Source organism: Nelumbo nucifera, chromosome 5 (genome assembly GCF_055504915.1).
Source record: "Nelumbo nucifera cultivar China Antique chromosome 5, China Antique-T2T, whole genome shotgun sequence".
Lineage (NCBI taxonomy): Eukaryota > Viridiplantae > Streptophyta > Magnoliopsida > Proteales > Nelumbonaceae > Nelumbo > Nelumbo nucifera.
In genome coordinates, this window is record NC_142653.1 from 4632100 (window position 1) to 4744051 (window position 111952).

Here is a 111952-nt window from a genome sequence, read left to right on the forward strand (position 1 = left end):
TTCATTTTTCAAGTGAAGCATTGGATTTAAGTACTAAATTACTCAATTTTTCATTTTTCATTTTCAAGTGGAGCATTGGCTTTCATTTTTCATTTTGCATTCGCTTTAAGTACTAAATTACATATATGACATAATTATAAATTATATATTACTTATATTGCAAGGTGACAATTAATAGGTTAGTAGGGTCTCCTGTTAGTTGGAGTTGAAACAATTGAATCCGCCTAAACCTACGTTGGGTGACTATTTGGGAGATGGACTATCCCCATTGTGTACCCCATGGATAGTGGAAGAATAAAATATTAAAATAAATATGCAAGTAAAAATCCTAGACTTAAAAGACCAAGTATATAGTCCCTTTCTTAAATAGGAAGCTCTCACCAATCCCCAAACTAGAGAATCCCTCTCCTCTCTCTCTCACGGTGTGAGTCTCTTCCAATTCACCCATCAGGCGATTATCTTCGTCTCTCGTCGCAGGTAATCTATGCACCCTTTCTTCTTCTTCTCATATTTGTTTTCTCCCTCTTTGTCTTCTTTATCACTCATTTCCTGTAAATTATAATTCCGAAAACAACCTTCTCAGATCTCAATTGGCTTAAAATGAAATATCTATAATAGTAATATGCGAGATTTTCAGTCATGGGTCCATACAACACATAATAGCCAGTGGGTTAACACGGGTGGCGCTAAAACACTGTGGCTCGGTGATGGGTACTTTCAGGTGAGGTGACTGACAAACGACGCCAACGAAGATGATTATCAGTGTTAAGGAGTCGACTATGGTGCACCCGACAGAGGAGACACTGCAACAAAGCTTGTGGAACTCTAAAGTGGACCTGGTGGAACTCTAGCGGTTCGGCTTCAGCCAATTTCGTCGATTCGAAAGTGCTCAAGGAAGCTCTGAGCAAGGCTCGTGTGCCGTTCTATCCCATGGAAGCATAAACTGGTTTAGTACGGAAACGGTCAATCTATTCGCCCATCATGGAGCTCAAGCAGCTTATTGTGGCATCTCTTCGTATCTACACACTCGCACAAGCTGCTTGCACGTTAAACGGTCAATCTATTCGCACGAGTAGATTTCATTGAGAAAAGACCCATTCTGTCATAAGTATATATAGATAACATCAAGTACGGAAAATGTTATCGATGCATGGCTGCGATGCGCTGTAAGGTTGATGTGAAACGCGCTTAAGTGAGGAGTAAATCCGATCTCGCCTGAACCTAGTCCGAAGGCACCGAACCAAGTTCACTTGTTAGACTTGGTTACATCCTATTGAATTTCCTATAAACGCTAGGAAATGAACTTTTTCAATTTCCTATTATTTTAGTAGCAGTACGTCCCTAACTAAGTTCTATAGTTTGTGACCAACATATTCCATATTGTTTTATTATTTTAGTAGCAATACTATAAACGCTAGGAAATGAAACTTTTTCAATTTCCTATTATTTTAGTAGCAATACGTCCCTAACTAAGTTCTTTAGTTTTTGACCAACATTATTCAAACTTTCCAGTATAAGTTCGCCTGAACCTAGTCTGAAGGCCCCGAATTGGGTATAGGATTAGCAGCATCTGCTAAGAAAATTAAACTTTTTCAAATAAAAATTATATTTCTAAGGTTCCAAATATCCAAAGGAACAATAACATCTATCCAAAGAGTAATAGAATTTGCTGATAAATTCCCTGACGAAATTAGAAATAAAACTCAGTTCTAGAGATTTTTAGGTAGTCTAAATTACGTGGCAGACTACTATAAAGAAATAGCCCATGATCGACAATTGCTTGAAAAGAGATTGAAAAAGAATCCCCCATAATGGAGTTGATAAAAAGAACAGTTGATAAACCTCATATGCAAAACTCTATTTGATTTTAGATGGTATGAAGATGTATCCTATCCAAAGTGCATAGGATTTTGTATTATAATTATTCTTACGGATATCTAATCCAAATAGTAAATCAATTAGGATTAGAAGTATGCAATGACATGAAAGTCAATACACAAGCTAAAAAGGAAAGACTCAATTATAAAAGAGAATTGAGAGACTTTTGCTACCCGTTCAGAATAGCTCCCGAACCAATTAGCTCCTAGGATGATTCCAAAGAAAAAGAAAACAAATTTTTACAAAAAAGAAAAGAAGTCCCATAAGCACCCTAAGAGGTTTTCTAATGTAAAAAAGCCAAAACCTCCAACCCGTTTTAAATGTGGAAATACAGGTCATTATGCCAATAAATGTTTCCAAAATAAAACAACCACTAAAAAACTGAAATGAACTAGAAGAAGAAGAAGGTGAGACAGAGGTCTCAACAAGAGAATCCTCTACCTCTTCGGAGGAAGAGTGTACTAAGGAACTATGTACATGCAAAAGCAAATTAGATACTTTTGAAGAAGAGTTAGAAGAACTCAACATGTTAAGCATAGATGAGGAATGTCTCTTAAAAATACTCAATGAAATTTCTAATAAGGAATTAAAGAAAAAATACTTGCTAACAGCCTTGCAAAGTCAAACTGAAAAAGGTTAAAAGGGAGAAACCGAAACAGCCAATCGACGGTAAAAACATAATATCTTATAGATAACTAATTAGAATAACTCGATCAGAAGCATCTAGACCCCTTACAATAGAGGAGTTAAGGGAATAAGTCAATTTACTGAAAAAATATCTAAAACCCCTCAAATTAAGGGTAGACCAATTAGAAGCCAAAAGATTTTGAAAAAATCAATCAAAGAAATCATCGGAATATGTTTCCGCTAAATTTATTGGAAATGACTGTAGTAGCCTTAATAGACTCATTCGCGTATATTAAATGTATTATATAAGGGATTGTACATTCTAAATATTTTGAAAAAACAACCCAACAAGTTAATGAGCGGATGTAAGGAGATTGGAAATAAAATATAAGATTCTAGTAGCCCGTATTTTCAACTAAAAGGAACTTGCGTTAAAGTCCACTTTCCTTATGGTAAAAGACTTGATGCAAGAGGTCATGGGAACTCCATTCTTATTAGCCAAGGTCCAAAAAGACTAAAACCCTTCTATCTAACTCTTAACTGCAAAAATAAAAACCATTTTGCTCACTGTCTTCGGTTGATCCATGGATGCAAATTTTGTATTCGAAGCCCCTAGTGACAGAGAGCTCGAAAACGAGGAAGAGGAAGAAAGTGAAACACAAAAATCTCAATCTCCATGGGAGTTTTCTGCATACTCTGAATCAGTCGCCGAAGAGCATGCGCGAAGGAGCACAACTTCCATAGATTTCAAGATCTCTAGAGCCCGTGAAGAATGTTCAATCCCGCTACTCAATCACAGCGATGACAATAGCACTGAATCCGAACCAGATAAGCAAGTAAGGTTGTTGCCTTTTTTTGTTAACTGGTAAAGCGCATTAGTTTAAGACCAGATTTCATGTGAAGTTTTGTTGTGCAGGAAAACTACAAGCCCAAAGAAGGCGATGATAATAAGAATGTTAGGGACAGTAAGTCCTTCTTTGCACCTTCGGATGGGGCGCAAAGAAGTTGGCGATTTGTGATGTGATCGCAGGAAGGGAAGACAGAAGCTGTGCAGAGAGACAAGAGAGAGGTTGCGTGTGGAAAATCGCTGAGGATGCTACCGCGTACGGTACACTACACCCAATTTATGATTAAAGAGTATCAAACACACCTTCCTGCTGCTGGTGTCAATGCAAATGTAATTGGGCTGCCCGCTGTACCTACCCGAACCGGTCCGGTTGGATCCTTTTCTCATCAGTTGGGCCAAATTTTACGGGCGATGGGCCGAAAATGGCAAGAGGGCAGGTTCGGAGAGGGTTTTGTGCATTTAAGACTACTTTCTTCCTTATACCTCTCAGCTCGTATCCTTTCCAAAACCATAATGGATTCATTTTTTATGGGTGTTTGACCTGATGCATTTCACAAACGGGATGCAAATTGATTAGGCATTTAAAGTGATTTGACTTAATATTATAATATATTTGTAATGATAATTGTGTGAGATTTACTAAAAATAGTTAGCTTTTTTCAAATTTTGATGTATCATCTTATCGAGGCAAGAAATGCCAAATTTGCATTTAAAGAAACCCCTCCTTTTCTAAATCCCAAAACTAATCATTACAAAAATGTTTTTTCAATAAACAGGATCGCCAAATATAATTTTCCGTAACTCGGACCGATTGGACCAGCTCGATGAATTGGCTCTGGGTCTTAAAAAAAATTCCCAATTACTATCAGGCCAAAATCGGATCCACCTTGTCCTGAACCGATTTGGACCCGATCCTATATATATAATTCATATATGCCATATTTAAATAAGATGGGGCTATGTGTCATTTCCGTAGGGTTTCTTTCAAAACCCTACCGAAATGCTGCCCACAACCCCCTAACTGTCTAACCCTTTTCGTTTTTGTCTTTCTGATGAGTGAACTAAAAAGACTGGTCTTTCTTCTTTCACTCTTTCTCTGAATCTCTTCTCAATTCTCATTTGAAACTTGGAAAGTTGACAGAGGAAGTTTTATCTAGACCTTCTGGTGACTTAGTGACTCTGGTTCGATCTATCTCATCATCTAGAGAGTGGAGGCTGAGGGCTGAAAGCACATCGGTCATCGCACAACACAATCAACACTACAGTCGTTCGTCCGTCCATCAACAGTAAGTAGTAACTCCCTTTGTTACCCAATGGTCAATGACAAACTGAAATGTTGATTTTTTTTATTGTGAAATCTTCGGTCTTCCTATTATTTAAATATTTTGATTTTTTTTTTTATTGTTAAAATGTTAGATTGATTTTTTGATTGTCAAAAAACTAAAATGTTGCACGTTGGATTTTTAATGGGTGTTTCATCTACCTGCTTATGGAGTTATTGTCAACAATTTTTTTGAATACTTAACCTGTTGTTTGAATTAGTTATTTATCTCTAATCAGTGAACTGATTCTAATTGGTGATTAGTAGTTTTTCAATTAAACTTGTGTTTATCATAAGTGATAAATAAAGTAACTATTATTTTAGCAGGTTCTTTATTGTTTTTTAGCAGGGTTTTCGTTGCATTTTAGGCTTTTATAGGGTTTTTATTGCATTTTTAGTACGGATAGTATTAGCATGCATAGCATAATCGGGTCCATCGGGTTGGGCCCGACTGTCCCAATAACCGAACAGTCTGTTTCCAGTAATTCTGCATACGACGATCGCGAGGATGTCGAAGCCCTTCTAAACCTAAGTTCTATAGTTTCATCTTGTTCACTGATAATTGAGGCTAGTTTAGTAGATTCAATAGGACTTAGGGGCTCTGCTTTAGCAAGTGACCAACTTTCCGGCATCTTCACTTCACTCCAAGTGATCTGCCTAGGAATCGTAACATTATTCCTAGTGTTGGTCAGGAAGAGGGTAGTCATTCCCCTGCTTCATGTAATCCTGGTATTAGGACAGATTGTATTCATGATCTTAAAGTATACTCTGCATACTAGTGCTATATTCTCGGATCCTGGTTTCATGTCGAAACCTTGGGTCTGAATCCTAAGGGTTAAGGCTTCATGGATGCCCGAATCTTTTAGTGAAACCGAGAAATTTGGATAGGCATTAAAATAAATTGGCCCTTGGTGGAGGCTATCTTCTGTTACTCCTAATAAGGAGTCACTGAATTTATTATGTCTAGAATCGGTTAAACAGGCTAAGGCTGCTGTTTGTAACCCGGTTCTGGTTAATGGTTTAATGGCGACTTGTATTAAGCCAAAGTGTATAAAATTGCAGTCACTCTTTCTTCTATAGGTTTCTATTACATTCTTGTCTACTAGGGAAAAGCTTTATGCTTCGTTTCCTAGTGCAATGGTTCTTTCTATAGTTCTAACATTTAGATCTGTTTTTAAACTAAATATTCATTTTTTATATATTTCTGAAGGTGCACAAAATCTGCTTGTAAGTGATCTGAACATATTCCATCTTGTTCACTGATAACCTGGCAAAGCATTATCAGATCCTTTAATATATTTAATATCAAAATCAAACATCGATAAGATAGCTTGCCATCTAGCAAAAATCTGTTTTGAAACCAGGTTTTTTACATATTTTTCCAAAATTTCTTTGGCGGATTTGCAATCATTTTGGAGAGTAAAATGTTGGTTTATCAATTCACTTTGAAATTTAGTGATGCAAAGGACGATACTGGGCATTTCTTTTTTGACGGCATTTCTTTTTTGACAGTAGAGTATTTTTTCTGGGTGTCATTCCAGGTTCCTGAGGCAAACCGGATTATCTCATTTATTCCCATTTCTCCTTTGTTTTAGGATTCCTTCATATCCTATCTCACTGGCATCAGTCTCTACTATCTTAGGATACCCTGGATGAGGGATGTTAAGGCAGGGGAGAGTTTTTACCCTTTGTTTGATCTTCTGGACTGTTTGGGTAAATTGCTCACTCCATTCTGGAGGATTCTTTTTCAATCTCTTTTCAAGCAATTGTCGATCATGGGCTATTTCTTTATAGTAGTCTGCCACATAATTTAGACTACCTAAAAATCTCTAGAACTAAGTTTTATCTCTAATTTCGTCAGGGAATTTGTCAGCAAAATCTATTACTCTTTGGATAGGTGCTATTGTTTCTTTGGATATTTGGAACCCTAGAAATCTAATTTCTGTTTGAAAAAGTTTCATTTTCTTAGCAGATGCTGCTAATCCTATACCCAGTTCGGGGCCTTCGGACTAGGTTTAGGCGAACCTATACCGGAAAGTTGGAATAATGTTGGTCAGAAACTATAGAACTTAGTTTGGGACGTACTGCTACTAAAATAATAGGAAATTGAAAAAGTTTCATTTCCTAGCGTTTATAGTATTGCTACTAAAATAATAGAACAAGGAATATGTTGGTTAGAAACTATAGAACTTAGTTAGGGACGTAATGCTACTAAAATAATAGGAAATTGAAAAAGTTCATTTCCTAGCGTTTATAGGAAATTCAATAGGACGTAACTAAGTCTAACAAGTGAACTTAGTTAGCATTGGTAAGCAACTTGCTTGAGCTTTGAATCCTATACCGAGTTCGGTGCCTTCGAACTAGGTTCAAACGAGATCGGATTTACTCCTCACTTAAGCGCGTCTCACACCAACCTTATAGCGCATCGCAGCCGTGCATCGATAACATTTTCCGTACTTGATGTTATCTATATATACTTATGACAGAATGGATCTTTTCTCAATGAAATCTACTCGTGTGAATAGATTGACTGTTTCACGTGCAAGCAGCTTGTGTGTGTGTGTAGATGCAAAGAGATGCCACAATAAGCTGCTTGAGCTCCATGATGGGCACAAAGTTACCGAAATCATCGATGACTAAACCAGTTTCTGCTTCCACGGGATAGAACAGCACAAGAGCCTTGCTCAGAGCTTCCTTGAGCACTTTCCAATCGACGAAATTGGCCGAAGCCGAACCGCTAGAGTTCCACCAGGTCCACTTTAGAGTTCCACAGGGTTTGTTGCGGCGTCTCCTCTGTCGGGCGCACCATAGTCGACTCCTTCATGCTGATAATCATCTTCTTCGGCGTCGTCTGTCAGTCACCTCACCTGAAAGTACCCATCACTGAGCCATAGTGTTTTAGCGTCACCCGTGTTAGCCCACTGGCTATTATGTGTTGTATGGGCCCACAATTGAAAATCTCGCATATTACTATTATAGAGATTTCATTTTAAGCCAATTGAGATCTGAGAAGGTTTTTCATGATTTTCTGGAATTATAATTTCCAGGAAAGGAGTGATAAAGAAGGCAAAGAGGGAGAAAACAAATATGGGAAGAAGAAGAAGAAAGGGTGCGTAGAGTATGTGTGACGAGAGACGGAGAGAATCGCCTGATGGGTAAATTGGAAGAGACTTAGACCGTGATAGAGAGAGGAGAGGGAGTCTCTGGTTTGGGGATTGGTGAGAGCTTCCTATTTAAGAAAGGGACTATATACTTGGTCTTTAAGTCTAGGATTTTCCTTGCATATTTATTTTAATATTTTATTCTTCGACTATCCATGGGGGTACACAATGGGGATAGTCCATCTCCCAAGTCCCAAATAACCACCCAACGTAGGTTTAGGCGGATTCAATTGTTTCCACTCCAACTAGCAGGAGACCCTACCAACCTATTAATTGTCACCTTGCAATATACATGCATATAAGTAATATATTTATAATTATATTATATGTAATATATATTATTTTTATATTTAAATCATATTTTTAGTTAAATATATATATATATATATATATTTAAGTTAAAAATTTGAAAATTGAGGCTGAAAGTTGTTTTTTTTAATGAAAAATAGTGGGACAAGGCACATTAGGACACATAGATATCAAAAAGTTGCCCATAAAAGAGATCACCACATTCGGACATCCAAACACGACATATGTGAGCTTGCATATACAGACCGATTATTGGGTCGAATGGTCCAACCATTCAAACCAAATGGGTGACCCATTCTGACAACAAAGAGCAAATAAAAAATAAAAAAACCACTAAAACCGTTGGACGGTTCAACCACCTAGGTCAGCGGTTTGCTGACCAAATCAATGGTTTTTGGCGAAATAACGGTTTTGGGGTAAAACGAAACCGGTCACTCGATCGGTTCCCAGTTTTCCGCTCCAACCGTTCGATTTGATTCGGTTTTGAAAACCATGGACCCAATGATCAGTTGGGCGGTTTTGATCGAATTAACGTTTTCTTGAACAAATTCCGAGTTTTAAGAGAACTGAACTTGAAATAATGGTAGGATGATGGTTTGAATAGTTTGGCCATCAATGATGGGTTTAAAATCACTTTTGTAGGAAATAAAAAAAATAAAAAAAAGGAAAATTTCCCGATTAATACCATGTTCTTTGTGTCTAGTGTCACTTTGGTCCCCAAACTTTAAAATGCAACAATTCAATACCCGAACGTTCAAAATATGACAATTCAGTACCTGTCATTAATCATCAGTTAACCTGACGTTAAGTGACATTTGAAAATGACACAAATGCCCTTCGGTTGTTATTTAATTTTCTTTACCAACCATCTAAATGTTGACAAAAAAAGGTCTCAAATCCTTACTTATTCCATTCAAGAAAGTTGGGGTGATGTTTGAGTGGGCATTCTGGTGACCCCAACTTTTTTGAATAGAAGAGGCAAGGATTTGGGACTACTAATTTTTTTTTCAATGTTTGGATAGTTGATAAAGAAAATTAGATGACTCTCGAAGGGTATTCGTGTCTTTTTAAAATGTCACTTAACGACTAATTAACAGCTAGTTAATGATAGGTACTAAAGTGTCACGTTTCGAAAGTTCGAATACCGAATTATTTGCATTTTAAAATTCGGAGAAAAAAATGACACTAGACCCAAAGTGGAGGACACTAATCGGGAATTCTAAGCTTATAAATAAAAGTCATAAAATATTAAAATTATAGCAATTCTTTGTATACATGGAGAGGCATCCTGATCTAGTGGGTGGGTCAGCTAAAACCCGAACACAACTCGGTTTAAGGAATCAAAACCACCCTAAAGCTAATTATACATACACCCGACTATAACCCGACCAAGAATTACCGAATTAGAAACAAGTTATAATAGCTTAGTTGCAGCAAAAAAAAAGTTAGAATATCTTAGAAACAAGAACCGATGAATCATGGAAAGCTGAATTTGGGTTGGGTCGAGTTGACGAATGTGCTAGGGTTGATTTTTATAAACATTGCTTAATCTCGGACTTTTTATAAACCTGAACTCTAATTGCCAAAATGCTCTCTTTTAAGTTGTCTTATTAAACTCTCTCATCGCCACTCTGGCTCTCTGTCTCTCACTCGTAGGAGTGCCAGCAGCAGTTCAACTCCCCAACGCCTATTTGCTTCAAAGGGGAATTGGTTCAGTTCAACGTCCCAATGATTTTGGTTCATCTAGAAGCCGAAATCAGAATCAATCGAAACTTTTCGCTTCTGATAAAAAGCCTCAGTCGCAGCATATGAAGAAGAAGTGAACCAAAATTAAGCCGGCAGAGAAGAAGAGGGTAAGCCTCGCTAGCGCTCTGTTTTACTCAAGGAGGCAGGAGGCTTGATTGTTGAGAGTAGGGGTTCAAGCCGCAAAGTTGCCATATTTATTCATCTGTCCGGTTGCCGCCTTGGAATTGGAGGTCGTAGAACCGTAGAAGCCATCACCTGTTGTCTGGTCATTGTTCAAAGTTTCAAACTTCCATCGCCGGTAGAAGTCGTCATCTACACTTCTGTCACATTCAGCCGATTTTCATAGTAGCATATTCATTACTCAAAGTGAGTTTCTACCTTCTTTGTAGCTCATCATTTAAATTTTCCGTCGCCCTTTCTTTCATCGCCTTTTTCTGCGAAGAAAACTGGGGCTCCGCACTTCGTTCTAGCAGTCCCAATATGTCATAACATTATTGCATTACCTACAGGAAGTTAAATCAAAGTCAGTAGTGAGTAATTTAGTACTTAAAGCCAATGCTTCACTTGAAAAATGAAAAATTGTTTCATGTTATTGATTTTATTAATCGAGTGTTTCGTATTTATTCATCTTATGATTTACATTCTGGTAATGCAAAATGGCTTAGAAACAGGAGGTTTTAAATTAATTAGGACTAAAATAGACTATATGACTTGTAAGCTTAACAACAATGTGAGTGCAAATCAGGGTACATTTATGCTCAGTTTGGAAAGAGTACAAATACAAATATGTACAGTACAAATTGATACAAAATACAAGGTTTTGCACTCTACATATTTGTATTTGTACTCATTCCAAACTGAGCCTTAGGATTGAAGACCAACACAAAACTCAATATGACTTTTTTCGATACATTGGTTTGATAATTCATAACAAGGAAGAGATTGAGGAGGATGTTGTCCATAGAATTAGAGCTGGATGGACAAAATGGAGAGGCACATCTAGAGTTTTATGAAATGAGTGTGGGATAAATGTGTATGATGAGATGGATGAGCGAAAAAAACTAAAAAGGATAGGATCAGAAATGAAGTCATTTGTAGACACTTAGGAGTGGCTCCAATAGGTGATAAAATGAGAAAAAGTAGACTAAGATGGTTTTGTCATGTGCATAGAATACCATCAACAACACTTGTAAGAAGTGATCTGTTACAAGTTGAAGGGGCTAGAAGGTCAAGGAGTAGACCAAAAAAACATGGGTTGAAGTACTAAGAAATGATTTAAGTGCCAATAATTTAACATTGGATATGACTTTAAACAGAACAGACTGCAGAACAGGATTCATGTAGCTGACCCCATAAAGTTGGGATAAAGCTTTGATGATGCTGATGCTGATGAGGGTTTACATTTTCTAATATTATGTATTGATTCTTTGGGTGGCTGGGGGTACTAGGCCAATCAATGTCTTTCATCATCTAAGCTTTATCCTAGCTACATGGGGTTGTCTACATGAATTCTGTTTAGTCACTCCGTTCTATTTAGTGCCATATCCATTGTTAAATTATGAGTGCTCCAAGCATTTCTTACTATTTCAGCCGATGTCCTTTTTTGTTTGCCCCTACCACTTCGTGCCCCTTATACTTGTAGTAGATCGTTTTTTCCCCTATCACTTCTTTTTAAACAGGTGGTGCTGTAGATGGTCTTCTATTCACACGACCTAACCATTTTAGTCTACTTTCTCTCATCTTATCACCCATTGGAGCTACTCCTAAGTTCCTTCGGATGACTTCATTTATGATCCCATTATTTCTAGTTTTCCCACTCATCCATCTCATCATAGCATTTTTGCTACACTCATTTTTGGACATGTAAATGCCATTCTTCTTTTAACAGAATTAATAAAATTGAAGTCATTCATAAAAAAATATTAATTGATTCTTAAACTTCTAGGGTCATTTTCTTTTTAAGATTTTAAGATATCTTTAAGTAACAATGTCTCACATCATATTTTAAGACATTAGCTGTGATTATGCCATTTTGGTTGTTTGGATCATTAGTTGAGTCAGTTTTGAGGAAAGTATCTAAAAAAAGGAGTCGTTTTCCCTCCATCTTTAAGTTGGTTGGTAAGTGAGTACTGAGTAGGTTGTGTGTGAAGATGGGTGTCAAAAAACCCAGTTCAGTGGCACCAGTACTTATCCATTGACTATGTGAGCTAAGCAGCAAGCATAATGTACCAGCCATGTTTTTTTTTTTTTAATTGCCTTCTAAATTGTTTTAAGTATTGTAGTAACTAACTTTTTATTTATTTTTTTTTTTGGGTTTATTGATCTATAGGAAATGGAACAAAGATTGGCAAACACTTGGCGGATGACAGTTAATGAAAAGAAGTTTATTGAGACAGCGTTACTTTCGGACCTCAGGGTTGATGGTCGTCGTCCTTTCGATTATCGTCGGTTGACTGTTAAGTTTGGGAGGCACGTATGGTTTCTAAGAACAAAATTATTGTTTTGTTAAACATGCAAATGTGTTCAACATGGTTCTTTTTTTTCCATCATATGATTCCGAATTATAGAACTGTTGTTTTGTTAATTATCTTATTGACATAACTATACAATGGGAAAATCTCAGGCTGACAAACTTGAGAATATGGGTTTGAGTTTGAGAGTGGCCATTTTGTGCAAGTAAAATGCCATAAGTGACGTCTGTATCCAGTCTACCCATCCAAATACTAGGGCTGCAACCTGGGCTGGGTTAGCTTGAACCTAAAAAAGTTGGGTTGTGTTGAAGGTTGGGTTCGTGTTCAGGTTGAAAAGTATGAACCTGACTTTGCTGATAAAAAAAGTATGTACCTGACTTTACCTTTCTCAAGAAAAAAAGGGGTATGAACCCAAACTTCAATTTGTGTTAGGGGTTGTGGCCTTGACAAAACCGAGCCTGGTTTAACTTCATATTTATATGTATTAATATTATATAAGCATCTATTTATGCAAGTACTTATGTGTATATGTATGTATGCATGTGTATATATATGCAACTATGCGTCCATAAATGTATATTTTAATTATGTATTTTTTCACTGTAATTGTTTATGTATTTATGTATGTGTATCAAACTATCAATTTGTGTATGCATGTTATATTGTTATGTTTAAAGGCAAAACCTGTGATTCATTTTGTAGAGAAGAATTCCAATTGACTGGATTGGGAAACCAATATCCTTTTTCTCCTCTATATGGATTTTTTTTTGATGGCTATCAAAATTTATTGATTAAGAAAAGAATAAAGTTATGTACAGGTGTCGGGCCACCCTATGCTTGAGATGTTCTAATTCACTTCATGACATATCATTTTCTTTTGATGTCATGAACCTTACCCCACTCCCCAAAATTAATTTTCTCCTTATGAATTAGGAATCCATTGTCCTATTTCTTCTCTTTATGTATACCACATGCATAGGCATATCCATGCATGAAGATGAGTAAGATGTACTTGCACACCCAATGACCTGAAGTGTTCTAGGTGGACACAATTTTTTAAAAACGATGAAAAGTGTCCGGGTTGTTATTAGTTTTTTTATTTTGTTTCTTACATATTTACCCCTTGTTATTCAGGAATCAGGATTGATTTGATCTGCAGACTGAATGGAAACAAATGGAAACTATGTATGCTCTTGAAATTTGGATGGAGACCATGCTGCAAACCAGAGCATTGATTACCATTATTTCAGCTGATATCATATACTTGAATTTTGTTTTCCATCTTGTGGTTTTTCTGTTTCTATAGTCATGCCTTCTTTTGATTTCTATTGGAGTTCTTTGGTTGCTTTCTCATCAACTGCTTCATGTGGTGCTTTTGGCTCAATTTAGGTCCAAACACTTTGTCAATGATTTGCAGTGCCTGCATAGCAACTTATTTCTCTTTTTCCAATTTTTATTTGACATGCAGAGAGGATGGATCTTCAGAAGTGCAGCTAGGACAGACTCATGTTATGGGATTTGTCACTTCTCAACTAGTACAACCATATCGAGACAGGCCAAATGAAGGAACCCTTTCTATATATACTGAGTTTTCACCAATGGCTGACCCTTCATTTGAGGCGGGGCGTCCTGGGGAGTTTGCTGTGGAACTTGGACGAATAATAGACCGAGGTTTAAGGTGAAATCTTTTTTCATCATGGCAATTAAGACCTGTCTCCTTACAGTAGTTAAGAATATTTATTTCTTCAAAGTTGTAGTAGGTTAAAAATAGCTCAAGGCCTGGCCTGATTCTCTTATGCCATAAAAAGTTTTAGTGAATTTCATATTTTATTAAAAGAAAAGAAAAGAAGAAAAGAAAAGGAAAAAAAGAAACGAGTAAGAAAAGAAAAGCATACTGGATGTATATGAGTATCGTGCCTCAAGCAAAGAAAAGGAAACACTTGTCTTTGAGGTAGGTTTTGATTCCTGATCATGCCAATATAAGATGGAGTGAGCTCTTATAAGATGGATGGCCAGCTAATGAAGAGGTTCCTTGTAAGATTGTGATTAGTTTTCCTTCTCGAGGAGGAATAAAAGAAGAATGCAAATGTGAAACCTCTTGTCTTTCTCTACCAACTCAAAAGCCCTTCAAGACATTCCTCTTGTTATCTCTCTTTAGCATTCTACTAAGAATTTCCAGAAATAGAATGGAAGGCAAAGGGAGTACTAAGCTATCCTGTCCAAGACTTCAGGAGAGAATTGTATGGATATCACACAACCCATCATCCATAGCATCCAACACCTTTTTTCTTTCAAAACCCATCTTAACACGCGCCAATTTACAAAAAGACCTACCTTTTTTTTCTGAAAAAGCAAGATATATTCCATTAGTGTATGCAAAATTGTAGCCATACAGGGGTACCCATTTACAAATAATACAGCGAGTCTATCTATCAAAAAAAAAAAAAAATACAGCGAGTGTCAGACAAATCCTCAATCTGTCAAGCCCAAATCACCTCTGATGATAAAAGAACTGGGGTGTTATCCCCCTAGAATGACCCCTAACCGACGACCTAGACAACCCATTTCATATGATTATAAACATTTTTTCAACTTCAGTTTACACAAAAAAAACTCTCTTTGAAGACTCGATATCATCCGCTGCATCATTGTCATTCAGAATTTTATCTAAAACTTATTGCTTTTGTCAAAAAAAAAAGTATTGCTCCTTCACAAATGTACATTAGGGCAATACTTGTCAAGGCATTTAGGTGATAATGAGATGTCTAGTTGCTTAGGTGTTAGAATTTTATAAGGAAAAAATAAATTCCATGTTAGTTTTTACATGCCAGTCAGCATGCATATAAATGAAAAAACAGTAATTCTCTTTACTAATTACATTAATTTTGCTCTTTTATATAAAAGACAATAGCATTTTAAATGTATTTATTTGTAATATTTGAAACACAATATTATATAGCATATAAGTATTTAATAGAGCAATTGCATGCCCAAAAATTAATTGCTATAAACAAACATATTCTTTTTAAGGTTATCCTAGATTCCTAGTACATAAAAGAGTTGGACAAAATGCAGCAATTACTTATAACTAATAATCTTGTTCTAGTGGAAATATTAGTTATTAGAGGGTCTTATTTTTTTGATTGGAAACGGTAATTACAGGGTCTAATTTAGAATTTGTTTTTTATCATATAATATTTTGTTGAGATCATGGTTATTTTGCTCTCTCTCTCTCTCTCTCTCTGTATGTCTGTGGGTGGGTGGGTGGGAGATAGGGGTTGAACTTGAAACTTTGGTCATTGTTCTTCATTCTTTTATAGTATACCTTGTCTTTTCATGCTTTATGCAGAATTCAGTTATCTAAAACAATACTCGTGACATCATGGTTGCTACATTTAGCAATTGCCTCAGTAATGATTCAATAGGTTCTTTCTGAAAGTTTAGATGTGGACTTGCAGGGAGAGCAGGGCAATAGATACAGAGTCACTTTGTGTGCTTGCTGGAAAGTTAGTCTGGTCCATTCGTGTTGATCTTCACATTCTTGACAATGGAGGGTAAGCTGTAAATTTATCCATTAAAACTAAAAATATTTGAACACTATCACTTATAGTTTGCTTTTGTTAGTACTGCAGGAATCTGGTTGATGCTGCTAATATTGCTGCTTTGGCTGCACTACTGACATTCCGAAGGCCAGAATGTACATTAGGTGGTGAAGATGGTCAGGAAGTGATAATTCATCCACCTGAGGTTCACTTACTGTGATTTTTCCCTTTCTTTTCTTTTCTTCTTAGATTGGTGGCAAAGAGATTTATTGGGAAGAATAAAAATGAAACCAGAAAAATATGAAAGAGAATTGGACATCCTAGAGCAAGGGTGGTCAAATGCAAGTCTTAAAGAGTTCTTTCACAAAAACAAATAGAGATGGGCCCCACTTGAATGCTTCCATCCCTACCCAATAGAGGCATAAAAGAAGAAACAGAAGAAAACTTAAGTCTGGAACAGATTTAGAGAGAATGACATTTTTAATTGGCACGAGGCCTACGGGCTTCATTGGACACCGCCAAGGCGCCAATCTAAGTGACCTCATGAGGACAAGAGGAACATGAGTTGGATTGAACTGGATACATCTAGATCTAAATTTGATTCATCAATGTTTGGATTTGAATAAAATCTTGTCCTTTAGATTTATACTGGATTCAAATTGAATTTGGATTGCAATTGGATATTGAGTAGCATTAATAAATTAAACTAAAAATGATCAAAATATTATATTTATTAATAAAGTGATCAAAATATATTACCTTCCTTGCTCTAGTGCCTAAAAAGAAAGAGGCTAAAACTCTAAAGGACTATAGGCTCATAATTCTTGTTGGTAGCCTCTATAAAATCATTGCTAAAGTCTTGGTAGGCAGGTTGAAGACAAATATGCCTTTAGTAATCTCTCAAAATCAATGAGCTTTTGTAGAAGGGAGACAAATAGTAGACCAAATCGTAGTGGCAAATGTGTGTGGCCGATAAAAGGAAATAGGGAGGGAGAGGTCTAACTTGCAAGCTGCATTTAGAAAAAGCTTATAATATGGTGGATTGGTCTTTTCTTCTAATTCTTTTGGAAAAATTTGGATTGAGAGTGAGGTGGAGAAAATGGATTAAAGGGTGCATTAGTTCAGTACACTTCTCAGCATAGTTGTCAAGGTGACGCATAGGTGGGCGCCTAAGCGCTCTTTGAGGCTCACCTCACCTAATCGCCAAGCAGTTTTGTACTTTCTATTATAAAATACTTTTTTATTCTTTATTTTTTGATATTATAATTATAAAATAGACATTGTTAAACTAAAATATTTATTTTGTGTGTTTATATACTAATTTCTTTTTATTATTTTTTTGTTTGTTAGGGTTTAATCAACACAAACATTGCTAAATGCTGTATTGAACCCTCAAAAGACTTTTTAAAACTGAACCAATAAGTAAGGCAGCGTTTTAAAAGCACAAGGGGCAGGGCTCAATTTGCGCCTGAGGCACAAGGCAAGGTGCGCACCTTTTTGAAGCAAGGCGCAAAAATATATAAAAAAAGCTAAAAAATAAAAACAAATTGTCAAAAAATTCAAAAAAATAAAAAATATTAAACATAATATTAATAAAAAATATAAACTTAAATTTTAAAATAAATGTTTTAAAAATCCTATTATCTAAAATTAAAACACATAAGCATAAGATGTAAAGCATATTCAAATGAGAATTTAAAAATAAAATCAAACATGTAAAACATTTTCAAGCATGTAAAACCTCTAATCTCTTTTTTCACTCAATTGCATTACTTCAAGTAGCTAATGTAATCTAAAACATATTACATTCCTGATTCTACGAGCCGCCTTAAATTCTTAGTTCTCACACAAAAAATCCGAGAACCCTCAATTTGGTAATGTTGTTCATTCATTCATCCTAATAAAATGTATTCTTAAAAAAACAATTAAAACTATAAAATCATTATTTTTTTGTGTAAAAACTAAGAATTTAAGACCTAATGTGGACTTGTTTGGGCTTGCCTTGAGGGGTGTGACACAGGGGTTCGGGGGCTCCGCCCCCAGCCCAGCCGCTATGTTAAAAAAGAAAGCAAAAAAACGTCAATTTTTCAAAAGGTGGCTCGTAGAGTCAGGAATGTAATATGTTTTACATTACATTGGCTACTTGAAGTAATGCAATTGAATGAAAAAAGGGAATAGAGGTTTTACATGCTCGAAAATGTTTTATATGTTTGATTTTATTTTTAGATTTCATTTGAATATGCTTTACATCTTATGTTTATGTATTTTAATTTTAGATAATAGGTTTTTTAAAACATTATTTTAAAATTTAAATTTATATCTTTTATTAATATTATGTTTAATATTTTTTGATATTTTTTAATTTTTTGGCATTTTTTGAAAATTTTGACATTTTTTTTTGATTTTTTTGTATTTTTGCGCCTTGCTTTGAAAAGGCGCGCGCCTCGCCTTGTGCCTTAGGCGCAAATTGACCCCTGTGCCTTCTTTTTTTTGATCAATAACACTTTCATTAACTCATCAAAAGAAGATTTACAATAGGAAGACAAACACACTTATCTTCCAAGAGCAACAAAGAACCTCAAGAAAAGAAAAAAATAAAGAAAACACACTATAGTTACAACTTAGTCTAAAAAAGTGAATCCCTTTCTGCCCCTTGTTTAGCTAAACCGTCCGCTAGGGAATTAGCCGATCTTTTAACCCAAAGTATCTTAACTTCCATCTCCCGCACCAGCCACTTGAATTTCCTCCTCTCATTATTGTACTTCCATAAGCCATTGTGATCTTTAATCAGCCACCCTATCACCACCTCTGAATCCCCTTCAATTAAAAGTTTCTTGATGTTCAACTCCTTAGCTTTCTGTACTCCTTCCATAACTGCAAAGATCTCAGCTCTAAGGGAATCACCCACTCCAATTGGGCCAGAGAACATAGCAGAAATGACCCCATTTTCATCCATAAAAACACCCCAATCCCCGATTGTCCCGGATTTCCCCTGCTACACCCATCAAAGTTTAGTTTCACGAATGCACTAGGTGGAAGGGTCCAAACCACACTCATTACTGACTTAGTCTGTGTGCAATTTGCAATTTCACCCCACTTCCTCAACATGTCATTCACAGTGTAATCTGTGAAGAGCTCCAAAGATTTCAGCCACTATATCGCCCTAATATGAATGATAGCCCTTAGATCTGCTGCTCCTCTCTAAGCTTCTGAGAATATCCTGGAGTTTCTTTCTTCCCAAAGTGTCCAACATACTGCAGCCTTTAGTCCTCTCCACATTGTCCTTCCCCTTTTTATCCACCACCTGAAAGGAGAAGGGGAAAAAGGCCTTGCAAGTCTGATGGGGTATTCCAACTACATCCAAATAGGGACAAAGCCCATTCCCAAATTGACCTCGCAAAATGGCAAGACACCAGTAGGTGAAAACCAGTCTCCCCATCCGCTTTACAAAGAACACACCACTGAGGTGACAAACAAGTATTGGGTCTTTTCTTTTGGAGTAGATCACCAGTGTTGATTTTATCCAGATAGGCTTCCCAACAAAAACTACCAACCCTAGGAGGTATTGCTCTGCACCAAACCTCATCAACAGGAAAAGGAGGGAAGGTAGGACTGGTGGACTGACTTAAGACTTTGAAGAAAGAAGCACAAGAAAAAATGCCGTTGGAAGAAGGTGTTCAAATTCTAGAATCCGCCCTAGTGGGGTCTAAGACAACGTTATCAAGAATTGCAATAAGGCTCAAAGTATTGTCAAAGTTTGAGTCCCTCAAATCCCTTCTTAGACCCAAATTCCACCCAATCCCAGAAGTGGAAGAGGACGGGGTGATAAAAGACGAGATTGGCTCATTTTTCAGATCAGAAAGAGCAAACAAAGAAGGAAACTGATCCTTTAGAGGGGCACTCTCCACCCAGGTTTGTTCCCAGAATTTTATGGAGTTATCGGAATTCAAATCATATCTGATATTAGGAGAGAAAACTGGTAGCAGGTCATGAATGGCTTTCCAAGGAGAATTGCTTGTGGTCCTAGCTCTGATTCCAGCGTCCCATCCATTATGCTCCAGCCCATGAATACTTGCCACTATTCTAGCCCATAGCTTCTCCTTCTCCAAGGGGAATCTCCACAACCACTTTCCCAACAGAGTCATATTCCTTCTAATATTCCCAAGTCCCAAACCACCACATGTTTTACTCCTACAAATTATCTCCTAGCTAATTCTATGATCCCTCTTTTCCTCTCCCGGTTCTCACAGGAAATCTCTCATTAACTTCTCCAATCTATTAGCAACCTTCACTGGGATTTATCGGAATTCAAATCATATCTGATATTAGGAGAGAAAACTGGTAGCAGGTCATGAATGGCTTTCCAAGGAGAATTGCTTGTGGTCCTAGCTCTGATTCCAGCGTCCCATCCATTATGCTCCAGCTCATGAATACTTGCCACTATTCTAGCCCATAGCTTCTCCTTCTCCAAGGGGAATCTCCACAACCACTTTCCCAACAGAGTCATATTCCTTCTAATATTCCCAAGTCCCAAACCACCACATGTTTTACTCCTACAAATTATCTCCTAGCTAATTCTATGATCCCTCTTTTCCTCTCCCGGTTCTCACAGGAAATCTCTCATTAACTTCTCCAATCTATTAGCAACCTTCACTGGGATTTTAAACACCGACAGGAAAAAGATAGGTAAATTAGCAAGCGTGGCCTTTTTTGCGCCTTGCGCTTTTAAAACATTGCTTAGGAGAGGTATGAGAGATAGTGAGTGGCTCCCTTGTTCTCTTACTTTCAAAATTGGAAAATGCCTTTTTGGATAAAAAAAAAACACTTTAGATGGTAGAATTTGGTCTCCTCGCCTAATAGCCTCTTTTCTTGTGAAAACCTATCCTTCCTAAAGTACAAGCTTTGTGTTGGGAAATGTTCCTTGGAAAGATCAAAATTTGTGATATGCTATAGAAAAGAAGGCCAAATAAGTGCCTCTCTCCTTATGTGTCTATCCTTTGCAGGGAAAGTGGTGAGACCCCTTCCTCATTTATTAATCTCCTACTCTTTTGTGTCTTGCATTTGTAAATGCTTATATTCTCTTTTTGGTTGCAAATGGGTTCCCCCACAAGATGTTGTAGGTTTGTTCAACTCCAATTTCTTAAGGCAATGGAAAAAGAGAGGAAGACTGATGTGGGGGGCAGTAAGAGCAGTGTTGGTGTGGACTGTTTGGGAAGAAAGGAATTAGAGAATCTTTGAGGAGAAGAGTAAATCCAAGGAGGAATTGATTGAAGCCATAACAATAAGGATGCACATTGGGTAAACACTTTGGATCTTTTCCAAGAATTCTCAACAAGTGATATAATAAGGTCTTGGACTGAAGTGGCACAAGCAGTAAGACATGCAGAAAATGTAAGAACTGAGTGGAAACCTCCAACTACAAATAAGCTAAAGTTGAACTTTGATGGTAGCTTGTTGGGTAATCTAGGAAGAGTAGGAATAGGGGGAGATTTTAGAAATCACCAAGGAGTGGTAGTGACCTTGGATTTACTCTTCGAGGAATTGATTGAAGCCATAACAATAAGGATGCACATTGGGTAAACACTTTGGATCTTTTCCAAGAATTCTCAACAAGTGATATAATAAGGTCTTGGACTGAAGTGGCACAGACAGTAAGACATGCAGAAAATGTAAGAACTGAGTGGAAACCTCCAACTACAAATAAGCTAAATTTGAACTTTGATGGTAGCTTGTTGGGTAATCTAGGAAGAGTAGGAATAGGGGGAGATTTTAGAAATCATCAAGGAGTGGTAGTGACCTTGTTTTCAGGGCTGATTAGCTTTGCAGACTTGGCCCGGGCTGAAATATTGGCTCTTTTACAAGGACTGAGACGCAGTACAGCTTGGAATTAGGGAATTGGAAATTGAAGGAGATTCACAATTAGTCATCTCAGGGACCAAGAAAATCAGTTCAGTTCCTTGAAAATACAGACATGCTTTTAGGGAAATTGATCTCCTACAAAGAGGTTTAATACTAATTCCAGTTGGGTAAGGACTGCAAATGGGATGGCAGATGTATTAGCAAAACAAGGAGTTGAAAGGCCTCTTCTCTTCTGGGCAAAATTGTAATCTGATGTAATTTGGGCTGGTGGGGTTGCCTAATAACTGTACTAAGTTTTCTGAAATTATAATAAAATCCTTTTGCTAATAAAAAAAGTTAAGAATATAAAAGCATCCAAAAGCACTGTGTGGAAAATATCTTGGTGATCAAGTGAGGTCACCCTCCATGAGCACCTTATCACGTAGGTGTTGCCTAGGTGCTTACCTAGGCATCACCTTGACAACTATCGGTGGCTGTAAGATGGATGCTCTCTTCTGATGGGGGTTCATGGCACCTTTGACAGTTTATTAGTGATAGGATGCAAGATATTTGGCCTCAAGGATGAATGCTTTTTTTTGGATGAATAATATACTAAACAGCTTTTGTAATTGTAAGTAAATGCTTAAGTACAATAAGGCATCATCCGTAATTTTGGGATGGTTAGATTAAAGCCTGTATACATCATCCCTCAATCTTTATACGGTATACCTTATTTAAATGGGTATTCAGATCAGCAATTCCTTTGCAAGGTGTGGTATTTTCTTCTTCTTCTTCTTCTTCTTCTTATCTCTCTCTGATGAATTAACCTACAATTTGATGTTCAATTTGTTAGAAAAAGAAAAATATATACACAAAATCTATCAAAAAAATTTTAAATTATCAAAAAAAATTATCTGCCTCAGACTAATGTCCATGGATGCTACATGCTATGTACACTGCAGAGTATTATCCAATTGAACTTTGATCTCTGCACCAATTGTCTTCTCTCACAAAAGAGATTTTAGCAGAAAGAAAACCATATTAATATAAAAACTATCAATGTTACCTGCCCTAAACTAAGGTTTGTGGATTCTATATTAGGGAAACTGCAGTGTACAATCCAATTTATAAGTTTAGTCTCCACATTCTGCAGAGGACTCCAAGCATTTTGGGTTAGTGGAGCTTGATAAACGATCTTCTCTTGTTGACCAAGAGAAACCTATGTCCTGATATTTGATCTATTTCAAATGCTCATCTTCTTTTGCATTTTGACAGGCGAAGGAGCCACTCCCTTTGATAATACATCATCTTCCTATAGCAGTAACCTTTGCATTTTTTGGTGATGGGAACACTGTGGTTGGTACACAAAGTCTTAAACCATAACTTGTTATCTTGTTCTCATCTGAATGCTTGTGTATTCAAGTTAGAACTTAGAATTGTTAGTTCTGGTTCATCTTTCTGACACTATGGGTTGCTGTATAGGTGATAGATCCAACTCACAGTGAAGAGGCTGTTATGGGAGGAAGAATGACTGCCACATTGAATACAAATGGTGATGTCTGTGCTGTCCAAAAAGCAGGTGGAGAGGGTGTCATGCAGAATGTGATTATGCAGTGTTTGCGAATTGCTTCTGTGAAGGCTACTGACATAACAAGCAAAATAAAAAATGCGGTAATGCTGGGCTTATTGCAACTTGGGGTTCCTTTTATGCAAATTTGTGCTCTTGTCTGTTTCATGCCCTTTACTTTGGAAAATGATAGTTTATCACAAGAGCCTATCTCATGGTTTGTGTATAAAAATTTGATTGGTTGTGGTGAATGCTTTACAAAGTGATTTTTTTTGTTAACTAATTTCTTGTGAGCTTTTTTGTCCTCTTTGTTTTACTGGATGCAGCTTGGTTTATAATGTAGTACATTTGCACAAGTAAAGGTGATAAGTTCTAAATCAACCTACTTGTTTAAATAGAGATATTGGGATTTAGAGAAAAAAAGAATGCAAGAGGGGATAACTGGGGGACCATAACTAATATAGAGCCACACTCCAGTAATTTTTGTTTTCACTGGATGACTTTTTGTCTTGATTATTATCATTATGGTTTTTTCTGAACCGGCATCTAATAAAATTACAGTATTATTTTTCATTTTGGTTTTGTTGGGTTGGTAATTATTTCAATCAATGATTATGGCTAATATTGGAAACCCAAAAATCTGAAGTAGCATTAAAAACAACCAATGAATGAAAATTATGAATCAAGGGGCTGCGGTTGAGCAGCTTCTTATGTGTTATTGAAAGCCCCGAAACTTGTATTGATTGAGTGTTTCCATAGCTGTTGGTTCTACATAATCATGGAGTAGGTTTAGACCTTTTTTTTTCTAATATTCTTTCGGAATATACTGCATTCAATTCCTTTATATTTGATATACCTGCATGGGCTATCTCTTTTCTTATAGGTCTTTGACATACTTTGCATTCAATTTCCATAGCTATTGGTTATACATAACCATGTTTGATTCACTTCAGAAAATTGAGAAATAGGTCTTTGACATTTTTCTTTTTAAATCCTTTTTTTTTGGTAAATAAATTATCTTCCGTTAATTAAAAAATTGGTTACATGAAAATCCCCTTAGAGAGGTGTGAGGTGCCACCTCTCCAAATGGCAAATGCATAAACTACAACAGAGATTACAAGAAAGTTAATGTTAAATCAGAGTTACAGATTCGCCCAGAACAATGTTTCCCTATTTGTCCCTTGTTTTGCCAAGACATCGGCAAAAGCATTAGCTGATCTCCCAACCCACTGTACTGTTATAGACATATTTCTTGTCAGCCACTTGAATTTCTTTAACTCATTTTTGTAGCCCCAAGTGACATCCTCTGGATTATTTAGCCAATCCACCACTGTCTTAGAATCCCCTTCAATCAGAAGCTGCTCCACGCCTACTTCTTTTGCAAGAAGTATTCCTTGTATTGCAACTAACAGCTCTGTCCGAATAGAGTTCCCAACACCTAACAGGCCAGAGTAGAGTAAGACAACCTCTCCAGCCTCATTCCTCAGTACACCTCCCATCCCAGAGGGACCCGGTTTATCTTGGCTATCCCATCAAAATTCAGCTTCAAAGAACCAAGAGGAGGGGGACCCCAGCTAGTCAATACCCTTACCTTGGAGGAGGAGGTTCTTGCTACTAATAACCAATCCTTCCAACAATCAGTAAAAGAGAAATGGTTAAACAATTCCTAGGGTCTTTAACCAATGTATTGACTTGTACATAATGCAGTCATTTAAGGCTTGACTGCTTCCCTTTTCTTGGCAGATTCTGACATTTCTTTCTTCCTAAACTGTCCATAACAAAGCTGCTCGCATGCACCTCCACATATCCCGACTACACCCAAACAAAGATAGAAGCCAAGCCCAGAGCTCTGCAGTTACACTACAAGATAAAAATAGGTGGTTACAATCCTCCACATGAGATCTGCAAAGACTGCACCAGTTTGGTGAAATACAAAGGATGGGTCTTCTTGTAAGTTATCCATTGTGTTTACTTTACCATGCCACACTTCCCAACACAAAGCCATAACCTTGGGAGGAATCGACCTACACCAGATTTTTTTGGAAGGGAAACTTTGTTGAGAGGATGTTTGGCAAAGGAAATTGAAAAAGGAACCACAAGAAAACGACTCATTGGGGTTAATGGCCCAAATCCTCTTATCAAGCTTCGAAGGATCCAACCAAACCTTATCAAGGAGACAAAGAAGAGTAGACAAAGTCTCAACTTCCTCATCCCTTTAACCCTCTACGGAAACCAAAGTCCCAAGACAATGCTGACAAATTTAAAATCCATGGAAGGAATTTTGAGATCACCTCTTTTTTATACAGAGAAATAGAGCACAAGGATGGAAAAAGGTCTTTTAGAGGGAGATCTCCAGCCTAAATGTCCTCCCAAAACTGAATAGAATTACCAGAACAAGCATCATACCTGACACAACTGAGGAAATGCGGAAGAATTTTATGAATTGCTTTCCATGGTGTAACTAGGTTAGCCCTCCTTGACGCGCCAGCATCCCATCCACTCTCTGAACATCCATGAATACTCTTCACCACTTCGTGCTAGAGTGGTGAAGAATTTTTCTGTGCTGAGCATTTTTCTCTTCTAAACAGATGATCCAATAGTATTCTAATGATTGGAAGGAAATACATTGGACATTTTCGTTTTTCCTTTTGCATTTTTGTTTCCATGTGTATGTTTCATGTGTTTGTGGTGTTTTTCATAGCTGTAACATTACCACTTTTCAAGCAAGAAATTATATCACATATTTGCTTCTATCCTTGTTAGACTTCTGCTTTCATCATTTTACCATTTCCATGTCTAAGGTTTCTGGAATTTTGAGCAGGTTGAAGCATACAAAACAGAAAGTTCTCTTAGGAAGATCAAGCGTCACCCATCTATGGTTGCTATAGATGTCAGTGGACCTGAGAGTAAGGGTAATCAATCAGTTCTTCAGAAAGAAGGCATTTTTTCAAGGCATGATAGGGAGAGGTCAGCAATTAAACCAGAGGTGAGCTGTAATAGTGATATTAATGGTAAAAGTGAAAACCAATCTCAGCAAGGAGGAAGTGGTGCAGGCAGTGACAATAGAAGTTCCATTGGTGGCCCATCAAGATGGTATGTTATTAGATTTTCATATATTGCCTTTTTCCTGTGCCACTTTTTACCAATTTTTGAAACTCCTTATGGAGATTGTCAAAATTTTCCTTTGTTTATCAATTTTGTATTCATGGGGGAATTTCAAACAATTTCCGTGGTTACTTCATTAAAGCGGTAGTATAGAGGCCAATGATGTGGATCCAGAATGAATTGTGGTCAACCAAGAAATCTGTAGATTGAATTGATAAAAAAAATCTAGACTGATTGGCTGACATGATTACAGAAAGGAATTTATATTTTGGATTTATTGTGATATATAGATATGACTACAATGAGTGGAAAAACAAAAAGCTTACATGGTTAATGAGCTAAAACCACATACATATTTTCATGTATTTTTCTATGAAATGAAACTATGAAAAACCTTCAAATAAGTGCTGCTGTGGCTGTCTTTTTTCCCCTTAAAAAGATAAGAGTTCCTCCTTTAATATGCACAAGCACAAAGCATATGGAAGGAGGTTGTACTATAGCCTCCAGCAGAGAAAAACGAGATCAGCCTACGAATGTTCCTAGGCAGCAGCTGCAGCACCCAGAATCTGTTGAATAGCTGAAAAAAGAAAAGAAACAAAAGAAAAGACCACTACTCACAGGAGGTTCTTCAATGACATGTTGTCTATATTCCTGCCTAAGGAATTAAGATGGTTTATGGTATTGTTTTTATTTAAAATTGCTGTCGTCATAAGTGTTCAACTATGATGCTGAAAAGACATGATACCTGAAAAGCTTACAACCAATCAACCAGCAACATAAAAGTGGTGACCAATCAGGTGGGCTTTCATCAATATTCATGGGGGGCTTTGATTGGTCAAAGTGTTTCTGGTACCACATCTTTCCGGCATCATAGATTTTTCCTCAACATAAAGGATACACTGGAAGGAACGATGGCCTCCAACAGACATTTCCATAGGAAAGAATCAACAGCTGGACCCAGCAGGAGTTATAAAAGGATTTCACGGATAGAATCAGTGGTTAGAGTTTCCCTCATCCACTTGAATGATGATATCAGTAAGGTGTTTCAAAAATTTGTACTGAAGTATCAGCTTCCAAGTTATTGGCATTCTGATGGAGGCAAGGAACCCAACCATGCATCACCACCACCTCATAGCAAACCTGGAGTTTCCTAGTTCTCAACCCTTCTCTACAATGATATGCTGATATGGCCTATTGGCTTCTTTCGTGTTTTGGACTAAAGCCCAATGTTCCAGTATAGGAAGTGTGTACTTGGAAGAAAAAAATGGGATTTCAAAACTAGAGGAAGTTCTACATTCTCCACCAATGAGTTCTCACAATGTATTCTGACTTTGTTATTTTTAAGTTCACAAATGCTAACCAAGAGGGAGGTTCGTGAGGGCTTCATTTGTGGAATACACAGACAAAACATCCAAAAGTGAATGCACATACCCTCACAACAACTTCCTTGAAGGGGAAATGAGAAAGTCAATGCATACTTGAGTCATTGTAGAAAGGTTTAAGATTGATGGCTTGTTTTTTGTCTGGTTTCCATTCAAAGAGGTTGAAATTATATTCAGAAGCCTTCTTAGTTTGTTGTCAAGGTCTTTAGCAGATTGATTTCAAAAGCTGACGAGATGGGCATAATTAGGGGATGGAGAATAGGAAGAGAAGAAGTGGTGGACACCCATTTACAATTTGCAGATGATATTATCATTTTTTGTGAAATTGAAGGAGATCAATGTGCTAGAGACCTAAGGCTTTTTGAGAAGGCGACAAGCTTAAAGGTAAATCTGAGCAAAAGTGTGGTGGCAAGGGTCAACATGGGTCAAGAGGAGATAGATATGCGGGTTAGAGAACTGAGGTGTGGATCAAGCGACTGGCCTTTGAAATATTTAGGACTCCCTCTTGGTGCTAACCCTGGATCTTTGAATTTCTGGGATCCAGTAGTGGAAAGATTTGAAAAGAAGCTCTCTACTTGGAAGAGAAATTACATTTCATTAGGGGTAGGATAACTCTCATCAAATCCACTTTAGAAAACCTCTTGGTTTATTTTCTCTCAGTGTTTGAAATACCTCAGCCCATTGTCAAAAGATTAGAGAAGATCATGAGGGATTTTTTGTGGAAACCAGGAGAGGAGAAGTGGGATCATCTCATTAGATGGGATATTGTGTGTAGAGGGAAGAAGAATGGTGGCTTGGGTTTGGGTAGGATTAAGGATAAAAATAGGGCATTATTAGGCAAATGGTTGTGGAGATTCCCGTAGGAGATAGATAGACTTTGGGCAAAAGTGGTGACTAGCATTCATGAGCTCTTTGAGAACGGGTGGAATGCTGGGGTCTCTTGTAGGGCTTCCAGAGCTGCATCGTGGAAAGCAATCCACAAGATCCTTCCGCTTTTCCTCAATAACATTAGGTATGACCTCAACTTGGGAAATAAAGTAAGATTCTGGGAAGATCTCTGGGTGGGTGAAAATCCCTTGAAGATTACATTTCCTTCCCTTTTTGCTTTATCATTTCTCAAGGGTAAACCTATTGCTGACTTCCTATTCCCTTCACCTTCACTTTCGGGGTTTGGATGGAATTTGAGTTTCCGGAGAAACGTCAGAGATTCAGAATTGATTCATATATCCAATCTCCTTCTTTTGCTGAAGGGTTTTTCCTCGACGGCACTAGAGTAGACACTCGGGTGTGGACTGGTAATCCCTCGGGGGCTTTTAGTGTCTCGTCCTTTTTTGAAGCCTTGGCCGCTCCTCTCTCCCTTTCAGCTTCTTTCCCATTTAAGGAAGTCTTGTTCCGTCCTGTTCCCCCAAAAGTGAGTGCTTTTTGCTGGGAAGTTTGCCATGGTGCAATCAACACTTGCGATTTGTTGCAAAGGAAAATACCTGGATGGTGCCTCACTGCCTCTCTCCAAATAGATGTCTTGTGCCATTTAGATGGTGAATTTGCCCTTCATCTTTTTATTTCTTGCCCTTTTGTAGGTTATATTTGGGATAGAATTTTTGCTCCTTTTGGATGCAGGTTAATTACTCCAAGGAGTTTGGTAAGGCTGTTTGATCCTTCTACCTTTAGGTGGCCAAGAAAAAGGGGAAGATTGATGTGGAGATGCACTAAGGCTGGTGTCTTATGGTCGATTTGGGAAGAAAGAAATCTCAGAATTTTTAAAGATAAAGAGAGAAGTGCTGAGATTGTGCTTGAATGCGTGTTGGTGAAAGTGGTGCTCTGGGTAAAAACAGTGAATTTTTTTTTTTGATCAATAACAGAATGCTTTATTAGATTATAAAAATTGTGAAACTTTAAGTACAAGAGAGGGGAGGTAAAATATCTTAACTCCCCCACAATAGAGAACAAGAAAGAAAGCTAAAACGTGGCCCAAAACAAAGAATCCTTAAGCACCCCTTGCTTGGCTAACCCATCAGCCATGGAATTAGCACTTCTCTTCACCCAGCTGTACTTCACCTCAATATCCCTACTCAGCCATTTAAATTTTTTCATTTCATTTCTGTAGCTCTACAAACCATTGCTGTCTTCCTTCAACCACCTAATTACCACCTCCGAGTCCCCTTCAATGATCAAGCACCGAATGTTTAATTCTCTTGCTCTTTTGATTCCTTCCAGAGGTCCTTTTGCACTGAGCCGAGGTAGCAATTTCTTTCCACTTTCTCAAAAGATCAGCCTTGGAGAAATCTGAAAAAAGCTCCAAAGATTTCAGCCAGTGACTAACCTTCAAGTGTATCAATTCAGTTAAATTCTCCATAGATCTTTCCTTGTCTGAAAAAAGTCTGGAGTTCCTCTCTTCCCATACGGACCAGCACACAGCTGCTCTGATGCTTCTCCACATGATCTTCCCTCTTTTCTTAGGCCATCTTGAGAACAAGCTTTGCAAACTCACGGGGGGATTCCAAGTGCATCCAAACAAGGATGAAGCCCACTCCCAAATAGTCTTAGTAACTGGACAAGTAACCATAAGGTGGTAAGCTGTTTTCCCATTAGCTTTGCAAAGAACACACCTATTGGGAAGTAAGCAACAATTAGGTCTCTTTCTTTGAAGCAAGTCAGTTGTGTTTAATCTTTTCCCAGGAAAGTTTCCCAACAAAAACTACCAACCCGAGGAGGAATGGGTTTATTCCAAATCTCATTAACAGGGAAGGAAAGGCCAGAGGGAGCAGGAGGATGGACCAAAGTCACAAAAAACGACGCACAGGGGAAGGAACCATTGGAGGATGGGGTCCAAATTCTGGAGTCATCCTTACTTGGGTCTAAGAAAACATTTTCATGGGTGGTGATAAAACTCAGATTAGATGTTTGTATATGTTCAGATCAGAAGAAAGAGAAGGAAAAGAGAGAGAGAAGGAGGAGAAAGAGAAGAAAAAGAAGGAGAAAAGTCACAGCCGAACTAGAGAGAAAAATCTCAAAACCTCTAGTCGGCCCTTCTTTTATTTATACTCTTCTAAGATATACAAGGATTACCATTGTGCCCTCACTTAAGTGAGAGCCACATCAGCAGAGCAATACATATATAACTAAACATAAAAGGACTGTACTACCCTTGTACAACCGACTCTAACACTCCCCCTCAAGCTGGTGAGTATATGTCATATAGTCCCAGCTTATTACATATGTAGTCCACTCTTCCCCAATTCAACCCTTTGGTAAACAGATCTGCCCATTGATTTCCTGTGTTCACATATGCTGTACTTATCACTCCATTAAGCACCTTCTCATGTACAAAGTGGCAATCCACTTCTATGTGCTTCGTCCTTTCGTGAAACATTGGATTAGAGGAGATATGAGCTGCATCTTGGTTATCACAGTATAGCTTCATAGGAGTGTCAATCGAGTATCCCATCTCCTCTAGTAGATGCTTCAACCACACCAGTTCACATGTTGTGTGAGCCATAGCCCTATATTTAGCCTCTACACTACTTCTTGCTACCACTGTCTGCTTTTTACTCTTCCATGTCATTAAGTTCCCACCAAGAAAAGTGCAATACCCTATAGTGGACCTTCTGTCAGATATGGACCCGGCCCAATCAGCATCCGTGTATCCCTCTATCTCAAGACTTCCTCCACTCTTATACAACAAACCACGACCTGGAGCACCCTTCAAATACCTCACAGTCCTTAGGACTGCCTCCCAGTGTGGGATTTTTGGATTCTGCATAAATTGACTCACTACACTGACCGCAAATGAGATATCAGGTCGAGTGATGGTTAGGTAATTAAGCTTACCCACCAGCCTTCTGTACCTTCTCAGATCCTCAAACTCCTCACCTGTATCACTACCTAATCTAGCATTCAGTTCCATAGGTGTTTCAGTTGGTCTGGCACCCAACAACCCTGTTTCCTCTAGCAAATCAAGAACATATTTCCTCTGGCACAGATTAATACCATTCTTGGACCTTGCAACCTCTATCCCTAGGAAGTATCTTAGTTTGCCAAGATCCTTTGTCTGGAAGTGATCATGCAAGTAAGTCTTCAACCTGTCAATTCCTGGTTTGTCACTGCCTGTGATAACAATGTCATCTACATATACCACCAAGAGAATCTTCCCAACATTTGATTCATAGCTGAGTACGGAATGGTCAACCTGACACAGTTTCATTCCAATCTTCTTCACCACTTCACTAAATCTCCCAAACCATGCATGGGGAGATTGTTTAAGTCCAAGTCTATAGTGCCGCTGATGAGGGGAGAGAGATGACTGAAGAACTGTTGCCGAACCACCTCCATCAAGATAATATTAGTCCACCAGCTTCATGCCCTCCACCAATCTTCATCCCTGTCTTGAGATCCTGAAACACACAAGAGAAAGGGTAAAAAGTTATTGAACAATTAAGAGACTGAGTCAATTTACTAACAGACATTAGGTTAAAGGGAAACTTGGGAACATATAAAACTGAGGAGAGGGATAATGAGTTAGTGTCAACATTACCAACACCACATATGGCTGATGTAGAGCCATTGGCAAGAGTAACAGATTGGGAAGTGGAGGACGGAGAAATGGATGAAAACACACCTGGAGTTCCAGTCATATGATCGGAAGCTCTAGAATCTATAATCCAACGGGAAGATGTGGATGCCAGACAAGTCGTACCTGTGTGTGCAAGGGTAGCTATGTTCTGTTGAGATGTACCCTGAATAACCGCTCATACTCATCCCATGAAACACTCACCATCTTCTTTCTGGAAGTATCTGTAGATGTAGTGGGGATTTGTTCAGTGACTTGAGATTCTTGTCTTGAGCTACCACCATTTACAATTGCATGATTCGCCCAGGTTGAAGGTGGGCCATGGAGATCGTAGCAAAAGTTGATAGTATGTCCCTCCATACCACAATGAGTACACCTTCTCTGAGTATTACCACGGGCTCCCCCTAAGTCTCGTCCTCCAACATGACCACCACCATGATTATACATTCCACCACCACCATGACCATACATGGGTCCACCACCACTACCACGACCATACTGACCTCCTCTACCACCACGACCTCCCCCTCTCATAACTGCAAATGCAGACCTATCTGACATAGTGGAAGTCTCTGTGGGTCCAATTGAAATCCTCCGAAGACGAGCAAACACTTCCTCAAGAGAGGGAAGAGCAGATCCACCTAATATCTGTGCCCTTATGGGTTCATACTCAGATTTCGGCCCTACTAAAAATCTGGTCACATCCAACTGCTCTCTTTGTTGTTGTTGAATTTTGACATCAGGTGTAAGAGGATGATAAACATTCAACTCATTTCGTAAATTTCTCATACTGGCATAATAGTCCTCAAGACTCTGATTCTCTTGTTGCAGATTGAAATACTCTTGGTACAGTTGGTAAACACTAGTAGTGTTATCTTGTCCAGAATATAGTTTCCTTGCATGATCCCACACTTCCTTGGCTGTATCTAAAAACATGAAGTTCACACTAATTTTGGTTTCATGCTGTTCCATAGCCAAGTCATCATTTTAGCATCCTTCTGCTCCCATTCATCATATCCCAGAGAATCAATTGAGGGTTTATCTTCCCTCACATGTTTCACTTTCTTTTTGGCTTTTAGGAAAACTTCAACAGACTTAGCCCAAGGGACATAATTCTCACCATTCAGTTTTATAGAGGTCATCTGCACATTCAGATAATCAGGAGGCACCATCACACTTGATTTGTATTCACTGCTGTCTCCCATGACTGTACAACAAAAAATAGTGGGAGGTTGTACCACTAAATTGTTACTCTATTGCCCTAATAAATCACCACACTCCACACAAATGACTGAACACCACTAGGGTTCCTAGTATCAGGTTTCAGCATCAACACTCACAACTATTCACCACTGTTTCAGCAATAATATTCACAACTATTCACCACTTTTAGCAACAACACTACTGTTGCCGTTTACTGTCAGCACTAGAAACCCTCACAACACACCTCACGAATAATATTTTCAGTTCTACAACATATAAAAGAAACTTGCTACATACCACAACTTAGTTCGAAGATCATGTACTTGTCGAGTAGAGGGTACCAAGTCTGCACTGTCACCATCACAAAACCAGCCCTCTTCGAATTGCGAGTAGAGGGTTTTCTACCAACCACACAAAACCACAACGACTGCACTCATTGGAGGCATGTAAACCCCCAAAAGGAGAAAATGACCGGTCCTTTTCTTCCTTTATGGAAAACTCTCCAAATATCAATGAGAATTTTGCAAAACCCTAGAGTGGAATGCGCATAATAGAGAGAAAAGGAGACAATTGATCTGAACTGATTATCGTGGCTCTGATACCATGATAAAACTCAGATTAGATGTTCGTATATGTTCAGATCAGAAGAAAGAGAAGGAAAAGAGAGAGAGAAGGAGAAGGAGAAAGAGAAGAAAAAGGAGAAAAGTCACAACCGAACTAGAGAGAAAAATCTCAAAACCTCTAGTTGGCCCTTCTTTTATTTATACTCTTCTAAGATATACAAGGATTACCATTGTGCCCTCACTTAAGTGAGAGCCACAACAATAGAGCAGTACATATATAACTAAACATAAAAGGACTGTACTACCCTTGTACAACCGACTCTAACAGGTGGCTAGTAGAGACGACGGGCAGCCCAAATCCGTATCCCTTATTGTTCTCTTCAACCTTAGATTCCATCCAAAACCGGAATCAGAATCAGAAGGAACTAAGAAAGAAGAAATGGGTTCATTCTTCAGATTTGACAAAGCATATAAGGAAGAAAATTGGTCCATCAGAGATGAGTCCCCAACCCAAGGCTGCTCCCAGAATTTTACAAGATTACCAGAGTTCAGATCATACCTTATCCAAGGGGAGAAAACCGGAAGCAAATCATGAATGGCTTTCCAAGGAGAAGTAGTTGTAGTCCTTGCCAAGATTCCTGGATCCCAGTCATTGTCTTCCAGCCCATGTATACTAGCCACAATCTTCGTCCAAAGTTTGTTCATTTCCATTGGAAACCTCCATAACCATTTCCCCAACAATGCCATGTTTCTTTTCCTGATATTCCCAATCCCAAGCTCTCCTAACTGCTTGCTTCTAGTTACCACCTCCCAACTCACCCTATGGTCTTTCTTCTCCTCTCCTGGTCTCCACAAGAAATCCCTCATTAACTTTTCCACTCTACTTGAGACCTTTGCGGGAATCTGATAGGCCCCCAATTAAACCTTACGTATGCTAGGAAAAGGGAAAGGGCAGCAAACGGTTAAGGGGGGAAATAATTGAACACATGGGGCTTGCCAGCTGGGCATTTATAGAGGAAGTCAGAAGGGAATAAGAAGAGTCTTGGGGCATTTATAGCTATGTCAGTTATGAATAAGATGAATGTTGGGCATTTATAACTAGGCCAACTGGGCATTTATGGGGGGGGGAATCAATTATGCTGTCAGAAGAATATAAGAAGGGTCTTTGGGGGATGGGGCAAGGCAGGCTTTTGTTGAGTGAAGAATACTGTGAGTGATTGGGAGAGCCGGCGGTCTCTCGAAGAACCGCCCAATTGTTACTGTTCTTCCTTTCTTCTGAATGAATACCAGTTTCTTTGTTGATATTTGAGTTGTGTGAATTTTGCTGCGAGTTTGAGAATTGTGTGTAAAGTTTCTGGGACCTAACAGTGGTATCAGAGCGTGTCTTTCCTCGGCCATGGTGACAGCTAAGGAAGTGGCATCGCAGGTGGAGGGTTTCGAAGAACGCTTGACTTCTCTGCATTCTGAAGTGGATGGCTTACGTGATGAGATAACTGTTGGACTTTCGAAGATCTCGTCTCTGGAAGGAAGCGTTCAAGATTTGGTGAGACATTTTGATCTGTTGCTTCAACAACAAGCCTATTCAGCTCCTTTGTCTACGACTGACATTGCTCCTCCTTTAGTCGTATCGAGTTGTGCGGTTGACAAAGGGTAGACTGCAGCTTTCCCGACGTCTCCTTCAATGTCAGTCCCGGAACATACTTCTGATTCACTTCCTCGGAAGTTGGAGTTGCCTATTTTTGATGGGGAAAATCCAGACGGCTGGATTTTTCGCGCGGAGCGCTATTTTGAGATTAATGGCTTGCTTCCGGCGGAACGACTGCAGGCGGCAGTGGTCTGTTTAGAGGGTGATGCATTGGCGTGGTATTATTGGGAGGATGGTCGGCGACCTTTTCGTAGTTGGGCAGAATTCAAGGAACTCCTCCTTGAACGTTTTCGATCAACTTAGGAGGGAAACTTGCAGGAGCAGCTTCTATCATTACGTCAATCCACTACTGTTAAGGAATATCGTCGCCAATTCGAGGTGCTCTCCGCCCCCTTATGTGACCTGCTAGAATCAGTCCTTGAAGCAGCATTTGTTAATGGGTTGCATGACCCTTTCCTGAACGGTGCCATGAAGCGGGGTGATTGGTATAGAACTAAAGACTTGGTACTTAAGGGCTCTAATTGGATTGTCAATGAAATGAAGAAATCTGGTCTTTGACGCCGTGGTGGAGCTGGTTTTCCATCTGGCCTGAAGTGGTCTTTCATGCCAAAAGTATCTGATGGTCATCCTTCTTATCTTGTTGTCAATACTGACGAGGGTGAGCAAGGAACATGTAAGGACAAAGAAATTATGTGCCATGACCCACATAAACTACTAGAGGGTTGCCTGATTGCAGGGGTTGTTATGCGGGCCATTGCTGCTTATATCTACATAAGGGGAGAGTATGTAAATGAGCGGAAAAACCTTGAGAAGACAAGGAGGGAAGCTTATCAAGCTGGACTTTTAGGAAAAAATGCATGTGGATCTGGATATGATTTTGATGTTCATATCCACTATGGAGCTGATGCTTACATTTGTGGAGGAGATGGCGTTGTTGGAAAGCCTTGAAGGAAAACAAGGAAAACCAAGGTTGAAGCCTCTTTTTCCAGCTAATGCAGGGCTATATGGATGTCCAACAACTGTTACAAATGTTGAAACTGTGGCTGTTTTCTCCACCATTTTAAGGTGTGGTTCTGAATGGTTTGCTAGTTTTGGCAGGAAGAACAATTCTGGGACAAAGCTATTCTGTGTCTCAGGCCACGTGAATAAGCCTTGTACAGTTGAAGGGGAGATGAGTATTCCATTGAAGGAGCTGATAGAGAGGCACTGTGGAGGAGTTAGAGGTGGATGGGATAATTTGCTTACAGTGATACCAGGGGGTTCTTTTGTTCCACTGATTCCAAAGCACATATGTGATGATGTGTTGATGGATTATGATGCACTCAAGGCTGTCCAAAGGGGTTTAGAGACAGCTGTTGTAATTGTGATGGACAAGTCAACTGATATTGTGGATGCAATTGCTAGGCTCTCTTACTTCTATAAGCATGAAAGTTGTGGGCAGTGCACACCATGCAGGGAGGGGACAGGATGGTTGTGGATGATCATGGAGAGGTTGAAGGTTGGAAACGCGAAGCTGGAGGAAATAGACATGCTTCAAGAGGTGACAAAGCAGACACACCATCTGTGCATTGGGCGATGTTGCTGCTTGGCCTGTGCAGGGACATATCAGTGCGTGGTGTGCGTCCATCCACTATGCCTGGAGTTACTGGTTTGGAAGTGCTTATTCATTGGTAGGGCCTACCTGATTTTGAAGACTCTTGGTAGCCTTTTGACTTGCTTCGAGACCAATTTCCTCATTTTAACCTTGAGGACAAGGTTAGACTTTGGGTGGCGGGTAATGATAGGCCCCCAATTAAACCTTACGTATGCTAGGAAAAGGGAAAGGGCAGCAAACGGTTAAGGGGGGAAATAATTGAACACATGGGGCTTGCCAGCTGGGCATTTTTAGAGGAAGTCAGAAGGGAATAAGAAGAGTCTTGGGGCATTTATAGCTATGTCAGTTATGAATAAGATGAGTGTTGGGCATTTATGGGGGGGGGGGAATCAGTTATGCTGTCAGAAGATAAGAAGGGTTTTTGGGGGGTGGGGCAAGGCAAGCTTTTGTTGAGTGAAGAATACTGTGAGTGATTGGGAGAGCCGGCGGTCTCTCGAAGAACCGACCAACTGTTACTGTTCTTCCTTTCTTCTGAATGAATACCAGTTTCTTTGCTGATATTTGAGTTGTGTGAATTCTGCTGCGAGTCTGAGAATTGTGTGTAAAGTTTCTGGGACCTAACAGAATCTTAAAACACCGACAAGAAAGTAAACAGGAAGGTTAGCTAGGGTAGACCTAATCAAAGTGATTCCCCCCCTAGAGAGAGATAATTTTTCCTCCATGAGGCAAGCCTTTTCTAAAATCTTTCCAGAACCGGGTTCCAGAAGCTGTCCTTCATGGGATTATCTCCTAAGGGGAGACTCAAATAAGTCGATGGCCAATCCGAAATTGCACACCCTAATAACCCTGCAAATTCACTAACCTCTCTCTCCTCCAAATTCACTCCCACCAAACAGCTCTTATCAAAGTTCACTTTTAGATTGGACATCTGCTCGAATAATTGTTAGTGGTACTTGCTCCTTTGATGATCTACTCAGAAACTGGAGGTTGATTGCAGGGTGGTTCTTATCCAAGAAGAAAGTGGTGAAGCAGTGTGATCCTCCAACACCTGAATTCCTCAAGTTGAATGTTGACAGGAGCAGTATTGGTAATCCAGGCCCTTCTAGAATAGGAGGGGTGCTAAGAAATAATAAGGGAGAATTCTTGGGACTGTTCTCGGGACCAATTGGGGAAGGGATCTCCATAAGAGCTGCGCTGGAGGCAGTTCTGTATGGTTTACGAAAGGCAAGGGAGTTAGGAATTCAGAAATTAATAATTGAAGGGGACTCTAAAAAGATCCCTTGGTGGTTCAGAAATGAAATTAAAAAAAAAAAATTCAGAATGGGTTCCAAGATCGACAAATAGTCTTGCAGATCAATTAGCAAAACAAGGGGTTAGAAGAGATCAGATTTTCTGGGCTTGGTTGTAAACCTAATAGGGTTTTTTCTGGGGTTGTCTCTTTGGTGCTCTCTATTTTTCAAAAGGCAGCCGAGGCTGCTCTCTTTTGTAAATTTTCTCTATATTAATAAAGTTTTCATTGATTTTACTGATAAAAAAAGCCTTCGTAGTTTGTTGAAGAGTTGGAATTGTTGGCTTCTGTTCTCAAGTGATTTGTCTTGACTGTTTGGATTTCCTAATCTGATGGAAGGATTGGAGCTAATTAAAAATCTAGTGATTGAAAAATAGTACAAAATAATGGGTTTGGGGGTTCCTACATCCCCCCTCATGGGTTTTATTTAAATATTAATAAAATTGACAGTGGCCACCCTAAGAGTAAGTTTTGGGGCAACAAGAAAAGAAGGGTATCATCATTGTTATTATTAGTAGTTAAGTGTTGTTGTTCATCCACTAGCACGGTCCTTAATACTTCAAAGAGCTTGTGAAGTTTATGAGATTCCTCTTTTTCTTTTTCTCATTTTTCATGTAGTATGTATCTGGTATCAAATTGCCACCTTTCTGAGAGATTGAAAACTTGTATTCTTTTCTTTTTACTTCAGGGATCCACATTCACAGGGCGTCGATCCAATTTCCCTTAAAATTTCTCTTTCTTCATCTGGTATTCAGCTCCACAAGTCTATCGATTTATGTTAAAGCATTTGGTCTACAGATTGATTTGTTATACTTGTACCTGTTGAAAGTTGGAACAACATGGTAATTTTGGGATTGTTGATATGTTTAGAGGAGGGGTTTGACTATGATGCCGAAAAGACATGATATCGGAAAATCTTGTAACCAATCAGGTGGGTTTTCATCAAAATTGACGGGGTTTTGATTGGTCAAAACCTTTTTGATATCATGTCTTTCCAACATCATAGATTTTTTCTTTAGAGGAGATTTAGATGACCGGAATATTACATTTTTGAGTAATTAACATTATGTAGGAAAATAAAAATGGTTTATTTTCTTATTTTTCTTATTTTTTTTTGGGAGTGGGGTTGAGTTGAACAAGACTGGTCCAGTATGCCCTAACGAGACCTCTCCCTTTTCTGGATGAATGTCCTGGTTAACCACATTATCAAACAATGTTGTTGAAACAGGACTTTTGGTTCCTGTAGGAAAGAAGCACAAATGGCCAACCATCCTTAAAAAATAGCCCTTCCAAATAACGTCTCCTTGGAGGCTGGTTTCAAAGCAGAATCAATCTTGGCACTTTGAGTGCTTTTGTTGTTTGTTTGTTGGTTTATGTATTTTTGGTGTGAGTTAGATTGTCCCAAATCTTATAATCTTTATGTGACATGCAGGAAACATAACAAGGAATAAGGAGCATGGAGGGGCAAGTTGTGAAAAGTCCACTGAAATCAAGCCCGAGGATGCATCTTTGGATGTTATTTCTTCTACTCCTATGCCAATTGAACCAGCCGCGATGGGACAAGGGAGTGGAGAGAAGACTTTGAGAGATGCCGTGAAGCCCAAAAACATGAGAAAAAAGAAAACATCCTCCACCAATCATTGAGAAAAACATGATTAGTTAGGGATTTTATTTGCTTTGTTTTCAATCTTGTATAGTTTTGGACTTTTATCTCCATTTTGTAGCAGATTAAGAAGAAAACTTTGATGCAGCTCTCAAAATTGTAGGTTATATTTGCAGTTTTAATCCATTACTTATTTAATTGGTGATTGATAATTGAAGAATGGTTGGGGGGGTGGCTATTGTTTTTGATTAGACTGACGGTCAATTCATCTTATTTTGTCAGATGGATACATGTAGGAAAAAGCAGGCACAATATTGACCGACAAAATTCAGAGATCTAGATGGAAACTGAATTTTCTATGATGACTTTGCCATCTGATTCAGGCCAGGGGATCTTTTTATTTGCATTATTAGGGAGTGCTATCAAATGATTTTTTTTTTTTTGTTTAAAAAACTTCGTTTTTTTATTGTGCCGCAGGGTTTACTTTGAAGTATACGAAATTGCCAATACCGTTTGACGTTAGATTTTTAAAAAACAATTTATTTTCAAATTGAATGTTGGAACAAACCAAACTATGAAATCGGAAAGGGAATGATATACTGTTGTTGCTGGTGAATCTGGTGATTGGACACAAAATAGAAAGTACTAGTATCTTAAAGAGTATTGGAAATGCAATTTTAAGAGATATTTGGAAAGAATGTTTGTGAAAAAAAAATATTTTTTTGATAAAGAGTTTGTGAAAAAATTATTGCTCAGTTTCAGTTCGTAAAGAGTACACCATACAAATACATACAAGGTTTTAGTGTTTTACATTATACATTTGTATTTGTACTCCTTCCACTGAGCCTATAAAGAAGCACATGAATATGTTTCGAAAACTAAAATATGAATACGTTTGGAAAACTAAAATAAATCCCAAAAAGAAAACACACATGGATAGCAAGTCTAAGCTATAAACACATAAAGAGACAAATTCTATTAATGGAATTAACTGGATAAATTAGTTCGATGAGTACATTGGAGTTAATTAGGGGAGGGCGACATTAATTGGAATTAATGGTATCTTTCAGACTTTCATCATTATACTTTAAAGACTACATGGACATGTTGAGATGACATGGGTGTCAAGCTATCCCAAAACAAATAGCCTGCCTAACACTTTTCTTTTTTCTTTTTTTTTTTGGCCTGCCTAATACTTCTCAAATTTTTTCAAGTGTACGTCGTTCACGTAACCTATTAATTAAAACATTTCTCCTATACTATCTTTTGAAGGGCTACACAACGGGTAGCCCATCCCCCAACCCATAACCCCTCAACTCAACTCAGCTGCATGCGGGATTGGATTCCAAGTCTCTGCTAAAAGAAATATATGCTTCCTTATACTCTTTGCAGTATTGATATCCTAATTTTTATCGGATCTGCTCCTCACAGCATGTTTCAAGCTGTACATCAGGAATATCTCTCCATACTTATATCTTATATCTCTGGGTCTCTGGATCTGTTACCCACTATTTGTTTCAAGTCCGAATTTCCTATCCATGACTACTCTACCCACATGAGATCGCATCTCATGCTCTTACATGCTAGCATGAATGGGGAGATGTTTTCAATGCACGAGCTAGTGTTTTGTGGGTAGGTGTGGATAGAGTTCTTGTGGGTAGGAGATCATGAATCACTTATTCCCACATGTAAACTCAGGGAACACCACTGCCGTGTATTGGGAATGTTTCTCTATGAATGAAAAGGGAGACATTCCCTATGCGTAGCTGTTATGTCCGGTGGGTATGTCATTATTTATAAGAGTATTTTGAATATGGGAAGGGATGTGACTGTGAGGTCGGTGTGAAAGCACTATGTGAGTAACATATTCCAATTGGGAGCATTCAACCTACATAGTTCTGGGTGAATTACAAAATGATACGTCAATGAAGCAATCAGGCGAGGTTCACCCCTCCAAACTGAATTGGGATCTGCTCTCACAGAGCGCACCTCACACTGACCTCACAGAACATCCCTGCATTGGTAACATAACATCTATAAATAATCAGACCGGATTTGCTCCTGACACAGGGCGCCTCACACTGGCCTCACATTCACATCTCACCATGTATTAGAAACATCTCTCATAAATAATAATGTACAAGTACAAGAAATGTTTCCAATGCATGGTGAGATGTGTCTATGAGGTCGGTGTGAGGCGCACTGCATGAAGAGCAGATCCGGTCTCATAAATAATAACACGAAAGTATGTGAGGTTGGTGTGAAGAGTGCTGCGTGAGGAGCATATTCGGATTCCTCTAAACCCCGTTATGCTTTACTATGGTCAACCAACTTTTGGCTACATCCCGAAGACTATATAAAGTCTTGGTCGGAAAGCTCCTCGTTTCTTCCATCCTTTGAACTTCTAACCGTTGGTACTTCTCTTGAGTCTTGAAGAAGAAGAGAGAGAGAGAGAGAGAGGAGGAGGAGGAAGAAGATGGGATTTTCGGGGAAAGCAATCGAACTCGCAAGACAAGCTACTAGCCTTGGTAAGAGACTTCTCTCAGTTCTTCTTCCTTCCAGTCTTCCATAGTCCATATCAATTTGATGGATTCCAATCTCAGCCTAGTGAAGTTCGTTTTCTGCTCGAATTTGTTCCATGTCGTTGAGACATGGAGATTCATGTGCTATTGAGTGGACTTATAGGATTTTGATTTTCGGATTACGTGCCTTGAGGTTGCTTTAACACTCCATTGGTCTTTTAGGAGTGCTGGTGTCATCTGTGCTAATAATGTGGAAGTTATGGACATTGTTAAGTGGAAGTGATTCACCGGTCGTAGTTGTGCTTACTGGAAGCATGGAACCGGGCTTTAAGAGGGTGAGTTGCTATCGTGTAATAACAATACGGGGAATCCCCCCGCGTTTTATTTTTTTATTTTCCCTAAGTGGCATATTAACTAACTTTGAGGTAACAATAAAAGTAAACAAGTAGAAAGAACCTTTTACAATTTTTATAATGTGAATTATGTTTTACAAGCTAATGTAGATTTTTTTTTTTGACCTTTTGCAAGCTATTACTTTCATTTAATGTATTAACGTTAAGGTTCTGTTTTCACTTTAACAACATTCAGTGAAAACCCGTATATTATGCACATTTTCATTTTCATGTCATTGTATATGGCATGCATATTTGTAACAAACTTGTTAGTTTATTTACTTTTCATGTGCTTATCTTACTCCACAAGTGATTTGGTTTTGACTTTCTTTAATGTAGTATTTTTTTTACTTGTTGGGTTGTTTATGATTGTACTTCTGCTTATGCTCTCTCTGTCTCTCTCCCTCTCCCTTCCCAGGGTGACATATTGTTCCTACATCTGAATAAATCGCCTATTCGTTCTGGGGATATTGTTGTGTTTAACGTTGATGTAAGTTCTTCCTTTTTCTTCCACTCACTTTGTTTTGTGTTTAAAAAAACTTTATTGAATTATCAAGAAATGGCCCGGGGGGGCATGTAACCTGACCCTCAAAACAATACAAGGAGTCTATTCACTAGCTTCGCACGAGAAACAAAGAATTTCAGGAAGAATAAGGGGGGTTGAAAACCTTGTTTTGTGCTGTTGAGTGTGATCTTTCAATGCATTGCTTTGATGGCTATACTTTACTCTTTCTGTTTAACTCATGCATCTTTCCCCTGGTATCATTGTTTGCTACTTTTTTCTTAGTTACTATCAAATCGTAATCTGCTGAACTATAGTGAATCTATAATCTTTTGAACAAAAGTTCAGTGTTGATGTTGCTATTTATCATGGAGATATCCCTGTTATTTAGTCCACAGTTTTCATATCAATTGGCAGTACATAATAAAATATTTTATTCCATCATGTATAAAGTCATGAAAACTGTCAGTATGAGCTTGTCTTACACTGTGGTTCCCAAGCCCAGATAAAGGAGGAGGGTTGCATCAGGTTGGAAGCTGACAGTTTAACTTTTGCCAAACTCTCATGGTTATGGATCCTTAGGCCTTAGCCGACCCCATATAGTTGGGAAAAGACTTAGCTGATGATAATCTATAAATTCATGACAATGCCACAATGAGTTGTTTTACATTTTTTAGAAGGTAAGAAACTTCTTTTGCATCAGGATAGGGAGGAATGGGTGTACATGGGAGGATGTACAATGGTGTTCTGAAGCATGATTTTACAGCCCAAACATCTAACAAGAAGTATGACTGAAAAGTCTGACTCTCTTGCGAAAAACTACCATAAATTGAGCATTCACTATAAAAAAAAAGTCCCACCACACCAGCTAAAGCATTAATGGGAGGGCAAGAATCTGCACTCTTCTCCTTTGCACTCCCATGCATTTGTATTAGTGCAAATGAAATTGCACTGCAAACAAATTGAGCCTTGATTTCATTTAGTGAGCTAAGGTGCAAGGCTGACATCCACAATAATTTATTAAACACATCAATGGGAGGGTAAATATCAGTAGATATGTGCATTTATTTTATTATTTGTGTTTATTTAAAGGGTTATTATTTAAATCCAGTTTTATATTCTTTGCATCCATTGAATGTCCTACATATTCTAAGAAGAGTTGTTCAACAAAATCAGTAGGCTTAATGACATAAATATAGTTCATTCATTGGCAGAAAGCAAGAACATTTCCTGTATCTGCTTGCCTTTATCAAGCTGTCCACACCATGCATGGCATCCTTGAAGTCAACAACATTTTAGTGTTGCCCATATTTCTTCATGAGAGTTAAAAGAGGGATAAATATATTGATTTCAAAATCCTTGTCACAGAAGCTCCATGGCTGAACCAAGTTTGATTTCCAGAGCATGGGAATTTTTTGATTAATAGCAATACCAAATTTCACTTATTTCAGTAAGTTTGTGGTTGAAAGTATTATTCAAAATGCCACTTTCTGGGAGGCTTTGTTTACGTTCTATTCTACATTTTGTTTGATATGGCTTATAATTAATGTATAAAAGTTCATGATTGGAAAAGAGTATTATTTTATTTTTCCTTTCCTTTATTCCTTATAGCTTAAGGCATAGACCTGCTTTTGGGTCTTCCATTTTTGCCTATCATGCCACTTTTTCTTTTCAAGCTGATGTTTCTTTATCAACTTAATAGGTTTATTTGTTCTCAATTCATTTCAGGGACGGGATATTCCAATTGTTCATCGTGTAGTTATGGTAATGCTTACGCTCTTCCATATAATTCTCATCCCTGTGGCTTTGATGCATTTAGTTAAAGTACTCTTTGATTTACATGTGCCCAATTAATCAAATAATGTGACTTATTGGAAAGATCAACCTTTGTTTTGTTGGCAAAGATTTTTTTTATTCTGATTTCTTTCATAAGGAATGTCATCTTCCTTAATATGAAAACAGCAACTCCCTTGATAAAAGGGCTCAATATTTTATGTGAAGTTAGACCAAGCAACACTGCTTTAACAGAAAACACTTCAGGGGATGGGGAACCAGCTAATAACTAAAACTGGTTTTATGGATCTAAAAGACTTTTCTGATATTATTTAAGTACAAAAAGTAAGTCATAAAAAATATAAATATTTACAACCAATAACTAGATTCTCTTCAACATGCCCTAAATTGAATTATGGGCTGAATTTGGAAAAGTTCCCTTCCCCTCTTCAGTGACCTGTTTTTAATTTGGTTGACTCAGTCATTTCAATTCAGGAACTCACAATAATGATTTTGTGCTTTTGACTATTTGTACTCAAGAGGCTTTATTAATATGGTAAAAAGTAAAGGTAACCTCTACCCATCAATGATAATGGAAAAGGGACAATATAAAACAGTCCTCAACACTGACCACTTCTATACTGATGAAAAGAAACCCTGCCTCTATTACCTGTTGAAAAGATTTCTCCTACCAACTGCTAACGCAAGACTATCTGCTATATGTTGACAATTAGCAAACCTTGGTATGCACTTGACTCGGTTACTGAGTGTTTGGTAAAAGGAATTGATTCCTCAGTGACCACCTATTTTGAGGCATTTGGGAAATCACCAATTTCTCCAAAATCTCATGTTTGGGTAATGCCATTTTCTCCAAAGAATCTGTAGGTGTTTGCATATTATTGGCACAGGTTTGTCATTTTCATGTCAGAAATATTCCAGGATGCTATCTACCTCAGTTTTGAGAATTTCCCCTAAACAAAAATAAAGAGTGACCACTTTATTGATTTTTGAAGAATTGGTTTACCAGTTGTGATTTCTCAGAGTGGTTTGCTGAACTGGCTGATGCAGCGAGATGAAAAAGTGGAATTGGAAAATTGATTCCTCTTACGAAACACCCGAGTCATTAAGCAAGCCTTAAATAAAAAGGGCACATTTCCTTTAAGGAGGGAAGAAAATACATTATCTGATCATCAATTTTATGTATTTTATTTTGATTATCACTATCAATGTATTCTGTCTGCTGGTCTTTGTATTATCCCGTTAAAATTTTCTTGTTGTAGGTCCATGAACAAAGGGATACTGGTGAAATCAACTTTCTCACAAAAGGTACTTATTTTTCTGCCATTACCACTTTATGTTCCTTTAAGGTGCACTTATTCGTGCATATAATCAGTTCTTGAAACAAACTACTATGGGCCATTTTTCTTCTTTTCCTTAAGGGCATATTTTCACGCTATTAATCATGCTATGCACATTGAATGTAAAGGTAATGTACTTATGGAACAAATAAATAAATAACTAAATAGACCCTTTCTGTTTCTATGCCTTTCTTTTAGCAGACTATGATAATCAGATATGTTTGTGAAAGGAAAGAAACTTGCTTTAGTTAATATGAGCTACTACTTTCACTTCAGATTCTAAATGTCCTGTCAGCAGAGGAAAGGAAATTGTTATTGTCATGATGACAGATACCACATTTATATATGTCATACATTTGATGGGGGTAAAATCCATAAATAATAGTTATGAGAATATGATGAGTTTTATGCCGCCTGCATGATTTTCCCTTTTTTCTCCTTTGTTTTCTTTTAAAATTTGGACAAGCTATTTGAGTGTGAGAGCGAACCCATCAAATATAATCAGATAACAATTGAATTCATGTTGATGATGAATATAACCAAAAGCAGTGATAAAAGTTTGAACTTGGAAAGAGAAGAAGAAAAGAAAATGGATAGAGAAAAAGCCAACTTGGATGCTATTGAGTGAAATGATTAGGGGAAAGAGATTTTGTTTGATGGAACATAGATGAAAGGAGAGAAATAGAGTTAAAATGATAAAATAAAGAAAATGAGTAGTGAAAAAAATTGGATGCTGTGTAGGGTTAGAAGATATGGATTAAAATAGGGAAAACATGTCTTGCTGATGTTATGCAGCAGCCATTTCAAGATGTATTCCAACACCAGTGAAGCAGAGGAGTTCTCGGAGTAGGAAGTATAGTATTTAAAATAAAATAATATATTAAAAGTCCACCATTGTATTTGACAAAAATGTTTAATAAAAAGGAGGGTGTGTGTTCCTTTTTTAAATTAAATATAAGCAATAGATACATCATGGTTTCTTCCCTTATTAACATGCTATACACCGTGAACTGAAGTGCTTTGATATAGGTAATCAACAGTTCCATCCAAAAAGAGGTACCAATTGGGAGTATCTTTGAAATGGAACCACTTCTGACAGCTTAGTAGGAATCAATTTGGTGAAATTCAAATAACGGACTTATGGGAGTGAAAAGAGAAATTAGGTTCATGTTGGCCAATTTGTTGAAATTCAAAGGAAGTCTACTAGAACACAAAATGGGGAAATCCACTAGTTTTGAAATTCTGTTCCATTACAGAATTGGATTGTGAAGTGAAGTCAGAATCCAGAAACTTGCCAAATTGGTCTTTCAATTCCATTTCTACTGTGATGCAGACATCCTAAACTTGTAATCGCTCTAATACTTCTGCTTTTATCATTTCAATCAATTATCGATATTACCATATAGCACTTACTTGTTTTAAGGATTTTCTATTGGAACTGGAATGGGATAAAAGTATTTACCTTTTTTTTTCAAGTCTCTAAATTTACTCCAGTGGAGGAGTGGCATAAATACCTTACCCCTCTTAAGAAGCTAAACAAGAGGATGACTGGCAGAATATACAAATGTTCTATGCATTCTGAAATAGTGAGAAAAATAACTAGCCATTACTGGAAATGAGGAAGAAAAATGCATCCTCAAGGAAGCTTGATATAGAGCAGGTCAGCGGCTTTGAAAGTGAAGTAAATGAATACCTGCCTGGGTGGTCACTTGCAAAATTTGCAAGAGAGTCAGCCACGGATTTCCCTTCATGTAGTATGTGTGTAACCTTTGGGCTTTACAGTAATTGCAATGTCATATTAATATTGAGTGCTGTTTTTCATAAGTGGATCGTTATATTTTTATTTATTTTCCCAAGTGTCAAAGGTGTAAGACAACTTCACCAGTGTATCTTACACTGCCAGTCCTAAGTCAGGATGAAGGAGGAGGATTGTGTCAAGTTCACAGCTGGCACTAAAACTTTTGCCGAACTCTCATGATCATGGATCATGATGTCACAGGTGTAACAAGCTGATCAAAAAAAAAAAAAAGATGTCACAGGTGTAACATGTTAGCACTCTCTTTTATTAGAAAAGATTAGAGGTTTTAGATAAATGAGCCAAAGGCCTTCATTGCATTCATAACAACTTCAACTCCTACATTCTCCTGCTTAATGGGAGAATTTAGATGGAAGGGCATTCATTGCTGCTGCTTTTTTGGTTTATGTCTTGATTGCTCCCCTTCTGGTATATTATGCTGCTTAAATGGTAGATAGTGGTAAAAACACGAGGTATTTATTGTTCCCTTCAGCTGCCCGGCATAATAGGTCCATTTAATTATAGCTTCCTGACCTGTAGATTTTTCACTTTCAGATTCAGTTCAGTTACTCCATGCAATGATCTCTTGCCTTTTCTTATCTATTTGCTTTTTTCCCTGAATGTGTTCTCAGTTCATGTGTTTCTTGGATATAATGTATGCCATCTCTGTATGCTATCCTTTTCAGGGGATAATAATCCATATGATGACAGGTATGGAGGAATATATGCCAATGGTCAGTTATGGCTTCAACAACGTGATGTCATAGGGAGAATTATTGGGTAAGGATTTCAAGTTCAAAATAGAGCCATTGTTTATGCTAGCAGATTGTTATGGTTGGTAGTAGATAAATAAGATTCATTACCATCAACAGGTACAATTTGTTTACATGTAATAACCAATCTATTGATCCAGGCATCCTAAATGGGGCATGGGATAAATTTACCTGATTGGAGGATGTAAATACGGGATAAAGCTTGGTAGTTTTTTTTCTTGAAAAAAGACAATTATCTTTTTTCAGGTAATTAGAGTGTTGAGTCTGATTTGAGGGCTAAGCCTCATTTAGGTAGTAACTGTGGATTGAACAGTGTGGGTTAACATCTTCTCAATTTTTGGTCCTGTATTTCATTTCATTTATTATTACTTGCCTTCTAATATTGCTTATATGAATATGTTGCAGGTTTCTGCCTTATGTGGGTTGGGCAACTATAATTATGATTGAGAAGCCTATAATCAAGGTTTGGTAATTGGGGCATTTCTAGATTGCTTCAGCATTTTTATAGTTTAATTTTTGTTATCCAACAATGCTTGACATAAATAATACATAGGAAGCATCTCTGAGTTAATTATAGTTTTCTTCTTTAATTACAAGCTTATACTCGTGGTTGAGTTCATATTTCATCTGATTTATAACCATAAACCTTCTTTGGGCATTCATTTAGATTGGTTTGTGATTCTGGAACCACAAACCCATGATTATAGAACCACAAGTATCTCTAGTTTTTTAACATTCCAAAACCTCATGTTCTCAACCAGGAAAGAGTTTTTTTCTGATGCAAACATGATGCCATGGGTGAATTTATACAAAACACACTCCTTTGGTTACATGGTTCAAAACACCAATTTTCACTTTGAGAACAGTTTTTCTCCACCACATTACAGGTTTTTTCAACCACCAGTAGAAAACCTTACTATCCTGAAACAATGGTTTATTAGATGCAGGTAGTTTGGGACACAGCAGTCAATGAACCTAGGGTAAAATTTCTTAGTTAGAGAAGATAATTATCCTCGTGCTATTGCATTCTCTTTGGCTGGTATGAGACAACATTGTGACTTAATGGTTACAATGGTTAGTTCAGCTTCCTCGAGTCTGAGTCTTGTATGCTGATATACTGTTGTTATATGGTGAAACCGTAACTGTTCTAGCTATCAGATATTTGACCTGCAGTTGACTATTTTTTTAGCATTAAAATAAGAACACTTGCTTGCATTGCATACTGGGTAAACCAAAAAAAAAAAACATTTTTAAAGGAAATTCACAAGTGTGCCTTGCCTATAAGTAACAAGTGCATTTGTTTTGCAGTATCTACTAATTGGAATTTTAAGTTTGCTGGTCATTAGCTCGAAAGAGTGAAGTGAATTGAACTCTGGTTAGTGCCAACTGCAAATGGATCATCTGTAGCTTCTTTATACTGAAATCATGGGCTTGTTGGTTTAAAGTTACGGGATCTACTTTCCTGTTCAAATGAGGGAGATTGAATTTTCCTTTTTTAAAGTATGCATGTCAACAATTTTATTCTGATGTGCTAATCGTTAGCCCATGTAATTTTTCCAACTGACTGAAATCTGAAATATTCAATGCCAGAAAGCTGTTTAAGCATACAATCTCCATCTATTGTCCTTTTTGTCATGAATTTGGATTGGCGAAAGGAAAAAGAAAAAAAAAAGAAAAGAAAAACTAATCCTAGTCCGTATAGATGGTCTACTCACTAGCGGGTTAAGGGCAAGGTCTTTGTCGCAAAAACAAAGCTTGGAGGCTAAGGCTGCATTTGGCATTCCTTATTTTAAGGACTTACTAGCGGGGACTTGTGCGATGTAAGAGATTTGTTAAGTGAAAGATAAACAATGGAAACACGTAAGAGTTTACAATTGTTTTAAATTTTTAAATAATTAATAATTATTTATATTTTATATATTACTTTTAATAATTTTTTTACAAAACAAAAATAACAATAATTAATTTCAGCTAGGGTTTTTCATCAAACTGATGAAACTGACCAACCCAATTTTCTAGTATTTCTAGTTGGTTTTGGTTCAACAATTTCCCAACATGACCATGTTGGATCAATTTCGCTTTGGCCATTTGTACACCAACCAAAATCAAACGACCTAACCATAGATATATATTAATATTTTATATTTTAAATAATTTTTTTAATACAGAAAAGTGGGAATTTTCCTATATTTCTTAGTCTAAAATATTTTATATCATAAATTTATTTTTTTAATAATGACACTTGTAATTTTTAATTTTAAATTGATTTTTTGTTTAGTTTAAATCTTTTGAATTGATCGGCCAAACCGAAAATCAATCCAAACCAATACAACACGAGTTGGCTGGTTTTCACTAACGGTCAATTAGTTTCAAGTGACCAACTCCCTAACTTGACCAAGTCGATTTGATTGGCAAAACAACGTACAATTGAACTGAATCAAACCATCTTGTGAACACTCCTAGTTTTAATTAAATTAGTAGTCAAATCTATAATAAATAACAATAGTTTAATCTCTAATAATATTGAAAAATTATAGCAAAAATACACATTATTGAAAATATCTTGATAATGAAAATACAATAAATAACTAATAAAAATCCAATAATTACAAAGATACAATAAATACTAAGAAATATATTAAATTAGCCAATAAATAGTGTAATCTCAAATAATAGTTTAATATCTAATAAATATTAATCAATAAAGTATAACAAAAATACAACAACTACAATTAGTACAACAAAAATAAATTTAAAAAGTTAAATAACAGTAGTTTAATCTCAAATAATTAGTACAATAAATAGATAAAAAGTGTGGGAGAGGATAAATAGAAATTAGAGATAATTTAGGAGAGAAACTCTCTACTAAATTAAAAATAATTTAAGAGATAAATAGGAATTAGAGATAGTTTAGGAGAAAATGGGGATGTAATTTAGGAGAATCCACCATGACTACGAATATCTGCTGAGACAGGGAATTGGAGATGACTTCAGTGCTGATGATGTCGAGAGATTTGATGGACAGCACCACAATGGGTGAGAAGAGACCAGTGGAGCTGAGGAGAAACGGTTTCCTTAACTGAAAATGCCCCCACCGAAACCTCCCTTCTTTTCTCTTTTTTCCTCTCTGATCAATAGATTCAGGATGTAGATACCCAGCACATACGAGCTAGACGATGTAAAAACCTTGAATGAGGTAGATGTAGAAGACATAGATGGTAACAATGGTCAACAAAACAGAGGGGGAATCGCAAATAATAAGTTTACTTCAAATTATTGCTGATGCTGCTTTGTATTACTGGAGTAATTAGTATTTTAATGTCCAAGTTTTCTTCCTTTTTATTTGAAAAGGAGAGAGGAAATTGAAAAAGCATACGCTGAAGTACAGTGGGTTTAAACCTAGTCTTCAACACCTTGCTGCGGTAGAGAAGAGGGAAAAGAGAAGGGTTTTAGAAGAGCGCGTGATTCTGGTTGGGCTGATGTCAGAAGTTACTAATAACATCGAAGGCTATGAAAAGAAATGAGAAAGAGAGAGGGAGAGGGAGAGACCAAGGGCAAAAGGGACATTTCATCCTTTTTGTTATGATTTAATGATGATGACAATTGTAAGAAACAATAGGGATGGTTTAAGACAATAGTTAAACAATAAGGGTATAGTTTGTTAATTAGCTAAATAGTAGGGGTAGTTTAATATATATATATAAGGGGTAAGCAAATGGGTAGGTTCTACCTAGAACCAAATGGAACCGACCTCGACATTGAACCGACCCTACCCAATCTGTTATAGGGTAGTGTTTGGTTCCAAATTTTTGGAACCGACCCTATCCAATGAACCGACCTTGGTGGAACCTACCTTGAACTGAATTTGTCTTGAAATAAATCCTAAAATACTTTTTGGGGATGTGAATATTTGAACCCAAACATTGGTGGTGAGAAAGGTCATGGTCTCACTTGACCATTGAATTACTTAAGTTATTTGATCATTTGTTTTCATTTTAATATTTGAATGTTTAATATTTATAAAGTTTAAATTAAATTATAAGTTTTGAATCACATAATGATAATTTACATACTAAGTTACTCAATTTAATCAATAAAAATGGTATAAGTTTTAAACTATATATTATATTTATTCGCAATCAAGTTTTTAAAGAACACAATTTTTTTGAGAGGGAATAAAGAAAGAAAAAATTTTATGGATAGACTCTGAAACCAACTCCGAAACCACCAAAGTCAGAACCGAATGGAACCAACCCATTAGATTATTTTTGTGGTTAAAAATTCATAAGGGCATTTTAACAGCAAAAAGAAGATAAATCCTATGTGTAATTATTGACCGTGAACCATGAAATCTCTTTAGAGATTTGAGTGATTTGCTGGGATTTGGGCTTGGGCGATTGGGCCCCATTCAAAATTTTAACAAATATCTAAATCCAACTCGAGCCAAATTACAGCCCTACCAATCGCAGGAGTAGGACGAATCATAAACAGATAGATTTGGGATTACGAGGCGATTGGCGCTATTGATGGGTGAAGGGTGATGGCGTTGTTGTGTTAATTACTTAATTAATGCAATGAAATCTTGGGAGAAGCTTGAAAGTAATTGGAAAGGAGCAGAAGCTTGAAAGTGCTTTTTGACTACTTGCTTAAACATGCTACAACACATCTTATTTGTACAGGTTAGCAGCGGATCAGCTCACATCAGTGTTAAAAGGAAGAAAGAAAAAAAAAAGAAACATTAGATTCAAGGAGCTGAAAGGAAAACTGTTACAGTAGGACATCCAGCACTGCGATTGATCGTTGATATAAATATTTAAGTTATTAAATATGAAAATGAAGAGGAACAAATTGGTTAATTAGCTGCCCTTCTCCTCCTCCTTCTTCCTCTTTCTGCAATCTACAACCAGCAACCTGCAATCTGCATGCATGCATCTCTATCTATTGGCCCTGTCTCTAATTACTTCAATCCCCATTTCTGTGGGATCCGTGGCCTGAACTTCGTAGTGAACACCATCAAGCACTCTCCTCAGCCCGTCCTTGGAGGTTGCATACAACATTTTCTCTCTTATCCTTGAGGCCGTCGGAGCCCTGAAATTGAATCAACCACATTTTCTTTAATTTCATTTCTACAGAATACAAAGACCCCGTGTAAAGTAGAGATCCTAAAGCCGTCTTCTGTTCTGGATCTTATAATTACCGAGAGAGAGAGAGAGAGAGAGAGAGGGAACAAAAACAATTAATTGACAAACCATGCAATAAAAAAGATCTTGCTCTTCCGGCAGTTATCAACGGTGACGAAGTCAAAGTCAAAGACGGCATATCGACAATCGTCATCTGGGAGGGATGCAGCCATATCGTCGTAGCTCTCGGCGGGCCCACCAACCTTGTCGACGGTCACCAGTCTCGATCTTTCGTCGATCTTGAACACGATGTACCGGTGAACCTTCTTCCACTTCAATGCCATGAATGAGTTCCTGCACTCATCCGTTACCCACATCCCGGTCGTCGCCTGCTTATCGTGAATGTTAGAACACACACCACCAGAAACCGGATCGTCATGAATCATAGACATGAAACAAATTAAGAAACCCATAGTCCTTGATTAATTCGAAAATTGAAATCGATCCACATCCATCCAATCAATCTTAGAAAGAGAACAAGTGAGTCGGTCGATATGATTAAAAAGCAAGAATTTGAATTAAAATGCTATGGATTACCATCTTGTAAGCCATCGCCATTATTGTAGATGCAGTCTGGAGGAGGATTGTCTGCGGCGCCTCGCTGCACCGCACCCTGAGAAACTCTTCTGTTGCCACTGGAGAGTGGTTGCGTATAGATTATTATATATACATACACGCATGAGGATTGTTGAAATGCCACTGACTTTAATCTCAATTACAGATCTTTTTAGAAAGGATCTCCTGTATACGAAGCACGAATTTGGATGGCCACATTCCACATGATAGTCCTTTGATAGATAAGAGGGATGGTGGCCCACTTGATGGACAGCAGAGATGATCGATCGTTGATGTTATGTGCCAACTTGCAGACAGAAGTGGACCAGATTCCAGAGTGCGAACCGAACCGTCGAGCTAGGTCGGTCATTCTCCGATTCTGATCCATTGGTGTTGGTGGACCCACCCTCTCCAGGTCCAGGGTCACACCTGTTCCAACTTCCAAATCCGGTCCGGCCGGGCTGCGTCATCTTTTCCCTGATCTGATCCCTTCCTCGACTGTCGGCTGTCGCCACACCTTTTTCTCTAACCTCTTGGCCACTCATACAAACAAACATATGTGGTCCAAGAACGACTAATGGGCAAATGGCCCTTTGATGGTATGTACGGTGATGATTCATCGCATCGCATGATCATCAATTTTCTTTTTAGACGGAGTTTGGGAGTGTTTATTTGAAAGATAAAAGCTTTTAATGTAATCCAACCTAAATAAGTATTTACAAAAAATAAATCAAAATTTGAGATTCTTTAATAAGCGTTGTTTCCGAAATGCAAAATTTCACCGTCCGTTTGCATTTACATTCATTTCTTTTCAATGTAAAATAATAAAAGCATATCGACCGATACATGACCGAAACTCATCGATACGATGTCGATAATACGCCTTCAGCATGATGAAAAGGAACGGTACAATTGATTTCGGATTATTTCCCGTGCCAAAAACCCTAAGATACGATACGTATCGACCCGTATATGTGACAAAATTTTAAACCTTGATTTTCTATATATATTTACATTAATTCTCATATAAAAACCCCCTCAATGCTCCATCAAATTTTAAATACAACCACTGACTTTATAATGACTTTTACATTAGGATTTTTTTACCTCAATCAAACGCAGACTTAGTGGAGAAGAATTTGGTAAAATCTCATGATAGAATTTGATGATGATGTGGAGAGTGAGTGGCAACATTAATAATAGGGTAAATGAAATATAGGTACCCTATACTTTCGGGTAGTAACAGTTAGGTATCTGAAATTTTTAACTGTAATACTTGAGTACCCTGAATTTTCAAAAATAGACACTTTGATCCATTCGTTACTATTCTATTTCCCCATGATAATTTTTCACATGGACAGAAAATAATAGATTCAAATTTCCAACGATGACATTCTTTGGTGATAATTTTACTCAATAGAATGATATTAAAAATATACGAGAAAGATATTTTTGACATTATATAATATTTAACTAACGAAATAGTAAGGAATAGACCCAAATGTCTATTTTTGAGAATTTAGGATATCAAAATATTACAATTGAAAGTTTAAGATAGCTATCTGTCACTACCCCAAAATACAAGTTACCTAATTTATCTTTAATAATGAGGATATTATTAGAATTTACTGCGTGTGTAGATGTGTATGCAGTTTTTTATTTAGTTTAGTGCAGCAATGTGGACCCCTCTTCAAATCTTGTGGGACCACAAAAACACACATCCTAGTCTCCTACCTCCATCCCCTCGCCGCACCAGGACTTGACTTCCTTGGCGTAAAAGTAAAGTGGAGGAGAGGGAAATCACAACTTTATAGAAAGGAAGAAAGAAAGATAAAGACGAGGTACATGCATGTACATCATAGCAGATCATGAGTAGATGAAAACAAACAAAGAGTAAGAGACCAAAAGCAAAAACAAGCGAGAGAGAAGCCCAAGAGATTTGAGTGTTTACCGGACGACCGACAGTCCTCCCCTCCAAAAATCCAAATGGACCCGAACCCACATCATCAAAAGCTTGTGGAGACTGCAGTGGGCGGGAGGAAGGAAATCGATACCCATCTCCATCTGGATTTTGTCCAAACACCAAAGTCAAGCCTCAATTGAGCTTTTCCTAAAGCCTTCGAGGGTGGTGTGTACAATCCACAATGAACGTGTGGTTGACAAATTAAAGGCGCAAACCTACAAATTAAAATACATTCATTTCCATAAATCTTATAATGTTGAAGAAGCACTGCCCCCCTTTAGCCTTTAAAAACCCTAAATCTTTTCTAGAAATCAAGGTGATGAGATAAGGACTAATGAGCTTATTATTTATTTTATTTGTTTATCTTAATGAGAGAAGGATGACTACAAATCACAAAGGAATAGGAATAGAGTATCCACAAAGGCATATCATATACACTTGCAACGACCACATCTATAAGATTGTGTGTGTGAGGGGGGACACATCACATTATCACCAACTCTCATATGGAAGAGTCCCAGCAGCAGGATATTGGTGTCCACCAGTTGTTTGTTCTTAGAATCTTGAGTCCCCACTCTCCCAGTCTTCCATCCATAAATTTTCTTTTTTTCATTTTTATTTTGATGGAGCCAAGGACGGGCTGCTGTTTGCTAGTGCGATGGGTCTTTCACTTCATGACTCCTTCCTCCTGTAAGTAAGTAATTCAATGCTGGTGGTTGGCGGTGAAGTAAGTCTACGGTCTACCGTTTTCGAAAGGGTCCAAACTCCAAACTCCAAACTGAAAATCATGTTCATGCGTACATAGCTGCGTATGCATGCATGTGCTGATGTACATCTGTGGATGGAATATCGTCCGGATGTAAATCCGGTCCGACCTGAAGCCTTTTCTAGTGAGTAAACCGTGTGAGTCCTACTGGCTTTATCAGTCATTGATCCAAAGGGTTGGTAGAGTCCTTTGCAGTCTTGTAAAAAAGCATACAAGTATGGAGATATTCTCAATGTATGACTATAAAATGCACTTTGAATGTTTTGAGCACTGAAGCTGATATTGAAATATTAGTACCCAATCACCAAAGTCCAAGGGTGACGCATATGGGTATTCTATTCATCTACTGCTAACAGCATTCGAGTCCGGATCTGCTCCTCACAGCATCTCTTTCAGCCTCACATCAGGAACATTTCCTGTTCTTGTATGTTATTATTCATAGTAGATGCCAATACACATGAGATGTGGCTGTGAGGAGCAGATCCCAATTTGTAGCATGGTTTTTAAAACTGACTTGGCGATCGAACCGGTCAGGGGTCCGGTTACCGAGTCGAACGATTGGCCCGTTTTGATAAAAAATAAAAAAAAATTTAAAAATTTGAAAAACAGTCAAAACGGTTCGAATGGTTAACCGGCCAGTTCAACGATTTTGGGGAAAAACGAAACTGGTCTGGTGACTGGTTCCCGGTTTTTCTGGTCCGATCCGGCTTTAAAAACCATGATTTGTTGGCGGGAGTAACTATGACTCTCTTAAGATAGCCAAATGCATCGTCATCTAATTAGTGACGTGCATGAATGGATTAACAAGATTCCCATTGTCCCTGTCTACTATCCAGTGAAACCATAGTCAAGGAAACGGGCTTGGCAGAACCAGCGGGGAAAGAAGACCCTGTTGAGCTTGACTCTAGTCCGACTTTGTGAAATGACTTGAGAGGTATAGGATAAGTGGGAGCCCTCGGGCAAAAGTGAAATACCACTACTTTTAACAGCTTTCACCCTTCTAGGGTTTAACCGTGTTTTTCAGTAGATTGGGGAATGCTATAATATGTTAGGAATAGAAAATACACATATTCTTCCACCCATGCATCTCCAATCCAAAAGCTGATCTGCAAGTCATTAATTAGGTAATGAATAACCAATTGAGATCCATATGGAAACATAGTCACATAGGCTCAGTTCGGAAGGAGTACAAATACAGATATGTACAGTACAGATAGATATAAAATAATACAAAATATAAGGTTTTACACTCTATGCATTTGTATTCTTTCCAAATGAAGCCATAGAGTCAGAAAGAATATAAATACAAATATGTATAGTGTAAATACATGCAAAATAATACAAAATACAAGGTTTTATACTTATTTGTATTTGTACTCCTTCCAAACAGCCATACGCACAATATTCTGGACCAACGTAGGAGATTCCATTAGATGATTGCAATTTCAGCAGGTCGAGATTGAACTTGCGAAGACAGGAGGAATGGAGAGATTAGACAATCCTATTATTACTACTCCTTGGATGTTTATATATCAGTGCAATTTCTATATATGATGCCGGAAAGGTGCAAAGTCTTCAAATCGGGTGCCCGACTTTGCACCCCTATCTGCATTTCACTAATATTTAGTTGCAACGAGGGGGGGGGGGGGGGGGTAGGTATCATGATCGTTTTGAGTAGAAACAGTATTACAACAGCACCACATAGGTATTCAGAGTTCAACGGTCAATTTTCATTTTTATTTGGAGACTGTTTTGGGATAAAAACTTTGATCTGGTATTTGAAGGTCCTCACCTGTGTAACACTAAAAACACATTTCCCACGAAACAGGATTCAAGTATAGACGGCGGCACCTGTATTTCAAGAATAAATGGGTGTTTCAATAACCCAAAACACTTTTAAGTTGAGTTCAGATCTGCTATCAACAAACACTAACAAAACGGACCCAACTAACCATGGGAGTCGCACATCCGGAACATCTATCTCCCCAGGCCCAAATGTGGCTTGCTGGGACAAGTGTTGGGAGAGTTTGTTGGTAACAGACCCCTACCCTTTCAAGTTGAAAAAGGAATAATACATAACGGAAGACAACCTAAAATGCCTACAAGCATGACACACCTGGAAATCATCTGATAAACCACGTACTCTTTTACAGGTAACTGGCCATTTAGGGAATGAAAGAAGAAAACCGGATCCGAAATCCAATAGTATATAATTAAATTGGATATAAATCATAAAATTAATTGTACATGGAGTCGACAATGATTTTTATCTTTTTAAAACATAATGCCCTCCACTTCAAAAGTTGGAACATCATTCGCATGTTTGTCCTTCCTCTCAATCTCATAGCATTACCTAATTACTAATCATTAACGATGGCATTATCTAATAAATTAACATTAATCCAACTTTCTGTAATTCCATGATTCTTCCACAAGAAACATCTGAACAATAAGAATAGATTTTTGAGAATTCAGTAGATGGAACCCACGCCTCTTCGTACACTAAAAAAGATGAAAACAATGAGCTTATCTGCAGAAAAGGACCAGGAAAAAAAACAGTAAGAATGCTTAAATATTGCATTAACATCATCAGGAGATCCAACCCACTGCATCAACTATACTGATCCCTATTACATCATTATCAAATAATCATGAGTTAAACTTTACCTCCTAAGAAACCAGCAACAGTTTCCAAGAATCATCACTTGTCCTCGTTTGGTGGCTTGTCGTCGTTCTTCTGCTCAGCCTAGTAATTGAATATAGTCAGAGGAAGAGATGTATTTATTTATGGATAGCTGGATGGTAGGGACTAGCATTGGGTGATGAGCCTTTTTTCCAGTTTGAAAGATTAGTTTGTTGTGTAACTTTATTTATAGAACACAAGATGTAGATCTGATTGTAATTAATGACAAATAACATGAAATCCATTCCCAATCTTGCTTTCTAAATCTAAGTCTAAAACATACATTTCAGCAGTTCTAACAGACCTTCAAAACTGAGTAAAGAAGCGATTTTGTTAACCTTTTTATTATTTGTTACTACATACAATTCCCCAAGGGGGCGTTCTTTTTTTTGGATTTTGAGAGGGGGGAAAGTTGGTCAATAGGATTTTGGTTCCTATTGACCAAGAATCACATGTTCTTTTTTCAGATTTATGTGGGGACCAGGGAAAGTTTATTTTAAGTGATAACAGATCTCCTAGGTGAATAAATAACTTTCCCACCTGGGGGGAAAGTTGTCAATACTTGAATGGGACAAAAATGCACCTTTTAATAATGGATTTTTATGACTAAAATGGTCATTGCCTTGTTTACTTGGGAAATAAGAACATGGGTAAATGCACTTACCCGGGTAAGTGTTTCCCAGGAAAAACTTACCCAAGTAATTGCAATTACCCGGGTAAGTAACTTGCTGAAAAGCAAATGGGGCTTAATAGGTACATAATTATGTAAAATGTAAATGCAGCATATCAAAAAAATTCATAAAAAATGCATTATTAAGAATGTTCTCCATTAAGAAGGCATAATTCAAATAAACTCCTAATACTTAGGAGGCAAAAATAATTTTTTTAATAATTACTTGGGAGGCAAAAATATTGAAAACATTTCATGGTTATATGGCTACCAAAATGTAAGGGAAGGAGAAGAAAGTAAAAAAATAAACTGATGGACAATGGCATAAAAAGGGATAGTGCATTCTGTTACAACTCATGAATATAAAATCTAAATAGTATGTATCACATAGCTCAGATTCTACATGGCAAAGGTCTCATGAACTTACCTCTGATTGGCCTTGCAAAGACGCAAGCAAATCTTTTACAGAAGGGTCATTTGGGTCAACTCCTGGAAGCTGTGAGAGAAATAATATATCAGGAAACTTGTAAAGCAAACTAGAACTAATCATTTATATGGTTGACAAGTTCAACTTAACATATCCATACCGAAGCAAGGATAGATGACACAAAAGACTGGTCCCCCAGGACCTTGTTCATCTCTGTCTGGGAAGCTGAATCTTTTGGATTGTCTTGCACAGACATCTGAAGGGCTAAATCAAAAGAAGGGCAGCAGATCAGAACATGCAGGAAAGGAAAAAAGAAAAATGTGAGTCAACTTGGTCATGTGAGTGGTGACATGGCAAAATCTTCCTTGATGTTTAAATCTCCATGAATGCGACACAACCAAGTTGAGAAACAATCCTGAGATATTACATAGACCAAGCCAAGATAGTAACAAGTCTCTTTGGCTTTTAGGTGTTAGATGAGTTGTCACCTTCATGTCCCTGCTGTGAACAGCCAAAGCAGTAACTGGTTCCCAGTTTCCCACAACCAAAAATAATAATGCAATAAATTGCACTTTCATCACTATATCTCAAAAAAGGAAAAAAGAAATGGACAACACAAACTGTCATCCAAGAGATGTATTTCATACTTTGAGGTACCTAGTTTTTTTTTTGATAAACAAGAACCTAGTTATAGTGATGTATTTCATATGACACACACCTCCCTTGTGTGTCAAATGAGGGGACCCTTCACACTGCAAAGGTTCAGATTTGGAGACTAGCACCAGAAAAAAAAGAGATGTATTTCATACTTTGAGGTACCTAGTTTTTTTTTTTTTTTTTACAAGAACCTAGTTATTCTTGAAATAAAATGTTCTCTAAATGCCATTACTTTCCAATGTGTAAATAACCACCAATGTATATCTTAATTAAGATACCACTGTTTGATGGGGATGGCTATCCAATGTAGCCTGAAACACACACACACACACAAAAGGTTAGATTATATCCAGTCTATATGCAATGCACATGTACAGGGAGGCACAAACAGGATATTGCTTCAAACATAAGACACACTAGCACATGTCAACAATAGGTGAAAAAAAGGGTGCATAGAGAAGCATAAGTACATGAATGCAAATGCAGGTACAAATCAGAAAGCTACAAAAATAGGGAGTTGTGCCTACACTTCGGTAGGGCTGTCAATGGATCGGTTCTGCCCAACCGAACGAACTGAACTGATTACACTGATTCTGTTTCCATGATTTTGTCCTGATTAATAATTGGGTTGGCTCCAGTTCTTGCTTGTTCCAAACCGATTCATACCTGAACCAGTTAATTTATTAAATATATACCTATATCTAAGGGTTTCCTAGTTTCCTTATAATTTTTATTATATTTTATGTCTGAACTCTGAAATGGTAAATTTGATAGATAATGTATAAGATAATATTAGTTAACACTTGATTTATTAACATATAAATAATTTACTAATTTACTTTCATTTTTATTAAGGCTATATTATTAAAATTCAAATTGTAAGTTATTATTTAAATAAATAAATGAATATGTCAGATGGACCCAATTATCCTGATTATTAATCAAAATGGTTCTGGGTCCATGATTTTGTCCCAATTAATAATTGGTTCAGAACTGGGATACCTGTCCCAACCCATTGACAGCCCTACACTTCAGTCTGTTCTAATAATTTAAGGCCATCAAACCAAGAAAATTCTTCTAATCATGAGACAAATAACCTATAATTGAAGCTTCAAATGCATGAAAGGAAATAGAAAATCACATAATAGACCCCACGATGAAATCAGAATTATTAGTACTGAAAAAAAATGTGTAATTCGCCATGAATAATAAGCACATAGAAGTTCAACAAATAATAGACCTAAATATGGAAAACGTCTCAACAGAATATAAGAGCTCACCAAAGGCCAAATCTTGGTCCTCTGTAGTTGCCTCTGACATATCTGTGTCACCCATAGAGTTACTAGTCCTAGGATCATCCATTGACATTGCAAGGGCCTGTTCTAGCAATGCAGTCTCATCATCCTGTAACCATTTCACAGGCAGAAACGTTAAAGGGGCTTGTGACATATCATGCAGAGCAATTATAAATTGCCAAGCAAGAAAGCCAATATCTGCAAAACGGAATGAGAACCTATTGAAGTTGCAACTCTTTTTTATGAGATCATTCATCTAGTAGATGCATTTTACAATGCTGAACTTGGATTTTGACCAATTTATAACAAGAGACATGCAGCAATTGAATACAAGATCAAGTGACATGGCACCAAAGGAGAGGCACTCAAAAAAAAAAAAAAAAAACTGCATTCTACAAGCCAATACCTTCTGCTAACAATGACTGAATGACAATACCTACTTTCTTAGAAGCTTTCGAGCTGGTGATGTGAATTAAATTATTAATGATCCACAAAGGATAGTTCCTTTGATCTAATGTAGTAGATATATATTTAGACATTGTGGTTAAATGCCTAAAACTGTTTTCAGATAACATGACCACTGACCACTGACCAGAAGTATACACAGAAAGACAATAGTGCATTTTTTGAGAGTGAATAAGTTTCCAATACATGTCCAATGTGGTCACCAAAAGGTATATATGATTCCCAGTAAAATATAAAAGCTGTGGTAAGACAAACCATTAGATCATTCTTTTTATTCTCAGCTTCAGGAGCTGTAATAGTTTTGTGTTCAGTCATGGTTGTATCTTGTGAATTTGATGGCTGTTCGCCTCCTTTTTCTTGTCTGGCAGCTTCCTCTGCAGCCCTTTTAGCAGCAGCTTCTTGCCTTGCTCTTTCTTCTTCCATGGAAACTCTAAGGGCAAGGGCTAGCTCAGGATCTAAATTGGGATCAACACCAAAATCAAAGCCTGACACCCCACCTGCTGCAGCCGCTGCTGCTGCCGCAGCTGCAAAGCCACTTCCCCCTTCCCCATCCCCAGTGAATACAGGAGTGCTGTAATGAAAAGAAGGAAGCCATATCACTCGAAATGCACAAAGATGTGAACTGTGCCATTAAAACACACATACACACAGTGGATGCCAACCTTATGAGTACATCGGAAAGAGCATTTGGACCAGGTGGAACATGAATGATGTGACTGCTGTCATTATTATTTACAGCAGAAAGGAGGGCCTCCAGTTTTTCTGGCTTTCCATCATCTCCCTCACCAAAATCAACAATATCAAGAGCTACACTGTTCTTTTTTAACTTTCTTCCAATTGTTTCTAATACCTTCTTGTCATATTTGACTGGACTGAAAGCATGGTAGATAATAATAAGAATAAAATTAAGAACTCAAAGGTGACAATGAAAAATACACATCGAGATATCCACCTTCCAGCAAAAACAATAATTCTTTGTTGTTGCTTTTTGTTTTGGCGATGTTTAAGAGCTAGCTGAGCTACCTGAATCCCTGCAGCCAAGTTCATCTCACCACCTATTTCTAACCCTGCATTCATCATGCAACATGTAACCATATTTGATAGGAAAAAGAAGGAAAAAACAGTCAATTCATGGAATGTTAATTGTTAGTTTGAAAGCTCAATTCTTTATAAATGCTCACCACAATTAGGATACCAATAAATATGGACTGGAAACAGAATGAAATGAAGTAGTTAAAATAGGGGTGCAATACTGCAATTTGTGTCAGTCTCAATTCTCAACTGAATCCAATTGACCAGCTCAATTTTACATCTACCTAGTTAGATAATGCATGCAGATAGGATTTAGATATAGGAATGCAACCCAACCTAAACCAGACCTTCTCTGTTTCTTTTCAAGTGTATACAGTATGTAACAAGTCCAACTCCTTGAGAATATGCGTATACAGTATCAGGTGTATCATATCCATATCCAAGTTCATGGAGACTCATGGATAAACCAAAATACTAGGGGTTTTTGAAAGTTTGGGATAATGGAAGGCAACCCTTCTCAAGCTGTTAAAAAAAAAAAAAAAAAAAAAAACAAGTATTGGTCTATCGATACACACCAATACTGAACTTTTGGTATCAAAGCATATCGATATTTTGATCCTTGCTTGTGAGTAGCCAGACCCTACCTAACCCAAAGTGTTGAACACACAAATAAATTCAACCGAATACAAATTTCAACCCGAACCGAGGTCAGCCCAGGTTAGATAGGGTCTGGATTTTAAGTCTTAGGTATTATTTATGTTTACAAACTTAACATATATGACTCTATAAATTATGCAATAAAAAATTCAAAAAAGAAAGAGGTGCAGGATTTGAAGATGTATAAAAATTGAACAACCTTCATATACAACATTATACATTCATACATCCAAGGCAACACAGTCAACTAGATTCTAATCAAAAGAAGAATAAGATCTAAATGGTAGTTGTCTTACACTAAGTCAAGTAGATTGCAAGTTGGTCTGTAGAAATATATCAAAAGTCACAACATAGGGATAAGTGGGTCAATACAGGTAGATTCCTTCTAGGACCATAACCAAGCACATAACTTGGTGAAGGTAAATATACATAGTAGCTACAAAAGGAATGATGAAGCTGATTTTGGAGTTGTAACTAGGTCAAGTTAGGGCAAGTTCATTTTGGCAAGAACAGGAGTAAGTCGAGCACATAACACTCAAGTGGTGAAGGCTACGACAATCAGGGGAGTGAGTGATTTTGAGCAGGAGAACCAAAGCAGGGAATATAACCTTGGAAAGTGGCTGTAAAGAACTTGTGACAGTTTTGTCCAAATCCAAATGTAGGAATGCCCAAAGATGGGTTTCAAAACCCAAGTAGAATGGCTTAAGACCCATCCCCCAGTTTGGCTGACTGATGTGTTGCAAAGAGATAGAAACAGTGTGCCTGCTTCTCACCTCAGTTTGAAATTTTATCAGTAGTTTTATATCTCTTTAATGTGTTTCTCTTTAGTTTTATTATGTTTTGATGTTTTCTTGGGCTTTCTATCAGGTTGTGGTTGTGTTTATATTCAGGTCAATGGCATTTCAATTACCAAAAAACCTAAAGAAAGAAACGATTAAGAAGAGGAAGTTTCCTCAAAACCTTTTGCTGATGAAAACCAGATGAAATCTCGCTAAAAAGTTAATCTAGTAAAGATACAAAAAATGGTAATACACATCAACAATGTTTATCATAACTTACTTGAAATCAGTGTTTCTGAGCCATTGTAAACTGTCCAGGCAACTGGTTCCCTTTCACCCTTAACCCGTTTCTGGGCTAGAAACCGTTGACTTGGTCAGAAAACTGCTGACCCGGCGGTCAAACCGTCGACCCGTTCGACCCAGACAGTGGTTCACGTTTTAATAAGGTGCAAGGAGATTGAAACAATACTGCAGAGAGACCAAGACAATATTGCAGCGGTTCACGGTGAGAGACAGAGACAATATTGCAGAGAGAGAGAGAGAGAGAGAGATTGGAGAACAGATCAGACCACGAGAAAGAGATTGGAGAACAGAGATCGGATATCTCAGTTCTTAGATCTCGGATCGGAGAAACAGATCTGATCTCAGATCTCAGTTCTGAAATGATCTCAGAGAGATCCGAATGCTTGCCACCACGTTGCCGTCGCCATCGCCGGTGAACGCCGGATGTTCTTCCCCCTCCTTCCCCCCTTCTCCTCCTCCTTCTTCCCTCCTTCCTACTTTTCCTTCTTTCCTTTTCTTTCTCTCCTTTCCTCTTTTTCTTTCTTTCCTTCCTACTTTTCTTTCTTCCTTTCTCAGCTGACAATCACATGTCCCTTTTTTCTTATAAAAGAGTAAGTGTAATGAACCCTAATATTTCAATATACTCAAACTGCCTGAACTGTTTGACCCGGACAGCCAAACCGTTGACCTGAAAACTGGTGGCCACAACGGTTTGGTTTCCAGGTCGGTTTTTAAAACCTTGCTTGAAATGACTTATTTTATTTTGCATCACGGCATCACCAATCAATATATGTTGAGAGGCTTCCAAGTGATACAAAATCAAAACAATGAAAGGACTTCCCATTCCCTAGAGTAGAATATGACATGGTTGAGGCATATGCCCAAGGCAAGGCAAAGCCAAAACACAGCCTCAACCACCTTGTTTGTTTCATCTGAGGCCTATGCATGCACCTCACCACCTCAACTTGGTTAGGCACACACCTCATCATCATCATAATCTAAGCCTCATCCCAGCTATATGGGTCAGTTACATGAAACCTGCTTCACCACTCCATTCTGTTCAAAGCCATATCCGTTGTCAAATAATGATCCCTTAAAATCATTTCTTACTGCTTCAATCCATGTCCTTTTTCGTCATCCTCTAGCTCTACTAGACCCTTCTTGTAATAGATCACTTCTTGTGGGTGCTATGTGGCTCCCTCTACACGTAATCAGACCATCTTAATCAACTTTGCCTCATATTATCACCAAATGAAGCTAGTCCTAGTTTCCTTTGAATGAGTTCATTTCCCCACTCATCCATCTCAACATTCACATCTCTGCCAAATACATTTTTTTACACATTGTTTCTTGACTGTGTAACACTATTTTCCATACAACATTGTTGGCCTTACAACTATCTCTTAAAAGCTTGCCTTTTAGCTCAGGTGATAAGCACCTATCACATGACTCTGGATACTCCCCTCCATTTTGCCCACCCCCATCAATTTCTCCCTTGTTATGGATTATTGAACCAAGATAATAAAGGAGGACATTACACAGCACTGCACATTCTATTTTAGTCCTACTTATTTTAAAACCTCTTGTATCTAAGATATTTGTCCATAAATATAATTTTGTATTTAATCCTTAGTTAGTTAAATCAATTAGTACCATGTCATCAGCAAATAACAAGCACCATGGAACCTCCTCCTGAATCATCATCATCATCCATGCCTTGTCCCAACTTATATGGGATTGGTGGGACCTCCATGTGTTTATTCAATTCATCCATGACCAATTCAAATAAATAAGACTAAGTGCTAAACTTTGGTGAAGACCCATCTTAACTGTAAATTCTAATGTTTCTCTGACTGGTGCTTTAACATTTGCTATTGCACCCTCATACATATCCTTAAGGAAGAATATACCTCATTCTCAACCATAAATTATCTAGACCAGATTATCAACTTTATCATTAAGGAGTTTCTTTGCAATACAATGCAGCTATGTTCAAGTGGAATGGACATCCAGAAGTAGAAATATATTTCTTGATCAAGGGTTTTTCATCAGAAGTCACCATAAAGAATATGGATATTGCAGAAAGGATCAAATTTTCATCCGTTTTCATATTCAATAGCTCCACTAAGAATTTTGGTTGTAGATATTTGGGGCTAAGTTATTGAGCTCTGGACTCTTATTTCAGTGCAACCAAGAGTGCCTATTATTTGCATTAAAAGATTGATTATGCACAATGACTCAGAATGATAGGCACTAAAGGTCCTTTCAAAGGGCCACAAACAGAACCTGGTTAACTATCAAGATCCATAAATCTATAAACTATCCAGTCATTGAAGATTTTTCAAGTGGTACATGTTTGCAAAACAAGATGGAAAATTAATAGTGAAGATAAAAGACATACTATCCAAGCAAGTCACGAGATCCTATCATGTAATCTATATCTACTTATGATTTTCAGTGTTAATTTTTATTGCTAAGAGACCTTTAATCAACAGTCCCACAGAACCACAAACTAATTGACTCCTACATTCTCCTGCATCATCTGCAACTCAAACAATGTATAGTGCCATCCTGAGATTAATGCATCGCAGAAAAGCAAATAAAAAAAGAGATGGTGCTTCCATCCTACAACGAAACCAAGTGCATATGACACTAGGCAAAATTAGCAAAGTCATGAGTTATGAAATCGGAGTCCATACCAAAAGCAAGTAGCTGGCAATCCTTTGAGCTAATAAAAGGAATGGTCAGCTACACTCAAACTCTAGAATATCAATTTCCTAAACCAAATTTGTCCATAAAACTCAGAAATCCAACTAGGAACGAAAATTGCAAATATCAATCTTCTCGCACGAGTGCAATCTATTGGAAGTTCACAATACTGAACATAAGTCTATATGAGGATCAAACTATCAATCCGAATAAAAAAGAACATGAAAACTTACAATCAATCCATCTGAGGATCAAACTAAAGGCGGAAAGAAAATATAAAATGAGGCAAGGTACCGTGCATGCAAGCCAATATCTTGCCGAGATCACTGGTCGGTGTGACCAAAACACGAACTCCTTTGCCAGCCATTGTTAGAACTCCCACAGTATTCTCAGGATTTGACTGCAGATAAAAATATCCCATTCGCATTAGAAACAAGCCCTAAAACAAATTTAACCGAAACTATAAACAAACGAAAGACGAAAGCAATTCCAAGAGTCCATTCAACAATAAAATAGTTAAATAAATAGAAGCATCAAGTGAATTAAACCAAATCATAAATCCCCTCCACTGGAAAGGCAATTTTCAAGGAATTGTGACGAGAAAATAGACAGCTGCTAATTACCTGTGTTTTAGCTCCGCATATGAGATTAACAGCATCTGCTTGCGCTTGAAACCGAGTGGGTGTGTAATCACCGTTTCGCATCCATTCCGAATTATCGATACAGATCATAGTAGCCTGTCGAACAACAGTTTCGATCAGATTAAACCCTAATCCATAAAAAAAATGAAGAAAAAATCTTATCCCATTGTTATAGATAAAAAAGCTTAAATTACTGACCTCAAGCACCATGGTGGAAGGTTAGAGGAGGAGCAACAGCGACGAATCGAGACGGACCTTGGAGTTCTAGTCACTCTGTAATTTTATTGAACTTCTGCTTGGATGCTTCCTTGCACAATAAGTAGGGGATGGATGATCTGATTATTTTTTGTTTGGGCATATCTTTAAGTTACCCCTGAAACTTGGTAAATTCACTTACAATACCCCTACCTTTTTAGAAATGATCTTGCAGTAACCTTATGTTTTTTAATTAAATCCTCCCTGATATGGTCAATTTTGCCCTCTATTATTTTTCAAATTTTCAAAACAAACCTCATAAAAGATAAAACCTTCGTTCCATTTCTCATAAAAGAAGAGGTATATTGCCAGTAGTGCCTATTGATGTATAACTCAACCCTATGATGATAGCATTCAATAGGAAGACGTTATCATTCCAAATTTGGCAAACGAGAGATTCAGCCAGTTGGATGTTTCCGCATATCAAATAAAGGTTGATGAGTCCTCGGGTTTGGAAGAATTTGATTTGAAAAATGAAAAAACAAACGTCTGAATTAGAATGCACAAGACATAATTGTCTCAATTAGAAAATTCTAAATAGAGAATTTTTGCTTTGAATTAGTTATTTTTTATACTTTTAAATTAGGAGATGGGAAAAAATAGTCCGACTCTTTCTTTTATGTTTTCAAAAAGTCAGAATGATTGAAGTTTCAAGGTTGCTTTGTGAAGATGCAAAGTTGAATGATGAACCGTTAAAGAGCTGCATTTATTTTGCCTGCATTTTTTTTTAAGTTGTAATGTGCTTCTCTTTTGTTTTAAGCTAGGTTAAGATAGAGAGTTATTGTTGGGTGGATTTTTATAGCTTTAAAATAGAGTCAGCCATTGTATTAAATCTTGCATTTTATATTATTTTTTATGTATTTATATTGTATATTATACTTTGTACTCTTTCCAAATTCAACTTTAAGACAATTTCTTAATATTATTATTAGGAATAGAGTAAATCAATTTCTTAAAATTTTGGGGTACTTTAAGAAATTTACCAGACATTTTTTTTTTGTATTAATACAATAAGTTAACAACTCATAGAGGTAAGTGGTAATAGCATATTCCAATCCACATATCTGAGACTTCGTGTGGATCGATGTCAAATCCACATTGAGGATGCGGTTTATAGGAGGCTACTAATAGACTAGGAGGGGGCTGTAATTTCAGATTTTCTAAAGTGGAGTGCAATCTATTTATCCCCAAAAAATAGTACTAACTAGCCACCACTCACTTGTCCCTTATTGGACTTTTTAATTGCCCATCCATGTCTACATACAGGTAATGATGGATTGTGCGTACCCTGTATTTTGACTTGAGTGATAATTTGGTCCCCGAACTTTAAAATGCAACAATTTAGTACCCAAACTTTCAAAATGTGACAATCTAGTACCCAAACTTTCTAATTGTGACAATCCAGTACCTGTCGTTAACTAATCCGCTAATCAACTATTAAGTGACTTTTGAAAAGTCAAAAATGCCCTAAGAATGCCATTTAATTCTCTTTATCAACCATCCAAACATTTGACAATAAAATGAACAGTCCCAAATTCTACATTCTTCTAAATAGTCACCAACTTTTTTGAATAGAAGAGGCTAGGATTTGGGGCTAGTCAATTTTTTGTCTACGTTTGGATGGTTGATAAAGAGAATTAGATGACATTTGAAGGGTATTTTTGACTTTTTAAGTGTCACTTAACGGCTGATTAACAAACTGGTTAACGACAGGTACTGGATTGTCACATTTTGAAAGTTCAAATACTAGATTGTCACATTTTGAAAGTTTTGGTACTGAATTGTCACATTTTAAAGTTCGGGGACCAAATTGTCACTCAAGCCAAAGTACAGGCTACTGATTGGGAATTTTCCCTTATAATAAAAGTGTTCGAACAACCTTTCTAGCCTTACACTAGGAATATCTAAATACCTATGGCTATGTATTTTACTTCATGGGGAGACATTCCCAATGCAATGCGATAAAAGGTTGTTAGGGGTGGATTCAAGCCGAGTCGAGCCGAGCCGAATATTTGGCTATTCGAGTTCAACTCGGTCATAAATTACCAGGCTCGAGCTCGATTTGAACTAGTGACTTGAGCTCGATCTCGGCTCGATCCAAAAGCTCGGAAGTTTGAGCTCGGCTCGGCTCAAGCTCAGCTACCTCTAATTGCTGCTCTCCTTAGCAGTCGAGCTGCCAGGCCGAGGTGTTGAGCCGAGCTACCAAACTGAGGCCTCCCTCAGGCAAGGTGTTGAGCCGAGCTACCAGGTCGAGGTCTCCCTCAGCCAAGGTGTTGAGTCGAGCTGCCAGGCTGAGGTCTCCCTCAGTTGAGGTATTGAGTTGAGCTGCCAAGCTGAGGTTTCCCTCAGCTGATGAGGTGTCGAGTCAAGGTCTCCCTTAGTTGCCGAGCCGAGGTCTCCTTCAGTAGTGGGAACCGAGGTGACACCTTATGCATATGTACTTGACTAGGCTCGCGAGCCTTACGAGCCGAGCTATATTAAGCTTGAGCTTGGCTCGATAACAAACAAGCCCATATGTTAGGCTCGAATTCAGCTTGAAGCTCGGTTTAGATCGAACTTTTCACGAGTCGAGCTCGAACAACTCGTGAACAACTCAGCTTGTGGCCACCCCTAAAGGTTGTTTGAACGGGCTTTGCATTGACTGAAGCCGAATTCAATCCTGGGCCTAGTTCCATTGTCCCAACAATAAAAAAAGCCATAAAACTATATATACACACGACTAGACCTATTCATGGGCCGGCCCGGCCCGACCCCCGGACGGGCTTGAACAGGCTTTTTGGCTCGCAGGCTTAACCTCGGGCCAAAAAGCCTGGCCCGCATAAAATTTGAACCGGGCTCGGGCTTTGCCAAAATAGCCCGGCCCGGCCTGACCTGTAGTTAAACCTAAGTAAAAACCCTATGTAATGTCCATTTGAATAAATTTTTTGATTTGAGAAGGTTGTTGATTCACTTGTAGGCCCATTGTTCATTTAAATAGGGGAAAAAACATCTGAATTTAAATAGATAATGTCTATTTGAATAGGGAAAATTTTGAATTTCTTTTATTAGGTCGGGCTCGGGCTTCGGGCTTTTTATCAGGGCTGGGCTCGGGCCTAACATTTTTCTGTTAATAAAGAGTCAAAGCCCAACCCGAGCCCGGCCCGGCCCGGCCCATGAACAGGTCTACACACGACACACGGGTGAGATTAGTAAGGGCTCATTGTCCCCACATCCTTATCCACTGTACATTACGGTTACACATTGAAAATATCTTCCTTTTTATTCACAAGGAGAATTTCCAATATTTGGCGATGGTGTTTTGTGGGTGGAGATGTAGGCTGCGTTTGGAATTGGTGTAAATCAAGAATAGTGTAAAAGTTTACACCGGTTTGATTTTATCCGCATTTGGAAGGAGAGTGTAATCATGATTGACGTAAAACTCCACTCCGGTTTAGTTTTGTGTACGTTTGGATGGGGTGGAGTTTTATGTAAAACCTATAAAATAAAACTTTACACTTCTCACCCATCGTGTTTTTCAAAAAACAACGGTCACTTTCATGGTTCAATATAAAATTTACACCAATGACGTTTTAGAGTGATTCCAAACGCAGCTGTAGTAACAATTTATGGGTAGCAGATCCGCAGTGAGACTAGCAATGCAACATTGGGGGGTGTTTGAAAACATGACTTGTCTTGTTTTTTTAATGAGAACAACAGTTATATCAACAAAAATCATAATTCAAAACGGCAACCTCTTTTGTACTATGTTTAATAAAAATGCATTGATATCGGTACATAATTAAGGGTTCATTTGATTGATAGTTGGAATCGGAATCGAAATCGGAAAGGTCCATTCCCATAGTCTATTTGGTTCAGATAGGAATGGGAGTGTGAATTAAAATTAGCAAGAATGAGATTTCATTCCCAAGGGAGGGGCAGGGAATGACCATTCCCTCAAATGGGGGAATGCCATTCTAGCAGGGTGCCTCACACAGGGTGCCTCATTTCCTGCCCCTCCCTTGGGAATGAAATCAAGGAATGAGTCCCAAGGTGTAGGGGTGGCAATTTTTCACCCAACCCACTGAACCCACCCATTTACTTGGCAGGTTGTGTGATCAACTCGTCACCCAACCCGCCCATTTAAATGAGTTGGGTTGTGGATAGCTGTTGGGTTAACCATTACAAACATTAGTATTAATTCTTTAGCCTTTTTTTTATTTTCTTCATTTGAATTAAATAATTTATAATTAATGCATTAATTTTCTATTAATTATTGACTAAATTTAGTTTTGTCTTGAATCAACACACTTCACCCAACATAAATCCAAATCAATTTGACCCAAGTCCGGATCAATTCAACGCGGTCTAACCCAATCCAACATATACTAATATGGGACGACCCGAATCTGAAATAGACCTCGGACGGGATGGCTTGGTATTGCTTGCTTGGTTCATATCCGTACAACCCGACCCGGTCTGATTTGCTTCTTTTGACCCGCTTTGGGCTAATCGGTTTGGCCCCAAACCCGTGCACAAACCTGATATGAGCCGACCCAAGTCAATCCACCATTGGCTGAATCGGGCCGGTCTGGTCCGACCGGATTGATCGGGCTGGTCGGGGTCTGGCCCGACCGAACTGAAACCGGTACCGATCCGATCGGGTTTTGTCCAACCGGACTGAACTGGTTTGGGCGGGTCTAGTCTGACCAGGATGATCCGGATCTAAATGGTTCAACCACTCTTGAACTTGATGTGATTACCTCGAAGACAATCCAATTAATAGTTCAAGTTGGTCTGACTGATTTGAACCTATGTGGTTCGTCAAATCCGAAACCCAAACATAGTTAAATGGCTTTGCTGCTTGCATAAAAATTACATGCATGTAATGTAATTTGAACCTTCACCACTTGTGTAAATAGCAACTACTATTACCACTAAGCTACAACTAACTTATTTGTTAAAAATGAGTTAGTTTTTTGTTTTAAGTATATAAATATAAGATTAATGGGTTTGGGCGGGTTGGATTGCTTTAAAGTGGGTTTGGGTTGAACCCAACCCATTTAATTTTATATAAGTGGGTCATTAACGGGTTGGCGGGTTAAATGGGTTGGATTGAAACTCAACCCAACCCGCCCAATTGCCACCTATACCAAGGTGTTTGTGGTTTACAAATTGACTGTTGCTACTCTAGTCATGGGACCTGTTGCTTGTTTTGCTAGGAGGTACAGCACTACAGCAGCATCACATCTCTCTCTCTCTCATATTTGTAGTAGGAATTCAACCAAGGCTCATGTTCACAGGAGAAGTTCACGTAGGCAGGCATTAGGAGTAAAGAACTTGTGCATGATTTGTCTACTGTCATTTCTCAGGTAACAGACAACACTCTGGTTTTATATGTAACAAAGCTCATTTTTGTGCTTTAATTCTTCTGTGGCAATTAATTTATCCTTTCTTCTTCATTTCATGGTCAGCAGGTCAAGCATTTACAGTTCATGTTAATTAATAAGTGCTTAAAATTGCTGGGTTCTTTGCAGGATAACCATCACTGTGAATTTATATTTTGAGGGCATTCATGTTTCATCTTCTTCCATTGTAGCTGCAATGAGCAACCTAACCCCTACGATTACATTTATAATTACAGTCTCCATTGGGTAAGCCTTTGTGCTTCATACACTATCATTTGAGTTATGAACTAGTCTGCAACTTAATTGTTTTATCCTTTGCTTTTTGATCTAGAGATTATTTTGATTACTAATCTAAATTTCTCGATTCATCAATGAAACACAACCTATGCAATTCACATAGTTAAAGATTAGTAAGTGGGTTTGCTCATTCAAAAAAATTCTAGGTCATACATACACAACCACAAGCTAGGGAAATAAAGCTAGTTCAAGCCATAAGAACCAACCTTAGTAAAGATAATATCTCCTATAATGTAAAATCACCCTGTTCTACGGTACCACGGTATGCTTGGTTTACCAAAATTGGTTTGAACATTCTAATGGAGGATCCTCTATCTGGTGGATGGTTGCTGGAATTGGCGAAATCATCTCTTAATGTTCCTGAAATATGATAGTTTGTCTTTAAAAAACTCTATGAAACAATTTAACAAAAAAAAAAAACTCTATGAAACAATTTAACAAAAAAAAAAAACTCTATAAAACAATTAGAAAACCATTTTACTATACTTGGATGAATCTGAACCTGTCCACTTATAATTGATTCTATACATGCAAATACAAACCATTCAAACTCACTTAACTAGCTCTATATAATCGACCCAAATTGGCTACAAACTGGCTTGATCATCCAGTCCAGTTTTTAAAAATTAAGGCTCTGTTCTGATCGCGAGAGCCTCTGAGGTCCACCGACCATACCACCAAGAGCCTGTGGTTCCATGGGTTTGATTCCATGCATCCGTTTTCAGAAGGACGCTGAGTAACCATCTTGACTACTGGGTCATCAGCTTCATCAAGAGTCAATCAGCTCAAAATTTCATAGAGAAATGAAAGCCAAAGCACCAAATTACAGGACTTGAACCTATTAAATCTACAATATATGAATCAAATCCCAGGAAACTAACACCATATATTTCTTTTGTTTTCATCAGATGGGAGAAAATAGACATTGGAAGCAAGAAAAGCATGGCCAAAGTTCTTGGAACCACTTGTTATGTTCGTGGAGCCATTTTCATCTTAGTTCTAAGGGGCCCCAAAATTCCAAACTTGAATTTTCATACACAAAATTCTATGTTTTTATTGGGTTGTCTCCTCCTCCTTGCAAGCGATTGTTGCCAGTCATTATGGATGATTTTGCAGGTATCCACCCATTTGAAGTTGCTTGATGTTCAACTCTTAAGATTGTCAATGTTCTTATCCATCTTGTATACTGGCAAATAGGTCCCTGTGTCCAAGTTATGTCCTGAAAACCCCTCTTTGTCTGCTTTGATGTGTTTCATGGCAACCTTACAATCAGCTGCTCTGGCATTATTTCTAGAACCAGACCCAACATCTTGGATCATTAAATCAAGTTTTGAACTTCAGTGCGTCATATACATAGAATGGTGTTTATATTATGTTCTATTTTAGAGGTTGAAGTAGTTATTGATGAAGAGAAATTTGGCCCGGCCTCGCGATCGCCCGACATGTGGCAAAGGCAAGCAGCTCGGGACAGTAGAGCACCCAAAGCGAACATCGGAAGCAAGTCCAAACTCACTACCGAGCCCGAACTCCAGACCGCTGTACTTAGTCCGAGCTCCTTGTTAAGAGCGAGCTCCCTGTCAAAAGTCCGAGCTCCCCAAAAACCAGAGCTCCCTAAGTCCGAGCTCGGTACCAGGAGCCCGAGTTCCATAAGAACCCGAGCTCCCTACTAGGAGCCCGAGCTCCCTGATTAAGAGCGAGCTCCCTGTCAAAGGTCTGAGCTCCCCAAGTCCGAGCTCGGTACTAGGAGCCCGAGCTCCCTAAAACCCGAGCTCGCTACTAGGAGCCTGAGCTCCCTGTTAAGAGTGAGCTCCCTACTGAGAACCCGAGCTCCCTGCAAGGAGCACGAACTATACTGGGCCCCAAGCCTCACAGAGCTGACCCGAGCTGACCCGTGACAGCTCGGAACACTCCAAACCGAACTTGAGGCACCTCGCTCGCCACTCCCACACTTCACTTCCAAAGCACCAGGCCAGCCAAACGTACCCGACACCAAGGACGTCTTTATCCAAGGGCGACGTACCTGACTGATTTCGGATCTGACGCCTGACAGCCGCATTTCAAACGGCTTCCTGCCACCGCCACCTGCAACCGTTGTCACTAGCCGCAGAGACGGCTCCGACAAAAGGAACAGTGGCAGTTCTGTCCGACCAGAGGAAATGACATCCGAACTGGCAGGAGTTTAGAAGTAATCATGCCCAACCTGACGGAGGCCTGGAAGTGAGTGCGCGAGGTGGTTATAAAAGGCTTCTACCCCCCAGGGACGAGGTATGCTAACTTCCGCGCTATCTGGTTATTCTTGCCTTTGAAGGATTCTAACTTGAGCTTCGGAGCCCTTACGCCGGGTTTTCCCCAGAGCTTCTCTTCTCCTCCCGTTTCAGGTCCCTGTTACCCATTTCAGAGGCAAGGTCATCAACAGCTAAGATCGGCCAGATCGCGCATCATCAATTGGCGCCGTCTGTGGGAACGCTTCAAAAAGCCTCCCTCCAAAATTTTCATACCCTTTCCTTCTTCTCTAAAGAACTCATAACTTATGGCCTCATCCAGCAACGCCGGACGCGGCATAGAGACAAACACCACCGGGGAACAGCCCCAAGTCCCCGTAGTGTGTGTGGAGCAGTTCACCATCCCCCTCACGGTGGACGGAATCCCCAACCTGACTACGCCACAAACAGTGGCACCTATAAGCTTGCCCTTCGCAAACGTCTCCTTCCCTCCTCCCATCGAGACTACCTTCTCCGAACCGACCGTCGTCCCCCTGGCAGCTAGCCAGAATCGGTTGGACGACTTAATGCAATGCATGCGGGCAATGCAAGCCCAGATGCAGCAGTTCCAGCAACACCAGCTTCACCAACACCAAGTGTTGCACAACCTCTCCCAATACCACTATCAGCAGCAGTTTCCCCAACTGACACCGAACCAACCACCGCTTCCACCTCGCCACCCCGCCCCGAAGCTAGTAAAGGCCTCTCCACAAGACGGGCGCCTTCACCAAGGAAAGGCCTCCAGGCCCCAGAATCCCCCAAACAGCCAGGCCTCGTCCCCAGGCCGGAGAGAAAGAAAAGTCATCCCCGCCTCGCGGCTCGCAGGCGGATCAGGAACCTCGCCCGCGAGGTCAGCACCTCGGGTCTCAAAACCGGAGTCTCCACTGGTGGGAAACCGATTCGGCACACTGACGGCAGCGGACTACCAGAACTCCGAGCCCATCGAGCTTGGCAACACGGAGGCCAGCAGCGCCAGCACGAGGCCCACTCAGCAGCGGAGACGCCGTCGAAGTCGACGAACCGCCACCCGCGTCTTATCCAAGCTCAGAGGCAAAGGCGAGGCAAGCTCGGACGAGGTAGGAATCGCCCCGATTCTCTCAGTTCCTTCCCCCCTCGCCTCAGAACTCCTGGCAGTCCCCTTGCCTAAAGATTTCAAGCTCCCGCCCCTAGACAAGTACGACGGATCCTTCGACCCCAACGACCACGTGGACGCTTTCCAGTCCCAAATGCACCTCGCCAGGGCCAGCGAATCATGCATGTGCGTGGCCTTCACCACCACCCTCAAGGGGGTAGCCCGCACTTGGTACAGGAACCTGGCCCCCGGGTCGATAAAGTGTTGGGCTCAATTCATTCAGGTCTTCACTGCACACTTTGTTACCAGTAAACGGTGCCCCAGAGCAGAGGAGAGCATCTTCGGAGTAGTCCAAAGGGAAGGAGAACCCATACGGGGCTACATCAAACGATTCAACGAGGCATGCTTACAGATACCTCGGTTAGACCCCGCGGTACAGCTTGCCGCAGCAAAAAGAGGGGTGACGCACAAGGAATTCAAGTGGCACATGGTAGCTAACCAGCCTGCAACCGTGGCCGAGTTCCTCAAGCTCGCGGACAAGTTCATGAGGACGGAGGAAGAAATCAACCAAAGAACCGAGGGTGGAAACGAGAAAAGAAAGAGGGACGGCGAGCCCTCTAGCTCGGCCGACCGAAAAAACCCGGCCCGGGACCCGAAACCGAACCAGTCATTCCGAGCTCCCCTCCCAGCACGGACGGATTACACGCCACTGAACACGAGGCGGACCGAGATCCTAATGACGATCAAGGACGCCCCCTTCGTGAAGTGGCCACTTCGCCTAAAGGGAAATCCGAACGAAAGAAACAAGAATTTGTATTGTAGTTTCCATAGGGACCACGGTCACAGTATCGAGCTATGTAATAACCTCCGAGACGAGATAGAGGGGCTCATCCGTCGCGGATACTTAAAAAACTTTGTACAGCACAACAATAATAGCAATAAAGCGGACCAGCCGGGCGAACACTTCAAAGACGCCCCGGAGACTAGCAGCAGGCCTACCGAACCAATGCAGCGACAGCCTCCGGCAGAAAGGCCAGTTCGGGGAACCATCCATGTAATTGTGGGAGGTTCAGTGGTGGCGGGGTGCACATCAGCGGCAGCTCGGACCTCAGTCCGCGAAGCGGTCCTCGAGGAGCGGAACCCCCCGAAGAGGCTGAAGACCGAGGAGCCGATCCTCTTCACAGAAGACGACGCGTGGGGAGTTCGCTACCCTCACGACGACGCACTCGTCATTAAACTCAGGATCAGCGACTTTGAAGTTAGGCGCGTGCTCGTAGACTCAGGCAGCTCGGCGAACATCCTATTCAAGTCGGCATTTGATCGGCTGCAGCTGCCAAGGAGCGACCTAAAACCTGCAAGCACTCCCCTGGTGGGCTTCAGCGGGGAGGAAGTCAAGCCCCTTGGAAAAATAACGGTGCCTGTGGAAGTCGGCACGTGGCCTTGTGCGGTCAGACTCAACCACGATTTTCTGGTAGTCGCGACCCCCTCCCCATACAACGCCATAATAGGACGACCAATCACGCATATCCTGCGGGCGGTGGTCTCTACCTATTATTTGGCGATGAAGTTCCCTATGGACTTCGGTGTGGGGGTAGTGCGGGGCGACCAGCTCGAATCCCGCAAATGCTACGTCGCCGCCCTAAAGGGCAAGTCCAAGCCGGCTGGCGACCTCGACCTGGAGCGGCCTACGGAGCAAGGCGAAGAACGAGCCTCGTTGACGGAAGAGACAGTCGCGATCCCGACCTCACCGAAGGACCCATCTCGCGCACTCCAGATTGGTGCTTCTGTCAAGGAACCCCAACGGACCGAACTGGTAAGTTTTTTACTCCAAAACTTAGATATTTTTGCATGGTCCGCGGCCGAAATGCCCGGCATTGACCCTAATCTTATAACTTACAAACTTAACACTGACCCTTTAGTCAGACCCGTTAGACAGAAGAAACGGAACTTAGCCCCGGAGCGCTGGAAAGCAGTCGACGAGGAAGTCGAAAAGCTCCTCGCGGCAGACTTCATAAGGGAAGTCCATTACCCGAGCTGGGTGGCCAACCCTGTGCTGGTGAAAAAGGCGAACGGCAAGTGGCGCATGTGCATCGACTACACCGACCTGAACCGAGCTTGCCCGAAAGACTGCTTTCCCTTCCTAGGATCGACCGTCTAGTGGACGCGACCTCGGGACACGAATTGCTAAGTTTCCTGGATGCCTACTCAGGCTACAACCAAATCCGGATGGACCAGTCCGACGAGGAAAAAACCAGCTTCATAACCGAATTCGGTATATACTGTTACAAGGTCATGCCCTTCGGGTTAAAAAACGCCGGGGCGACCTTCCAAAGACTTGTAAATAAGCTGTTCCGGCCCCTGATCGGCACAAAGATAGAGTGCTATGTAGACGACATGGTCGTCCAAACACAGTTTTCGCAAGAATTAATACAAGACTTAGATTCTGTCTTCCAAATCCCGCGTCAGTATAACATGAAATTAAACCCCAACAAATGTGTCTTTGGCGTCACCTCGGGCAAGTTCCTGGGCTACGTTGTCAATCGACGTGGCATCGAGGCCAACCCAGACAAAATACAAGCCATCCTAGATATGAAACCACCTCGGAAAATAAAAGAAGTCCAAAGGCTAAACGACCGCATAGCCGCCCTAAGCCGCTTCATGTCCAAATCGGCAGACCGCTGCCTACCCTTCTTCAAAGCGATCAAAGGCAAAGGGTTCGAATGGACCCAAGACTGTCAGCTCGCGTTTGACGAGCTAAAAGGCTACCTCACCAAAGTACCAACCTTAGCTCGGCCCGAGGAAGGCGAAGTCTTAGAGCTATACCTCTCAGCCAGTGACGAGGTAGTCAGTTCGGTACTAGTAAAGGAGGCAGACCGGGTCCAGCGACCCATATATTATGTTAGTAAAATCTTGCAGGGAGCAGAAACAAGGTACCCGTAGATAGAAAAGCTAGCGTATGCCCTGGTGATAGCAGCACGGAAACTCCGCCCGTACTTCCAGGCCCACACCATCATCGTCCTGACCGACAAACCTCTGAGGCAAGTCTTACTCAAACCCGAGGTTTCCGGCCGGCTGACGAAGTGGTCCATCGAGCTCAGCGAGTACGATCTCCAGTACAAGCCAAGAACTGCCATCAAGGCCCAAACCTTGGCAGATTTTATCGCGGAGTGCACATTCAACCCCGGAGCCCCTGAACTGGTCGAGCCCGAGGTCCCCAGTTCGGGCGAACTCGGAGCTCTCAAGCCAAACGAGTCCGAGCCCCGTGAAGTAGCAGCCAACGTGGCTTCCCTCCTGGTTAGACCAAGCGCAAACTGGGATGAGGAGCCCTGGATCCTTCACGTGGATGGCTCCTCGAACCAACAAGGCAGCGGGGCTGGAATAGTGCTACGCGGCCCGGGCGGAACAAAACTGGAATACGCACTACGCTTCGAGTTCGCGGCATCCAACAACGAGGCAGAGTACGAGGCACTGATAGCCGGGCTAAACCTAGCGCGCAAGGTCGGGGCAAAGCACGTGGTTATCTGCAGTGATTCCCAGCTCGTGGTCAACCAAATTACAGGTGAGTACGAAGCACGCGAACTCACTATGATTGCGTACTTGGCAAAAGTAAAGGAAGCTTTGCTCAACTTCCAATCACACTTCATCAAGCAAATCCCGAGGTCAGAGAACGCTGAGGCCGACGCCCTGTCCCGATTGGCTAGCACGAGCCACAACGCCAGGAGAACCGTGTACGTAGAGGACTTGCCTCGGCCCAGCATTCTCGGTGGGGCAAAATAGGTCACTCCCGTCACCGAAGCATAGCCGAGCTGGATCGACCCACTCGCAAGCTTCTTGTTAGACGGAACCCTCCCCACGAACCGCAACACAGCCAAGAGGGTGCAGCACCAGGCAGCCAAATACGTCATGATAGACGAACGGTTGTACTGACGATCCTACACGCTCCCCTATCTGCTTGCGCCCAGCCGAAGCCGAGCTGGTACTCCGCGACATCCATGAAGGCTTGTGCGGCGGACACCTGTGGGGGTAAATGATTTCACAAAGTGGATAGAAGCCGAACCCCTGGCAATAGTTACGACCCGAAACATACAAAACTTCTTTTGGAAGAACATCGTATGTCGCTTCAGGCTACCTCGGGTACTGATCTCCGACAATGGCAAACAGTTCGAAGACATCAAGTTCCAAGAATGGTGCCGAAGTATGGGAATTAGTCAGAACTTCACATCGGTCGCACACCCACAGGCAAATGGCCAAACAGAAGTAATGAATAGAGCCATCCTCCGCGGACTAAAAGCGCGATTGGACCGAGCCAAAGGTTTGTGGGCAGGCGAACTACCAAGTGTTTTATGGGCACACCGAACCACGGAAAAGACCGCCACGGGTGAGACCCCCTTTAACCTCACCTATGGCACCGAAGCAGTGATCCCGGTGGAAATCGAAGTGCCTACGTTACGACTAGAAGCGTACGACAAACGGACAAACGAGGGCGAGTTGCGCACCAACCTCGACCTACTGGACGAAGTGAGAGACCTCGCGCATATCCGAACTGCGGCTTACCAACAAAAGGTAGCTCGGTACTACAACGCACGAGTAAAAAAGAGGGACTTCCGCGTCGGCGACCTGGTTCTCCGTAAGGTCATGGTGCCCGAACCCGGCGCAGGGAAACTTGGGCCAAACTAGGAAGGACCCTACAGAGTAATGAAAACACTCGGGGGTGGAGCGTACGAGCTCGGAACCCTAGAAGGTAAACAAGTACCCCGAGCATGGAACGTTGTCAACTTGAGAAGGTACTATCTGTAGGCCACCAAGGCAAGTACGCCGAAGTCATTTCATAAAACAAATTGAGGGACCGAAATGGTCAGTTCGGCAAAAAACATAGCTCGAAGACACTAGTACATGAACAAAAAGACTTTCATTTCAAAACAGATATGTACATTTCTTTTCATTTCATTTCATTTCACAAGCCCGGGGCTACTTCATCGTTATCAGAAGCCTCTCCGGCAACGCCCGAAGGACCTGCCTCCCCCTCGGAGTCTGGTTCGGCATCCGCGGCACTTGCCATCTCTGGAGTGATGCGCGAAGTGGATATGGCGCTGGTATCAAGATCGGGGTACGTATTCCAGATCATCCACCGACTTAGCTTGAAACCCCTCCTGTAGGAGTCTACCATCAGGTCATCGAAATCCGGCGAAGCGATGTAATCGCTGATAGCCTTCTTCCTCGCGTCTTCGATGCCTTGAGAGAAGATCTGAGTCCTCTCCTTGATATCCTCCTGAAGATATTCGACCTGGTGCTCCAGGTCCAGCTTCATTTCCGCCATACGCTGCACCACCACCCCCATGGCCTCGGCGTCCCTCTGAGACCTCGCCTGCCTAGATCGCGCACGGCGAGCAGCAGCATCAACAGCACGAGCATTCTCCTCGGCAGTCCGAGCGGCCTCCTCGGCAGCTCGCGCCTGCCGCGAGCATTTCTCCACCTGGTTCGCCAAGGCATGAATGGAGGAGTTCACCTATCAAAGGAAAACGAGGTCAGAAAAACGAATGAAAAAATAGAAGCCAAGCTCTGAAGAAGGGATCACTTACCACCATGGCATGAGTAACGGCACGGCAGGCCACTTGGTGCAGAGGAAGTTCAGTCCACGCCGCAACTTCCTCAGGAAACATCGCCTCCTTACTCCGTTGAAGAGCATGCACAGGCGACAGCACGCTCCTGAAGTCCCCCGGGGCCTCCGAGCCCGACGGCCCAGCTCGCATATGAGCGGACTCGGAATAGGCGGGAGCCCCCGTATGTGTGGTTTCTGCATAAGGAGCCCCCGTGTGTGTGGTTTCAGCATAAGGAGCCCCCGCCAGCCCCTGCATAGGAGGAACCATCTCGGGCTCCTCTGCCGGACAGTCCGGCACCTCAGGCTCCGCAGCTCGGGATGGCTCGGCGCGAGCTCGCTTGGCCACCCGCTTTCTCCTCTTCATCCCCTCGAACAAGTGCGCACCTCGTGACCCTCGAGAATCCATTGTACCTGCGAAAAGGAGTTCGGCATCAGTAAGCCGTAAGCGAAGAACAAGACAAGATCACTAGGGAAAGAACCTACCCGAACTCAGGCCCGCAGCAATAAGCTTGGCCTTCATCAGATACCATTGGCAATCCAGCCTAAGCTGCGCCCATTGCCGGAGGCCCTCCGCCGTCTCCTCATCAAGTGTGATGCCGGAATCAGGAGCGGCCACTCCCCAGCCGGTCTGAAACGGCCACCCCATCACACTTCGCACCCCGAAATAGTCCCGCTTCCACGCCGGTACCTTATTGGGGAGTCCGTGTAAGAGCTTGAAGCCCGGGCGAGGGGACAGGTAGTATGCCCGCCTACGCCCAGGAAGGGGACCCACTTGCTTTTTCAACATTAAGATAGAAGAAAAAATCTCTAGGTCTAGAGGGAAGTTCTCGTCGCAAAATAAAGAGATCGTTCCCACTAAGTTCCTAATAGAGTTCGGGTGTAGTTGGGCAACCGTCACACCGAAGTGGTTTAGGACCTCGACAAGAAGAGGGTGGAAGGGCAGTCGTAGCCCCGTGGCGAGCTGTTCCCGGAAAATCACCATCTCATCAGGACCATGTTCCCAAGGAAAGCTCCCCGTAGGGATAAAATAACCGTACTCACTGGGCAAATTATAGTAGTCTACGAGGGTTTGAAGTTCCTCAAGCATCATGGTCGAAGGGCCGAACTGATCTACAACCCGGCCACGGCGGGAGGTGGATGCCGACCTACCCGAAGCACCTCGGGTGGTAGGCCCAACCCCTCCCTCAGGACCTACATCGGGCTCACTTGAACTACCATGGGACGCAAACTGGTTCGTGGAACCCACATCAGACCCGCTTGAAAAGTCGGAACCCTCCAAACCAGACATCGCGAAACGGAACGGGATTCCAAAAAAGTACTCACCCGGGAAGAAGACAAGCAGACCGCGAGAACTCGAACAAGCAAGACCTGGGACGCGAACTGAAAAGCCTGGACGCGAGCTGAAACTTAAGGCGCGAGCTCAAGATATACGACAATAGCAAGGACGGGCCCCCCCCTATGCACTATTTATATCCTCAGCGTACGGAAAGCGACGGCCCAGATCAAAGCCAATCCAACGGCCCACAACCGCGCTAGGACGCACGTCTTCCAAAACCAATCGGCGCACGTCTTTTAGAGACTGACGGAACGTCGCGCACGTCTTGTCAGAGGACAGGTGTCGGCACGCGTCTTCCCGAAACTAACGGAGCAACGGCGCACGTCCCCTCGCAATAAAAGCGTCTGCAGCGTAACTCCCGAATAACTGACGCCACGACTTCCGAACGCGCGCCCCTTTTTGAAAATCAAATTGGAGCGAGCGCGCTCAGTATGGACCAAAACCCTCCCACTACCTTGCAAACTCCCTGTGCCAAGACGGAACCGTTGTCACAGGGAGTGGGGGGCAATTGATGAAGGGAAATTTGGCCCGGCCTCGCGATCGCCCGACACGTGGCAAAGGCAAGCAGCTCGGGACAGTAGAGCACCCAAAGCGAACATCGGAAGCAAGTCCAAACTCACTACCGAGCCCGAACTCCAGACCGCTGTACTTAGTCCGAGCTCCTTGTTAAGAGCGAGCTCCCTGTCAAAAGTCCGAGCTCCCCAAAAACCAGAGCTCCCTAAGTTCGAGCTCGGTACCAGGAGCCCGAGCTCCCTAAGAACCCGAGCTCCCTAAATCCGAGCTCCCTACTAGGAGCCCGAGCTCCCTGATTAAGAGCGAGCTCCTTGTCAAAGGTCCGAGCTCCCCAAGTCCGAGCTCGGTACTAGGAGCCCGAGCTCCCTAAAACCCGAGCTCGCTACTAGGAGCCTGAGCTCCCTGTTAAGAGCGAGCTCCCTACTGAGAACCCGAGCTCCCTGCAAGGAGCACGAACTATACTGGGCCCCAAGCCTCACAGAGCTGACCCGAGCTGACCCGTGACAGCTTGGAACACTCCAAACCGAACTCGAGGCACCTCGCTCGCCACTCCCACACTTCACTTCCAAAGCACCAGGCCAGCCAAACGTACCCGACACCAAGGACGTCTTTATCCAAGGGCGACGTACCTGACTGATTTGGGATCTGACGCCTGACAGCCGCATTTCAAACGGCTTCCTGCCACCGCCACCTGCAACCGTCGTCACTAGCCGCAGAGACGGCTCCGACAAAAGGAACAGTGGCGGTTCTGTCCGACCAGAGGAAATGACATCCGAACTGGCAGGAGTTTAGAAGTAATCATGCCCGACCTGACGGAGGCCTGGAAGTGAGTGCGCGAGGTGGTTATAAAAGGCTTCTACCCCCCAGGGACGAGGTATGCTAACTTCCGCGCTATCTGGTTATTCTTGCCTTTGAAGGATTCTAACTTGAGCTTCGGAGCCCTTACGCCGGGTTTTCCCCGGAGCTTCTCTTCTCCTCCCGTTTCAGGTCCCTGTTACCCATTTCAGAGGCAAGGTCATCAACAGCTAAGATCGGCCAGATCGCGCATCATCAGTTATCATAATATCTCCAGTTTTAATGGTAGACAATGGGAAAAATACAGTGGGATCTGGATTATCATTTTTTCTCCTATTTTGGTGCATCTCAAAACGAGGACCGCTATTTGTGGCAATCTTCACCCCCCTCCATCCACTGTGATTATCACCATTTTGGCCTTTTTATTTCTTCATGAGGATCTTTTTTATTGGCAGGTATTATCTTAAATCCCAATGCTCCATATGATTTAGCTGTTCTGTGTTTGTCTTCCTTTTTTTTTTTTTGGAAATTGGTAATATTACTCTGATGTACTATTTTATATATTTAATCAGTTTGGCATGTGCTGTAGTTGTTATTAGTGGTTTATATGCTGTACTAGGGGGCAAAGCTAAGCCAGAGATTTAACAGATATGAAAGCAGATGAAAGATCAAGGAATGAATCCACCGTGAGCTGCAAAATTGATCTGCAGGAACCTCTTTTATCTGGCAAATCTCTTGGTGTTGGTGAGGGATGAAGTATTGAAAGCTCAGTCATGATGTAAAAGTATAAATGTTCTATTTTGAAACACCAATTTCATGAGGGAGTATTTTTCACCTTATACTCATTGCAGATTCCACTGAATCCATCTTTTACTTTGTAATTCATTAAAGTAATAGAAGAAACCACATTAGATATTATTTTCTAAAATGTTTTTCTTTCGGCTATGTTTGGTTTGAAGGAAAAGGTAAGGAAAGGAAGGGAAAGACAGGGGAGCCTATACAAGATTTGTAAAGGTTTCCTACCTTTCCCTACTTTTTCCTTCAAACCAAAAACAGCCTTAGTTCCTTGTCCCAATCTGAAAAATTTGAAGCTTGCCCATCAATTAGTGGCAATATACAGTTTTACTTCTAATAGTGGCCAAACTTTATACACAATGTCTCATTTCTACTATAAGGGAGACTATCGAAATTTAAGTGGTGCAACATGACCAATAGAAGGCATATATAGCTAAGAAAAATGACAATGACATCAAATACTAGGCATTTGATCATTGGAGCTTCTAAATTAAGAGCAATGCTAATAACTCACATACAATCCCAAAGTTAAATATATACTTTAACTATTCCTTTCACACATGTTCATGTCAAGGATGATTATGCTTTTCCACATGGGGTGTTTTGGTGACACCACCATGCAACCCTGGGAGTAGATCTCTAATTCTACTCAAAAGAGTAGGGTTAGCATTTGTTGGAGTGTGATATTCTTAGCCCAACTCACAAAATTTCAGGCTTGGGCCTATGTTTTGAGTCCAGGTCTGGACCGGGCTTAGGCCTATACATCTGGCCCAAGGTGCAGGTGCATGATAGATCCTTAGCCCAGTTTGGGCCTGGCCCTTGATGATTGAGCATTTATTACTTATTAGTGATATAAGATTAATTTGCTACTTGCATATTCTGTCCACATTAAGAAAGAAGTACATTTTTGCCTTGATACTGCAACAAAAACCAACTTATATGGCTCAGTCGGTAGGGTCTCTGGTTCGTTATAGCAGAGACTGTAACCTTTTATCTAGAAAGGGAACCAAAAAATGAATTAATGTTGGGGATACTAGCGAACTAGTTAATATCCATTAACTTTATTTTGGGTTAAATATTTATGAAGGCTCTGTTTATTTGCAATTGCAATAAAAATTTCATCTACATTGGAGTATATGCACGGGTGTGCAAATTTCGCTTACCTTTGCTTCAAATCCTTCTTTGTTTATTTGTTTGAGAGGGACAAAGTGGGAACTCGGAAGGACTGTGCTCTGTGCAAAACTCCATGGCTGAGAGCTCTTGGCCTAAAATGGAGCTTGTTATGGCATGGCAAATATGTGCAAGATCCTCCAGAAGCCATCTTAGCCCGTGTTTGGGAGTGTTTATAAGCACTTATTGGGCTTATTGCTTGTTAGAATCAAAAGCAGTTAAAGCACTCCAAAAAAAAATTTTGGGCTTTTGGCTTCTTACGTTTTGGAGAAGCTATTTTAGAAAAGGCCCATATAAAACGTCACACCAAATTCTCAAATGTACTTATCATCTAAATAACCACTTATTCAAAAGTGCTTGTTTAAAAATGAGAATCACTCCCAAACACAGCCTTTGTTGTCGCATCGTTAAGACCAAAATTTATCAGTTAAATTCTTCGGTTATATACAAACTGGTAAAATAGGAGCCGAGCAATTAAAATATACAAACTGGTACACCCAAATCATCAGTGAACCTTATATTTCTTCTTCCTCGACCTCCCTCCCCACATCCAAACAAGAGAAGAAAAGAAAAACCCCCTCTTCTACTGATTTCCTGTCTACATCAAGCGCTGAGGGCGGAGGGCCTGGTTAATGGGTCAAGTTACAAAAATACTGCGTGTAAATTTGAACAGAACTGAGTTAGTGAGAAACTATTGACATGAAAGTTCTGTATATACCTAAAGGATTCAGGTGGCGGAAGACATGATGCATTCTATTTCATCATCACCACCACCACCACCACAACCACCGTCATCATCATGATCATGATCAGAAATATCATAGGTGGGGCCAGAACAATGCGAAACTGGTGAACCCCCGTCACTTGGGTTTTGTTCAGAAAGGTGGTCTTGCACCATGACCACTGGTTGAGGGTAGCTTAATATTTCTTCAAATCTTGATGAAGTCCCTGCTACGCAAATTGGGGGGCAATCGTCATTATCAGCTCTCTCATCCGCCAATGAATCCAAAGAGGTGGTTGATGTTGCAGTGGTAAGGCCACCGGGAAACTTATTTAGTCTGGACTTCACTCTCCTTCGCCACCCATGAAGTGATCTTCTGATATTTTCAGAAACTATGGACTTTTTAAATCTTGTTCCCATCTGCATCAGTAGAACCACATATTCTTTAGGGGGCCGGGGGCATGCCCACGAGTAGCTAACATTAAGTTATAAAGGGTTCAGTCAAACCTGTGCAATGATAACATATAGTGGAAATGTGATGTAACTACACCAAAACTGAAAAATGACCCTGCAATATCATAAATAGAGGCAATAAGCCTAAAAATACAATCTATAGCATTAAAGATGAGAAAAACAAGAATTTTATATTTTTTCAGTCTGTTAAGGTGTGATGTCTTAAACTTATGAAATGATACAAAAGTCTATAAAGTATCAAAAGTTTTATTGGAACTCCTAGTGATATAGAGGAAGAGACACCCAGATCCAGTATCAACCAATGGGATGCCACCAGGAGTAGCCCCAATTGGTGAGTAGGCTAGACTATGATGACAAGATTCATGTAGCCAGACCCATGGGATGGGGCTTCGTTGCATCAAAGGTTGTTGCTATGGAAGGTACACAACCAAGGCTTCAAAAGATGGTTATAACACATCAACAGGTGGAACATCCCCTAAGATATGCCTAGTGCGGGACATATCAACTTGTGGCTCCTTCCCATTTTTTTTTCTAATTGTAAATAAAAAACTTGATTAAGGGAATAATATGGTAAAGCCATGGCTATAAAGTAGGTGAATCATGGACTGGGCTGGGTTGGGGCTGAGCCAGACTTAGCACCTATAATAAGGACTATAGCCTGGACCAACATGGATTCTGGGCTTGAAATATAAGCCCAGGCTGGATTTCTGGGCCTATAACTTTTAAATATATTTTAGATGACATGTGTGTGTGTCATGCTATATATTAGATGACAATTTATATTAAATATTTTATATTACATGGCATATAATATATGTATAAAATATTGTATGTATCATATTATAATACTTATATAACATACAGTATAATATGAAATAACACACCTGAATATGTACATTTATCTATATATTATGTGCTGGACCAGGCTGGACTTTTGGGCTCGGCTAAAAATGATCACCCCTACTGTAAAGGATCAAAAGAATAATCTTCACAGTACTAAGAAGCAAGGTTCAAAGTAGATCCATCCAATACGCGGCGTATCATATTGGTTTTTAGTGGAGAGTTAGGTGATTTCACTCTTTTGAAGCATTAAAAGATGATGTGACAGGATCCATGTTGAATTATAAAACAAAAAACTAAAAAAAAAAAGAGCTTTGGTCAACAGAAACTCTCGATATGTAAAATTTGCATATCAAAAGTATCAATACTTTGGAGTTTGGACCTTGCTAGGAAGGTCTAGTCTTTGATATCCAACTTGAACACCAAGTTTAGATGGACTGGAAGTCTGCTAACTTCCCTATGGACTTGTTAGCCAGAGGAGATAATATGAATGAATTGAATTGGTGCTCTTTGCATCCAAATGAATAAAGTGTCAATCAAAGATAGTAACTTCTCTGATGTAATGGGATGATGGTCAATTCTGTTGGGCTTACCACTGAGTATTCATCAGTTATCTTAGAGTCCCCTTAAAGACAAGCCTGTCCAGTCCAAGGATGGTATTTAAGCTTAGGAGTTGGGACCCTGAATGGCCACATTGATCCACATAAGAGAGGTACCTCTATGAGCATGAGGATTTTAGCTCTAGAAGAATCTCCATCACAAGCTTAAGACTGAATGACCACATTAATCCACAAAATAGAGGACCCTCTATGAGCACGAGGATCTCAAATCTAGTAAAAATCTCCCTCAGACAATCGGACCAGTAAAAGAACCAACATTTACAGGAATGCACATCAATAGGAGAAGCCAAGGTTCAAAATATTGAAACACCTGATATGCACAAACATGCATATCAGGTGTTTTGGGAGAAGGAAAACCTTTTTTTTTTCTCTCATATTTTCACAGGGGGTCATTTTAATGTTATTTAAAAATTTAAAAAGAGTTTCTGAAAAATCCTTAAAACAGGTGCATCTTGGAGCTGCTGATATGATACAGTATGCCATTTTATTGTACCGAAATTTTGAACCTTGAGAGAAGTGCATAACGCTCCTTGTTAATATAGTAACCACAATTATGTGCAGCTATTTTACCAAAAGAATCATCATTATGGTTGAAAAAGTTGAACTTACAAGTTACATCAAAGCCTTTTAAGATTTTGGTAGGAGAAGAGAGAGAATTTTGGAGAATGCATCATAGGATATTGAAAAACATACCCAGATACCAGGCGGATGATAAGAAACACAAGATTCTCCATGAAACAGGAGGGTCCCTGTATCTCCCACTGAAAAAGAAATCAAGATACGGTGATTTCCATGCAAACTTCTTTAGACAAGCATTCATCATCAAATTAAATATCAAGCTGTCCCAAGTGATCACATGGGTGGAACCCATGATAGTCCAAAAATTGGTAGACTGAATAATTGAATCACCCAGTCAAGTTTGTCCCAAGTGATCTCATGGGTGGAGCCTATCCCTGCAAGCACCTCAAGTCCACTGCTGTTCCATTGGGTAGGTGACAAGAAGATTTAAATTGTGTCTATATTGTAGAAGTTTATAGTTGCATAGCTCAATGTAGCCATACGAGTTCTTACCAGAGACCAAATAAAGGTTGCCATCTCAAATGCATTCTGCCAAATAAATGTCCATGAAGACATAAGAGTTGGAACAAGATAAAATGTCAATTTTTACATATTACTGCTCCACTTACCTGGAAAGAAATTAATTGTATCAACCATAACAGAAGCTTGGGTTTCCCAAACCAGAAGAGTTCATCTCTTAGGTTAAACTGATTTCCCATAACTGGATTTGTGTCCATGATCTCAACAGCCAACTTAACAACTATACGGTGCAGTTTTGTACCAATGAGTAGAATCAGCTTTAATATTTATTGAACAGAAGAAAATTAATCAGTAGGACAGAACAACTGGAAAACTTGAGCAGGAAGAAGCTAAAAAAAAGTAAGGATGACAACTTACAATAGCTGGAGCAAAAGAAAGCCAAAAGTAGGCATTAGTTCCTGAAGGAGCATTCACACCATGAATGATTTGAGCATTTTAACACAAGGACAAAAATAGAAAAAAAAAATAAACAACTTAACATGAAGGTGGAAAACAATCTATTAAATAAAAAACCAAATAGGTTGATAGGTGTTTTACTCATTTGATCTCTGGTTCTGACACTGTAGATCAATTAGTTCATTATGCATAAACCACACTGATATAAGCAACTGAATGGAGTATATTTACATCAGTATAGCATAAACACAACTAAAGCTTGCTCTTTGATGTCAGAACCTATTTAATAATTTTAATAAAGTGTCTTGCAAGCAACTTTGTCCAGTTTTCCAGTCTATTCTTCCAATTATCATCTTATGAAGAATGCATGATTTGCAGAAAAAGTTACCATGGAAGTCTATGAATATGCATAATATAGCATAAATCCAGAGAGGCAAACTGCAAAAGTACCCAAAGGAAATTGTCACACTATGTCTTTGCTCAGAACAATCCAAGTTAATAACAATAAAAAAGATAAAACTTATATGTTGCAACCTGAGAACAAAAGCAATGCAGAGATTTCAAACTTGTCATGATGAAGTACAGTTGTTGAAAGGTCATGAGTTATCATTACTAATATGGGTTTTGATGATCTTTAATAATTGCCAGTTGTAATTGCAGTGGTCACTTGCAAGTTGCAACTGTTTTTCATATACCAAGCAATTGAAACATCTTTATTTATTCATATGAAATATTGGACATGGATTTATCTCATTAATCATGTAAAGATAATTGTATCTCCTGAGGTTTGTCCCCCTCCTTGTTCTTTAATAATACAATATAATACAATACACACATCGTTCATCAAAAAGGTTATAAAGAATGTCTTAATAATTACATATGAATTTTCTATTTTTTTTTTCCATGGGAGACAAAATCCATTTATTTTCCAATATCAGAAATAGAACCAACCTCAGTGTAAACCATACGGATCACAAACATGTTTGAACTAACAAGCAAACACCTCTTAACTGACATCATTACTATTAAATGAACAAAACAGTAAATGTATTACTTGAACTTAATAGTTAAACTAAAAAAAAGGAAAAACCTCTAAAAGAGTGAAAAGTTGTACCTGATTCCTAAAATATCACAAAATTCATCCTCCATACTGCGCACCATATAATTATGGAAATCATAGGACAAATGGAGTTCATGATTCTACAATTAAAATAATAAAGTTATGAGCAAAATTAACAAGATAGAACAAAATATTTATATATTGAATAATAAAGGATTGATTCAGGTGTATGCTTAAATATCTATGACACATAGATACCTGTACATGCCTAGTGCAGGTGTTGGATATGATACTGGATATTGCATGGATACTTCTATATGTACTTTACAACATTAACGCTTTCAAAATATGTAAAATAAACAGATTATATTAAAAAAAGATCTACGCATATTAGAAACATAATTAACTTTGACATGACATCTAGAAAAATAACATTTAGCTTTAAAAACTAGATGTAAATGCATGATATAAGCATATAACACATCATACTGATATCAACATCAATGTCCAGGTTTTTAGGAAATGGAGAGTCATATGTCCATTTCCAATGAGTGGAAAATCCAGAAAAGATAGGATCAGAAATGAAGTCATCAAAAGGAGCCTAGGAGTAGCTCCAATGGGTGATAATATGAGAAAAAGTAGACTAGACTAAGATAGCTTGGTCACATGTATAGAAGACCATCAACAGCATCAGTAAGAAGTGATTTGTTGCAAGTTGAAGGGGATAGAAGGGCTAGGGGTAGACCAAAAAGGACATGGGTATAAGTAATAAGAAATGATTTAAGCACCGATAATTTAATAGTGGATATGGGGATTAAACAGAATGGAATGGTGAAACAGGATTCTTGTAGCTGTTGGGAGTTGGGATAAGGTTTGGATGATGTCCATTTCCTATGTCCATGTCCACATCTGTATCTAGGCATCATAATTGTGTATGTGTTAACCTAAGGTTAAAGAAGAAATGGTGTTGATCATGGAAAGAAATACTATTTGAAGGAAAATGTATCCACCGATTCCACCCCACCATAAGGAGGAATCAGCCAGCACAAAATTCGGGAACTTTGCAGAAGCTTGTTTTTCATTCAATATTTTTGCAAAAAATAATTACATTTTTAAGATGGGAGAGGAATCCTTTCTGGAAAGGAAACCCACTAGATGCAAAATTTCTCTCTGTAAAACCTCAAAAGGAAACTCTATGGCAAGGAGAAAGAAGAAAAATTCCTACAATAGTCTGGTGGTCGTCATTCGTTGCTGCTAATGTTAATGACAGAAAAAAAAAACTTATAAAAAATGACAAAAAAATTCCAATATTTCTCTCAAAAAGTCATCTGGGATCAGTCTTGCTGATGAGATAAGTGGGTTGGACTTGTGGGCTGCTAATAGGCCTACTGAGTACACTAAATTAGTTCCCTTGTATTTAAAGAGCTTGACCCTGTCAAGTTAACTAACATTTGGAGTCTTATTGTAAGATTTAGGAAATGAGTGTTCTGGGCCTTCTAGCTCTATGAGCACCTTCAGTGCTGGATGCCTGGATCAATCTTTGGGTTTACTAATAACATCCTGTGTGGAGGATTCAGCACCTTTCTGTTCTCATAATTAATATGAAAAGGCATGGTTATCAGGTATCACAGTACTTTACTGTGGATATGTTGGTGCTATCCATTTTCCCAAAACAGGGCCATAACAATCAAAATGATTGGAAAGGAATTATTGCCAACGCATAAGATATGTTGAATTGTTTATTCAACAATAGTGTGATGTGGGTGCAACTGAACATTGCAAACATCAGGTTTAAAGCTTAAAATTATTATGATTTTGCAGCCAAAGAGAATACATTCATCCAAATTAATGACAGATGATTATATGCTGATTTGAGATGTAGGGTGTCCTTGTTGGGTGGATCTACTGAATAGAGGTGCCAGACCCAAAGGACTAATGTTGACTATCTGAACTTTAGCATGAGTTGGAGTTGGATTATTGCTTAATCTGATAAGGAAAAGGAAATAGTAACTTTTTTAACATAAATAAAAACATGTTGGAGACTGGAGTTTATTTATACCATGTACATCCTACTGGTTTAAGAAACAGCGTATTTTTCTGCAATTATATGACCTAGGTTGGAAAATCATCCACTTGGGTATGCTAAAGAAAGAACTCACAGTAATGAAGCCCAATCGCAGTGCCATATAGTCAGCTCTGTTTATAGAACTCCAAAATTGACGGCTGAAACAAAGCTGCAGAAGGGAAAAATTTTGTATCACTCTATTACCCACAATATGATGCATAATGCTAAAAGGACCATTAAGCTTTTATAGTTAAAAAAATCTAACTTAGAGGTTGAATTTAGCAGGTAATATGGAACTTGGCTATATAAAATAACATGGAGAAGCTGTAATTGTGGTGACCACTTAATATTAATCTCTTTATGATATAATCTAGATGCAGAAAGAATTTAAAAAATGCAAATATGGAACAAAAGCAAATAGTAAACTAATAATCCAATGAGAAGGTATAACTGTGTAAGCATCATTTACTGATATTAATTTTTTGGAAGGCTAAATCTAAGTATTGTAGACTAATAATAATGTCCATAAATAAAATTTTAAAGAATATATGATTATGAACACGAAAGATTAAAAGATATCTAGTTAGGAAAGAAGCACAATCACATGATAATAACCATCCAATGAAATGCCCTCTCTGGGTGGTACTAAAAAGAAATGAAAAGAGAACATGAACATAAGTTATGTTCAATATTGGCATAGATCTCCTAGATGAACCAATCGAATAATAAATAAGAATGGATAAAAAACTGTCAAATGCCTACTGGTGGTAAACATATCATTTCTTGCAAAGGCCTAGTTCTAAAAGTCTTCACACCTGTAACCTAAAAGTTTGAGACCAACAGGTATTTCTAACAGTGTGAAGAAAAGCATGTGTTATCATGAGATTTATTTTCCAATTACTTAAAGGTAACAGTAAGACATTATGGAGATTCAGATGTTTGTAATAAACTGAAGACCAATGAAGAATGCAGCAAAAGTCCCTAAAAATGAGCATGAGGATTATACGATAGTGCATCTTGCAATGTATATGCAATGACAGAAAACCAAAAGACAGTTTTGCACTCAATGAGCTGCTAGGCATAAACCACCAATATAATCATTGCCATTCTATAGCCAATCAAAAAATCATTGCCATTTTCTAAAATACTCAAGAAAATATAGATACTGATTTACATAATTTCTTCTTTCACTTAATCCTCTTAATGGTTTATATCTTCCCCTTCTTCTCTAAAATTTAGTATCTCTGTATATTGTCACAGACCATGTCTTCAGGCCCTGCAGTTTTTGTTGTTAAGAGGTAATGGCAATTGCTCCATTGCATTTTTTTATTCACTCAATCCAGCCAAGCCCTGAAGGGACTTGACCAACTTTAGCCAAGTTTCTGCATTGATTTTGTGTGTTTAACAATCAAAACTTCAGTACAATCATTCTTGGAGGAGAATTAAGACAAAACCGCTACACGAGACATTGAAACCAATAAATTTGACCCTTGAGCACATGGCCTTACCATCCACACAAGAATTTTGTGCTGGCTCCATGGATGGGAAGTCTGATGGAAAATGAAAGTAGATAGCCTGCTAATTCCCACATTCTTTACAGTAGCCTCTGAAGAACCTATAGGAATTTAAGAAAACAAGGTAAAGCATATTATAAGTGGAGCAGTAAATTTAAAGCATCTCATGGAAAATCATTAGTGTCAATAAATAACATATACATGAGAAATAAATTAAAAAAAAAATAGAACAAAAAGGCATAAGAATTATAAAATACATATGGCTTCCTCTAAGGGTATTTTCTTGAACAAGGATGATGTGGTATGTTGCAAAAGTGGCAAAGGAAATAAGCTCTAAGGGTTGCCACCCTCCACTAGGAGTAAAATTAGGGGATATAAAAGCAAACAAGGGTATCATTTCAAGCAAATGCAGAACCAATATATCACCAAGAGTTCACCCAAGAAGGAAAAAAAAAAGTTGACCTTGTAAACCCTGAATCGCCATTAGCTTTGCCTGGTTTTCCCATTTCCTCCAGCTATAGATCTACATGAAATAATTACAGTACTCTTGTTAAAGAATGAGCTCTAAAATCATAGAAATAAATTAAAAAATGTAAGCTTTTACAGTAGTTTCAATGGATAAAGCTGACCTTAAGCATAGCCAATGCAACAGTGATAAAGCTGTAAGAAACATGAGTTACGCCAAGAACGAATAAAAAACGATGAAGCTGTTCAAGACTTTCAAACGAAGCGAAAGGTTCATGGCCCTGAACAATAAGCAGCAGGTGATGAAAAAACCTAACAAGTGTAAGAGTTTTCAGAAGGAAACCTCTTTCATCTTCCTCAGATTTAATAATAATTTGCACATATATTCACACTTGTAATTGATGGATAGACAATGAGGGAGTTCAAAGGAAAAGGTAAAATGAATATTTCTTTCTTTAGGATTTAACTGGTGCTTTTTAGTAGAACTGCATGGGAAAAAATATGTAAAAGGCTTGGATCTAGTAGAAAGGAATACTAGGTCAACTAGGTAACTAGGGCCAATAGCCTACAAGAAAACTTCTGCTTTAGCTAGCTATTCTATTTGGCATGCCCGTTCAATTTTCAAAATTGCAACTATATCTTGAGGGGTTCAAATTTGATATTCTTAGCTAATTATTTGTTGATCGTTTATTTTCCTCATTGTGTGATCATGATTATATATCAATCTATATTGATGTCAGACAGAATACTTGTATCATGATCTATGATACCCAGATATCTGTACATACCAAGTGAACCAGTATCAGACACAATAAAGTACCCCGATAGTCGATACAACATTGGATACTGCATCAACACTTCTACATAATTCAACAGTATTAACACACTGAAAATAATCAAAATGGTGTGTTTTGAAGATATATGTAAGCAAGTTAATCAATCATGGAAAGACATGTATTGAGAAATGACACAAACATAGAAGCATGACATAAGCATATTACATGGGATGCCTTTGGGAAATAGAGCCATTAGCTGTTTCCCATATACTTAATTATGCCAATATCGTCTCTGGGGATCATCTTAAATCATGATTAAATATCAATGAATATTATTAATCTAATAAAGAAAACCTATTACCTAATGTTGGACTGGATTCAGACCCCAACTTTATAAATTTTAAGAGTTCCAGAGTGCCATGTTGACGGGAGTCTATCTTTTCAGGTGAAAAAAACGCATCTGTTGCTCTCCCTCGAGCACAGATTGCAACAATAAACAGCATCACCAAACGAAAAAAAATCATAGTTGTTCCCTAAGTAATGCAGAGCCTTCAAGAACTGGAGGAGTATTGAGGAAGAGTAACAAGGTGATCGATCATTCTAGCATAATGCAAGATTGGCTGGTCCTCAGAATTCAGCAGGAAGAAGGAGCCAAACTTCTATAATTAATGCATGTCCTTTATCAGTATTCCTGGGATACCGAAGGATGACCACTGAAGTGAAGGGGATCCTCAGGTTTACGATAAAAAGGGGCTCAGGTTGTAATTAGACGGATAAGAAACAGAACCAGGTCGCGGGGTCTTGGAGAGTATATTATTAAATCAGAGGAATGAGATTTTTTAGTACCTAGAGTGAACCCCTTGTTCCTTGAGTCCTCAGATTAACCAACTTCAATGTTAAATAGGAAAGAGTGGAAAAGATAAGTAGCATAAAGAGAGTTTCGCGTTAGAATGAAAAGGCTGATTAAATCAGAACCACTCTTAACTAGAACCATCTACTATTCAACCCAACTGAGTTTGGGAAAAGAAAAGGCATACCTCAGGGCAATAATCATGCACCCGGGTTAGCCCTTGAGAAACCGATTGGTTGGAGGAGTGGACGGTTGCAATGAGCATGTATTTCGAATGGGTTGTTCTCCCATAGTAACTCTCTTCTGTACATGGATAGAACCGACGGCTCGCGGCCGTGTGTTTGACACAAATCTTTGCTACCCATATAGTCCAGTGACCCATCAGCAACGATAGAAGCCCAAAAAGCATTAGCTCTGTTTGAAGAAAAACAAACAACAGTAGTTGAGATTACCAATAGATGTCACAAACATCTCCAGAACTCATTGGCGTTACCTTCCTTGATCTTCTCTAGAGCAGCAAGAAGAGCTTTCCTCTTGGTCCTAATCAACCACTGTTAACAAGAAAACTTAATAAGCAAACAGACAGCTCCAGAAATCGATGGAAAATAAACAAGAAACATGAATGTGTTCTACCTTTCCGATTCTCTTCAAAGAGCGTTGAACCATAAACCCAACAGTAACAATGAGGGTAACGACAGTTGCGACCGCCCATGTCGGAGTTTCGGGCAACGACCTTCCTTCCTTCATAAGCTCTCCTCCCATTGAAATCTAAATTCGAATTCCTTGGTTTCTGAGTGTTGAACACGTCGAAGTAGTAATACTAATACTAATACAGACTTGGAAACGAAATCTCCCACTTGGCCGCTGTGGCTGACGGTGCTTATTCGCTGGTCGTCGCGGACTTCCTCTTGTGCAGGGATCAGAAGCAGCCATTAATGGTGTCAGGTAGTGGTGAAGGTATTAGCCATTGCCCAATGCCCATTGGTGCTTTGTCTGTAGACCGTACGAAGGGAAATTAAAAAGGGTGTGCATGGGCTGTTGCAAACCTTTTCAGACAAAAAGACAGGGGCACAGGGCCCTCATCAACAGCAACAGCAACAGCGTCACTCTCCAACAATAAACGTTGCATGTTTCGGACTTAAAACTTAAAACTCTGGACCATGGAGGGCGTGTCTGTTTTGTCCCTTTCCAGCGGGCTAGCTCGATATCTACACTCCACCGAACTCCCAAGACTTGACCAGGATTCGTCAGTTGAACTGTTGAACCACTCCCCTGTTTTTTACTGAGAGCAAAATTAGAAGACATACGGCCACTCACCTGTTTTTCAGGAGACCGGATTCAATACTCACAAAACACTTATATCCCTTGTATCCCTTGTTCTCACACCGTCCTCATTACACTTATATCCCTTGTATTTTTACACCGGATCATCTACCAACAAAACACTTTCCTACTTCCAACGCATCATCAACATCATTTCACACCCCACATGGTGGGTCCCAGTCTCTAGTAAGGATGTGCGATGTGAGGAGCAGATCCCGTCACCAATGTGAGATGATGTTGGTAGAAGAGTTGAAACATGTTTTATTTCGGGCGTATGGCTGCAAAAGGCTGTGAACATGGTGTGTACACAGACTGAATCTGAATTTGTTTTTTAGTGGGTTAGCTTGATATCTATCATTTTCAAATGCATTTATTGAAAAAAAAAATCCATTTTATTTTTAACATTATATAATCAAGTTCAACTTTATTGATTTATACCAAAACCAGTGCTATGATAAATATTTCTAAATATATGAAATGTTAATTTTGTTTATTTGATAAAAATATATAAAATATAAAATTAGTCAAATTTAGAGCATGAATCCGATGCATTGAGACAAAATCATGCGCAGCAGCGAGCTGAGAAATCTATCATGAGTGAATATACGAGTTTTTCATGCAGCTTGTGTTTCACACAGATGTATTATCAAAATCAAAATTCAAGTGGGAGAATTTGATATAGGTAAAACCCTTTCCCATATCACATCTTTCCATCAGCCTAGATTTCCAATAAAATATATTTTCCCATTAAGACCATGTCCAATCTAAACCGTCTTGAAGACCTAGCGACCAACATTAGGTAATGATCTATTTTTTTTGTTTTGAAATCACAAATTTGCGGTTACTATCTTATTTATTTGCTTTGATGTATGTGACCATTTTGATTATTGAATCATCTTCATTGTAATATCTACAATAGAATTGTTGCTGCCAGATATGGGGCCAAAGGCAACAAGGTAATTTTATTAATATTTACGATTGATTGGTTCAATCTATGAATAAGAGAAGAGTATACATCAGAGGTTTCAGGTCCTATCCCAGACTTCGACGGTCAAATTAACCGAATACTCAAAGAGGGGTCAGACCAGACCAGGCAAGAGACAATAGCTCAGAGCTTAGTCCTTAATGGCCAAAAATAGTCGTGTGGATCCTTACCTTAAAGTGAGTGCCCCCTTTTATATCTACCCTTAACATGGGAGTGATTGGAAGCAATTGGTGATGTGTGGTCAGGATTTAATTTGATTGATGCCACTTGTGTGACCTAAGGCCTGCCAAGTATCCCTACATAAAAGATGAACACATATATTCTTTAAAAAATTAATTGTACAAATACAAACATAAATAATAAATATATCATATAATTTCCACCGTACCATTATTAATAATAAAATGATTTGAAACTTGAGAATATGATTTTCCACTAATAGATCGTTGTTCGTTGAGAGGCTGATAGAAGAAGGTAGAAAGTGGCACTTATTAATTCTATTGAAGAAGTGCCCAATTAAACAAACCCAACCAACCTCTAAAAGTTAAATTTACAAAATCAAACAAGACATGTGACATCACATGCCAACATAATTTCTATCACTTCAATGAACCGAAAGTTAATGAAAAGCTCATGCACAATGGAAAGGGCCCAATAAGATTGACAACTTGTCTCTCCCAAAGTCCAAATAAGTGTATTACCAGACTTTGGTGCTTAGAGGAAGAGAGAGATCATTTGCTGGTCCATTCCAAAAAGGAGGAGGCATGTCTAATTGTCTATATAATTTACAAGTTTCCTTAGAGAAACTCTATAGTTTTCAACCAGTTTACTTATTGACCTTATAGCTAGTTAGATTGATGCATGGGTTCAAAGAACTTTTAATTTTAGGCCTCGATCATCTTTTCAGTAAGTTATTTATCCAGATAAATGTATTTATTTATGTTCTTTTATTTTTCAGGTAAATAAGATAATAATCGTTTTAGTTATAAAAATCCATTATTAAAAGAGAAATTTTGTCCCATCCAAGTGGTGTCAACTTTCTCCCAGATGAACTGTTTATTCATCTGATCTCAAAATATCAGTTTTAGTTGTTTTCCTTATTTCTTGTGGGTTGTGTACTTGTGTTATGTTGTTTTTTTCTGCTTTGTTTGTTCTTAGAATTTTTATCATTTCCTTGGATATGACTGGCTTCAATGGAAAGTCCTTTTAAATAAACAAGTTGCATATTGTGAGGGTATTTTAATAATAAACAAATTAAAGGGTAGGTTTTAGTAAATACATAAAACTGTAAGACGTAAAATGATCTTTTTTTAAATTACATGTTACTCGTTATAAAGAGATTAAAGGAGAGAAAGAGAGAGAGAGAGAGTCTTTTTTTTTTAATTTTTTGTATAGAAAAAATAAAATTGGATAATAGCAATTAGTAGGGTACACGTGAGTCCCACTGGCCATACCTCAAAAAGCTTGTGGGGTGTACAGGTTTGCTCTCATGCCTCCTAAATGGAGGGATGTTATACAATCATCTTTAACTAGTGGGTCATTCAACACTTCAACAAGTACACATGGCTAATGGGCCTCGTATGCATCTTGCTATGTCTCTCTTTGGTCTCCACCCACCCTCATGGTTTATTGATTTGTTTGGTCGTAAGGAAATCAGTACACCTAAATCAGTTGGCTTAATGAACTATTAGTATTAAAATCAATTTCCATTTCTATAAAAAATAATTTCCATGAATTTTAATGTATTGAATTTAAGATTTATTAGCACTAAGCTTCTTTACAATGTTTTGTTTAAAATATATTCAGAAAACACTAATATCTGTTGAAATGAAAAAAAAAAAAGAGATGTAATAAAATATAAGGAGAGTGATTTCGGCACATGCCCTGTTTTAGACGAAGAAAATACATTGAAAGACAACACCGCCGTGTGTTTGACCGGTAATGGCTTGTTTGGACTTTGGAATGCCACCAGCAGACCCACTATAACAATCTATCTGTACAGGGAACCCATCATGTTTTGGTACAATGCACACTAGCGTGAAATCATGGTCTTCCAAACGAGATCTTGTCCTCTTGGATTTGTTGAGCAGATACAAAGCCTTTGGATTTGTTTTTATTTACTGTTCACTCTCATACCACAAACCTTCCACATTGTGTCGTTTCTGGTCCTTTTGACATAAATGAGATTTGCTAGCCTAGTCTTCATTACAAGACATATCACAGTTTTTTTTTTTGGGAAAATTTCCTATTAATATCCTTTTATTTTAGTCTCTAAACTTTAAAATGTAACAATTCAGTATCCGAACTGATTTTGGGAATTAGAGTGATGCTTATAAAATTAACTGATTTTGGAATCTTCTTTTCCTTTTCACCAATAATCGTCCAGTAGTATTGGAAGAAAATAGTGGGGTAGCCATCAGGTCCAGGGGCCTTTTGGGCCCCAATAATCTTCTTTAACAAATGTGCACTTAGCTTGGATCAATATTTAATAGTCTGAAGAAGACAATCTCACAACCTATTCACAACGCATTTGGCAAACACCCGATAAGTCACATTTGTGATGCTTATAAGCCTGTATTGAGACATATCCTCTGGGCAGGGACATTTGGGAATTAGAGTGATGCTTGTAAAATTAGTTGATTTTGAAATCTTCTTTTCCTTTTTACCAATAATCGCCTAGTAGTGTTGGAAGAAAATAGTGGAATAGCCATTAGGTCCAGAGGCCTTGTGGGCCCCTGGGTTGGAACTTGGAAATGGAAAGGACGATAACCTTGCCACATCTTAGGTGAGGTGTGCAGAATGATAGGCCTGTGGTCTGAGCCATGCGTAATTTCATTGAAAACAAATGCTTCTGGGTGCTTTTAATGCCACTGAATTGAGGCCATCATTTTATCTATTCATTCTCTTACCAAATGTCCTGCACCTCGCCTATTGGACCAAATAAACGGAGAACCAGCTGCCCCCAAATCCACGGGCGCTTGTGTCGTTGTTGTGGCCATTTGTATTCACGGGGGACAATGACTACGCGACATTTGCTGATTGATTTGGTACCCTAATTTTAACGACTGAATTGTGATTTTGCATATGCTGAACCGTTCGGTTCATGAATTTCCAGTTCTAACATTTTCCATACTAAACTTATGTTCCCAAAGTACTGTTGCGATGTATCCGTGCCATATGCCGATATGCTCTGTGAGGTGTAGATATGAATCTCTCTCGAATCTCTTTCCTCGTGTCCTTTCTCCCAACACTACCCCCAACTACAAATTCATGAATTGTATAAATTTAACTTTTTAAGGTGGTAACAAATAGAAAACTCCATCCAAGGCTTTTTCTTTTCTTTTTCTATTTTATTGCCTTTTTTTTAAGAAAAGTTGATCAACTAAACAACATAACAGAGAACAAGAACTAAGGTCCCATTTGCTTTGCGAGAATAGAGGTCTGGAATCGGAATTAGAATGGGCTATTTTAATTCTAACTGTTTGATTGAGCGGAATCAGAATCTCATTCTCATTCTTGGTGGAATAGCATTCCCCCATTTGAGGAAATGGTCATTCCCTATCTCTCCCTTGGGAATGAAATGTCATTCCTCCTGATTCCAATTCCTATTCTCATTTCTTTTTTAACCAACCAGACTATGAGAATAGACCATTTTGATTCTGATTCCAAAAGAATTCAATTGCAATTCTGGTTCCAACTACGAACCAAACAGACCCTAAGAGAAGAAAAAGAAAACACAACCAACCAAACAAGTTGGACCTAAACAGGAGGGGGGGCTGCTAAATCAGCTTGATGACAGTCCTGAGAGATTGCAAAAAGCATCCAGGAAGGAGATCTAGTCCAACAACGGAAGAGCCCTAATGCTCCTTTTGCAGCCAAAAGATGAGCAGGAACATTAGCCTGCCCGTGCAAATAAACATACTTGGTAGAGCGATAAACAAATGAGAAAATATCAGTAAAATAAGCTAAATCTAAGGAGGACAGTCGGAAGTTCTACTTGTAAGAGCTTTTAATTAGAGATTGAGAGTCACTTTCAACAATTAAATTAACCACACCAAACTCTCTAGCAGCAAAACAACATTAATTGTCACAACTTCAACATAGATAGCAGACACAAACTCGACAAAACCTAGTGGCAAAGGCTTCCACACAGAAACAGATATGGAGTTGACATCTCCGCCCCACAGTATATCCCTGCCATGTATTAGGAACATCTCCTGATAATAGTACTAGTTCTGATGATATCATAATCAAGAGATATTCCCAATACATAGCGGGGATATGCTGTGGGGGCATTGTGGGGTGAAGATGTGATCTCACAGATATAAACTTGAAGGACTGTGAAGCTTTCATCACTTCATCCACATTAAACCCTAAAAAAAAAAAAATTTGTTCTATGTCAGTCATAAAATGCATATGGTCCGCAACCACTCAATCCCTCACTTGAATAATGGTTGGTATGGAACAAAATAATTGATCCCAGTAGCTGTTAAGTTGGAATTAATCCTTTCTCAATTAAGAAAAGGACAGAGCAAGATGTACAATGGGCCCACCATCTATACAGTTCCATTAATGTGATCATGTGCTTTGAAATTTTGTTATTTTGAAGAGATACCAACTGACCAGCTTCATATAAGTAAGTGGGTTATGGACTGCCATGATGAACTCAAGCTTTGTAGTTTTGTTATGTTTTTCTCATTGCATTACGTATTGCTCATTAGTTAGTGGGGACGCAAAAGAGGATGGAGAAGGGTGTATGTTACGTCCACCGACCGAAGAACCTGCAATTCCACGGATTTGATCCTATGTCATTAAAAAAAAGTCAAAAAGATCTTGTCTTTTCTTTTTGTTGGGACACCGATGACCATCTCAACATGTCATCGGTGGCTCAATAGATGAATTGTATAGAATTCTTTCATGGAGTGGTGAGCTGCCCATCTCTCCATAAGAGATACAGCATACAGGAGTAGATGACACCATGCTTTTTAATTTAAACAGGCTTTAAAAATCTATTTTTTTAAGTGCTTTTTGGAAATGCCATTTTTTTGAGAGAGAGAGATTAGATTTGAGTGTTTGGTAAAGTGCTTTAAAGCACAATTTTTTTTTTTCTTTTCTTTAAGTGGCTTCCATAAAACTATGTTTGATTTGAAGGAAAAGGTAGGGAATTTGTATATGCTTTTCTATCTCTTCATTCAAACCAAGCATAGCTTAAAATGCATAAGCCAAACACTTTTTTTTTTTTATAACTAAACGATATAAATTATAATACTGATAATGAAATAAAGTTCTTTACATCAGGAACCCACGATAAATAATTTGATAAGATAAACATATCCTGATTTTACAGTCTTGGCTCTATGGGCTACCGAGTGAGCTCGGATGTTGTAGTTTCTATTTACATAACAAAAAGAAAAGGAGTTGAGAGATTGAGGAATAAGTTTGGTTTTTTGCAAAAGCCAGAGGCAAGATCAGTGAATAGAAGCTTTATCTTGAATAGTCTGAATCACCAATGCAGAGTCCGTGCAGATAAGAATATGAATACCCTGAAGAGTACTGCCTTGCAAAAGGAACTCCTTGTAGAATTGCCCTAAGCTCAGCTTCCAACTCTTCGGTCTACCGCCCATCATACCTAAACATGAGAGAGAATTAGATAAGCAAATTACACCAAACATATAAGCTCTGGTAGATACATAAACTCCACCTATGAATAAAATAATTTGAGTATGAGGTTGAAGTGGGAGGTTATATTTTGGTTGTTGATTAACAGCCATGCTACCTTCGGAGTTCAGACTTCAGACTTCAGACACAGGATTTTGAAGTGAATCAAACCAGCTGTTAACTTTCATGATTACCCAATTAACAGAAATTTGATGGTCTTTAAAGCATTTTTTATTGCGAGCATAGTCTATGGATTATAGTCGATAAGGATAATTTTAGTCCTTAATATTAATAAAAATAATATTTTTAACATAATTATTAAAAGAGGCTAACTTTTTTAAAAAATATCAAATAGGGGCGGAAATAGTGTTCATCTGCTTCCTCCTTCGAATCAAATAATAATAAGGCCAAGGCAAACCAGCTTAAAATCAAATTTATCAGATTCCTAACGGGGATGCAATTAAGAAGAGCAATTACACATTGTAACCACAAACCTTGGAACAAGGATTGAAGGAAAATATTCAAAGGAGCCACAAATAAGATAGCTTTAGCAAAAGGGCAATGAAAGAAAAGATGGTTAATCGATTCCATGCCCCGATAACAGAGACTACATTGAGTATTACAGGAGTCAGCAAAGAGATTTTCTTTAACAGGGCACAAAGTTCTTGACAATTCTCGAAAGAATAGTTTGGAATCTGGGAGGGATTAGAAGTTTCTAGATAATTCTGTAGCTTTTTCTGTGGTCCTCTGAAATGGGTTAGACATTAAACTGGTCCAGCAGGGCATAGGCCTGTCTAACAGAGAGCTTGTCTGAAGAGTGCCCCAACTCCTCGCGACAAATAGTTTTTCAGAGAAACGGTGCCAGTTCATCATTAGAAACACGTTTAACAAAAAAGTTAAAAAAATTACTTGGTTGAGCCGTTTATTCTCTTGAAAATCGTGAGAGCCGTTTATTAAAAAATGTTAAATTTGACATTTATTCATTTTTAGACCATTTTTACTGTTTAGATTATACGGCAAAAACATCGTACAAAACGTTTAAAGCAAATTTTATCTCATTTTTCAATACAAAATCATATAAAACGTTTATCTTATAAACATCATCAATACCAAACAACCGCAAAATTAGTACAAGAGTCCAAAAATATTGGCATTACCCATGGAGACCATTTTGTGCGCCTTTAATAGCCAAAACAATGGTCAGAAAGTCAGATTTTAGCTCCATTTTCTTAAAATTTTGGTCTCTTGCAACACATGATGACATGAAGAATGCCTTCAATTCAGCTTCAACAGCACCCAAAAGACAATATTTCACACAAACTGTTGATGTGTTCCTTATGTGAATATATCTTACTTATAACCAATTAAGATGTAAGATTGAATTCCAATTTATTCCCTCCTAAGACCTAGAACACCTCAGGACTGAGCTTGGACTTAAAACACTGTCCCGTTTATGTATGTTAATTTTATGGGGAGATGTTCTTTTACACTTTGCATAGAGTTTGATCGTGTTTTGGATCCCCTCAATAAGTCATTGAAACACTTGAAAGGATCATTTTGTCCTTCATGGAAGGAGTGAAAGTGAAATCTACAAATTTATGTTATTAATGTATTTGTAGGATTTATTAGGTTTTTGTATCATATTCAAATATTCATCCATAAATTTAGAGGTTGTTTGAAATTTGAAAACTTTATTATTTCTATTAAGGTGATGTTTGTCATTAATGATGATTCCTCACACCTGATTTTGTGAAAATCAGTGATTTTCAAAAAACCACTCTTTTTTTTTTTGTTATTTGGTATCATTTCCTCCATGTCAGTTGATTTTTTTAGGAATTACTTTTGAGATTGTTTGGTATTGATTTTCAAGAGTGATTATTTTTCATTGAAGCACTAAAACACCTTCTTGCCCCTACTACATAGGGTGCCACCTCAACCAACAAAAATCGGAATCGCCTGAAAATCTGGGAATCACTGAATGTGGTGATCCCCATGCCCAAGATGATTTCAATGATCAATTTTTTGCTAATTTCCTTGAAATCGGTATAATCTAATCAAACCAGGAAAAAATCATTGATTCTTCAATTTCTGATATAAATCCAACATAACACTAATTTCTGAAAAATCAACATCGATGCCGAACACCATCTAAAACGATTTTGGACCGATTAATACAAATTAGTAAGAGATATGTATTTATACATCACTAGACTCCCTCTCACACATGCGCATATGTTTGTTTCAAATTCAACTATAAAGAGCCAAACTATTTGCAAGTGTATTCCGAGTTTCCGAATTCCGACATATCTTTGAAATTGCATTCCCGAGACGATTAAGGGTCCTTAATTGCTTTTTCCGAAATGGTGGAGGAATAAATAATCGGCAGGCGGCAAGTGTGATGCATGTGGTCACCATCTACTGTATCCCTTTTGCAACTGATAATTGATTCATATTTGTGTTTGTCCCTATGTTGTTTTTCATATTTTTCTTAGTCACGAGTCATGATTTTGGACTGTAATTTATTAGTTTCTTGTTGTAAATGTTATTAAATACACACAAACATACATATACTTATAAATGTATAAGGTCCAACCGTCCAACGCACTAAAGATAAACAATTAAACAACAACCGAACCTGGGCAGCTGGTCTCTTGTTCAAAAATAATATTCTTTTTTTTTTTTTTTCTCTCTCTAGTGATTCTACTTCTATGATCTATGCTTTTTTGGTACACCTTGGGAGTTGGGATACTTTTAGCTTAGCAAAATGCAAATATAAAGGGGCCCAACCCAATCTCTCTGTTCAACAAGACTGAAGCATTGTGGGCCTTAAAAGCCCATTATATGGGCCCATAAAAGGTAAGGTTCCTGTTTGCATTTTTTGAAGTGTGCATTCCATGGGTATGGAATATCCCTACAATGTTACTAAATTCTAATTTATAGTAATGAAAGTAGCACACGGATTATTGTCGTGTGAAAATGTAATGCACAACCCATCTTCTATTGGCATTACACGCTCTAATTGAAGCACTGCACACTGTAATTGCAATATTTGAGAAACCAGCCACAGGTTAGCAAGAGAAACTCTAACCAAATAAGTAGGTGGTGGTTTGGAGTAGTAGAAACAAGACCTGCCCCTGACCTTGCGTCGGTACTCTGTTCTTTAGGGTTTAACCGCTCACAAAGCAATGGATCAGGCTGCTTTTTTTCACCTTGTGATACTACGGTGAACCAGAGCAGTATCTATCAACTTGATGGAAACGAGGCTAAATTAATGGATCAACCTTTTTATTGCATCAGTAACAAATTAACAAACCAACCTCAAACATTGTACAATGTATAAAATGAAGGTATACACACAATTGGCCAAGTGGCCAGACAGAGTAAAACAACAGAATAATTGAACACGTATTCATACAAATGGGGTTCTGGTGGCCAAGGAAGGCCTACTGTCTCTACTGATGGGTAGGTGGACATACACCTCATGGACATCCTGTTTA

At 39.1% G+C, this 111952-nt stretch overlaps 6 protein-coding genes and 2 pseudogenes across 13 annotated transcripts in view; 4 read left to right on the top strand and 4 right to left on the bottom strand.

The window, feature by feature from the left end:
* The first annotated feature begins 4300 nt into the window (after positions 1 to 4300).
* LOC104590025 (exosome complex component RRP45A-like) lies at positions 4301 to 40464 on the top strand. Of its 6 annotated transcripts, none has more exons than XM_088887726.1 (11): positions 4301 to 4638; positions 9800 to 10255; positions 12219 to 12362; positions 13829 to 14038; positions 15819 to 15914; positions 15993 to 16107; positions 23016 to 23096; positions 23223 to 23411; positions 26129 to 26400; positions 39343 to 39401; positions 40087 to 40464. In XM_088887726.1, exons 4-11 carry the CDS (start codon positions 13872 to 13874, stop codon positions 40296 to 40298), a joined length of 1191 nt encoding a protein of 396 aa, XP_088743852.1. In that variant the 5' UTR covers positions 4301 to 4638; positions 9800 to 10255; positions 12219 to 12362; positions 13829 to 13871; the 3' UTR covers positions 40299 to 40464. The 6 variants fall into 6 exon arrangements, with proteins under 6 accessions (XP_088743852.1, XP_088743849.1, XP_088743848.1 ...); XM_088887723.1 differs by having other exon boundaries at positions 13833 to 14038; XM_088887722.1 differs by lacking the exon at positions 9800 to 10255 and having other exon boundaries at positions 4312 to 4638; positions 13833 to 14038.
* LOC148791194 (NADH dehydrogenase [ubiquinone] flavoprotein 1, mitochondrial pseudogene) lies at positions 35809 to 37590 on the top strand (annotated as a pseudogene).
* A 2169-nt stretch (positions 40465 to 42633) lies between the features above and the next one.
* On the top strand, positions 42634 to 50982 carry LOC104590028 (uncharacterized). Of its 2 annotated transcripts, XM_010248534.2 has the most exons (8): positions 42634 to 42785; positions 43002 to 43114; positions 43590 to 43661; positions 45402 to 45437; positions 46727 to 46772; positions 49286 to 49379; positions 49778 to 49835; positions 50681 to 50982. In XM_010248534.2, exons 1-8 carry the CDS (start codon positions 42734 to 42736, stop codon positions 50729 to 50731), a joined length of 522 nt encoding a protein of 173 aa, XP_010246836.1. In that variant the 5' UTR covers positions 42634 to 42733; the 3' UTR covers positions 50732 to 50982. The 2 variants fall into 2 exon arrangements, with proteins under 2 accessions (XP_010246836.1, XP_088743406.1); XM_088887280.1 differs by lacking the exon at positions 43590 to 43661.
* Positions 50983 to 53988: 3006 nt separating this feature from the next.
* Positions 53989 to 55249, bottom strand: LOC104590029 (actin-depolymerizing factor 5-like). 2 transcript variants are annotated; one of them, XM_010248535.3, is made up of 3 exons: positions 55090 to 55249; positions 54622 to 54881; positions 53989 to 54460 (listed from the first exon to the last, which is right to left on the bottom strand). In XM_010248535.3, exons 1-3 carry the CDS (start codon positions 55108 to 55110, stop codon positions 54307 to 54309), a joined length of 435 nt encoding a protein of 144 aa, XP_010246837.1. In that variant the 5' UTR covers positions 55111 to 55249; the 3' UTR covers positions 53989 to 54306. The 2 variants fall into 2 exon arrangements, with proteins under 2 accessions (XP_010246837.1, XP_088743314.1); XM_088887188.1 differs by lacking the exon at positions 55090 to 55249 and having other exon boundaries at positions 54622 to 55074.
* A 4778-nt stretch (positions 55250 to 60027) lies between these two features.
* RPN10 (regulatory particle non-ATPase 10) lies at positions 60028 to 70655 on the bottom strand. Its single transcript, XM_010248538.3, has 11 exons — positions 70332 to 70655; positions 70116 to 70229; positions 69787 to 69892; positions 64986 to 65100; positions 64696 to 64905; positions 64289 to 64604; positions 63554 to 63677; positions 61777 to 61880; positions 61617 to 61685; positions 60504 to 60582; positions 60028 to 60366 (listed from the first exon to the last, which is right to left on the bottom strand). The coding sequence occupies exons 1-10, from the start codon at positions 70341 to 70343 to the stop codon at positions 60538 to 60540; spliced, it is 1215 nt and encodes a 404-aa protein (XP_010246840.1). The 5' UTR covers positions 70344 to 70655; the 3' UTR covers positions 60028 to 60366; positions 60504 to 60537.
* A 4905-nt stretch (positions 70656 to 75560) lies between these two features.
* On the top strand, positions 75561 to 88400 carry LOC104590045 (WAT1-related protein At4g30420-like; annotated as a pseudogene).
* A 1602-nt stretch (positions 88401 to 90002) lies between these two features.
* Positions 90003 to 101576, bottom strand: LOC104590031 (MLO-like protein 4). Its single transcript, XM_010248539.3, has 15 exons — positions 101123 to 101576; positions 100983 to 101040; positions 100677 to 100903; positions 99028 to 99144; positions 98861 to 98921; positions 98393 to 98499; positions 96979 to 97053; positions 94874 to 94959; positions 94148 to 94197; positions 93721 to 93761; positions 93453 to 93620; positions 93337 to 93372; positions 92959 to 93026; positions 90839 to 90899; positions 90003 to 90751 (listed from the first exon to the last, which is right to left on the bottom strand). Exons 1-15 carry the CDS (start codon positions 101249 to 101251, stop codon positions 90338 to 90340), a joined length of 1698 nt encoding a protein of 565 aa, XP_010246841.1. The 5' UTR covers positions 101252 to 101576; the 3' UTR covers positions 90003 to 90337.
* A 10143-nt stretch (positions 101577 to 111719) lies between these two features.
* Positions 111720 to 111952, bottom strand: part of LOC104590032 (Plasma-membrane choline transporter family protein) — a 9371-nt gene continuing 9138 nt past the window's right edge. The window contains exon 3 of the mRNA XM_010248540.3: positions 111720 to 111952. This exon is cut by the window's right edge and continues 173 nt beyond it. Within this exon, the coding sequence (XP_010246842.1) occupies positions 111865 to 111952 (88 nt within the window). The 3' untranslated portion in view covers positions 111720 to 111864.

Bases quoted from the DNA above. Each gene is read 5' to 3' on its own strand.
- LOC104590031 (XM_010248539.3), bottom strand. From the start codon at position 101,251: ATGGGAGGAGAGCTTATGAAGGAAGGAAGGTCGTTGCCCGAAACTCCG. The intron at 98,922-99,027 runs GTCAGCTTTATC...TATTTCATGTAG, and splicing joins TTGCATTGGCTATGCTTAAG to ATCTATAGCTGGAGGAAATG. The intron at 94,960-96,978 runs GTGAGTTCTTTC...TTTTAATTGTAG, and splicing joins TGCGATTGGGCTTCATTACT to AATCATGAACTCCATTTGTC.
- LOC104590025 (XM_088887723.1), top strand. From the start codon at position 12,222: ATGGAACAAAGATTGGCAAACACTTGGCGGATGACAGTTAATGAAAAG. The intron at 16,108-23,015 runs GTTCACTTACTG...GCATTTTGACAG, and splicing joins TGATAATTCATCCACCTGAG to GCGAAGGAGCCACTCCCTTT. The intron at 23,412-26,128 runs GTAATGCTGGGC...AATTTTGAGCAG, and splicing joins CAAGCAAAATAAAAAATGCG to GTTGAAGCATACAAAACAGA.
- RPN10 (XM_010248538.3), bottom strand. The intron at 65,101-69,786 runs GTACCTTGCCTC...TGATGAATGCAG, and splicing joins GATATTGGCTTGCATGCACG to GGTTAGAAATAGGTGGTGAG. The intron at 63,678-64,288 runs GTTTGTCTTACC...AAATGGTTACAG, and splicing joins ATAAAAAGAATGATCTAATG to GATGATGAGACTGCATTGCT.
- LOC104590029 (XM_088887188.1), bottom strand. From the start codon at position 54,965: ATGGGTTTCTTAATTTGTTTCATGTCTATGATTCATGACGATCCGGTT. The intron at 54,461-54,621 runs GTTTGTCAATTA...ATTCAATTTCAG, and splicing joins AAGATCTTTTTTATTGCATG to GGCTCCGACGGCCTCAAGGA.
- LOC104590028 (XM_010248534.2), top strand. From the start codon at position 42,734: ATGGGATTTTCGGGGAAAGCAATCGAACTCGCAAGACAAGCTACTAGC. The intron at 43,662-45,401 runs GTAAGTTCTTCC...AATTCATTTCAG, and splicing joins TTGTTGTGTTTAACGTTGAT to GGACGGGATATTCCAATTGT. The intron at 49,380-49,777 runs GTAAGGATTTCA...AATATGTTGCAG, and splicing joins GTCATAGGGAGAATTATTGG to GTTTCTGCCTTATGTGGGTT.